Source organism: Conger conger, chromosome 14, assembly GCF_963514075.1.
Source record: "Conger conger chromosome 14, fConCon1.1, whole genome shotgun sequence".
Classification (NCBI taxonomy): domain Eukaryota; kingdom Metazoa; phylum Chordata; class Actinopteri; order Anguilliformes; family Congridae; genus Conger; species Conger conger.
This window is the reverse complement of record NC_083773.1, coordinates 26,231,032-26,374,393: the sequence shown is the minus strand read 5'-3', so window position 1 is coordinate 26,374,393 and position 143,362 is coordinate 26,231,032. Positions and strand designations below refer to the sequence as shown.

Genomic DNA, 143,362 nt, shown 5'->3' with positions numbered 1-143,362 from the left:
CACATACCCTTAGTCAGGGTAGAATTGATAGCTTCTATGTTGTAAAACATCATGGTATCATGGTAGGTTTGAATCTTTACTGGACACAGAGGGGATTTTTGTGCATAGTGCATCTTAAATAAACAATAAAACCATATCCCATAGCCCACTAAGTTCATTAATAAGACAGTGAACACTCAATGCTACAATGGTGTCTTAGCATTACTACAGAAATTTTGAATAAAAGCCCTCAGAATTCTCATCCCTTCAAACCCTCCATCTCCCAAAGTGCCAAAACTGACCCATACAATATAAAAAGGTGGCATCACAAAAATATTTATTTTTATCACAGTTAGAGAAAAAAATTCCATTGATTCTTCTCCACTGAGCACAAAGTGCCCACTGGCAGGAGTAAATCCCATGTATGAGAGAGCCCTTCAGATATTATTTAACGGATATTTAGCATTTCCAGTTCTTTTCGGGTAGATAAAAGTGTAGATAAAAGATCCTAGGTGTCAACAGGAACACAAACAAGAGATGTTGCGCATTAGCACATCTAAGAAAGATTGGTTCTGGTCCCCACATACATTATCACTCACATGGCCCACCAGACATCTGGGCAAATGTGGCCTCCACATGGGCGAACACGAGCCGTTAGCCATGCAGTTCGTGATATGTGATCAGAGACTTTCAGAGAGTTCTGCCATTCCTTTCATGGGGTTGAGTCGGCGCTGTCCTTTTTGAATGTCACTCTCCCCGCTCGAAGGACAACACGTAAAAATGTGTGGGAGTTGAGTTACTTCAAAATAGCTCCTAAGTGCTAATTTACAGACGGGGGAGTGGCTACGACGTGTGAAAATCGCTCCTAACCAGGCCTCGCTACTGAGCCATCTGCTGCCCATGATGACTGCGACGATGATGGTCTTGATTGTGATGATGATAACAGTGATCCCTCCATCAGAGCATCTCAGAGAAGCCTGCTTTACGGAGCGGCCCTTGGCGTAGTGGTTAAGGTAAATGACTGGGACATGCAAGGTCGGTGGTTCTAATCCCGGTGTAGCCACAATAAGGTCTGCACAGCCGTTGGGCCCTTGAGCAAGGCCCTTAAACCTGCATTGCTCCAGGGGAGGATTGCCTCCTGCTTAATATCTAATCAACTGTATGTCGCTCTGGATAAGAGCGTCTGCCAAATGCCAATAATGCAATGTAATGTAATGTATGCTTTACAGTGAGGGGGGGTGTACAGGCAATGGTGTGCTAGGTGTGTGGAATCTCTTTGCCTGTGTTTGGTTTTGCTTTCCCTTCCCTATCCAAAACAGCCGGTGAGGCCATTATCCCAACCCAATAAGTGCTTTAGGCCCCTTTTTTGTGCTTTAGGCCCCACCTGCCGCTTTTGACCCAAGTGCCAGACTTTATTAACTCCCTTGTGTTAATATTTTATATATGAATAAAATCTGATGCTTCATTATTGTTTTGTCATGGTTCATTTTGGCTAAATATATTGTCTACAGTAATTGGGTGTCAAGGTTGGTGTGCCCTTTCCTCACTTTGAGCACCAGCGGCCTGCCCCTCAAACAGTCTCTGCATGGCTCTGCTAAGCAGGACCTTGCTCTACTGCAGGGTATGGAGACTCTGTGACAGTCATGGAGAAGCCATTTTAAAGCTGTAACATCAGAGGGTCAGGTTGGACATGCTAAACTCTGAAATCAGAAAACTGAAACCAAATGAAGACCGGTTGAAACAGGAGACCTAACCTCTAATATATCATCAGTGAAACTTGACCTCCAAAAATATGTCAATAAGATGGATGGGGGCAGTTTGCAGAAAAATACATTTTAGCCTGTTGTGTGCTGTAACGGGTGCTTAGACAGAAAATTTAAATTTCAATCAATCTGATTAATATATCAATATAACTAAGGGGCATATTTTCCATATGCATGTAATAAACTGCTTGACTCAACCTTGCTTCCCAATAAAGTGAAATGTCTCAAAATTATTATTGCACGCTTGAAGTACAGCATGTTTTACTTGATCTAATGTTGGTTTGGGTTTGGCTGTCACACAGAGCTGACCTTAGGTCAATTTCTAAGCTGACCTAGGACTAGGGTGACCATGTTTTGGATTTAAGAGGATAGGGGCAGGAATTGTTGTGAACATAATACTCGGCTATTTGTTTGTTTATATACGGTCTATGGAGTTTAGATTTACATTTTAATTCTGCCTGGACTGATATTTAATTCTGCCTTGACTGATATTTTCAGTCCCCAGTTGAAGAAATGGTCAGGCAAAAGAAATTGTTGTGCCAGCCTCGGTAGGACAAAAACATAATAAAGAAATTTAGAATTATATGTGTTTGTGTGTCTGTGTGTGACTCATGGGACAGTAACCACAATACTGTACTAAGAGGCCCCCTCATACACACAGGCAAGTGGATTTCTATATAATTATATTAAGTATGCCTTTGATCATCTAGGTTCCATGTCATTCACTTTGTATATAATTATATTTAATCGTGTTTAATATATGAATAATGTATGCATTATCACATTATCAATGTGCCAACCAATCCCAGAATTAGTGTGTCATTAGTGACCCACCTTCGTGACTATATGTTGTTATCCAGCTAACATCACTCATCACATAACCTACGTTCATATCGCATGTCAAAATGTAGCCGATTCCTATCTCACTAAGTGAGGCATTTATAATATCTCTAACACAGTTTTAGACTATGAAGTTAAAGTTTTATTAGCGTGAAGACCTTTTTTTTCTATAAAACTTAAATGTTTACTTAAAAGTGAGTTATTTTCCAGATGTTTAAGATAATGGATGAGTACGCTACAAAACCAAACATTTTTGATGTTGCATTTTGTGTCTATGTGAAAATAGCTGTGTGCCAGCCGCGGTCTCCACTAAAATATTCTCATGAAAACGACTGCAAGTCTTCTAATATGTCTCAACAGGGTGCTGCAAACAATTCGATGTATGCTACGCAGCCTCCCCGCGCTTGTGACATGAATGCCAGAGCATGAGAGCTCCGATTTCAGGTGTTTCAATACGTTTTAGCACCACTTCTTTGCGTTTTAGGGGTATGGCTTCCTCGGGACACGGTGTCAATAAATATAACTTCTGAAATGTGGCACTATTAAACTGAACTCACCTAACGAAAGCTGTAATTTTGGTTAAGTTCGTATAGGCAAAGGATGGCACTTTCGCAAATTTAAAACAGAAAATGGCCATATTTAGCTCGCCATTATATTAAAGTTATTCGTTTATTTAATAATTTGACATACAAGGCGTAATAATCATAATATGTCGACAACTACAGCAGCCCAAATGTAGCCTACGATACGTTGTTTTCGAAGAGCAGTTATTTTTAGAAACTCCCTTTCTCTTTTTGTTCTCACAGGCCTCCCCGCAGCTTGGGCTGGTGTCACAGCCAGCCCAGGGATTCCACTACGTCAATGAGAACCTTGATTTACGTCATCCGATTGCCTTGCCCCGTTGTTCTGAGTGAGACAAGCATCTTAGGGGTTCTGGCAAAGGGAAAGCTCTGCGTTGCACAATAGAAAAAAGTAACCTAACTGGAAAAACGCCGGGCACATATCATATTACGCGGGGAGTCACGAAGAAGAAAACCCTTCACTGTTTTGTGGTTCGACTGGTTTTCCCTTTTCATATCAGCATGGCCACGACAATGAAAGAGACGATTAAAAGACACGGGCGCTATTCCAGTTCTGCAGACGTCCGCAAGCGGAGTATGACATGGGCAAGGAAACATGCTGCGATAGGGCACGGATGAACAGATGGACTCCCGAATGGCTACATGCAGCCTATCACTGCACTGTTGCTGTTCATTCAGGCAAGTTAAGATTAATCGATCACTCTTTTATTAAAAAGGAGATGGAAATAATATTGTTATTTACGTATCTCATTTGCAAATTATATGATCTGAAGTATGCCTTCGACCATCTAGGTTCCATCTCATTCACTGTACAGTTGTTATGACAACTGATTGGAAAAGGACTAGAGACATATGACATTAGAGGCATTATAAACTAAAAGAGACCTGAACATCCAGTTGTTCATTTGTCACCTTAAAGCAGTATGTTTAGAAGATAAATCACAATTCCATCATTTTTTATGAAGAATAAGGAAATGTGGAGATTGCATTTGCGTATTTAATTGTATGAGCAGTATAGTACCCAATCACTATCATACTTCTGTACGCACACACACACACTGGCTGTAATACTCATGGCAATGTGTATAATTATATATATATATATATATATATATATATATATATATACACACACACACATATATATACACACACACACACACATATATATATATATATATATATATATATATATATTTTACTTTATTCATATTTCAGCTGTGTCTCCAGCAAGTCTATGAGATGCAAAGACAGTCAAGGGGAAAATTGAGGCGGGGCTTTGTTACTGTCTTCCTCTTGAGCTGTTCTCAGATAAGAGATAGCCTGTGCTGAGCCTTCCATTCAACCTCACTTGAAAAGGAGTTAAAGAATTAATGCTTGAAAGCTGAAACAGCATCCAATTCAGTGTTGCTGAGAGACTATCGGTCTGAGCCGGCTGAATTGGTAACATAAGCATGTGCTGCTTGTGTGTGTGGGCGTGTGCATGTTGCCTCATTGAGGGCTCCTTAGCTGTCGTCTCCAGAGCAGTGTGTGGCTGCAGCACAGGATGTAACATAAGGGCTGAGTGGGCCGGTGTGATAGATGAGACAGCCCTACCGACCTCATACATGTTGTGTTAACATCGTATAGAGCTTCCATCTTGACCTACAAGGGAGTCGGATTCAATGTGTTTTTAACAACTGACACTCATCACAGTACATACACCTCAGTGGATTGGGGGCACTGGGTCAGTAATGGTCCTATATCTGCTCAGGAAAAAGCACTCAGCTAGGGAAAAATGTACCCACCTTGAAAAAGAGACTGTGGCTAACTGCCTATGAACCGGGTTGTGGCTAAAACAACCATATAGGAAAAATGGGTGCGAGAGCCATAGAATTGAGGCAGATCCAAAATGCTTTGAGGAAGGCATGCATACCCCATGCATACCCTAACCCTCCTCTACCCCTTCCCAATCCCCCTCCCTGCTTATTTTCCTTGGTCTAAAGCTGACCTCTCCCTCAGGAATCTCAAGTTGCTGTCCAGTAGAACTTATCATACACTCAGCTTAAAATATACCTGTTTGCATATGCAGAAAACATATTCGCATGTGTATGTTTACACATACAGAAACACACCCACTGTCTCCAAGTGATAATATTACACACTCAAGCAAACAAACTAAAAACACTAAAACAGTGTATTCTGGTAGTCCATAGATGAGCTGCAGATTTTGCCCAAAGACTCAGAGGGCATGGAGTGGTGAGCTTCAGCAGTGAAAGGCTGTGTGCAGGCAGAGGGCCCAGGCCCTCTTCTCTAACTGCTCAGTTCATGCAGTGCTCGCACGGGACAGCCCCCAGCTTAGCCACTCACTCATAGAGAGAAGCTTTCTCCCAATGAGTTCAGCTGGTCTGCACATAGCCTTTTGCTGGGGAATGTCAACTAATGTATGTGATATATTTAATATTAGCCAATTATCAGTGATATATCTCAAATGTATAATTTGTCTAGCGCATATACTGTATATGTGGCATAGTAATAACACTGTCTGTAGAATCTAGATTATGTTTTCCTAAGTATTAGCTAAAGTATGCATAACTCACCATAGGAAATACTTTAAATACTTTAATTGATGCTTAGATTTGTATTTGAAGGCTGAGAACAAACTGCTTTGCAGTCAGATTGAATCAGTCTTTTCACTTCGATCTAACAATAAAAGCATGACCATCAAAAACAGTGGTCTCAAACTCTTTGCCACAGAGGGCCATGTGCATGCTCCAACCTGTGCTGTGTTCATTGATTCCAATTACTCATTCAGTCACATGCATTTAATTGCATTAAGTCACAGAATGTAAACCACAGTTGTTATTTAGACAACACAAATAACACATTTCACTTTATATACAATATGTGCAAACACACGCTTTGAATTACAAAGTTACTATTTCCTCTGGCATTCAGGTGGGTCAAACCAGTGCACAGATTTTAATTGGTCCAAGGAGGTGGATGTGCGCAGTCATTTGCAAAGCTTTCCACTAGATTTCCTCTGTACACCACCAGATGTGCAAATATTGACCCTATAATATGGTGTGCACGTCTCCTGTCAGGACGTAGCTAAGTGTGTGCGTGTGCCATGCAAAAACCCAAATACTTTTCATAGATAACCTGACGGGCACACACACAGCCTTTGAGGTCAGACCATTTGGATTATTTTTATCTCAATTTCATGTTTTCATCTTTTTGCTTCATTGCAAAACAATAATGAATTCATTAATTGCTTGTCTGTGTCAGCTGTCACAATTATATAAAATGTCCCTTTTCATCTAGGTACTGTTTCTCCCTCAAATATAAATGTAGCAACAAAATTAATTCAGTTCGGTCCTGCTCTCAATAGCCTGCTGTGTATCTCAATTTGCATAATGTCATTCATGTCTAAAGTGAATGTTCTAGCTTTCAGGCTGAAGTACACTCAGGTACAAAAGCATGTTTCTGGGGTGGTACCCTAGGTGCATAAAATTGTACCCCCTAGCCATGGGTTGAACATTCATTTGTACCATTTTTTCTTGTAAAAGAACTTCCACTGTACCTATCTTTCTGAGAGTGCAGTTATAACAAGTAAATAGGCTACTGGTCAAGCATATCAGTGGCTGCCCTTATTATTCATAAAGCTTTGCCTACAATATACATGATTATGCTGCACTTTGCAAAGAAAGATGATCTTCCTATTTACATGGTAGTTTAAATATTTATAATAATGACATCAAAAAGTACAATTATAATCACTGAAGTGATACAGGCCTGTTTTGTGCACTGTTATACTTGTTGCTGAGCTATTGTGTACATGCACTAAGGTGGCCTGTAGCGTAGTGGTTAAGGTGCACGACTGGGAACTGCAAGGTCGGTGGTTCGGTCCCCGGTGTAGCCACAATATGGTCTGCACAGCCATTGGGCCCTTGAGCAAGGCCCTTAACCCTGCATTGCTCCAGGGGAGGATTGCTTCCTGCTTAGTCTAATCAACTGTACGTCACTCTGCCAAATGCCAATAATGTAATTTAATGCACTACACACGTGCATGTATTTGTGCTTAGTGCAGTCCTTATTGTCTACAGACATTTTTGATCTGATGGGAACACAGATTCAAGAAAGGGTGGTACTATCCTAGGAATGGGATGCACTTTCACAATTACGTTATCAAAATGCTTAAATTACTGTTTTGTTGTTGTCTGTGATATTTTGGTGTCATACACAGAAACATATAGCTGTCATAGCCTACTTTATATACACTATTGCAATTCACTTTAACATGGTGGAGGGCTTGCTAATTCTACGTTATGACAGACAGGTTTTTTTAAATTATACTAAACACTGTTTAACTAAACACATTTTAGAATTAATCTAAACAGTATTTAATGCGATAGTAACTTCATAGCTATTTGTTGTTGGTAATTATCTGTACAAAAATGTGAAAATCCGTCGCCTTCCGCAATGTATTTATTTTTCTTAACATGCTGCGTTTAAACACAACAGCTCAATTGACAAACGTCAATCAGCTCTACCATAACGTTAGCAAGCTAGCTATTGCAACAATGTTATTTGAGGAATCCTAGTCTTGTAGTATCCAAATATAAAAACATTCATTCATTCACTCATTTATTATCCTAACCCGCTTATCCTGAACAGGGTAACTGGAGCCTATCCCAGCATACATTGGGCGAAAGGCAGGAATACACCCTGGACTGGTCGCCAGTCCATCGCAGGGCACACACACCATTCACTCACACCTACGGCCAATTTAGACTCTCCAATCAGCCTAACCTGCATGTCTTTGGACTGTGGGAGGAAACCGGAGTACCCAGAGGAAACCCACACAGACACGGGGAGAACATGCAAGCTCCACACAGAGAGGCCCTGGCCGGGATTCAAACCCAGGATCTCCTTGCTGTGAGGCAGCAGTGCTACCCACTGCACCATCCGTGCCACCCAAATATAAAAACACTTCCTTGTAATTTTCATTTGAGTTTCCTTTTTTCATCGCTTTTAGCTATTTATGTCATCATTCTGCACCTATTTTTAGCCCATTTCAAGCAGTAATAGCACCGCGCGTGTAGCCTTGTAGTTCATAACGCTAATTTTAGATCAGACACTCCGCACGGTGTTTGCGTCAATGGAATCCCGTGCGTGCGTCAGTCTTGAGGACGTCTGCCTGCGAGAGGCGCCATTGGTCAATAGCCGGGAAGTTCTCCGCCCCATTACCATATATGGAGGGCGGCACTCCTGACGTAACGGCACAGTAGAACAGTATAAATAGAACTGAAGCAGCAGGCGGCCACAGACGTTCATAACGATGGGAGAGAGCTAGAGAAACACTTTCTTACCATTTGGAATACAGACACATTGCTTGACATCCTTATTAAAAAGAGGATATAAAAGCAGGTAGGTTAAAGCACCTTGTTGTGCATGTTACAGCTTTCAGTGCGTTAGTTTTCGGCTATTTACATGGTCTCTGTATAACTTAAATATGTTGCCAACTAAGGGGGTGTGTCACTAACAAGGGGAAATATACTTTTCTCAACAGGCGAAAGTGGAAAATCTGAATTTATAGCGAATTTATAGTGGAAAATCTGAATTAATAAACGTCATGTTTGCATTCTTTTTCTCGCTACTGCTTATTTGTCACTAGTCTATCGTTAACAATAAAAATAAAAACCTTGAAAACTATTGCGGTAATGTTGCAGCTACATTTTTATGAAATTAATTGCTTTTTTTTGCTTCACTTCTTATATCTTATAATGAAATAATAGTATGAAAAACCAATGCCAATTTGTTTAGACGTGTTTGAGACCTGTGCACCTGCTAAACCAGATGAATTCACATGTGACGATAAAACACATTACCCAATTCGACTTTGAACCGAGTTTGCAAATGAAAAAAATGATATGCAAATGCAGTTGTTCGGGAAAGTCGATAATCTGATTTTTTACGCAATTACAAGTGCAATCGTCTCGTGAGCGCAATACCTTTCAATACCGTTCTATGCGTGAAAACCAAGCATAAGGGCTGTCTTTATTATGGTTATTGTTTTCATTCGAGGTTTCATGTTTTTTTAAACAAGACGTTTAAATAGGAAATGTGTCAGATTTTTACTTGAAGGTTTTACCTTTTTTACTGGTTGCTGTGGTATTATTTGTTGTTTGCTGTTGTGCCGGTGTTTGCACTGGTTGCTTGTCATATGGATATGACTTCGTAAAAGTGTGTCGTTTGGCCTTGATCAGGGATTATCACGACTGTGAAGCGCCGCTTTTGGCACGTCATTAATGTTATAACGTTATCTTTCAAAACAGTTTTGGACTACTCGCGTGTAATGTCTAAATAAGACAACTGGCTAGATATTAAATTTAGTTCATTATTTGCAGAATTGACAGCAGTCTTTAATGTCATTAGCTGTTTTTAATGTTTTCTTTATACCAGTACATGTACACGCAATTGCTTGGTGGGATCTACTCTTTGGACGACCAGTGGGAAAATCAGTGTTTTATGCTGGCACCTTTTCATTGGTCAAGGCTGTGTCTTGGTTAGTTTGTGTGCAACTGGTGTATGGTTACTATCACCAAACCGAGCACTGTAAGAGACACAGAAAACACCCACACACAGGGAAGCAATTAAAAACCTGGAAACGGTACAATTCTAAACAACGAGGAAACAAGAGTGAAAGTCTTCTTGGCATGGACAGTCTCGCTGGCGTGGGTGTTCATTTCTTATCAGATTGGCCAGCAATGTTTGAAAACACTATGCTGTTGCTTCAACCTATTTGCTAGTTTCTTGCTCCATTCTAGTCTGAAAATGATGCTCATACTAGGCTACTGCAGATAGCCCACAACTGTGGATTGAACCGGATAAGTTGTCAGTGTTAGTACATCTTAATAGAACTGTCAGAAGCAGAGAGATCAACAGATTTTTATAAAGCTCTATTGTACAAGAACAGTATATAAAGCCTCATTCATGGAGAACTAAAAATAAGTAGTGGTTCTCAGAGTTTTGTTTAACATTGAGGACATTTTGTTCTCCATCTTAAGGGCTAGTATTGCAAGTCACATGGAGTTGCATCAAGTTTTTCACACTTGGAATCTGGGAGTCATTTCGTCACAGCTGTCCAGTTGTCTTATAAAGGAAAAATCTATTTTACAGTTACTTGCTCATTTTAGTAACTGTAAAATTGAAAGTTAATACATGAAAATACAATACAGAAGTTGCTATAATTTTGAAGAGGCATGCCCCTCTAATTGACTTTAAAATAATATTTTAATATTGCTGAGATATACAGACACACATACACACGCACACCTTCCTCTCCTAGCTTTCATCCTATCTTCACTTTGTTTGGCAATCAGCCAATTCATGGTATTAAGCCTGTTAGACTTCTTAGACCTGTCAGTCCTGGAGGAGACGTGCAGCGTTATAAGTGTGAGGTGTTTGACGCTTTATAAGCTGGTAATGCAATATCCTGTGGCAAGACTATCCAACCTTTTAAGCTATCTGACTTTTTAAGCTTTATCAGAATCTCTGAGGAAAAAATATTGGTTGGGATTCCACCAACACCCTAGGAAAGTGAGGAGGGTATTAAGTGCCCTCTGTGCCAGCCAGCTGTGGTTCCTATGGTGCAGTTTGCATTTTGGGTGAGGCTGCTGCATCGCCCCTGGAGCTGCTGTTCATTGCTGTAGGCAGTCTCTGTTGTCCCTCCCATGTTGAAATGTGGAACATTCCAGGGGAACACCTCCCTGCCTGGCCTTCGCCTAGGCTACAAAATGTATCTTGTCATGTCAGTCCTCAGGGACTGCCCCTTCTACTTTCTGAGTTTAAAGAAAAAAAAAACAATTAGGTAATGCTCACACATCCGGTAACAAGTTTTCAAATGTGCAGGTTCAAACAAAACATAATAACTGAACATACTGGGACTATTTTTTATTTATTTTGATGACACTTGTCTCATCTCATTTAAAAAGGGTGTTCATCCATTCCACATTGCTTTATCCTTACGTTGTGCACCACTAGTTCTCTCATTCCCTTCTCATTCTACAAATCCCTTTTTCCCCCACAGAAATGCCCTGTGTTCAAACCCAGTATGGAACTCTGCCTTATGAAAACAACCACTACCCCTCCGAGTTCCTGAGCTCTGACCCCACCAGCAAGTTGGCCATGGACGTCAGTGGCCAGCGGGACCAGCTCTCCGCCCCCTCTCTGCCCAGCATTAACACTTTGGTGGGCGGCTATGCCGGAGAGTTCGACACCTACTCGTGCCAGATCACCGCCTCCACCGCACCCCCTCCCACCAGTGCCAGCTCGGGCCAGCAGTCCCCCTTCAAGCTGGACGACTTCCAGGTGTACGGCTGCTACCCTGGCACGTTTGCCCTGAGCTACCTGGATGAGACGCTGTCCTCCTGCGGCTCTGACTACTACGGCAGCCCTGTCTCCGTCTCCTCGCCCTCCACGCCCGGCTTCCAGGTCCAGCCCATTTCCACCTGGGAGCCTCCGTTCAGCCCCTTCTCACCCAGCCCTGGGTGCTGGCTGGCTGAAAAATCTGCCTTGCCCCAGCAGCCCTCGTTCTTCACGTTCAGCCCCCCGTCGGATCAGCAGTCCCCCCTGGCGTCCCAGCAGCCCCAGGGCTCGGAGCAGGAGCCCTTCAGCCAGGTTCAGCACCACTCCTCGCCCTTACATTTCACACCCCTCGCCCTCGACCAGGGGTGCTTGGACAGTCCCGTGCTGGCCGAGGGGCCCATGTCATCCCCCAAGGCCCGGAGCCCCGGGGCCAACGAGGGCCGCTGTGCCGTGTGTGGGGACAACGCCTCCTGCCAGCACTATGGCGTACGCACCTGTGAGGGATGCAAAGGCTTTTTCAAGGTCAGCCACGGTTCTTCCTCAGCTTAAGGCCTCTGTTCACAGTGGACTCATTGTACTTGTTCAGCACTGACTGTGTTTAGGCAGTGTTTTTGTAGATAGTGCAGTCCTTCAGACTGAACAAACAATAAGAGGATTCATTCAATTTTCTCTTGCATGTTTATATTTGTATTTGTTTTATTATTTATTATTTATTATTGATTATGCTCAGTTGTCATAAATATATGACTACCTGGAAGAGCCTCCAGTGATAGATTATGTACAGTATATGGTATATTTGTGTGTCTGTGTATTACCTGTGTGTGATAGTGAGAAAACAGGGACCAAGAGAATAAGAGGTCTGCACTTCTCCTGTTCTCTCCTGGCCCATATTAAATTACCAGCAGCACATCGCAACAATTTCTGAACTGCGCCTTTTGTATTCTGCAGAGAACTGTACAGAAAAATGCTAAATACGTGTGCCTAGCCAACAAAGACTGCCCAGTGGACAAACGACGGCGGAACCGCTGTCAGTTCTGCCGTTTCCAGAAGTGTCTGGCCGTGGGGATGGTGAAAGAAGGTATGGCTGCATCAGCTATAGTATATGTTCTGTTTCTTTAAGAAACACGGCTCAAGTGGTGTTTGTTTAAGTAATCTGTAACAGTAATAACCATTTTTATATTATTTACTATGAGTTTAATAAGCTCCCTACTTCCATTACTGTCTTTGTTGAGGCCAAGTGAGGAGGGTGTAGCCTTGCTTGTAGCCTCACACTCAGCACTGAGCCAAAAGGCTACGGTAGGGGGCTAAGGGTTCTGCTGTTGGCCATTGGCAACAGTGTCAGTGCTTTTGAATAGGATTGTGAAGCACAGTCACTGTTCCTTTTTTGATAGGTTTCAGTCATGAGAAGTTATGCATAATCAACAAACACATTATTTTGTTTGAAACACAAATGCTATGAAGTAATGGTCCCATTGCCCTGCTACACTGGTTTAGATAGTAAGTTTAGTTTCAAATGAGAATGGTCAGAGGTTTGAGGCCTCACTCTTGGTCTAACACTTGTGCTCCTCTTTCTTTGTCTCAGTTGTTCGGACGGACAGCCTGAAAGGTCGCAGGGGTCGCCTGCCCTCTAAGCCAAAAAATGTGCAGGATTCAACATGCACCTCGCCTCCAGTCAATATCATCGCCTCCCTGGTCAGGGCGCACATCGACTCCAACCCTACCCTGGGGAAGCTGGACTACTCCAAGGTGAGGGTTAGGGTTAGATCATGGCTGGCCATCTGTGCCTGCTGCACAGTATCTGATACGTATCTGTTGCATTTTCCAGAAGAATAGCTGAGAATGGCTAGTTGAGGTCATGAGAGACTCATTCACCCAACCAGCTCTCGCTTCATTCCCAGTACCAGGAAACGGTGGCCAGCCTATCAGAGAAGGAAGATGCCAGTGACATCCAGCAGTTCTATGATCTCCTGACCAGCACCATGGACGTGATCCGCAAGTGGGCTGAGACCATCCCCGGATTCACTGCCTTCTGCCAGGAGGACCAAGAGCTCCTCCTGGAGTCTGCCTTTGTGGAGCTGTTCATCCTTCGGCTTGCCTACAGGTATGGGAGCTGTTTATCCCTCTGCTAGCACCAAAGTATGGGCAGCTGTTCATCCTTTCGGTAGAGTACAAATATTGCCAAGGCTAACTTCTACCCATTGTACTGCACCAAGTATCCATCTTGTCCTTAGTCAATCATATAATTATTGAGCATGGTTTTGTTATAGTGAGATGCTAAAATTTAACTGTCACAAAGTGCAGGATGATATTCTGTATTCTGGAGGAATTGAAATCTCCCCACAGTGGTAATATATTTCACATTGTGAAGGTAACATCACCCGGCATTGAGAAATGTGAAATTCTGCATGTTTGTTGTGTGCAGGTCTAGCCCTGAGAAGGATAAGCTGATATTCTGCAATGGCGTCGTTCTCCACCGGATGCAGTGCGTGCGTGGCTTTGGTGACTGGATCGACTCCATCATGGACTTCTCGCAGAACCTACACCGGATGAACCTTGACGTTTCCTCCTTCTCCTGCCTCGCTGCCCTCGTCATTATTACAGGTGAGCTCACCTACGTGCCAGATAGGACTGCAGGAGAAACATATCTCAGCAGGGGAGAGACGAGGGCTATGCTATGGCAGTTGTGAGTGGGTCCATTTTAGTGAAAATGATCTGCTTGATCCAAAAACGATAGATCCACAACAGAAAAAAAGCACTCTGCACATGTTGGAGTGGTCTGTTGTTAATGAGGCAACTGGCATCCTTATTAGTGCTTAGTTAGGCACTGCATGGTGGCTTAATTGTTACTGCTGAATCCACATAATTGAATTATTGTTAAACACTAGTTAGTACCAGGCCTGGGCGAAATATGTAATTGTTTTGGATTCAAATACTTTTCTGTGCTTGATCTTGATTGACAGTCACAGCTGGGGTATTAAGCAGATTGTGATATCGCAGCTTTAAAACAGACCGTTTCAGAACATTTCAGAACGATGAAAATTTGCTCAGATTTATTTTTTAAAAATGTTTACGTATGTATTCATCTATTCACATTTCACATTTCCTGCTTCTCAGATCGGCACGGCCTGAAGGAGCCGAAGCGGGTGGAGGAGTTCCAGAACCGTCTGATCGCATGTCTCCGAGACCACGTCACCAACAGCAACAGCGACTCCGGCCGGCCCAACTACCTGTCCCGGCTCCTGGGAAAGCTTCCGGAGCTGCGGACGCTGTGCACCCAGGGCCTGCAGCGCATCTTCTACCTGAAGCTGGAGGACCTGGTGCCCCCTCCCCCTATTGTGGATAAAATCTTCATGGACACCCTACCTTTCTGAGAAAAAGGATACGAGACAAAGGATACAGTTGTTTGAATTGGCTGGTGGAGGACAGAAAAAAACGATACACGCAGAATACTGTTTCTGTGGCCTTGGGGGTTGCCGGGACGTTGCGTTTTTGAAGCGTGGAGCTTCCTCCCTTTGCAGTGCACTGAATGGCATCTATGGCTAATTGACTCACAAAAGAAACTGTTTTTTTCCCCTCACAATTTTGCTTAAAGTTACTTTAAATTAACATATCATTTGTTGCTGCCAGCCACAGTGAAAGCACTGGGCATTGATTTTGCTTTTCTGTCTACTGTGGTTACATGCAAACAGGAATTGAAAAAAACAACAGTGAACACTGGTTTTGTAAAACTGTTACATGGTATTGTGGCTTTAAGGCCTGGGCTTTAACTGTCTGTGCACATTATAAGAGGGGGCAGGGTGGCGACAGCTGGCTTACTAGGGCCTCTGGAGTAGCGGAGGACCATATGCCCAAATATAACAGCAGTATTGAAGAGCACATGAGTTTGATGGCGAATGGGGTTCCACTGTTGCAGTACAGTGCAAACAAGCTACCGCAAGCTGTAGCCCAGAGGTCAGTCCCACATTTAATTGTCAAATCTGGAGCCCTGCCTATCCTGGCTCTGAAATGTCAAACATGCTTGTAGAGCGATTTTCTATATTTATATTGACATCATGAGTTACATCAGGAATGGCCTTGGACCAAAAGGAGCCAGAAGGGGTGAAGGGGTGCTGTATTTGTTGTTCAAATATCAATATCAATATCAAACCCTAAAAGCCTTATATACCACAGTAAGGCATTATAATGTGTATGAGGGTTCCTGTGACATTGTGTCTACTGTTGTGCAGAAATCCTCCCTTGCTGTGCACACCGTCTCCCAGAATGCACTGCCCTGTTTAATGTCATACAGAATTCACCAATCATTACAGGCAGGCAATCTGTGTATTGTGCCTTAAGAAAAGATCCTTAAACACAAATGTAATATAGTTGAAGGGTTCAGCATACAAAATGTGTAAAATGTGACCCAAAATGAAGTAAAAGAAAGAAATAAATCAGCCCTGATGTTTGTCTACAGGTTTCTGGGCCTCAAGTGCCATGAAAACTTTGTAAATACTGCAACAAAACAAAACAAAAAAAATCAGTGGGGAAAGCTACTGTTAATATTACAAGTGTTGCCTTATGAATACTGTATTCTCGTTGAGAAGAATATGTATTTACATATTATTTTTTTTAAGTACCTTCTGTGACTTTTCAAAGTCACACTAAATACGAGCAGCTATGTACAACTTTCTGTCAGTCTGTACTTCCTTTTCTAAGTATGATTTTGGATATATGTTTATGAATTTATGTATACTAATGGCAGAAGTACTTTATATTTGTGGAGGTTTTGCCAGTTTTCTGGTTATGTGGTTGTTTTTATGTGAGTGTGAACATACTGTGTGCGTATGTATGTGTATATATATATATATTTATATTTATATATATATATATATATATATATATATATATATATGTATATGCATGTATATGTACACACACACACACACACACATAAAAAACACATTCAGAATAAACATTTAATACTAAAACATCCAAAAATAGATGTTTGCTTTGTTGCTTTTATGCCTACCTTGTTATTTTAAATACATAGATCACAGTATGCTGTCCTGATTGAAGTAGCGATGTATTTGAGTGACATCAACATGTAGATCAAGCACAGAGGTATTTATACTTGGGGATCAGAACCCAGCTGAAGATATCACCTTGAGGCTGTTGCAAGGTAGCTATGAACCATGACAGTGGCTACATAATCCATTTGTCTTAATTTATTGTGGCTTGGTAGGTCAATTTTTTATTTTGTGGAAACCAGCAATGTATTCACAAAAATTAAAGATAGATAAAAACCTTTTGATGTTTACATATTTGAAAAAAAAAGTTCTGTTTTAGTAGGTTAAAATCCACATTAAGAGAAATGGAAGCCGTTTGATGGAAGTAGACAGTTATCAGGTGAAAATGCTTAATTAAGTTGTTATCACTGATTGTAACAACGCTGTTGAGAGATTGCAAAATTGCTCATTCATGGTATCACATTTCCAGGCATAAAATAGCTTGGTTTGCACATAAAAATTATTTTAACTGAAGATAAATCCTTAGCTTATGAGCGTTCCATTTTTATTTCAATTAAATTAGTGTTCAGTTGATGGAACAATGCTGTGAGAAAATAATTCACTCTCGATTGCCTGTTTAACAATTCAAAAAAATAAGTCAGTCTTAACAAGTATCTTAGTACTATATTTAGACTTATGTTATTTCTATTACTATTTTTAAAATTAGACAAAGAAACTTCCAATGTAGTGAGAAAGTTTGGCTGAAAATTTTCCACTTGACAGGAAAAGATCAAAAAGATCTTAAGTCTTATTACAAGACTAAAAAAAACATGTTAAGACGGCCATTGTTTGCAGTTTATGCAGGTTGAGTTCTAAAATTGGATAGTATTGGTTAAAATTAGGAGTACTTTAATCAAAAAAGCAAAAATGTTTTGGACAAACTAAAACTAGCCAGAAATGGACACTCATTTCCTTACACCCGCCCAGACGTATAAAACGTCCAAATGGCACTATTCCGAAAGTGCACTTTTTGTATAATACCCCATTGTGTGTCTGCAAGAACCACGGTGGCCAAATTTCAGGAACTTATCCTTACCAAAGGAGAAGGCACTTCAAGAGAAGGACAAATTAACGCTTGATCGATCGGCCAGGGTGCTAACATCGGAAGAGTGCACCCATTGGTTTGCGGTCAGCTCAGGCTCCCCAAAGTGAAGAGGCCTGGCAAGCCGCTGTAACCCAAACCCCGAACCCCCAGCCCACCCCCTGGAAATCAGACCTGGTTGAAGTAGTCTCCGAATGTGCTGGCAGGTCAAGTGGAAAGAGGTGAAAGGGGATGGCTAGAGGGAGAAAAGGGGGATTTGTGTGAAAGGCAGCCCAGCATCTCACATTGTGACAGAACGCGTGACATGCGGCCACTGGCAGAATAGGTAACGTGAACCTCGCTTCTCAAAGGCGGCTTGGGGGGTGGGTGACGAGGGGCTGACGGGAGGGGGTCAAGGACAAGAGTGATAGCGTTCCTCCACTCCACGGGTGAAAGACTGAGGTCACATTTAATGTTAATGTCAATGTCCCTCACACTTACCATCAACTCAATAGGTATTCAGATGCACGTATTCACACATCTGATTGATTTAGAGGGAAGAGTATAGTTGTTAGCTCTTGCTGCTTAGTTGCTACTTCCTACTTAGTGACTACTTAAGCACTACCTTCATTCTTATTTAATTCACTGTTATGGTCTATGTAAAGTAATATTCAGAATATTATAATTAATTTTTGATAGGTATTATAAAGTATTGACACTGATAATATTACCTCATTTCATGACCTACTTTAGTTCTGCCTCGATGAGCTGCCTCGGCAACGATGAACAACATCAGGAAACATTATGTTTATGTAATGTCATGTTGCTATGTTGCCCATGTTGCTAAATGGACTGAGAATTGCTGATAAAAGTTTCATATATTCAATAAAATGAATCCCAAGCTGCATAAATAAAAGGTGAGACATGGTGTTCTAGAGACTTTTGTTTGTTGCTGGGTAGGAGTTGTGGTAGGTGGGTGGAGCTTGTTTGAGAGAGAAAGAGAGATACAAGGATATGAATCTGTTCTGATTACCGGGATTGTCCTTGGTTGGTTTAATTCTGGTGTGTTTGCATGCATTCTCATGCACTTCAGCTCCCACCACAGAATGCTCCTTTAGTGAAATGTCGTATTCCTTGGGTTTTGTCGCAGGGCATCGCTCGTGCTTCAGACTGCCGCAGCTACTCCTCCCACCCAGCGTGCCAACGCTGGCAACATGAGCCAGCCGGGGCCAGCCGCCCTTTTTTTAGCCACGAGGCGCAATTTATGTGCCACAGGTGCAAACGGCGAGCAGGCCGCTCCAGAAGCAGCTGAATAGCAGAAGCAGAATACCGTTTCCTCGCCTTTCTGTCAATTTTAGTCGCATCTCCGAGTCACTCTTTTTTAGGAAAAACCAAATATGGGAATGAAAGTTATAAGACGCATCTCCCTCCAGTTTGTTGAGCGTGATGGTAAAATAATAACCATAACATAACACTTTCGGCCCAAAGACATGACAGACGTAACACAAGCTCCACAGAGCATGAAGTTCATGGCCCTAAACTTGATCCACATGTCACCATGATTTGTATGGTGACATGCTACCTAACCGCGATGCATGCATGCCGTTTCCGGTTCCAGAGGAGTGTGAAGTCACAGAACACGTAATGAACATAATCAGGGCAGAACGGCAGTCAAAGTAGTTCTGGTGGCTAAATATGTTAAGTTTGGAAGTTTGTGGCTTATCACCTGACATTAGCATAGCTTTTGTGGTCAAGTTCATTTCCAGTTATGTTACCTGCAGAAATGTGCTTAGCATAGGTGGTAAGGGCAGCTTAGTGGCAGTTTAGGGCAGCAGGGCACACACATCATTTATTGCCACACTCAATAAACTCAAACTCAATTTACAGTCTCCAATTAGTCTCCACTGCACTGCTGTGCCAAAGTGGCATATATAGCTTTAGGATTTAGAATTTTTTTTAACATATTAAATGTTCTTCAAAGCTGTGGAAGAACTACTTGAAGACCAAAGAAGAGCAACGAGCGCTGCACAATCCAGTCACCTGACCTCAACCCTATTGAACATTTATGGGGACACTTGAAGAGCATTCACTAACGATGCTTTTTGGAACATTGTCAAATAATGCCAGTATAACATGAATCATCAGGTTGTCCAAGACAGCTTGAGTGCATGTTGCCATTAAAGGTGTGCACAACACGCACTTCCCCCCCCCACACACCCCACACCCTTACTCCTGGTCCATAAGGATTCCCTCAATGTATTTATTTTCAAAATCACCTCTCAGTTTCTCTGTTGGTATCAAGCACACACACACAAATTCACACACAGACACACGCACGCACACACACACACACACACACACACACACACACACACACACATGGACACACACATATTTGGGGAGGGACAAAGCAGATAAATCACTTTGCATCGCAGTCTGTCGGTCACTTCCATAATCCATCAATATGATCAGAAGAAGAGTATCAGAGGACACAAAGACACAGGCCACATGCAGCAAGTGCAACAAATAAGCCTATGTTTGTAACACAAACACTGAAATTCTGTGGTGTGTAGACTGGTCTGCACACAGTGTTCTGTTTTATCCAGTGCAGGCAGGTATACTCATGCAGACACACACACCATTATACATAGTGAGTGATGAAAACTGTTATAATTGTTTCTTGTTTTAAAAAACCAAGAAATGAAAGTCATGAAAACTGTGTTTCATTTGCATTTTCTCAAGATAAACACGATTCATGCCACCCACGTCGTGGATTTCGTCCTTGAATTACAACTTTTTCACAAAAAGAAATGGCACTGTAATTGTTAAATGTCATTTAGCAGAGGTAATTAGCAAGCATTAATCATATATTTTATCTATATCGTTTGAGAATAAGATATTAGACAATAGACAATATTTGTTAAGTATTTTGACACAATTTTTATTTCTGTATTGCTTTAAAATCCCAATAAAGTTCAGGGTCAATTTGACCCAGCAAACAGTACCAGAAAGTGAACCAAACAGTTTCCAAAAGGTGAACAGAACATAAGGGTTAAGTGCCTTGGCATTCTCTCTCTCCCCTGACCTGCCTGGCCTTCCCCCATCCCTGGCAGGCCAGTGGCCTGTATGCTGACACGGGCACATTGCACTCAGCTGTATGGAACCCATGCCTACTGACCTAATCCCACACCAGTCCCTTCATTGCCTCTTATTTGGCAGGAGTTTCTAGTCCTATCCATGAAGTGTGTGTGTGTGTGTGTGTGTGTGTGTGTATGTGTGAGCGGATTTTGGTTTTGCCAGGCTGTGCAGGGAAATCCTTTCACTTTGAACTTATTTATAAAACATTGTTGATTTGGAATATTCCAGATGGCTTGTGTGTTTTTAATTTTCAGCGTACCCTACATTTTTGCATACTAGAGTGTGCTTACAGTATATTTGCCTATCAGTTGTGATGCATTTATTGTGGAATAAAACACACTTGTCAAAGTGAAAAGTGGGCAAACATAGAGAGCAGGCGATTGTGTCACAGATAGCTGGATAATTGGAAAGGAAATAGCACTACTCCAGAGGAGGTAAGCAATACGCCTCTCTAAGGGCAAAACGCCTGTCGCTTGTTGATGGACTGTGCTGGAAATAACGGCATGATGTTGTTAAAGGACCGACGCTCCCCTGGCTCACTCATCCTCCTTTGCTGCTGATCAACAAAACATGCAAACTAACCAGCCCAGAAACAACCAGTACATACATCCACTGAGCCCTGCTGTCAGTGTTCTCCCAGTCCAGGGTTGTCTTATCTGCTGTACCCAAGAGGCCTTCGGACAAATACTGTGGAGCTGTGCTTTTCACATGGCACAAGATGTCACATGAGCAGACGGGTGTGTACAGTACAGTGGGGAGCGGAGGCAGGCGTTATGATCACTAGTGCACAGATTAGCATACACTGTCAGAAAAAAAGGTTCTTTGGCTTGTCCATAGAGGAACCCTTTTTTAGTTGTTTATGGAAGTGGTGTGAAGTGTGAAAGCTCCCGGACAATGAACTGTGAATTGCCTGACAAGGAACCCTTGAACTAGACCATTTTTTTCTGAGAGTGTACTAGTACCCTAAATCAATTAATCTGATGGATAAATGGTTGAAAATATATGTTTTATGGTGATAGCACCTTCCAGATGAAAAAAACCCTAAACTAAACGTATGTACATCGCACTATTACAGTATCTAAACATTACAATTCAGTATATCCAAATATATCCGATATCCTAAAAGAGCAGAATTTAACGGAGAAAATGGTTGTTTGCATGTACAGTACATCCAGCTCTCCAGAGGCATACAGACGCATATTCTGCTTTGGCATGCGATATCATCACTGGGTTCACACAGCGCTCATTGGGGCCGGGGCTCTGTGCATTTGTTTGCTGCTGCTGGAGACAGGTGCTTGTGGCAGAGGAGACCCTGGGCAGGGTATATTTAGCTCGCCATTGTTGGGCAGTTGAAACCGCTGTAACTTGAGATCCCATCTCATGGCTCCAGTGATAAATGACTTGGCACAGACTTGGCCTTCATACCAAACCCGTACATGCAGTGCTTTCCTGACACTTTGGTTCGTTAGGATTTTAATGACGTAAATGAACTGTAAGCCTGTGTCTATTGTCATCTAATTTAGATAGCAAAAATTACCTGTGTTAAGTAACACTGGAGAGATCAAATTGACCTCCCTGAGTTGATATGCTCTCAGAATTATTTGAATGGCATATTCCTGATTATCATGTCATGTTACGATTATTGATATATCTTTCTGCAAAGACCCATGGTAGATTTATGCGCTATTAACAGTTGTCTTGCTTTAGGAATGTGATGTATTCCATTCTGGTACTGCTGTAACACACCTATAAGAGACATGTCATTGCTGTTATTGAAGGAAAACATCTGCAAAGCTGTGCCATCTTTTTAAAGCAAAGCTCCAGATCATATTTATGGGACCAAAATGGTTGTTTACTTCCTGAAAAGCACGCTCCTGAATGTATTCAGTGAAATAAGCATATCTTCCTGGGATTTTAATTACACTACATTTAGAGAAAATTTTGCTGACTTCACAACTTTCTCATCCAGTGTACTCAACAACTATACTCAGTAGTAGGCAAGTGTGCGGATTCGGACGTGGAGAATGATTGAAAGCTGTGTTCCCACACTGCCGAATGCTGCCTCCTGGTCACGTAGCAACCAATAAACTATAACAATAAAATTTAAATATAAACAACAGAGGAGGATGTGGAAGGGAGGGGGAGCAGTATAAACAGCAATACAGATATCTGTGATATTTTTAGGAACCCCTATAAATGTTTGGGTGCTGTCTGGAGGTGTTGTCTGGAGGTCCTTTTCCAACTCTTCACTTAAACCTCCAGTACAGATGATGGATACACTTGGATAAATTAGTAGCTTTTGCTGTATGAATACTGATATATGACAAGTATCTCTGGTTTGTAGTCAGGACAAGATTGAACCTGGCTTCTGGGGTTCAGTTCTGAGATCATTGACTAACTCCATGTGGATATGAAGAGTAAGGACACCTGATTGCAGCTGCACAAGAAGTGAAGAAGAGCAGGGACCTTATGATTGGTTTTGGACCGGAATGTCCAGTTTTAAAATGTGTACACGTTGTGATCTGTTCTGACACTTCTCACTTTACCGAATACCTTGACCTTGTCATCGCTAGTCAAAATTTGCCATATCATTGGTATGCCAATGACAAACAACTCCTTATTTCCTTCCCAAAATCACAATAGCTGGTATACAGGGATGGATGGGTGTGTGCTCCAAAGCAGTGTTATTATGTTTCCAGAGGTGGTACATATGAACAAATGAATTATATAGTGTTTTCCTCAGTTTATAGACAGTTAGCCAAGGGGTAGCCTGTTGTTGCATGCCTAATGTTAGTCAAGCTACTTTCAAATCAAAGTTACACTTCTGGTTAGGAAATGAAAGAGAATTGCAGTTAGGTTACAGGACTTAATTAAGACTAGTAATTCAAGACAGAACTAGTTGAATAATGAATTCCTGTGTTACCCAGGACAGCAGACATGTTGCCCATCTTCTGATGCAGACAGAATACTCGGGGTGAGTACAATGAGATTTAAGGGGTTGATATTATTGGGATAGTTGACAGGTTGTCAAGTCTGCCCAACCTACACTTCATGAGTCTTTTTGGGCTGTTTCTTGTCTTTGCATTTCCTGCACCTTGTTTTAACCTGGCATGGGATAAACACTTCCATAGGCTGTCACTCAGACATACCAACAAAAGTAATGTGGAGAAGCAAAGGATTACGGTCCAGGCTGGTCCAAGGCGGGGCATGGAATATATTTTGCAATTGATATGCTGATGATCTAATTCACTGACTAGCAATCTTTATATATAAAAATGTAATACTATCACCAATCCAGCAGGGGTAACTGGATAGTCACCATATCTCAAGTTATGAGTCGTAAGTAAAGGCGGCTACATCATAAATATAACCTCCCTGTTCCAAGAGGTCCTCACTGATGAAAGGAGAAAGCATGCTCCTCCAGATCGTGCCTCTGAAAAAATACTGCTCCCTACTAGGATGTGCGGGGCACAGGGTTCATCACGTTCAAAGGACAGGTATTACACCACAGCCCCCACACCAACCCCAATGTCCGTACCACCCCGCACACTGCATTAGAAAAGCCGCGGATGAAAGAATTTTAGCATGCTGCACTTATGAAACATGAGTGACAGGACGGCTTGGGTTTCATTGAATTTCCAGAGTGGCCTTGCCAAGACTGAGCTGGTGAGAGAGAACAACTGCCATACTGCTCTGATGCTGGCTTTTTGTTCCTGCTGTACCTCAGCTAACCCAAAAAAGTGACATCCACATGTTTCTATGGGGATTTAGTGTTTGGTGTTAGTGATTGAAACTGCAATGGGAAAAATGTTAAAACCATACAATACTTTACAGTATATCAAAATTTATGAGTATCAACTCGTATTGTACTGATATTTTGTTTGTGAAATTTATTGCATGTCTCATTTTTGGTACAGATGTCCTGGCTGTAACTTGCTGTAAATTGCTGATCAACATTTATGTGGCATTTTGGTGCATTGAATCACCTACCGTGCATCCGGAAAGTATTCACAGTGCTTCACTTTTCCCACATTTTGTTATGTTACAGCCTTATTCCAAAATGGAATAAATTCATTTTTTTGCTCTTGCTCTGCTCTTGACCGCAGACTGGGGCGACGGTTCATCTTTCAGCAGGACAACGACCCTAAGCACGCAGCCAAGATATCAAAGGAGTGGCTTCAGGACAAATCTGTGAATATCCTTGAGTGGCACAGCCAGAGCCCAGACTTGAATCCGATTGAACATCTCTGGAGAGATCTGAAAATGGCTGTGCACCGACACTCCCCATCCAACCTGATGGAGCTTGAGAGGTGCTGCAAAGAGGAATGGGCAAAACTGCCCAAAGATAGGTGTGCCAAGCTTGTGGCATCACATTCAAAAAGACTTGAGGCTGTAATTGCTACCGAAGTTGCATCAACAAAGTATTGAGCAAAGGCTGTGAATACTTATGTACATGTGATTTCTTGGTTTTTTATTTTTAATAAATTTGCTAAAAAAAAAAAAAAAACTTCTTTCATGTTGTCATTATGGGGTGTTGTGTGTAGAATTTTGAGGAAAAAAAAGAATTTATTCCATTTTCCATTTTGGAATAAGGCACTTAACAAAATGTGGGAAAAGTGAAGCGCTGTTAATACTTTCCGGATGCACTGTAGGTTGTAGGTAAGATCTGTTAAAAATTTTTACGTTTTAAGCAAATTTAAAATGTTTTTGCGCCCAAGTCTTGTGCTTCTTTATCTTGCAAGATAGATAATGCAGAGGACAGAATGTGTATGTATGTGTGCAATAAGCTCCCTTATTTATATTTTCTTTATGTGTCGAATAAAAGTTTTATTTATGATATTTGTGAGTAATGAATTTCAGCCTGTAAGCATATTATACAGTCATGTACAGGGGTTGTGGCCCTGGCACAGAGCAGATACACCCCTTTTTTGTAGAGAACAAAATCAGCCCCATAAGAACACCCCCTTCTGGTGTACATGTATCTTAGGACAGGAAGTACCAAACTATTTTCAGACTATTCCCACCCCCCCTCCCAGTAATGGGCCTATACACACATACAAAGTACCGAATAGGGCTCAGCAATGTGCAAACGTAGCAGGCGGCTGCAGACAATTTGGCCCTGGCATTGCTAACTTTAGAATGCTCAATGAATACAAATCAAAGAACCCTATGCAATAAACTCCTCTTTTGCACAGTGTCTCGCAGCGATAGCATTTCAATGCTATCAATTCTTCCGTGTAATAATATCTACGCAGTGTAATACCATGGGATATCAGCAGCTCTATACTATCTTTAACTCTCCTCATCTGTGACAGAGATAAGCTCAAAGGATTTTGCACAAGCGTGTTCACACCTGTGCACAGTAATAACACCGGTCATTCCTCCTAATAAGTATATCTCTCAGCAGCTGTGGCAGTAGTGCCTTTGTGGGTTCACATCCTTATTATTAGGGACATCAGTACTGTATATGGAGGACAGATCTTTTCACCTGCAATTCAGTCATCCCTCAGCAAGAGGTTGATAGAGCCTTTTTTGAAATTCAATTATCACAGTGAAACTCCTCAGTATCTATGTTCATTGCCACCAATTAATCACAGAGGGGTGTCTGAATCAGCCTCCTAACTACTGAGTCCTCAATGTATATGATGTCTATTAAGCATACTGCATACTGATTAGTGCATACATTTTATTATGCGACCAACAGAATGCAAAAAATATCCTCCATATTTTCCAGTTTTCTTATTTCTCAGCCTCATAATGTCTTCCTTAACAGAGCCAAAAGAAGATAAATTGTTCCACTGTCCAAATACTTACAGACTGCAGTGTAAATGTCACACTGCATGCTGGTCCTTTGGGTTTGTAAAATCAGATGCATGGGAGTATGGAGCAGTAATTGCCCTGAGAAATATCTCTCAAGAAAAAATGTGGTTCATCTGAAAATATGAAACATTTTCCCACCATCTGAGTGCAAGTGAAATATCCCACAGTATGAAGCGCTGCCCCTCTGGCAGAGAAAACAACATTCACTCAAGGAAATGTTGCTTCCATTGCTTTCCATTTTAAAGCCATCGGGAAGCAAAGGACAAAAGAGCTATTGAAGGAAGTCAGAACCAGATGATCTCGGGGGCATGAGTACAGTGTACCACAATACAGAGTCATTAGTCATCTTTACTGCCTCAGTCACAAAAAAACAGAGGAATCTCATTTTCCTTTCTGTTCTCCTTTATGGAAGTGTGGGGACATTTTTGAAGATGTGGGATTAGGGAATCCTGAGTCATACATAAAGCACTTTTAATCTTAGCAGAATGGTTTTTGTTTTGAACGCTTTTTGGGAGAAATGTTTTCCCACTGAGCAGGGCCAAATTGCTGAAGAAGTCCATTGTGAAGTCCACGGTTTGTCCTTTTGCTTTCTCCTGTATTTCATTTTCAAATCTCTTTTCCAACTCAGTTGTTTGTGCTTTTCCTCTTTGTGCTGTTTTCTTTCCCTGGCTGGTTGTTTAACAGCAAAATGGCCTCCATGTTCAAAAATCTGCCCCATGACACAAAGAGGATCACTCTTGGCCAATCAATTCATGGAGTGCGTTTTGGCTCTCACAAAAAGCTAAATATCAGAAAAATATATAATTGCCGCACTGATAGTGATAATGAACAATACAATGATATATGCATTATATATCAAAACTCACGTCTTGTTTTAACCAACACATGTTTTAAGAACAGGGATTTAAAGGGATATAAAGGTCAGTTTCTGTAGTTTTCAGTTAGCCCTGATAATCTTTTACATGCAATGAAATATATTTAGATAGCCTACTTACAGAAGTATTTTTCATACTTTTTTCTTCATTACTTCTCAAATAGAGCACTCTTCACTCCCAACAGCCCATTTGTAATGTTCATACAGAAAGCCATGCTGAGCACAGGGTGTATAGGAATAAGTATAGGTATAGGTTTCCACTGACAATAACATCATATTACATTTTTTGAAGAATGTAATGCTGTGCAAATGTACATGACAAGAGCAGAGGAGAGATCAGAGAGAAACTCTTTTATGTGTGCCTAATGACAATTTGTCCAGTGCACTCTAAAAATGAAGCTAATTATTGCAGCACTTGACCTAGGGTATATGTTACAAGCACATATAACCATTTACATATAGACAGACATCCACAAATGCATGCTAACACACAGACACAGACAGACAGACAGACAGACAGACAGACACACACACACACACACACACACACACACACACAGTGCAAACTGTAAAGTATAGGCTAATGTTTCAGTTTTTGCAAGCTAAGCAGTACAAAGTGTACCAAATCATAAATCAGCACTAAGATATAAATATCTTCCCCTTTCTGGGATTAGATTTATTGATTGGCCCCATATCTAGTAAAAAAAAGAAAAGGATAAACTAATTCAAAATGAAGATCGGTGTACATTTACTGGATGTCAATATGCATTAAAGGCAATATTTGAATTCTGCTGGCCATTTGCCATCTAAATAACTTTTGTATTAGATATGCGGTACAAGATTGACAAGTTTACAATTCCGAAGTAAATTCTGACATTCATTTCTGGGATCAGTTCATTTCAAGCACACTTTGCTGCAGGATCCTTTGCTCTCCACTGAATGCCTGCACAGCTCTGCTGCTGGAAAACTCGACAGTCAGAAACATGGCAGCTGTTTGCACACGTCTGGAGGACCCATATGCCAGTGTGCAGTTACTGTATAGAAAATGTTGTCCAAAAAATGGATTCAAAGTCTTAACATCTTAAATGATTTAATCAATAATAAATGGCAAAACAAATTTTCCTGTTTGCTGGAAGCAACTTTTTACTATATGTAATATATGCTATATCTGAGATAGATTTTAAGAATCTACTTATGATGGATTGTGATTTTTTTACACATTGTTGTCAGGAAGCTAATAAGAAAATTTTAAATAACTTGCTTATTGCTTGGGAGATGCAACAGAGCCTAGTGTTAAAGGGACCCTTTTTACTAGCAAGCTGAGAAAACATTCAAAAAACTTTTTCCATTCTGTAATATGAAATATGAAAGGGGAGAATATTGACACAGTAATTTACAATATGTAATGCTGCAGTCATCATGCAAATATCATGATATCATGCTAAACTACCCCAGAGAACACATACTGCTTATCTGTATTTGCACATATGGTAGCATCAGTATCACATACTAACAGTGCCTGTTAACCTGTAAGTCACTAGCAAAGCAAACCTAGTAAAGTAGGTATTTATGAGACATGGACCCCTGCTTGGCTTCAAGCACATGCAGTCATGATATTTATTCTGTCTTTTCACCGGTCAGCATTTCCTCATTTTATTGGATCAGTGAACCTACTGTGTAGAATATATGCATATATTACAGTAGAGTACAGTATAAGAAATCAATCTCAAAAGGTCAAGAGCCCTACGTTAATTCTGGATAAGTTTGTTTCCTTGACATTTTAGTTATGGGTTTATGGAAAGGTTGCACAGGTTAAACTGTGTCATTTTGAACAGTAAGCGGGGCCCGTTGCATGTCATCAAGGTTTACTTGTGTAGTCTGGCCACTACATTTCCTGGATTTTTTAAATGTGTTTCTCTGTATGTCTGTGTCCTGTACCTGTCATTGTCTGTGGTTATTTCCATCTGCGTTAGACCACACAAACGCATACACAGCTTCAAACAATAATATTATTCTCTAGAGGGTTTTGCCTGCATTGAAAAATCTTCAGCATGCACCAAAGCAGAATTTTCCGAGCACCAAAGTGGAAAAAAGGCAAAATTGGAAAAAGTAGTTAAATGCAAACAATGAGGGATGACCCTACGTGTGTACCAAACACACAACAGCCTTTCCTTATATTATCATGTATGTGTAATGCACATGCTAACATTTTTACAGAACATATTCTTCTGTGCTTGTTGAATGCAACCACCGACATTTGGCCTTGAAAATAGAAAGATAATTAATTTAGAATAATTTATTAATTAACTTATATATTTTAGGTTTAATGCAAACATTGGACGAAATGTAATTTAGCATTAGAAAATAATTATCAGAACATATTTTGTGACAGGAGTAGCAGAGAGAGACTGTCCAAGCAAAAATATGAAACATTTGGAAGCCTCGTCTCGCTGCCAGGGATCCGGATAAATGTACACAGTGTTCCTGCAGACTGGCATTTTATCTTCCCAGATGGTAGTGGCACAGCCATTAAAGCCTTTCCACTATTAGCCAGGACTTCAAAAATAGCAACTCGTCACATGAAATCAATAATGCCACTTGAAAGTGACGGCGTGTGTGTGTTGGTTGCATGGACCCTTCTTGGATTATCACTGCAGTTGTCAGCTGCTCCGATTGGTCACTGATAGTGTGCACTCATCTAATCTAAAATTCCAGGGAACTAAACCAGCACCAGGCCTGGACTCAGGATTTGCACAGGAAAGAAATGCACACATTAATTTCTGGATGTTTGAAAATATAGTATCTACAGACCTCTCCAAAAGTATTGGAACAGCAAGGTCAATTCCTCTGTTTTTGCTATACACTGAAGACAATTGAGTTTGAAGTCACAAGATGTACATGAGATGACAGATCCAAATTTTTATCTAGATTTGTTAAACAACTTAGAACATATCACCTTTTGTTTCAGACCACCCAATTTTTAGGTGAGCAAAAGTATTAGAACATGTGACTGACAGGTGTTTTTTGTTGCCCAGATGTGTCCTGTTAGATTGATTGGTTAAACAATATATATTTCTGAATGTCTACTGTTGGCTTTAGCCTTGGGTTTTGCCTGTAAAGATTGCATTTCTATTAGAAAAGATAAACCAACATGAATAGAGAGCTGCAATATAAGGGCTATACCACAAGTTGCAAACCATTGGAACAAGGTTTTATGGACTGATGAGACAAAGATGAACCTCTACCAACGTGATGGAAAGGCCAATGTGTGGAGAAAGAAGGGATCTGGGACTAACAGGATGAATTTAGATGTCTACAAAAACATTCTGTATGCCAACTTATGGAGAAATGCGACCAAACTAATTGGAAGGAACTTCATCATGCAGCAAGACAATGACATAAAACACACTGCCAACACAACAAAGGACTTCATTAGGGAGAAAAAGGGGAAGGTCTTAGACTGGCCAAGTCAATCACCGGACCTTAACCGAATTGAGCATGCATTTCACCTCCTGAAGAGGACATGAAACGTAAAAACCTCTCGAGACAAACAACAACTGAAAGAGGCTGCAGTAATAGCCTGGAAAAGCATTACAAAAAAAGGATGCAACAGTTTGGTGATGTCAATGGGCTGCAGCCTTATGCAGCGATATGCTACAAATTATTAAGTGTTATTTACTTTCATTTACTTAAATACTCTCTGTTCCAATACTTTTGCTCACCTAACAATTGGGTGGCCTGATACCAAAGGTGCTACATTCTAAGTAGTTTAACATCTGGGTGTAAATACCAGGAAATTAAAGCTGAAATTCTGAGCTTTTCACGTGTCTCGTGTTCATCTTTTTATTTCAACCCCAAATGTATTCAGTCTATTGCAAAAACAGACACTGGCCTTGCTGTACCAATACTTTTTGAGGGGACTGTATATAAGGTAATACATAACTAATATGGTCTGAGATGTAGCTCATTTTTTTAGATTATTGCTAAATATACAGCAATGTACATTACGTACATCCACTCTAACAGTATGTGATGCTAAATCAAGAAATAATAGGTAGCAAATTTTGTCATTTTGTTGTGAAAAGACAGAGAAATGACAGAGATTTCATGATGCAAAACTGTAGCAAAACTACAGCTGGGGCCATAGCAAGCTACAGAAGTATAGGAAGTTGCGTTTGCATATTCTTTCCTCAAGAATCAGTCCTGTAAAGATGTCCCTAGCTGTCTGAATACCAGCCCCCAACACATTTTACTTTCCTTCTTGGAATGGCGTTCATATCAGAGTGAAGGGATAGTGAAATATGTTCAATATCACATAATAATGTCTGTATGTCAACAGACTGTCTCCGGCAGGAGGAACTTCATAAAGTGATCTCTGCAGACCAGGGATGCTCCAGCATGGTACCTAGGGGGGAACTTTAAGCCCTCTTTATCACATGTTGCCCTTGGTTGCTGATATGAGTTATTTCATCTTACAAAAATATTAACTGCATAAAAAGTCCAACACATTATTTTCTATTATGTTTTTCAATTACTTTCAGATTTGGTAACTTCTCAGATTGGACACCGATCATTTGTGGATTTGGGAACATATACTGTACATTTATAGGCTGTGCTATGTCTTCTTATGCCACTGTATTCCTAACATTGGAAATTTGGCAATGCCTTGTTCTACAGCCTGCTTGACTTGTTGAATCATTGATTAATTCATGAGAGCTATCGCACGTTGCAGCTCTTTCTATTTGTGGCAGTTGACGCACACCGGTCTCAGGTATGGCGATTGCTGCCAGAGGAATTCCATGCAGCGCTCCTGCCCACACTCTAATTCACTTTTGTGCTCATTGTTTGCTGCTCCAGCACTTCCTAAATGCAGGGTTTTGTGTTACTATTTTTAAATAAATTATGAATTGTGATAAATACTACAGGATAATTTATTAATTTGCTTATTTATTGCAGGTTTTCAGCTATAAATATGTTATTGAATTCATACTGCCATTGTAATGAGTGACTCTGAGCTTTAGGTTTCATTAGCAAATGTTGACTGACATATCCATTATAAGAGAAATACCTAATTTTTTTAATATACTTGTGTATCAATGTGTATATCTTTTTGTAAATCTATACGTTTATCTACATATGTGTGTATATTATTCCCTCGTGTTCTACATGTTTAGTATAACAATGAATTCATTTTACCAGAACAATGCATGTGTGCGTGATACATTTGAAATCATGAGTTATAATTTAGGCATAATCTTCTTGCTATGGAGCCTCTTTTCATCATTTCACCAATGTCGCTCAACTGAAACCACAGAACGTTCATGAACATTCTATTTAGCCCAATGATGAAATGGTTGTCCTTAGCGAAAAGTATAAACGCACTCCAGTTGCCCAGCGTATAAACCAAATGTCACTGCGACCAGCCACATCCAGTGCATGTCAGCGGTCGCTGCGACGGTCTGTCACTGGACTATAAACTGGTCTTTAGACCACACAGATGACATCATCAGTCAGAAGTGTCATAAAGCAAGAGGTCGCTGAGAGACCACTTTACTGTAAAGAGTGAGCGGTTATTATAAGGCATAACCCCAGTGACTTGGCATTGATATGTCTGTTACTCAACTGCATTTTTGAATTGTTCCACATCGAATGCATTCTTTATCCTAGCAGCCAATCCTAAACAATTATTTTTAGTAAATATATTTTTAAATGTGCCAATTTTAAACAAGCTTTTCCAGCTACAAACTGGAAACCTTGGAATCTCTGGAACTCAAGATATTAATAGCCTGCCAGTCACGATACACTGAAAACCTTGAGACAACACCCTCTGCTCACCTGACCATGCTGAGTTACACACCCTCATCTCACTTATCAGGGTTCCACAGTTGGTGTAAGCACAGACAAAGCGATAATTGTAGAATATGTTTAGTATGATCCAGCCATGTCTTATGGGCCTGAAAATAAAACCTTGAATGGTCTCTCGTGCCAACATCTCATTAAGGCTACATCTTTGTCAGAACATTTCCTAATGTCCAGTGCATTCCTGCTCTACAGCTGTTAATATATTGCCCCCTGCAAACGAACATAATTTCAACATGAAACAGTTTGATTATGAGTGTTATACCGGGTTCGCTGCATATTTCTATGCTAGATTGTATTAATATTTGGGAACTTCCAAGAGCAGCAAAGAGTGGTAACCTTCAGCAAGGCACCTCAGAGCCAAAAGGGGCCCCGGAGGATGTCCAGGGATGATCAGGATGGACGGTTTGATCAGCAGATTCCATTACATCATGGCATCCAGGTCGATTTCACCTGTAAAATGGGCAACTGGGATTAGTCATCAGGTCACTCACAGCACCACACAAGTACTTACTATTCCATATTGATTTGAAATGAAAAATAATCATGATTGCTTTCCCCTTTGTATTCTACCTGAAACCACACAAATACATACACGTAAGGATATTTAACTGTGCACCACACATGTACTTTGTATCTCTGGAAATTGGTGGAATCTAACATATATTAATGCAATCTAGTGTCCACATTTGCCATTGAAAAAAGTGGATGATGTGAGCCAACTAGGGGATGAGCATAGAAATAGGACGACAGCGTAACTGTAACAATGGCTCCCTCTGGTGGTCAGTTGGCATGCATAAACACCTCTCCGCAATCTTCAGTCAAGGGGCTTGACAGTTTAAATAACCTTAAAGATGCTTTGTACTGATATGTATAATGAGGAATGAATGCAGACTATTTCATTTGCTATATCTTATGCAACATACTTTATTAATCCTTTCAAACATTTCTTAATAAATGTTTACAATAATGTAACACTTAAATAAATGTTTTCTGAAGTGTTTCTTTGTACATTTTAATCTTAATATCTGGCACCAAGTTGGTTGCCTTTCTTTGTACTTTCTCAAGAGCCAATAATGATATATTTTATAGCATGGTACCTATCTTTGGTCCGTTGAAGGCATTGTATATCATTAATTAATCTAATTTGATTATTCCAACATCGTACATGTATTTGCCTGTTTAAAAAACAATGCCATCTCAAATTATTACATGGCTTTATTACATTTCATCTGCAAGGAGTATACACAGTTCTGGAATCTGGAATCTCTAAATCTTCATTAATTATTCTAGAAGTTGTTTTGACATTGTAACTATGTTTAGAATATTAATATTAGTGCATACAATACAGTTGGGCTTCATGTTGAAGCATAAATAGTTTATGACTCATAAGTGAGGCACTTTGTGTCACTCAGAATGTTGTTACTTCCTCTAATTCTCCCGCACAGTTCTTTAACTGACACTGTTCTGTTGCTGTTGTTGCCATAAGCAACTAATGAAAATACATTTCTGAGATACTCAAACCACCCTGTCTGGCACCAGTAATCGTCCCATGGTTAAAGTCAATTATATGTCATTTTTTCCTTATTCTGTCATTTTGTCTGAGAAACAACTGAACCTCTTGATCACGTCTGCATGCTTTTATCCAGATAGTTGCTGCCACATGATTGGCTGATTAAATACTTGCATTAACAGACTAGTGTACAGGTCTACCTAATTAAATGGTCACTGAATGTATAATTTGGTTAAAACAAACTTAGTTGCAGTATGTAGCTGCTTGTCAGTGTACCACATTTCAGTTTAATCTATGGTGCAACTATATACTAATTTGTAGTAGTAGTCTTGATATAATCTTGATATAGTCTTGAGTAGTGTAAGTAGTCTTGATATAATCTGAATATAAATGTTGCGCCTGTAAAATGCAAAACAACAGTTTCTTTAGCACAGAATGATTGATTATGTTCACCCCAATTACCCCTAAATTCATTTTCTCACATTTGCATGAGATTATTATTCTTTTATACATTTTAATGCCTTTTAAATCTGAAATGGATATCTTTTTTCAAAGCTCACTGTAAGCATATGTTCAATTACAGAGAGATTTTAGCGCTCAAGCACTGCAGAGAGACTGCCGAAATATGAAGTCCTTTCCGTTTCTTTCTTTCTCTGGTTTGCTAAGATGTGACCAAAGCTATTTCCACAGCTCATTTCTGTTCCTCGTTTCCACAATTTACCATGGCTAAACAAGGTCATTGGCTATGTACACAAACACTGGTTCACTCACGGAATAGATCACAGTAAAACATTTCATATAGCGACAGAAGAACAGTCTTCACCTGCCATTCATGTGCTCTTCATGAAATGTAGCTAAAATGTCAGATGGTCAGAATGTCAGAATGTCAGGGCTAATTAATACAGAAATTGGCATGAAATCCAGGACTTGATATGACCTTCCTTGCCCACTTCTGATCTACAGTATTGAGATTAGTTCATTTCCAGTAAAAGCGGTTATGTGTTTCTGCCCCCATAAAACATGATTTAAGCAGTAGTCTAGACATTAAGTCCTAGACTATTGATCAGGTGAGGCAGGTTGAGGTCATATGGATATTTCTGTGGATGTTCAACATTTAATTAATACATTAATTACATTAATCAGCCCCACACATTAAGTGCTGGGGTCATCTGCATTAATGCTATCTCTCCTCATCACACCATTACTTTGATTTCAGTTAATTTCCTGTTAAGATCTGTGATCTTCTCAGAGTCCACATAGAAACCCTGTTCAGTAGACTCCAATGAGAAATGACAGCCATACTGGCTAATGGATGTTTACTATGCCTATTGTATTAATAATTATTTGTTCATTAAAAATTCTACTGCCAACCTAGGTGAGAATAGAGGGAAGAGTATTTGCTGATCAAAACACATAGTGTAAAAGATAGTCCCTTACGGTAAATTGCAGTATACTGTTTTGTAAATATGTGCATGTTTAGGAAAATACAGTGATGGTACATTTCACAGCAGTGAGTGTAATAAAAATACAGCAGTATTTTCAAATGGTGATCATTTATATATTTGCTAATATGTTGTGATGTGTTGCAAGGTATTGATGATTTATTCATTTACATTACATTACATTACATTACATTATTGGCATTTGGCAGACGCTCTTATCCAGAGCGACGTACAACAAAGTGCATACCCATAACCGGGGATAAGTTCGCTGAAAGACCCTAGAGGGAAGTACAATTTCAACTGCTACCTGCACAACAAAGATAAGGACGAGGGCCAATATATATATATTTTTTGAACAAAGAAACAAACAGAGCAAAAGTGACTAAAGTTCACTATCCAAACACTGCTTACCTAGCTAACTAAAAATACCGATACACAAAGCAAGTCACAGAGACAACAATTAAAGTTCACAGGGAAGTAGGGAGGGATGGGGAGAGGTGCTGCTTGAAGAGGTGTGTCTTCAGCTTGCGCTTGAAGGTGGGGAGAGATTCTTCAGTTCTGACCTCAACGGGGAGTTCATTCCACCACCGTGGAGCCAGAACAGACAGTAGTCGTGAGCTTGAGGTGGAGGTTCGGAGAGGGGGAGGTGCCAAGCGGCCTGTGGAGGCTGAACGAAGAGGTCTGGCAGGGGTGTAGGGTCTGATGATTGTTTGTAGATAACCTGGGGAAGACCCCTTAACTGCTTGGAAGGCTAGCACCAATGTTTTTTATTTGATGCGAGCCATGACAGGCAGCCAGTGGAGGGAAGTAAGCAGGGGGGTGACGTGTGAGTATTTGGGAAGGTTGAAGACCAGACGAGCTGCTGCATTCTGGATAAGTTGGAGGGGTCTGATGGCGGATGCTGGGAGGCCAGCCAAGAGGGAATTGCAGTAGTCCAGGCGGGATAGAACCATCGCTTGGACCAGGAGCTGGGTCGAGTAGGGGGTGAGAAAGGGGCGGATTCTCCGTATGTTGTATAGGAAGAACCTGCAAGGCCGGGTCACTGCCGCAATGTTATCGGAAAGGGACAGTCTGCTGTCCATCACCACGCCGAGGTTTCTTGCATTGGGTGATGGCGTGAGTGTGGTATCCCCGAGGGAAATGAGGAGAGGTATAAGCAGGGATGAGTATCATTTCAGTCTTGCCTGGGTTGAGCTTTAGCTGGTGGTTGGTGGCAGAGATACGGGCTGAAACCTGCGTATCAGATGGCGGGAACGAGACGAAGAGTTGGGTATCGTCCGCGTAGCAGTGGTAGGATAGCCCATGTGCAGTGATCACAGGGCCAAGGGAGCGAGTGTAAAGAGAAAAAAGAAGCGGGCCTAGGACTGAGCCCTGGGGAACTCCTGTGGCGAGGGGCCGAGGTGTCGATACCGAACCAGCCCAGGCAACCTGGAAGGAGCGAACAGAGAGGTAGGACTCAATCCAGTCCAGGGCTGTGCCAGATGCCCATTGCTGACAGGGCAGACAGGAGGATGGAGTGATCCACAGTGTCGAAGGCAGCAGAGAGATCTAGAAGAATGAGGACAGAGGAGAGGGAGGCTGCTCGTGCGGCATGGAGTGACTCACTGACGGAGAGGAGCGCAGTCTCTGTCGAGTGGCCCGATCTGAAGCCAGACTGATGGGGGTCTAGCAGGTTGTTGTTAGAAAAGAAAGAAGAAAGTTGAGTAGAAGCGGCTCGTTTTAGAAAGGAAAGGAAGAAGAGATACCGGGTGGTAGTTCTGGATGATGGAGGGATCCAGAGTAGGCTTTTTTAGCAGCGGAGTGATGTGGGCCCTCTTGGAGGATGCCGGAAAACAGCTGGAAGACAGGGAGGAGTTGACAAGGGAGGTGACAAATGGGAGAATGTCAGGTGTGATAGTTTGGAGAAGAGAAGAGGAGATAGGGCACAGGTTGTAGGGCGGTGGGAGAGCAGGAGTTGAGAAACATCAGAGTCTGTAAGGAGGGAGAAAGTGGAAAACGAAGGGATGGGCCTAGAAGGGGGGAAGGGCACAGTGAGGGGGGCGGTTGTAAAGGATCTGCCGATGACAGTGACCTTCTCATTGAAGAAATCAGCAAAGTCATCAGCAGCAAAGGAGGACTGAGGAGGAGGAGGCGGTACGTTGAGGAGAGAGGAGAAAATAGACAAAAATTTCCGGGGGTTAGAAGCGGAGTTCTGAATTTGTGTTTGATAGTATTTTGCTTTGGCGGCAGTGACAGCGGAAGAGAATGCCGCCAGGAGAGACTGGTAAGTCGTGAGGTCTGAAGCGTCTCTGGATTTCCTCCACTTCCTCTCCGCTGCGTGGAGGCTGGCCCTGGGGGTACGGAGGGTGTCAGATATCCAAGGGGACGGGGGGGGGGGGGGGGGGTGTGCGAGGCGGCTTTGAGACAGGGGGACAGAGGGAGTCAAAGGCGGAGGAGAGAGATGAAAGGAGGGTGGCAGATGCAGAGTCAGCGGGGAGTTTGGAGAAGGATTTGAGAGGGGGGAGTGAGGCGGTGACAGTGGTGGCAAACGAAGAGGGTGAGAGGGAGCGGAGGTTACGGCGGGCTGAGGAAGGGTAGGAGGGGGAGGAGGATGGGGAGGAAGAAGGAGGGAGAATGAGATGAAGTGGTGATCAGATGTATGCAGAGGGGTAACCGTGAAATCAGAGCATGAGCAGTTCCTCACAAAGACAAGGTCTAGGACATTGCCTGCCTTGTGGGTTGGAGGAGAGTGTTGCAGGGAGAGGCCGAAGGAGTGGAGTAGCGGTAGGAAGGCAGCAGCCTGGGAGGCTTCAAGGTGGATGTTGAAGTCTCCAAGGAGAATCAGCGGGGTGCCATCCTCAGGGAAGGAGCTGAGAAGGGTGTCTAGCTCATCAAGGAAGCTTCCCAGGGGCCCTGGAGGGTGATAGATAACTGTAATAAAAAAGTTAGTAGGGTAGGATACTGCAACAGAATGGAATTCAAAAGTGGATATGGACAGGTCAGAGAGGGGGAGAACAGAGAATTTCCACGAGGGGGAAATTAAAAGACCAGTACCACCGCCACGGCCGGAAGGCCGGGGAGTGTGTGAGAAGGAGAAGGAGGATGAGAGGGCAGCGGGAGTGGCGGTGTTGTCAGGTGTGATCCAGGTCTCAGTTAGGGCAAGGAATTGTAGGGACTGGAGGGAGGCATATGCAGGGATGAAGTCAGCCTTCCGAGTGGCAGACTGGCAGTTCCATAGTCCCCCTGTGACAGCAAAGTCCTTACAGGGGGTCAGCGGGGGGTAGCTGAGGTTGGAGGGGTTCCGACGCCGTGGAGGCCCACGTCGCAGGGGGTGTCTTCGGGGGAGAGAGCACACTGGGATGGGGTGAAACATAACAACATAACAAACTGGGACGCCAGCGTCGCTCCGAAGACGCCTATTTAAAGCACCTACAAATCGCTCACAAGCAGTATCAAATTAGCGCTAATCTCCTGACAAACTCCTGACAAACTCAGCAATTTATATATATGGATTATATTTACCAACAGTAAATCCATATTTGACAGCTCATATATTTTGTCTACTTTAAACAGTAAGAAACTAAAATCCCAAAGTGAGTGCATCTGAAATGTAACCTGTATTAACTACCCCTGCTGAAAAAAATGGTTTTGAAACAGTTGGTAGCTGGTTGACCAGTTAGATCAGCTCCATACTCAACATGGTTTGACCAGCTCAAGCTACGTTTTGAAACAGCTGGTAGCTGGTATTTCAAGCGGGTCTTAGCAGGATTTTACACAAGGGACACGTATTGTTAATTACCATTGTGATTTCGATTTTGATTATGAACTCCACCGGCAATGAATTTCATCAAGAAAACGCAAAATCGAATCTGGAAATATGGTTACATTTATCACGCAAAACTCAACTGGCGTCGCCTACAGTAGGACTATGTAACCTACGTGCGGTTTTCCTAATTCTCCTTCTGTCTGTGACCCGGTTGTGATGGAATATGTGGACACAACTTGAAGTTCCTGTTTCTCAGCTTTTTCTTCATCCGACTATGACAAAGTCGATGTCACCCACTTTCAGTAGGGTAGGATACTGCAACAGAATGGAATTCAAAAGTGGATATGGACAGGTCAGAGAGGGGGAGAACAGAGAATTTCCACGAGGGGGAAATTAAAAGACCAGTACCACCGCCACGGCCGGAAGGCCGGGGAGTGTGTGAGAAGGAGAAGGAGGATGAGAGGGCAGCGGGAGTGGCGGTGTTGTCAGGTGTGATCCAGGTCTCAGTTAGGGCAAGGAATTGTAGGGACTGGAGGGAGGCATATGCAGGGATGAAGTCAGCCTTCCGAGTGGCAGACTGGCAGTTCCATAGTCCCCCTGTGACAGCAAAGTCCTTACAGGGGGTCAGCGGGGGGTAGCTGAGGTTGGAGGGGTTCCGACACCGTGGAGGCCCACGTCGCAGGGGGTGTCTTCGGGGGAGAGAGCACACTGGGATGGGGTGAAACATAACAACATAACAAACTGGGACGCCAGCGTCGCTCCAAAGACGCCTATTTAAAGCACCTACAAATCGCTCACAAGCAGTATCAAATTAGCGCTAATCTCCTGACAAACTCCTGACAAACTCAGCAATTTCAAAACTAACGTTCAATCACTCTACAGGTATGCAACCACTTTGAGCGATTAACAGAAATACAACAGCAATACAACAAACAGACTGGCTCAAGCCCTAACCTTAGATTGTTCAAATTAGCAATGATAAAATTACACTTTACCGCGTCTAGTGGACGGTCCGCAACAATACCACACACCTGGTTACAATGAAAATTTAAATTGCAGTTTGTTTGTGGGGCATAAACTATTTCAGACAAAGCCTGCTATTAATTAGATGGGTTAGGCCAGTCACAAATCTGGGTCCATAGGTCAGTATATGTCTGTATATGTGGCCACAGTCTGTCTGTACCAAGGCTACAGAGTAAGACTGGCCATTACATTACATGTTATTCAGCTGTTGCTTTTATCCAAAGCGACTTACAGTTGATTTGATTAGCAGGAGACAATCCTCCCTGAAGCAATGAGGGGTTAAGGGTCTAACTCAAGGACCCAACAGTGGTGCAGATCTTATCATGGCAACACTGGGACTTGATCTACCAACCTTCCCAGTCCTGTATCTTAGCCACTGGGCCTGGTTAAGGAGCCTGGAATTCCTACCTAAACACATTTCGAAGGAAGATGCCCCACCTCTAGCTCTCACAGTACTCGACTGATGAACATACCTACTACTATCTGACAGTCTCTCCGTTCAAGGCGAACTGTGTTCAGAAAATCAATTTGATACCCCTTAAAACAGGTATCCAATTTCAAGCATTTCAAAGATAAAAAATCTAAAAAGGTTTAAATGAACAAATGCTCATGCACATTACAAATGCATTAATGCATTATGCATTAATGGGCTATTGGTATTTTATGTATGTTAATATAGGAATATATGGATTATATTTACCAACAGTAAATCCATATTTGACAGCTCATATATTTTGTCTACTTTAAACAGTAAGAAACTAAAATCCCAAAGTGAGTGCATCTGAAATGTAACCTGTATTAACTACCCCTGCTGAAAAAAATGGTTTTGAAACAGTTGGTAGCTGGTTGACCAGTTAGATCAGCTCCATACTCAACATGGTTTGACCAGCTCAAGCTACGTTTTGAAACAGCTGGTAGCTGGTATTTCAAGCGGGTCTTAGCAGGATTTTACACAAGGGACACGTATTGTTAATTACCATTGTGATTTCGATTTTGATTATGAACTCCACCGGCAATGAATTTCATCATCAAGAAAACGCAAAATCGAATCTGGAAATATGGTTACATTTATCACGCAAAACTCAACTGGCGTCGCCTACAGTAGGACTACGTAACCTACGTGCGGTTTTCCTAATTCTCCTTCTGTCTGTGACCCGGTTGTGATGGAATATGTGGACACAACTTGAAGTTCCTGTTTCTCAGCTTTTTCTTCATCCGACTATGACAAAGTCGATGTCACCCACTTTCATTCAACGCCATCAGAATTTCACCCTACTAAAATGTTTTTTTGTTTAGTTATTTTTTTGGAAAATGAAAGAATATGTATCTGACAAACTGGCACAGTTAAACCTTCAATAAGAGAATTCAACGCGCGAATCGCCCGAGCTCACTGTATTGCGTCTCGTAAGTACAGCGTTGTTGAACTTGATTTGAGTTGTTTACATATCAGCCATAAGTTACTTAATTAAACGTAAACTAGTTTAAAAAGTAGTCCTTTGTTTCTGTCTGGCTGCACGCATATAAATTGCACTAAGTTCACGTAATTGCGACTAAGTTTAAATGGACCGTCCTGAAAATGAAATGTCTTCGTAACACATTTTATTTATAATTGCCTATTATAGTAATGATGACTTTAGACTTTGGATTGTCATGTTATTTTGTCATGCAGAAAAACTATGGCGATACTTTCAGTTTGTGGAATGACACATATTGAGTATGTAGCAACCCCCTTCTCGGGTGTGATTGGCAGGGCGATTTGAAAACTTCATTAAGAGTAACTATCAAATTAGCACCCTAAAATGTTTTCATCGCTACTTGAACATGATACCAAATTACTCATAAACCAACACTGTCATTTATCAGATAAAGGGTAGATGAACCTCCTAGCCAGCAGTCAAACCTTACCATACAGGGTAGCCTACTGTAAAAAAACCAAAAAAAAAAACCATTATTTACTGTGGTGGGACAACACAACAGACCAGCCCTTATAATAGTATTACCGTTTATATCTAGCATTTATCTGGACTATTCATGCTTCATGACTTTCTATTTGTCCCAGGATTAATGCACCAGGAGATATGTGCATGAGATGATCCTTAGTTCAGCAACATTAAATACAATCTTCAAATAATAAAAACTGTGTAACCACCATACCACAATAAATAGAATTAATAAATACATTTCCATAATTATTATGATATTTTTTACTTAAAAGTTGCCTATTAAATATCAGTATTTCAAACTAAGTATAGAATGAGGAACAACTGCACTGGTGTGCAGGGAGAGTGGGGAGAGAGGGGGTTGATCATACTGATTCAGCAAACCTGTTTGTTTTTGTTCTACAATAAATTAAAACACTCAGCAATCAATCCAAAAAGTCAGCAGGATAACTTTGGGGGCTACTTGTCTTAGGTTTTCTCTACAGCATATAAAACACATGTTCAGTTGGATTCAGATCAGGTGACTGACAATGATAATTTTCCTTTGTTCCTTTAGTGGTACGGTTTGGATCACTGTCTTGCTAGGATGTATGGCTGGGTTGACCGTGAGCATTGTGGCAGCGATGCATGCCTAAACCATACCAACACCCCCCACCATCTTTCACATGAGCATGTGTGCTTTGCATGTTGGGCAGTTCCTTTTGACCTTCACACTTTGCTGTGGCAAATCACTCTGACACAACTGAATCTTTTTCTCATTTGTCCACAAGACCCTTTTAGACCCTTCCTGGCAAACTGTAACCTGGTCATCTAATTTTTGCTGCTAACTGGTGTTTTGCATATTGTCGTGTAGTCTGTTTGTGAACATTCTGCAGGCAGTAGTCAGTGACATAGATTAACAGCAACACCAGTAACAGACTCCAAATGCAATCAAAAGCCTAGAATCAAAACTTGGTACCAAAAGCTATATTAATGTATTTATTTTACAAAGGCAGAAAATCTGTGCGGATGACATCTTTATTTAGAGTTCTGATGTCTGTCACTTTCATTCTTTAAATTCACTGAAAAGTCTGTTTCTTGAACAGTTGAATGCTTGATAATACTTCACAGTCAGTTTCTAACTTGACAGTTGAATGCTTGTCGGCTGGATGATTATGAAAGCAGTGAGGTTAGCCGTCCTCAAATGCAGGTGGGCTGAGGCTATTATGGAGGTGAAAGAGGAAACTGAGGGTCATTTCTATTTTGTGTTTGGTGCCAGTGGGCAGATTTGCCTGCATTAAATGTGGCAGTTATCCAGGAGCATGCTAAGAAATAACACCAAATGCACTTCAGTCCAGCTAGTAAAAGATGACATAAAGAAGATAGAATCCATTCCTGGATTACTTCACAGAGACTAATCTGACATAACGAGAGGTGGAGCACTTCAGGCTCATAAATACACCATAGTGGGAGAGGGGGCTCTCTGTCCCCAGTCTACCTATCACTAGGAAAACATTTTAAAATGGCAACATCCACGATTCCAGTCCTACAATTCCTGAACTATCCGAACACTGTTATTTAGTTAAATCTATGTCTGTGATTGTGGTGGAGGATGGCAGTGTTATTCATACATATACATACACTAATTGACAATGATTGACAGCTAGATTAATAGATGATACATTAAATGCCTTTGATGAATAATGGTTGGGGTGGATCACAGCTCTGTCTAACCAAATAGAATACTAGAATAGTTCCCCCACCAAATTATTTCTCTAGTTAACCAGCACAGTTACAGGTGTTTATGAGGGTGCTGGGAAATGGAGCTGGTTAAGGATGCATTTCAGTCTGTTTTTTAATGAAGTCCTTTGCTGAGGGTTACATTCATATTTGTTACTATGTTTGAGGCTGTACTTGGTTGTCAGTGAGGAAATGCTCTCGAAAGCTTTTATACAACTTTTGAGAAGAGGTACAGAATGCCCTTCTGTGCGTGTTTCTACCTGCTACAGCTGTTTACACCAGGGCTTTTTACTTCTGCTCAGGTCTGTTTTTGAATATAGCAGCCTTTCTTCTTTTGTCTTTATAATTACTTATGTACACATGGTGGGGATGTGTTCTCACCCCTTATATTTAAAATGCAAATGTATTAAAACAACCTAAATAGCTAAAGAGAAATGAACTGCCTTTTGCTGCCAAGCTACAGCAACCAAGAGCATTATTGTATGAAATGGCATTTTGAAAGGCCACATGGCCCTACTTCCTTCTTTTACATCACTTCCTGTTTTACTGGTTTTGCATTGCAGGGGAAAGCAGTAGTTTCACTGTAACTTTTTGTTTTGTTTTATGTGAGACCATGAGAATGCAGTCATGAAAACTGCTGCATGCGTCTCAGACTCTGAACTTGGAAGCCGTCTGGCCGGATACATTTTGCACAAAAATGCAATCAATATATAAAATAGAATTATAAGTGCAACATTTCCAGTCCCAATGTTTCCATCAGTGGTATCCTTGAAATAAAACAAACAAACCTTTCTGTACAGACCGAAAAAGGCATTAAAGGAAGGTCTGCTTGGGGGGAAATGCAGTACAAGTGAAAACACAAAGCATGGAAAGAAAAGATGTCTCTCATTTGGTTCCTGTTTCAGAAGTGCTTACTTTTTTGTTACTTGCATTTAAAAAGATTGAGCACTTTGTTTAATGGAGAAATATGATTGCGGACTCTCCTAAAATGTCTCAGTTTTAGAAGATGTAGTTCTCTAGGGTGGGCAAATGCAAATATTAGGACATTTAAGGACACTGAAAACTAGACTCCTGGGTACCAATAATGGTCACCTTTGGAGTCATTGTACAAGCAATTCCATAATGCATTGCTTCATTGTGTTTATAAAATACCACACCTATTTTGCCAGTCTCTTTTAAAGCAAATAACAAAACATTTTTAAACTGGAACTAAATGAGATATTTCCCCTATGAATCAGCAAATGTTGTGCTACTTCTCTTAAGGGGCAGGTTTTACAGTAAGGTGTTGTGTGGTTGATCGTATTCGTGTGGCTTGTATGGTTGTGGATCTTGGCTCTGAAGTATGAAAGTGAGTGTTTTATATGAAGTTTGTGTGTGTGTGCTTCACAGCCCAAGCGCAATGGAGCAGGCGTACAAGGACCTGTACCGGGAGTTCCTGCACCTTCAATCGCTCTGTTTGAAACAGGCTTCCCTTCTCCACCACCTCACAGAGGCACTGGCCAAACAGAAAGGTCATTTCCTGCTTTGTGAAACCAATCTGTCCTTATCTGGGGGGGGGGGGTCATCATCATGATCTTCACTACCTAGCATATGCAGTCTCTGGATCTCAATAAATAGTATGCAAATGCATAGAATGTATCTTATTTACACCTGCAATTAAAAAAATAAAGATATCTGCAAATTCGATCCAATCTTACCTGTGGTTGCCCATGTCAGGGGTTTCTCTTCAGTTTTCTAGACAGGAGTCATTCTACAAGCAGCTAAACAAAATGCTGATTCATTAATGATAAAAATATATATTTTGTCCCTGTTTGTGGCTGTCCTGTCTCTTATGTTCTTATCGATCTCCAGCAGCGGCCCCTTCTCCTAATGCAGGCCTCAGGGCCCCAGTGGCTGTCCCTGTCCTGCGTGTGCAGGATAAAGGGGGCCCCACCTCAGAAAGCTGTGCTCAGGCCATGGCAAGATTGCTGCCCTCTGCTGGTCAGACTGAAGCCAGCACCTCTGCTGATCCCATTGCGGGAGTAATGGACAGGCTGCAGTTGGAAGGCAGGGGAACACAGACCCACAGACTGGCCACCTTGGGTCCCCTGGCTCCTCCGGGTTTGAACGGAGAGCCGACACCCCCTGATGGCGAGAGGGGCACACTGCGGCCAGAGCAGCAGTTGAGGGAGGTGTTCTACAAAGCAGTGGGAGGGATAAACGATTTTGATGCTCCCGATGGCACGGCAAGAAGAAGAAAGGTAACACACATTAATTTAAATGCTAAATTTGAATGCAGTGGGCTCATTCCAGTGCCTTATTGTTTTTTTCCTTTTACTTGCTCCTGGCCCGGAGATGTGAGTGAGGTCCGCCATTGTTAACATTCCAGCCCGTAAAATATTCCTTCTAGGAGTAGAAATAGAAGTTTGTTGGTCAATCATTTGACCAAGAAAACATCAGCGCATCCACCTCTCCCCATCTGCCACGTCTGTAACTGACATGGCTTTGAACTGATGTTTGAAGGAGCAATGACATTCCATTCGCCTCATTCACATTTTCTCAATTTCCCATTGTAATTCTTTCTTTCCCTCTTTTTGCTCTCCCTCCTTTCACAACCCCAATGTTTTTGGATCTCCCCACTGCCGTCATGTATGTCCGCCTCCCTTCTCCACCTCCACCCCGCCTGACTGACATCCCCACCCGCTCAGCCCCTGTGGATGTTCAGCTCTTTCCTGGACAGTGAGATGGTGAGCCAGGGCGGGGGGCTGATGATGTCAGAGGTGGCGCTGCAGTCCCAGGTGTGCGAGTTCTGCCACGCCGTCTTTCCGGGGAGCACCACCACGCGGGGGGAGTTCCTGCGACACCTCACCACCCACATCTGAAAAGAGCCTCCGCAGGACTACAGCGACCACCCCAGAGACTGGAACACACAGGCCAAGCTTTATATCTATCATACCTCTATCACACGCATATGATTATTCCTAATGAAGCATAGTGGTGTCATCAAGCTTAATTAGCATACTCTAATATAAACAACTGTATATTTTGTGAGGAATTACTTTATTTGTGACAATATTTAATAAAGTGTTTTGTTAAATTATAAACAGGTGTGAACGTGACATTGTGAATGTAATGGACAATGCAAGAATAAGAGGCACAGTTCCTGACAATGTGAAATTAATTTAGTCATTAATCTGAAAATAATTTGTCATTACTAATATGGCAAACACCATTATTGGTGAATTTGTACATCAGAACTAACTCCTCTAGAAGTACTGTTATTAACTTGTAGACCTGTCATCCTTTTCTGCCAAATGGTTTTTGAAATGTATTGGATTATTAATTTCCCATATCTTGTATCAAAATATGAAATATCTTTCTTAAATTTCTTCCAGTTTTAGTACTTGCTGAGAAGAGGCAGGGATGGATCTGTACTGTGTTTTTGCCTACCTGTACATATAAAAGTGTGGAATGCAGTGCATATGTGTGTCTGACCTTACAACAAGGGTCTACAGATACAACCTCCTGCCATTCCATTTTTGAGAAAACGTCTATGGTAATATTCTGGTTTAAAAAAAAGTGACACCATCCATCCATCCTTCCTGATTCAAGAAACTAAATGATTTAAAATGCTTTAAAAACCACCAGTAAACAGTTCTGTGAAAATATGCTGCAGCCACTCCTACCCAATTTCTAATTCCGAATAGGTTGAATGAAACTCACGTTTGATGGTTTTATTTACTTGTACAGAAAGCTTAAGAACAGGGATTATGTGCATAACATTTCTTATACAGTGAGGGTGGTTTCTGTTAGGACAGCAGTGTGAAAAGATCTCTGCTCATAATGTGACTTGATGTTTTAAACTGAAACATTTACTGCAACATGGTTATTCCAACAGTACCAGGCACCCGAGGGACCTGAGAAACAATTAAGAATCACAGCGTTCAATTTAACACACAGGAGACTAGTCTGAAGAGAATAAAAGAGAGAATTTTGGCCTAGACCCATTTCCCTACTCAGCTATTCACCAACTGGATTAATGAAAAAACTACACATTACTCCTTCGCTTTCCAAATACAAACTGTTTGTTCTTACATTGTTATGTTTTATGGTACAACAAAGGAAACAAGAAAAACTCAAAAGGCATTATTTAAAAACAAAATTAAAACAAAATAAGAGTGTTGTGTGTCACTGGATGGTGCTGCCTGGTCACATGACCTCATAGCCACTGCGAATGCTCTTCATCAGCAGGCAGGCAAACACGATCCCTGTGACCTAAAATGGAGAATCCACGTTACTGCACCTTGTACTGCACATGCCTGTGCGATACAAACAGCACTGTTCTGTAAAGGCGTTGCTAAAAGGCTAGCCAAACCACAAAAGGCTAATCCGACAGCATGCAGTAAAGGCATCTTAAGTGAGAAGTTGGCTTTAACAGGTTGGTGACCCTAAAGTATACACGTACCTGCAAGAAAGCGATCACCACAGCTGCTACTATGACCAGCTTCACATTGTTCTTCAACAGTTCTTTGACAGTCAGGAGGCATCCCTGCGACACAAACACAACAGTGACAAAATCAGCTAAATTCAGTCTCAGTTACAGTTGTAGCTTCCCTACACAGCCAAAGTCAGTCTCAGTTACAGTTGTAGCTTCCCTACACAGCCAAAGTCAGTCTCAGTTACTGTTGTAGCTTCCCTACACAGCCAAAGTCAACCTCAGTCACCATGGCCTCAGTCTCTGCTCTTTGCAAGCTCCCACTGTAATCATGCGCACTTGGTGAATGTTGTAGGGTGAGTGAGCCTCACCTTTTGGTACACTTTGTCCGCGTCTTGCATGGCTCCATTTCCACAGCCCTGAGTCTGTTTCTTACAGCAGGACTCGGGAACAGACTTCTGATCAGGCATGAAGTCTGCCCAGTCAGCAGATGAATTCACCCCACAGCAATGCAGCTGCAGAGAGAAAATCAGGAAGCCAGAAAAGTGGACATCAGAGAGCCAGGCGTAATGGTAAGAGTAAAAAAATACATTTAAAAAAGCAAGACCGTGTTACTGTAAACAGGCAGAGAAGGCATCAAATTCTTTAGATTGGTATCAAACATTCAAGTGGAGGTACATCGGTTAGAGAAGACACAAGTCTTCTATGATATATGACCGGCCACCTAAGAGAAAGTTTTAATACACAAAAATATGAATGAGATGCAGAAACAGAGGAAATTGTCAAAATAACTGAAACTTGCACACAGATTCTTATTCTTATTCTTTACTCCTTACTCATAACGCTGGAATGAGGCTTGGCTTTTCGGTTAGCCTTTCGGTCAACCTTATCAGGAAATAATTGTCATGCCGGATACTAGAATGATTCTAGGTCCAAAGTTGTAAAGGGCCAGTCTGGTTCAGCTCTACAGTGGGAAAGGGGTATATAATGAGCCAGTCTGGTACCATATTTCATACTTACTTCCATCTGCATGTTGTCCACAGCTTTCTTGATATCCTCAGAGCTACTGTTGTACTTCTTAACCATATCTTTGAAGCTGGAATCTACAATATCATTTAGCTGGAAGGAAAGAGAAAGAAAAGTACAGTCAAAACTCACCAACAACATGGCGTACACATTACTAAAGAGGATATTCAGTAATATTCAGAACTCACTTGGCCCCTATAGATATAACCAGCAATGGCAGCTCCAATCTCAATCATGACGATGAAACAGAGGAGGACAGAGAACTTAGGACAAAGAAGAGAACAATTATTAAACAGTGGTGAAAGCAAGACAGAACGAGCTGGGATGGTGTATTGGTAAGCATGTGGTACCTATAAGAAAATTCTAACTACACTTTGAAACCTCAGCTTATATAGAATATACTCCAGGTCATAAGCAACATGACATACTGAGTCCGGATTACATTTATGATCATTTATGGAGGTACAAAGGTGATCAAACTGGGTCACCAAACACCTGCATTTTTTCTACATTAAAAAATGCACATAAGAAGATGGAAAGGGGGGCTGCTGGAGGGCTCATACAGTTAAGGCACAGTTCTTATTCTGGGGCACGGAGGGGTTCAAAAACAAAAAACTACTGCCTTTTGTATTATAATGAAAAATGAGGGAAAAGACTGGAAATGAAACGTGTGCATTGTGCGCAATTGTGCAGTTACCGTGGTGACCATGCAGTGGTTCTCCTTCCAGGCCCCACAGCACCCAAAGAAGGCGATGAAGAAGATGATCACACCCACCGCGATGAGGATTAGGGGTACGGCTGAACCGGACGCGTGGTTAATCACAAGAGTGTTATTCAGGGCCATCTGAGCCAGGACCCCCAGCACAATGAGAGCCAGGCCACATATCTGCAGTGATGGAGACATTAACAGCACAATAATTTACTATACTATACTATATATAATAAAATAACACCAACATGCAGGCAGTAATGAGTACCTTTAGGGTCAGAATAGCTATCAGGAATAAACGTAATACTGTACACAGGCAACAGAAATGTATAGCTATGTATGCTAGTCATTGAATTACCCATTTAAGCAAGAGTTTGGAGTGTGTGTGTGGTACAGGTAAACCACCCCAAGGAAAATAAATGTCAATAACCCATTTCTGCATTTTGTGCGCACATGCACGCCCACACAAACACACACATACACAACCTATGTGGCAGTTTCAGGTTTCTATTACTGGTGCTAAACAATAACCTTTGTTCAGATTGAACAGTGACTCCTCTCAGCCTAAGGTTGTTGCTCAGTGAGCTTACCTGGTACATTTACAGCATCACCTTGAGAGCCCAGTGCAGGAAAGTACAGGTCATTAAATGTGTCATGTCTCGTGGTACAAGGTAATGAAGTAACAGCATATAAACCGTAATCAACCATGTCCTGACACAAGTAGGAAACCTGGCTTAGTGCATTTTGGGTTTTCAGAATTGTAACAGATTGACGTGTTTTTATTCTTCAATAGTTTGGGTTTTGACAGTGTAGTGTTGTTTTTTTGGGTTATAATAGAGAAGTGCTTTGAATCCCCTAGATGCAATGGGGTAAAATGATTTTGTTTCAATGCAAAGTGTTTTAATTCATCTGGTTATAATAATCCAAGTGTATTCTTCTGTGTTATAAAGAAAAATAAAATAGAACATTTTCTTTTTTGTTTATAGCAGAGCAGAGTTATGAAGATGGTCATACTTTTTGCCAATGACTGTCAATAAGATGTATTCAGCAGGGTATACAGCAGCGTAAACAGCAGTGGAACTAGAAATTAACACGATCTGATACCTTTACAAAAGGTCTACCTCAGAGTTCATTAGCAATGAGTTTTATTTAAAAGGAAAATGTGACAGAGAAGGTTCGCAAACAAAATTATTTTTCCTCCCCAACCCCCCCAACATTCCAAACATGCCTTGGAGAATACGAATGAGGCCTCCTCCTCTCATACCTCCAAAGCCAGGAAGGGGGAACTTCCAAAAAGCTGTAATTTTGGGTTTTAGGCAGTTTGAAGGCCAATGACGCACAGATAACAGATCCAAACCCCAGATATGTTGCATCAGCCACACACAAGAAAAATAAATGTCTCGTTGGTTCTTTTCTACCAATGCCCTGTAGCTGGGGTTAGCAAACTCTGAACCACAGAGGTGACCGTACATGCCATCGGCACAGCTCAGACATGGCTGGAGGACTTCATGTCATGTGTCATGTGTAGGGACAACAGTTTGTCTTCCCTTGTTTTGTCACATAGTACTTCAGTCCTCTGCCAGCCAGAGGTCACAATATCCTCTTTGTCAAGCCCCTTCTCAAACAATTACCCCATGTGCGCAACCTCAATAATCTAAGTTGATAAAGTAATTGCCGCTAATTAAAAACAGATGATGACTGACAGCGATGTTTACAAGCAACACTCACATGTTAAATTCAGTTTGATTACTTACCACCATGGACATGCTACAGTATTTTTAAATGTTGTGCTATGATTTTTTTGGTTAGAAGCAGTGATCAAATTTTCACATTAAAATAGATAGCAGTTATATATTTAACTTCATTCAAATTAAAAATAAAATAAAATCTTGAAAAAATTCTAATAATGAAGTCTTCAATCAAGACTTTAGTAGAATCAAAAACCTGCAGCAAAGTCGGCCCTTTTTCAGAGAAGACTGGACACCCCTCCTTTATATGGGTGCGTTTCTTTTTACGGCAGTAATACTAAATCCTGAAGCTCCTGGAGAGCCACAGAGTCCGCTGGTTTTTGTTTTGTTGATCAGCGACCGATTCAGACCCAAGAAACCAGGTGACCCAAGTTACCAGTGTAATTAACTGCTTTAACTGATCAATTGCTGTACTATTCAAGTTCAAAGTAGCAACGAAAGCCAGCAGACCCTGCAGCCCTCCATAACCAGCAGTGAGGACCACAGACTCAAAGACATGCTTTTTGCAGCACTTTTAATCTTCCACTCATGTTCATTTTCCTTCCTGACTCGCCCCATATTAGATCAACTAATTGCTTTTATAAATGTCTCCACTTGAAACTCAATTGTACAATTAGTTACTTGGTTCGCTGTTGGGAGTAGCTATGGGGACTCCTGGAGGATAATCATTAAAATACAAGTTAAAATCCATGCAGGTCACATGGTGGAGACAAACTGTGCCCAGGCTTGTCACCATCAAGACATGAGTCACTTCACTAAACTACATTCATTGCACCAGACCTTCAGTTCAGATGCGGAACTGGCAATAGTATACATGAAGGGAATGTGGCATTCAGGCACACAGGCTACATTTCACTGTCAGTACACATTTGAATACCATTATCAATGTCAGCTAGCTTCTAAACAGAACTGCATTTCCCAGTGCCCATTTAGAAAAGTGATCGGTGAACTGTGCACATGTATAGTTATTCCATTCAGTAAGAACTAGTTCTATCGCTTTAATAGCAGACTGCAAACTAGCATTTCTCCAACAGTCATATTTCACAGTTCCTGTCTGCACTTAAAAAATGAGAGTTTGTATTCACGTAATGACCCTTACATAAACTGAGCTTTTATGGAAGCAGACAAAAAGCATAGGGGAAGTGAGAAGGGTAACCACAGATGTGGCCAGTGTAGTAAAGCAGCCCGCCTGATCACCAGTCAGCCCAGGTCGGCTCATGTCACCCCGCTTCTCATTGGTCTCCACTGGCTTCCTATTGCCGCACGCATCCGTTTCAAGGCCCTAGTGTTGGCATTTCAGGCTGCTAAGGGGACTGCCCCACCTTACATACAATCCTTAATCACTCCTTACTCCCCAGCTAGACCACTCCGGTCTGCCAGCTCTGGTCGCCTTATGGTTCCCTCTCTACGTGCACCTGGCGGTCGAGCTGCACGTTCACGCCTGTTTTCCGTTCTGGTTCCTCAGTGGTGGAATGACTTGCCTACCACTGTCAGGACAGCAGAATCCCTCCCCCTATTTCAACACAGACTCAAAACCCACCTTTTCAAACTCTACCTTAGTCCTCCCTCCTGATTTCCCCCGCCCCTCCTTTCTGTTATCCCTATCCTTGTCTAACCCCCCTGCCAAAAAAACAAAAAAAAACAAAAAACAAAAAAAATTGCACTTATGATGACAACTGTTTAGAACAGCATTCTGTGTATTTTCCTAGTTCTGGATGTGATGCTTTGACTTATGGTAGAACCTATGCACTTGTAAGTCGCTTTGGATTAAAAGCGTAAATGTAATGTAAATGTAATGTAATGTAAAAATGTAAATGTAAAGCAGTATGTTTCTGTGTGTCAGTATCCCATAAACACCAGGTCCACACACACACACACACACACACACACACACACACACACACACACACACACACACACACACACACACACACACACACACACACACACACACACACACACACACACACACACACACACACACACACACACACACACACACACACAACCAACCAAACTGGATACTTGCAATGGAATGGACTAAGATTTGAATGTGCCCATCTACCCTGCTAGGGGGAGTTGACCCATGCAGATTACTCTTCTTATTCCCCACTTCTGGCATACTGAGCAACAGACATTGAACAGGTCGACCAAGGAAAACAACAGCAGTTGATGACAGAAACATTATCAGAGCTGTGAAGAACATCCTCAAAACCTCAGTCAGTGATGTCACAAACAATCTGTAAAATGTAGGACAAATAGCTCCTGAGGTTCACTTCCCCATTGTTTCAGCCAGGATCCCTATCGCTAAGCAAAAAAATCACAGAAGTGTGTGTGTGTGTGTGTGTGTATGTGTGTGTGTGTGTGTGTGTGTGTGAGTTGGGCAGAGTTGGTTCTTTAATATCTCTTTGAAATAAATGATTGACTTACCCAGAAGAGGAAGTTGAAAAAGAAAAGTAGGTACTTAATGCACTTGGCCCCTCCTTCAACTGCCATTTTGAATCCTGATCAAGCCCCTGGGTGATATCAGAAGGGGGAAAAAAATTTAAATTAGACTTCACCTGTGTATAAAGTCGTACTGCAGATAGAACCCACAGTCTCCAGTAGTGTGCAAATATTTGGGCACCCATGGTCAAAAAGCCTTTTACAATTAATATCTAAGTGAACTGAAGCGAACTTGACCTCTAAATGGTATGTTAAACATGACATTTCTTCAAATTTTAAAGCAAGATTACTTTATTTAAATTTTTTACAGTTTCAAAATAATAAAAAAGGAAAAAAGGCCCTGTGCTAGGTTAGCTGGCTTCCTTTCGCTGAGAAACCAACATGATGACCAGAGAATTGTCTGAGAGAAAAGCAAGCCATTTTGAAGCTTAGAAAAGAGGGGAAATCGATCAGGGGAAAGAGGGGAATTCAAGCCAATGCACAAGCATTGAGGATAGCTTGTACAACAACTTGGAATGTCCTGAAAAAGAAAGAAACCACTGGCATACTGAGCAACAGACATTGAACAGGTCGACCAAGGAAAACAACAGCAGTTGATGACGGAAACATTGTCAGAGCTGTGAAGAACATCCTCAAAACCTCAGTCAGTGATGTCACAAACAATCTCCACAGGGCAGGAGTGAAGGCATCTAAATTAAATGTTTGAAGAAGACTTAGAGCAGCAATATACAGGCTATACCACAAGATGCAAACCACTCTTCAGTAGTAAAAATCGGAAGATGAAATTACAACTTGTAGTGATCAGCCAGTTCTGGAACAAAGTTTTAAGCATGATAAGACCAAGATTAACCTCTACCAAAGTGATGGAAAGGCCAAAGTGTGGAGAAAGAGAGATCTACTCATTATCCAAAACATGCAAGCTCATCTGTGAAGCACGTTGGAGGAAGTGTCATGGTTTGGGCTTACATAACTGCTTCCGGAGTGGGCTCACTAATCTTTATTGATGAAGTAAGTCATGATGGTAGCAGCAGGATGAATTCAGAAGTATACAAAAACATTCTGTCTGCCAACTTGCTGAGAAATGCGTCCAAACTAATTGGAAGGAACTTCATCATGCAGCAAGACAATGACCCAAAACACACTGCCGACACAATAAAGGACTTCATTAGGGAGAAATACTTTTGCTCACCTAAAAATTGGGTGGTCTGATGGTCTATGTTCCAAGTAGTTTAAAACATCTAGGCATAAATGCTGAAATTCTGAACTCTTGTGTGGTGTTCATCTTTTTATCTCAACTCCAAATGTATTTAGTGGATTGTAAAAACAAAGGAATTGCTGTTCCGATACTTTGGAGGGGACTGTATGTGGATACAACAGACTAATGTACAAAGAGCAGATTATTACTATGCTGAAGATTTACAAGATTTCATAAACATACAAGGTGATGGATTGAAGTACTCTACAGCCAGAAAGCACTTCTAAGTGCTGGTTAAATATAAACACCTCCCAGCTATTCAGTCATTGATCATTGTAAGACAGACAATAAAGCCAAGGGCCTGTGCCAAGGGCCTACACATGTTGCAAAACATTGTCATTTGTAAAGTAGCCTATGTTCTGACAATGTTCGCAGTCTGAAAAATGTACAGTATTTGCATTTCTCTTCATTATTCAGCATTAAAATCCATTTATCAAGTGATCTTATATGGGAATAGACTATGTGATCAGCATGTTATCGGTTATGGCATTGTGATTGTGCGGTTACCTGCTTCAGTGCACATACACGCATATGCATAGACACACTGCAGTTATCTAGCTAACTCGGTAATCCTGCTGTTATCCCCTCAGGTTATCAATCAAGACTTATGAAATGGTAGGTTGAATGTATTTAATACTGTCTCTTGAATGCAACTGTGGCAGTACAACAACAAACAACGTCGGTTGCATGACGGTGCCACTACCAGTATAGTTTTTGCAATTTGATACGACGTTTAAAACCGATGGAATGCTGACAAACGACAGGCTTGCCCACATATTCCTTATGTTGGACCTTTGATTAGGCTATATAAGCAGGATCACGAGGTGAAACTATTTTTTTTTTGTACACACATCACAACTTCCCCAGGAGTGTCCCAAACTTTCGAGAGGGGTGGGGGGATTGAAACTATACACGCCGGCGTACTTGTACCCTATACATGCTTCCACGCTTAATTAGCTAGCAAATGATCATTTCAAACCATAGGCCACTAAACATTTTAAAACTTGGGCAGTGCGGAAAAAGAGGAGAACAACATAATTCACGTCCTTGTATTCTTAGTGATTAGCATGTAGCAACCTGTTTGAACAAGGAGTTTTAGCAGTCGCCTTGATTTTAGGGGAAAAGTGTGTGATACACCAGATCAGAAAACTACTTATGTAAATCATTCTCAAAACAACTCGCATATAAGAAGAGTTCAAAAAACCCGATACGCATCTTATATTCAGTGAACGTTCGTACCAAGCAAGTTAACTTGCGTCACACGTATACAATCATTAGCCTTCTAAGTGTGTTAGCTTGCCTGGTTCAATTGCCGTTTTAGGGAACTGTCGTGCCATTTGTTATATTCGTATGAAAACAATTGAAACAACTTACCTTTATTTTAAGATTTCCCAATACAGATGGTCCGTTTTGTGGACTAAGTTAATTTCACGTCCTTGATATAAGAACTCCGTGAAATGCGCAGTGATTAAAACTCTCTTAACCCTCTAACTTACGTCATTTGTGTGCGGGAAGTCCCTCCCACTGCTAAACTATCTAAGCGTCCAAATATTTTATATCTGGCAACGTAGTCTATGTACAAAACATATTATTTTCGGAAGTACTTTACAGAATAGTCGTACGTAATATTCCAAGGTTTTTTAAAATGAGTTATTTTTAAATTGATGTAACCTATGTAGCTACAAATGTTTAAATGAGCTAAATCAGATCCGAAGCACTGGCCATGGTTTTCAAGAACGGTTTTTACATTAATGACATCTAACATATCAGTGAATTTCTGTCTCCAAAAACCTGGTCTGGTAATTGTAAGGCACTGTGGTAATATTGCCATTCACATTACTGCCATTCACATTACTACGATTCACGTGGAAGTGCAGCAATCAGGATTTAGTATTCAGACAATCCGTTGTAAAATATTGGGCGGCTACAGTTCAATTCCAGTCTAATTTTGTGGTTTTGACACCCATTGACTTTATTTGGCTGAAGTTTGGGGGCACAGGATAAGGACATTGGGGTTCCCAACACCAAGGGTTCTGTGGTAACCCCGCGAATGATTGTTTTCAGTACCACAGTTACACTTCACAATTTGTCACAAACTATTATTTGTTTGTAATTATACACGTTTAATGTCTACTAGGAATGATTGACACCATACCATATCAGAAATAGCTATGAATGCCATGAAGAATAAGTGCTCCATATTCCCAGGATTTTAAATCTGAAGAATTGACTAATGTGTTCATTCTATTGTGCTAAATGGCAAATAATTCATTTTGAAATAAGCTACATTTGAATTGATTAAATCACCTCCTGGCCATTAAAATGTCTAACCATCCCAAATAGGAATAGCCATGATGGACCTTTTATTTTCACATCTATTTTCCAGAAAGCAATAGTAGCAGTTCCAGAAGGCTGTATGGCTTAGTAGGAGGGCAGTTGACTCAAGTTAATCTCACTGTTCAGTTAGGGGTTATAATAATGATAATAATAGAATTATAGAAGGGTGAACTGTTGTCTGAGTTGCTGGTTAAATATTTTCAGTGGTGGTGAAAGAGAGAAAAAATGAATGATTAATAACTTTCCTGAGAAACTGAATCTCTCATTCTACATTCTTATCATAACACACTCCCACCCTGCCCTTGAACATAGTTCTGGAGAAAGAGGAAGGAAGTCCAACAGGCTTCCCCCATTGTGTCAAGATTTATTACAGGAAGACATTATGTTGATATGTTTTGGGCCTACATCTGCATTTTCTAAATGTGTGTGTTTTTATTTTTCCTGCCTATGGCAATTTAATGACTGATGTGCCAATTAATCAAGCCTGTTTCTTTGAGGCCTAGTGTGGAAAAATGTATCTCTCTCCCCTTGAAAATAAAGTGGGTGTGCTATTGGGCCCTATAACAGCTGTATTATTGCTGCCATAAAAATTTTGAAGGGCACTAGTGTTCACCCTTCAAAAATGTTACAAGATTTAATTCTTTCTTCGTCATTAGCCCTTACTAGCCCCTATTACCAAAGTCAAGATGTGGACTAGGCCTCAAAACGTTTTACTTTTGGATCATTGCCTTGCTGTATAACTCAATCATGCTTCAGCTTCAGCTCACGGACAGAAGACCAGACATTCTCCTTAAGAATTTCTGGTACAGTGCAGAATTAATGGTTCCTTAAATAAAGGCAAGTCATCCATTTTTGATTGTTCTCACTATGAAATTCTGTATTTGCTTTATGCCATCCATAATGGGCCCGTGCCATCCGTACAGATCCACTTTTCACTCATCTGTCCATAGAACATTATCCAAAAAGGCTTGGGGGTCATTCAGGTGTCTCTTCCATGATTCCCATTTTCTCTTTCATATTATGGAGTCATAAACACTCACCTTAGCTGAGAATAGAGAGGCCTGCAGTTATTTTGATCTTCTTCTGAGAACTCCCTGTACCCTTGGAGATATTTTGGTAGCCAGGCCACTCTTGGAAAGATTCACCACTGTTCCAAGTGCTCTCCATTTGGAGATAACTATGGAGTACCAGAGCCTTAGAAAAGGCTTTGGATTGGCCTCGTCAAATTCTTTATTTGAACCCAAAAGAGATGCTATGGTAAGACCTGAAATGAGCAATTAATGCTCGAAAACCCAACAATTTGTTTGAATTAAAGCAGTTCTGCAAGGAAGAGTGGGATAAAATTCCTCCACAGCAAAATAAAATAGGAATATCAAATTATGGGAAGCTTTTGGTGCATTGTAATAATTTCAATAAGGTGGTGCAACCAGCTATTATGTTTCAGGCTATTCCTTTTTCACATGGATGATATGGGCTTTGGATAACTTTTCCCATTAAATAAATGAAATAATAATTAAAATAAATGTGTTTTTGTGTTCACTCAGTGTGACACATATGCAGTAATCTGGAAAGGGACAAATATTTTTTCATGGCGCCGTAAAATTCCAAACACTTTTAAGATGCTCCCCTTTTCTGCCTGCTTGAAGGAGCAGGAAGAATGTATAAGTATATTAATGTTTAAATATCATTTCAAATGTCGTGGGAATAAGTGTGGGCGTAAGCATTTTCACACCAGAGTTTTGGAGATTTATCGTAATACTCATAACACACCCACTAGCAGAAAGTCCAACCCACTGACATTTAAATCACCAATTACCCAGGCTGTCTGCTTCATATTTCTCAAATATCCGCCCTCACACACTCCTACTGCAGCGTGAGCAGGCGTTAAAATTTAAAGTTCAAAAAAGGAGTAATTTATTACAAGTTCAGGAAGATCAGAGCCTTGGCAATGTGTTTTCAGTATGTGCACTTACATTTGTGCTGTTTTATTTCACACCACAAATACCAAATAAGGGAATTGCTATAATTGATTGCAGAGATGCTCACAAGTCATCAATTGCAAGTCCGAGTCAAGTCTCAAGTCTCTGAGCTAGAGTCCAAGTCAAGTCTCAAGTCTCTGAGCTAGAATCCGAGTCAAGTCTCAAGTCTACAGTAAGGTGCAGCCTAAAAACAGTATGGCTATAGAAATTCATCACGATTCCTATGCTAATTGAAGATATAGAAACCTGAAGTGTAGAAGACATATTTTGTATATGACATCAGGTGTGTGGCAACTGAAGAAGCAGTATTGTCACGGGTAGTGGTTATTTCATTTATTTATCCATGTATCAAAGAACTACCAAGCCTGAGCCAATGTTTTGGCAAAGCCTTTCTCAAGATGGCTGGAGAAAGGCCTGCCAAAACCTCAGGTCTGGTGTGGTAGGTAATTGATATATCAATAAATAAGATAAATATCCATTCTATTTTTAAGAACTCTGTGTGACTCATGTGACATAATGTAAGCAATACCATGCGCTGTAATATAAGATTATAGTCAATAACAAAATAGGGGCCAGTTACATGAACACAAATTAATCTTAATCCTGGACTAAATACATCTTTGGATAATCTCCAATTAAATTTAGTCTAGGACTAGGCTTAATCTGCATCTGCGACTCAGTAATTATAATTATTATTTTATTTGTAGATGAAGTTACAAAGTGTTGAAATTTGAATCACATTGCAGTATTGGTTTATTACAGTTTTTTACAATCACTTTGACACTAATTTCAGAACCTTGAGGTAATTTGTCAAAACTGTAGGCACAAAACTCAAAACAGATAATCAGTTTTTAAAATTGCTTGGATACTATATACATAAACCAAAAATAATTTGATCACTCAACCAATTCACTTGTTCACAATGACTCAACTTAACTTTCAAAGTATTAGCATTTCAAAGTGAAATACACACATTACATTTGAAAATACTGTCTTTTCATCCATTACAATGCATCTAACTAGATGTCAGAATAGAGATCAAGCAGTGAGAAGAGGAGGAAGAGGAGGTGGATGTGGTCAATGGGGCGTTGTCCTAGTAGAGGACAGTGTCTTTCACTGCAGTTCAGGATTTTTTCCCACTTTGTACCTATAATTTTGTTGCTATGATTACAGTCTTTTACAATTGCTAAAAATGCACTTTTCAAAACTCTTCATACAGCTCTCTGCAGCAACATGCAGCTTGTCAGTTTATTTAATTCACAAAATGAATCAAACCTACCAAACCACTGCGAACATGTCTCAAAGGAAAAGCACCAGCACTAGAATTTTGTCATAGAGCAATTATCTAAAAAACACTAACAACCAGTGGCATTAAAGTCCATGCACTATTTTCTGTCAATGATTTTCACATTGGACTGTAGAAATGTATAGTTTGTATATTTGTAAAGAACAAAACAAAAAACAAAAAAAAAACTGTGAAACAAACCCACAGTATTTTATAATTATGACATAATTATATGAGGCTAGATATTGTATATGCAAGAAATCGGGAGCTATGGTAACTTTTGGGAGTACATCTACAGTATGCAATACGAAAACCTTGAATCCTAAGGAATGCCATTGCACTACTGCATAGTAAAATAAATGTAAATCTTTTCAAAACCGCATGCAACTACAGTAGCCTACATGCCAAACTCAAGCTCTCTCGAAAATACAGTTCATATTTGTATGACAATGGAATACCAAACAATGTCCACGCAACTAGTACATAACGTCACATTTACATTTACATTTTTGTCATTTGGCAGACGCTTTTAATCCAAAGCGATTTACAGGTGCATAGGTTCTACCACAAGTCAAAGCATCACATCCATAACTAGGAAAATACACATGGAATGCTGTTCTAAACATATAGTTGTCATTATAAGTGCCTTTTTTTTTTTTTTTGGGTAGACAAGGAGGAGAGGGATATCAGAAAGGGGGGGGCAGGGGAAATCAGGAGGGAGGACTAAAGGAGTTTGAAAAGGTGTTTTGAGTCTGAGTCAAAATAGGGGGAGGGATTCTGCTGTCCTGACAGTGGTAGGCAAGTCATTCCACCACTGAGGAACCAGAACGGAAAACAGGTGTGAACGTGCAGCTCGAACGCCAGGTGCACGTAGAAAGGGAACCATAAGGCGACCAGAGCTGGCAGACCGGTCTAGCTGGGGAGTAGGGAGTAATCAAGGATTGTATGTAAGGTGGGGCAGTCCCCTTAGCAGCCTGAAATGCCAACACTAGGGCCTTGAATCGGATGCGTGCGGCAATAGGAAGCCAGTGGAGGCCAATGAGAAGCGGGGTGACATGAGCCGACCTGGGCTGACTGGTGATCAGCCGGGCTGCCTGGTGATCAGCCGGGCTGCAGCATTCTGGACCAGCTGGAGGGGCTTGATGGCACACGCTAGGAGACCGGCTAGGAGGGAGTTGCAGTAATCCAGGTGGGAAATGACGAGCGCCTGGACTAGGAGCTGGGTGGCTTTCTCCGTCAGGAGATGACGGATACGGCGTATATTATACAGAAAGAACCTGCAGGTTCTGGCAGTGGAGGATACTTGTGGAGCCAGGGTGAGGCAGTTATCAAGAGTCACCCCAAGATTATTTGCCGTACGGGAGGAGGTGAGTGAGAGGTCAGTGAGAGGTCGATTGACGGAGAGGACTTAGCAGGGATGTAGAGAAGCTCAGTTTTGGCAAGGTTGAGCTTCAGGTGGTGGGAAGTCATCCACGCAGAGATATCAGCCAAGCAGGCAGAGATCTGTGTGGTGACTTGGGTGTCGGGGGGGAAGGAAATAAAGATTTGGGTGTCATCAGCGTAAGAATGATAGGAAAAGCCATGGGAAGAGATAAAAGAACCAAGAGACATAGTGTATAGCGAGAAGAGGAGACGCCCAAGAACTGAGCCCTGCAGGACTCCAGTTTGTAGGGGGTGAGGGTCAGAGACTGAGCCCCTCCAAGTCACCTGGTAGGAGCGACCAGAGAGGTCACGTAACAAGACATTCAAAATCACTCGCTGTCCTGCTTGCATATCGATCTTAAAGACCATATTGAAAGGTTTTGTTATGCCGGGGGGAACAGAGGAACCAAAAGCAGACAGTGGTGCAGAAAAATGGCAGGTTTAATATCAAAAGGGGCAGACAGAGCAGAGTCAAAAAAACAGGCCAGGGTCAAAAATCCAAAAAGGCAGAGGTACAAATATCCAACAAGCAAAGAAGAGTCCAGGGAAGCAGGCAGGGGTAAAATACTGAAATACTGAAAAAAAAATAAAAAAACCAAGGGCAAGGACTCTGGAACAAGGGCAAGGACTGGGGAACAAGGAGGCTAGAACCGGGGGAAGGAATAAAGGGCTCGGGACTCAAAAGACCGGACAAGACTAACTAGCAGCGTGCAACTGAGAAGGACAGGTATAAATACATAGGGGAATGAGACAAACTAGGCGGGGCATGGGAGTGAGGGCGGTCTAACAAATAAACATCAGGTGAGACACATTAAAGGGTAATAGGACAAAAACGCGGACTGGATTCACAAAGACACACGTGTAATACAAACGGCTCCAGACTAGAGAGTAGACAATTGAAGAGAATCAGGAGATGCAGAGATAATGAGAGACAGGTGCGAATACTTCGCTGAAACTAAGCAAGTAATCAGTGATAGAATAGGGAGGCGGAGTTACGGAACAGAATAGAAACTGGAGATGCGTTAGTAAGTTAGTTAAGTGATTTCAATTACAAATACCCAAAACTAGTGAATGTTAGTTTGTTAGTTTGACAAACATATTAGTGTGTTAGTATAATTAGTACTGTACAAATTCTATGTTAGTTGGGATTAGTATATTAGTGCTATATACAAACATGAAATGGAGAGAAAGCAGGAAGTAAGGAATGCAAGATGGGAAGGAAGGTTGAACCCCGGAACTACCGTAAACACCCGAATAGTGGGGCACGCAGACAAGGGAGTGACTGGGCTAGTAAACATTCAGACTCAGACATCACAGGGGAAGACGAGTGCAAAGACTAATGACTATAAACAGAACATCAGACATGAATATGAAAAATAATAAATAACTAGAATAACAATAATAAACAAAGATAAACTAACAGAGGACAGAACACAGGAACATGACAGGTTTTTAAAATTGTGCAACCCTTGATCAGGCTCCAGACCATTAGATGGGATTTTGAAAACGCAGCTGCTTGTGTGAACTTCATTGACAATGAAAATGCATCGGGCTTTTCAAGCCACTGGACCTTATGCTCGTGGTTCTCTAGCTTGCATAGCTTTTCAAGATCAAGCATTTGAAGTGCAATCCAACGTCGCTACAACTTGGCAGTCAACAAAATAAGAACATATGCGCTTCTGTTATGCTGATTGAACGGTGACACGAACATTATAATTATGTTAATGCAACACTGAAAAGCGGTGGGAGCAGCTCTTGTGCTAGAAAACTGACTTACCTTTCCGTATGAGTTTTCAAATGTCTGTTTAAATTTGATGTGGTTGCTCCCGCATTTTGCAATCATTTTGTTTGGCTGGATGAGCCTTTATTTAAACTCAAAGGCCACAACATGAGGAACAGTAGCTAATCTCAGCGAGCTATGCTGCAAGAAATACAGTGTAGGGTGTTGCTGTATTTTTCATGATGCCATTTGGCAGAGTTTGTTCATGAGTCCTTATTGATGAGTCGAGTCGAGTCTCAAGTCATTTTTGGGCAAGCCTGAGTCGAGTCTAGAGTCCGTGTATGTGCGACTCAAGTTCGACTCGAGTCCCCATCTCTGATTGATTGTTGAAGGGTGTGGAATGCTTCCATAAGCTTATTAATTGAAATAAGCATTTTAACAGAAGTAGATTGTGCCCTTGTGTCAGACTAAATGTTGCCATTCCATAGAGCAAAGTGATTACAGTATATTCATCATAAAATATAGTTTTAATGCGTATACAAAAATGATGAGACCAAACAGTTAACTTTAAGTATACTGGTTTCATTCTGTAACCGACCTTTGCATGCCCACGGCTACAATTATTAGTACATTTTATTGGTAAATTTATTAGCGGTGAGTTTGGAATCAGTGAATCTACTTTCAGTAAGGCTGGTAGGATTGCCTAACTTGTGACTGCACACCCAAGCTCATGTGAGTGAAACTCAGCTCATCCTGGAATTGAGTTAGGAGCATGTGGTCCGAGACAAGCCCTTTTTCTGTGCAGCCTGCCAGCTGCCTGTGCATTAGGCAAAGGACAGCGGAAGCCCCGATGACTCACCTGCCTCGCGTGCAGCGCCTGCACAGGGATTAAAGGTGCACAGCCGGGGAACATAAAACGCTTCTCCTCAGGGTAGGTGCTGTGCTAGCACACTGCCCGCCTCCGTGCAGAACATCAGGCTTTAGAAATAACAATAAATAAGGACACAGGCACCAGCCACCATGTCAAGATCTTCACTGTCATGCATACTTTGCCATATACCACATAACTTTTTGTATTTGTCATTAATGAGTAATTATATGCCTAACATTTTTCATTCATATCATTAAATTAGTTATTATTCGGTCTTTTTGCACCTAAAAGCTTTATTTTATACTGTATTTCCTTTGATTTAGTTTGTTTGATCATACAGTATATACAAGAAAAAGACAGAAACAAAAATGTAAACAATTAGGTCATTCATATTTTTTATTTTTAACTAACCACATAAAATATACTGTGCACCATAATAAAATAGACTGTCTGAACTGAGCCAGGAGTTAACAATTAAATTACAAGTCTGACACAATGTACAACATTTTCACTGGCACAAGTAGCATGGTAACAGTACACTAAAGGTCAAAAGAAAGGAGGAGATTAAATGTCAGTCTGTTTATAAAACCTGATTAGTATTTTGATCTACATTATGGACCCATTCCAGTCCCAAATCTCCATAATTATGTTTCTCAGTAAGGACTGCCTCCCCACAAAGTGGAACTGCTTCTACACAGAGTACAGGAGCGAATAAATAGCACCAGATTACTGCTCACTGCTTAGGGACTGGGCCCACAGAATTTTGCTTTAGTTTATGCCCTTTTGCCATCTATTGACAAAAAGTACAACAATTAATTTTGGGTAGCTCCTCGCAAGTTAACAAAACAGGGAGTCCACGAGTGAGCAACTGAGTGCATGAGTACACGATTATGCAAGTGAGAACAAGAGAGTGAAGGAGGGACACTAGCATTTCTAGGGCTGCTTGGCTGCTTAGCCACATCCAAAAATCAACTAAGGAAACTTTGAGCAGTGCCATTACTAGTGTCTCATTTGGGTGCAGGTTGGTATGTACAATGCAAATGCTGCTGTGAAAATGGAGTTTATTGCTGGATGAGCGTCCACAGAGGTGAGGGGTATGGAAGCATATGGGTGGAAGGGGGCAGTAAATTTGCGGCGAGTTCAAAGGTCAGAACTGGTGCATGGTTTCCCATTTTCCACCGCGGTAGGAATCCTCTTTCGGGTTGGAGAAGATGGCGATGGGGTCTCTGCTTTCAGCAGCTTAGTTTTCTGGCTCTGAGTGATGAGAAGATGCCATCTCTTAGACTACAACAGGGCGGCAGTGGTCACAGCATAAGTCTACAGCACGGTGCAGCAAATCACAACCCAAAATATACCAAAATATGATTAAAAATGTTTGACTCATGTTTGCTTCAACAGCCATGTTCATTGGACCTGTGACACCATTTTTTTAAATATTTATAATGATATTATCATACATAAATAACACAAATAAAACATAAGAATATTTTTTGATAAATGTGTGTTCTACACAGATGACATTTTTTTACCAAAAATGTATTGTTTTTTTAATTCCAGAAAAAGATACACACAGCTATTTTATGTACAATTAAACTTTTGTACCATACTACAATAATCATAAACTGTTCTGCCTTTCTCTTTTGAGAAAAAGTGAACGGAAATGAAAAAAAGGAAGGAAGGGGAAAAAAATGAGCTTTGGTGCCAGCTTCCTGCCCACTGTTTTTAATTTTACTGAGCTGTGTTGAGTCAATTCCCAGCCCATACGCTGCCTCCCACTCTGAGCTCCTCCTCCCTCTCTCCTCCCCATCCAAACACCCACACATCACACAGGGCATTTATACACACTCGGATTCTGACGTAAAGGTGGGGTTTCCAATTCCACATCTCATTTCTCTCTTTCTCTTTCTCTCTACCTCTCTCTCTCTCTCGCTCATCTCCCCCCAACAACGAAAGCCCTGAATTATCTCACACCAGCGACAAGGAAGGAAATCTTGCAAGGTGGAACCACTCACCTGTTAAAAACAGCCGTCACACATCATATTGAAGGTTTCTCTACTTACAGTAAAGTGGCTAAGGGCACCATGATGCACTTTATTTTTATACTCTGTCTGAGGTCTACCAGTGTATCAGATTAAGTATCTCCAATCATGCTGTATATTATAAATGAGCACTGTATATTAAACCCTGCTGCTGTGCTATATTGGGAGAATCATTTTCCCCTAGGAAGCTTTTAATTTAGTCCTGATCACCCCAGGATGTATATACACAAAGTTCCACTGCTGGTCTAGGATCAGTGCATTTGAGTTCTTAAGATTCTAATATCGGTCAGGAAAAACTGATCCTAGATCAGCATTTTTAATACAGGCCCTGGTGTTGTGAGGGTATTGATACTGCTCAGTCTGTTTTGTACATTTAAGCAGGCCGTCTCACCCGTAGTTTGGATACCTGCCCCTGGGCTGATGGTTCCTGCTTGGTCATGTGACACCAGCTTGGCCAATCGTAGCCCCTCATCCACGAGCGTCTGTTGCATGAGGTGCCGATTCCAGGTGGGCGGGGCAGAGGCGTTGGGGGCGGGACACAGTGATGGCGATTGGCTGGGCTGTGACACCGCATCTGCTGAGGCAATCGATCAAAACAGTCTTTAGCATCTAAGAATCCTATTTTATTTTTTTTAAATGTAAAAATACCTGCCATGTTACATTTCATTTTACAAATCAATCAAACCAAATTTGTACCATTATGCAGTGTTTAACAGTTAAACTGCCCTCTGATTTCAAAAACGAAAGTGTCTTTAGAAAGGCATACACATTTTCTTACCTGGTGTCATTCCATCCTGGCTCTCCCCTGACAGACTCTCCTCGTCTACCCCTGACCTCAGTGCCCCCTGGTGGCCGCTTTCTGACCCCGTCACTGACCCCTCAGAGTATGAGGAAACGCACTCTGACATGGTTTCCTGTGATAGGGAACCCACGTCACTCTCCCACACACATACCATATGTGCTTAGTTCCACAATGGCAACACCCACAACACACCCGAGACGCACAAAAATATGCTAGAGATAAGAGGTACGTCCACAGTCATTCTCATTATCTCTGCATTTCACATCAATTATCTGTTCTCCCACTTATGTCAGATCTATTTGCTGACTTGTACTATCCAATCGAATCCCTCCCTCAGTCGTGACACGTCACCTTTTTAATTCTGAATGTCTCCTGTGTGTAGATTTAGTTCCAGATACACTAGAGCTTTGCTTGGTCATTCTTACATCACATTGGCCGGTCTGCTTACCAGTGTTTTTGAATGTTGTCATTTGAAAGCTTCCCTGCTGTAAAATCCAGCCATGCTAGCTTGATCAGCTTGAAAATGAGCTGGTCATAAGCTGGTCTAGCTGGTCAACCAGCTAGCTTGTCTGTTTCAAAACATAGCTTGGGCTGGGCAAACCATGTCGAACTGGGAGCAGGTCTGAACGGGTCAACGAGCAACCAGCTGTTTCAAAGCCTAGCTTGAGCTGCTTTTTCAGCAGGGCTGTGCTCACCTCCTGTTTGATCTTCTTCTGTGGTGGCAGGGGGCTATCGTCCGCATTTGGCCTGTTGGGGAAGAACAAGATTAAGTCAATTAAGTGCCCCAAAACCCAAGCGCAGTATGCTCCAAACATCATGGGCGACAGCTTTTTTGGGTGTGAAGTAAAAGTTATCAATATGACAATTACATAGCCTTAATTTAACTTTAACAAAGTCAAGCAGAGATCATACAGTGCATCCGGAAAGTATTCACAGTGCTTCACTTTTCCCACATTTTGGAATAATGGAATAAATTCATTTTTTTCCTCAAAATTCTACACACAACACCCCATAATGACAACATGAAATATGTTTTTTTGACATTTTTGCACATTTATTAAAAATAAAAAACTAAGAAATCACATGTACATAAGTATTCACAGCCTTTGCCATGAAGCTCAAAATTGAGCTCAGGTACATCCTGTTTCCACTGATCCACCTTGAGATGTTTCTACAGCTTAATTGGAGTCCACCTGTGGTAAATTCAGTTGATTGGACATGATTTGGAAAGGCACACACCTGTCTATATAAGGTCCCACAGTTGACAGTCCGGATGTCGGAGCACAAACCAAGCATGAAGTCAAAGGAATTGTCTGTAGACCTCCGAGACAGGATTGTCTCGAGGCACAAATCTGGGGAAGGGTACAGAAAAATTTCTGCTGCTTTGAAGGTCCCAATGAGCACAGTGGCCTCCATCATCCGTAAATGGAAGAAGTTTGGAACCACCAGGACTCTTCCTAGAGCTGGCCGCCCATATAAACTGAGCAATTGGGGGAGAAGGGCCTTAGTCAGGGAGGTGACCAAGAACCCGATGGTCACTCTGTCAGAGCTCCAGCGTTCCTCTGTGGAGAGAGGAGAACCTTCCCGAAGGACAACCATCTCTGCAGCAATCCACCAATCAGGCCTGTATGGTAGAGTGGCCAGACGGAAGCCACACCTTAGTAAAAGGCACATGGCAGCCCGCCTGGAGTTTGCCAAAAGGCACCTGAAGGACTCTGACCATGAGAAACAAAATTCTCTGGTCTGATGAGACAAAGATTGAACTCTTTGGCGTGAATGCCAGGCGTCATGTTTGGAGGAAACCAGGCACCGCTCATCCCCTGGCCAATACCATCCCTACAATGAAGCATGGTGGTGGCAGCATCATGCTATGGGGATGTTTTTCAGTGGCAGGAACTGGGAGACTAGTCACGGTTGAGGGAAAGATGAATGCAGCAATGTACAGAGACATCCTGGATGAAAACCTGCTCCAGAGCGCTCTTGACCTCAGACTGGGGCGACGGTTCATCTTTCAGCAGGACAACGAGCCTAAGCACACAGCCAAGATATCAAAGGAGTGGCTTCAGGACAACTCTGTGAATGTCCTTGAGTGGCCCAGCCAGAGCCCAGACTTTAACCCGATTGAACATCTCTGGAGAGATCTGAAAATGGCTGTGCACCAATGCTCCCCATCCAACCTGATGGAGCTTGAGAGGTGCTGCAAAGAGGAATGGGCGAAACTGCCCAAAGATAGGTGTGCCAAGCTTGTGGCATCATATTCAAAAAGACTTGAGGCTGTAATTGCTGCCAAAGGTGCATCAACAAAGTATTGAGCAAAGGCCGTGAATACTTATGTACATGTGATTTCTTAGTTTTCTATTTTTAATAAATTTGCAAAAACTTCTTTCATGTTGTCATTATGGGGTGTTGTGTGTAGAATTTTGAGGAAAAAAATGAATTTATTCCATTTTGGAATAAGGCTGTAACATAAAATGTGGGAAAAGTGAAGCGCTGTGAATACTTTCCGGATGCACTGTATGTGCTCCATTAGAGGAAACTGAATCTAAACATAAAGCTAAAATATGTAGAGCTTCATAGTGGGAAAGGTAAATATGCCATTAAGCTCTTATATATATTTATATATATAATATTTCAGATTGAGCTTTAGATTCACTTTCCTCTATACCAATGGCAATAAGCCTGTGCATACTAATGAGTACCTTGACTTTTTACACGCAATATTACTTTTAAAAAAGGCAGGACATTAACAGGAGCAGAGTGCACATATTGACTGAGCTCTGGGTCTTTGATGTACAGTACATGACCGTGCTCTCACCTGCTGTTCTTGAGGGTGGAGGTGTAGGCACACTCCCGTGCCACCTGTCTGGCCAGTGAGAACAGCTCTACCCGCCTCAACAGCAGGGCGTTGTCGTGGATGCAAAACTGGGCAGCTGCTTCATTGATAATCATCTTTCAGTATATAAGAACATACATATAAATAAACATACCACATCAATAAGTAAGCATGTGTGTATAGAAAAGCATCACATTCAGGTTACTGATATACAGTATGGACACAAAAGAGGGGTAGGCAAGAATGGTAGTATCTGTTCCTAGATATCATGTGAACTTCTGCTCTGAATTATTAGCTATTAAATCTGTGTGGTCTGATTTTTTACCTATAATGTGTTGAACGACAGCTCAAGATTGCTCTTGTGTCCCCATCAGACCTGGGTCAAATACAGAATTGCTTTGGATTAAAATATTGTTCTGTACTTCATTGATCTTGGCGGCACGGATGGTGCAGTGGGTAGCACTGCCGCCTCACAGCAAGGAGTTCCTGGGTTCGAATCCCCGTCGGCCGGGGCCTCTCTGTGCGGAGTTTGCATGTTCTCCCCGTGTTTGCGTGGGTTTCCTCCGGGTACTCCGGTTTCCTCCCACAGTCCAAAGACATGCGGGTTAGGCTGATTGGAGAGTCTAAATTGGCCGTAGATATGAGTGTGTGAGTGTGTGAGTGTGTGAGTGTATGAGTGTGTGAGTGAATGGTGTGTGTGCCCTGTGATGGACTGGTGACCTGTCAGGGTGTATTCCTGCCTTTCGCCCAATGTATGCTGGGATAGGCTCCAGCCCCCCTGCGACCCTGTTCAGGATAAGCGGGTTAGGATAATGAATGAATGAATACTTCATTGATCTTGCCTGATGCAATTGAACCAACTAAGAGGGTTTGTGATTTTTGAGAGTAGTCCAATACACCAGACATGCTCAGTAAGGCGTAGACAAGTATCTAATTCCAAAACAATTACGTATTTGACCCAGATCTGGTCCCCACATGAAATGGTTTAATGTAGTCCTATTTATGAGTGAACTGGCACTGGTGTATACAGCTAATTAGCTCATTAAACCTAGACAACTGGTGGAAACAAAAACCTTCACACTAGCCCTCCAGGGGGTGAAACTGCTTAAGCCCTAGTATAAAACCATTGTACATGTTCTTAGATTTTCTGGTACATCCTTCTATATTAGGGATACTGATGGTAAACCAGTTACATGCAGTCTTAGTAATACTGAAAGATTTAAAATATATAATCCAAAATGTATTGCTGGTGAGCAGGTGAGCCGGTGTTCTGGAATGTTATAGGTAGTATCTGTGATGAGAGATGCACTTCTGCATACCACTGTTGTAACATGTGGTTAGTTGAGTTACTGTTTCCTTCCAGCCAGTTTGAACCAGTATGGCCATTCTCGTCTGACCTCTCTCAATAACAAGGCCTTTTCACCCACAGAACAGCCACCCACTGGATGATTTAAGGAGATCAGCCATTTCTGAGATACTCAAACGACCCAGTCTAGAACCAATAATCATTCTACGGTCAAAGCTCTTGATCATGTCTGCATGCTTTTTGTGCATTGAGTCGCTGCCAGATTATTGGCCGATTAGATATTTGAATTAATGAGTGAATATGAGTGAATCTACCAAATAAAGTGGTCACTGAGTGTAAAAGGTAATCTAACACTGTATGTCAGAAGAACTGCTGACATACCGACTAGCTCACCCGGACTACCGCCTTTTCAAAAAGCCTACCTCTGGGAGAGGTTGCCAGAGCATCAGCCCAAAACTTTCACCACCTCAACCTTCTTCCCAAGGGTCATCACCCAACTTAAACAGCCCTCCTAAGACTCTATCCGGCTGCCCTCACTACTTTTGATCTACACCCCACTCCCCTCACATTACCCCCATTGGTAAGTCCATCTTGTTTATTTTCCATAGCACTGCTTGCGCACACATTGTATCTCAGGGCCTCAGCGCACAACCGCAATTTCACCTATGACTGCAACCTTCTCTGCGCCTTATCGCAGAACGTTGAGCAAGATGTACAGTGATATGCAAGTCTATTCTCAGTTGTATGTACTGAACTGCCTCCTTTTTGCCCCTGCACCATGCATGCACACCATACATGTGTCGATTTGTTCTTGCACCAATATCACCAAAACAAACTCCTGTTCATTTATTGTACTCTACGAATAAATTGTTTGTGATTGGACCCCAAAGCACAAAGTACAGGTTCATCAGTTTAGTAAGTGCGGATCTGTGAGACAGATTTTTGCCTGTATTTTACCACCCAAATGCTCAGTAAACTTGGCCGTGCTGTGCCAGCTCACCTCATGGTGCGTGAGATGCTTGCCCTCTCTCCTCTTGGAGTCAAAGCGTCCATAAATGAGGCTGTACTTGCGGATCTCCTCCTCTTTGGAGGGGTCCTGGGGATCCATGTCAAAGATGTGTCCCAAGGTCTTGGCCAGCTTCTTGTTCAGCTTGAGCAGAGATTTGGCCTCTGCTGAGCCACCCCTGGGCACTGTGCTGAGCAGCTTCTCCACGCTCTCCCCCACCACCTGCGCCGTCTCCGGGTCCGTCCGCCCCCCAGACCAGGCTGAGGCCTGTGATGACGAGGCGGCGGGGGGGCTAGAGGGGGCAGGGCTGCACCGCCCCTCGTGAGTGCCAGACACCATGCTGCCGTCTGGGTCCGGGTCTGGTTTGGGCCAGTGAGGCTCTGCAGGGGACAGCCTGTCTCTGTCCAGGCTGTCGGGGGGCAGGGGCGACGTCTGTGAGCAGGGGCTTTTGGGGCTGATGCTCCGCAGGGGGGTCAGGGACGCCCGCTCCTCCCGCTCGCCCGGGGACCCCGCATGGCCGTTGCTTAAGGACTTCCTGGCCCCCGAGCTGGCTGTCCCACCAGGGGCCTCCACCTTAAACAGAGGAACGCCGTGCATCGGGAGGTTGGCCAGCGGTTGGTTGAAGAGGGCGGGGCTGGCAGCCCAGTCCCGTAGGGCCTTCTGCAGCCGCCGCACGTGCAGCGGTTTGGTCGCCATGCCAACCAGCGCCATGATCTCCAGGAACTCCTCCTCACCGGCCTCGCACAGCTGCTGCACATCGTCGCCGCCCTGCTGGATGAAGGTGTCGTAGTAGGCCAGCAGGTTGGCCCGCTGCAGCACGCGGTACAGCTGCAGCTCCCCCAGCGTCCGCGGCAGCGACATCGTTCCCTGGCAACAGACAGAGGGATGGTGTGCCAATGTGGGTGAGGATCCATGTCACATGACAGGGATAATAAAAACTTTGAAAAAGAAATTATTGCAAAAAATGGAAGAGGCAGAGATAACTGAATTTCTTTTTCAGGGATGTATGCAAATGCAGAATTGGCATGGGATCTATTGTAACTCAAAGTCGTGGAAGACCCCTGATGTTAAATGGTCTCATTAGACACTGTTATCGGTCTATTCGATTGAAGAATTTCCCTTTTTTTTTCGGCCTTTTTCAGCTTTATTGGACAGTATAGTATAGAGAGACAGGAAGAATGGGAGTGAGAGAGGGAAAGACATGCGTTTACTACAGTGCACACATTTTAACTGTCTGTTACAATGAATCTGTATGTGATCGAAAGCAAACCTGAACTATAAATGGTACATCGTTCAACATAAGACCTTTCTGCAAATTCTAAAGCCAGATTGCTTTTTATTTTAATTTTTTACTATCTATAAATCATAAGAAAGGAAAAGGGCCCTGTGTAAGTTTGGGAACCCTTCTAAAGTATCCAAATGCAGTGGCTGTTCTGTCTGGTGCTAACACCCATGGGTTCCTCTAAACAGTTGTCCAAGGATTTCAGAATCAAGATGGTTCATTTCCACCTTCCACATTATTAGAAAATGAAGGGCAAGGTTTGGAAGACCAAGAAATACCTGGTTAGAAATGCTCAGAAGAACCAACACTGCAAAACAGCTGCAAAAAAGAGTAGCAAACACAGGTCTAGCTGTTCACAGGACAACAATACAACATACTTTAAACAACAAAGACCTACATGGCAGAGTTGCCAGAAAGAATGACGTCAACACAAAATTAAGCATCTGAAGTATGCAAAAGAAAACACTGAGAAGCCTGACGCTTTTTGGAACAATGTGCATTGGACTGACAAAACCAAAATTGAACTTTTTGGCCACCACCAAAGAAGGTGTGATTGGAGAAAAAAGGGTGAAGCCTTTGTAGAGAAGAACACCTTACCAACTGTGAAGTAAGGAGGTGGATCCATTATGCTTTAGGGTTCTGTGACAGCTGGGGGCACAGTAAATATTGTGCGAGTGGAAGGAAGAATGGATTCCACCAAATATCAAGAAATTCTAGAAGCTAATGTTCAAAGGTCAGTCCAGACATTAACGTTGAAGAGATCCAATGACCAAACCATACCTTGAAATCAACCATAATGTACCTCCAGGAAAGACAGATAAAGGTTTAGGAATGGCCAACACAATCCCCAGACTTGAATATTATTGAAAATCTGTGGAATGATCTCAAACATGCTGTACATGCAAGGAGGCCGAAGAATATTTTTGAGCTAGAGGTGTTTTGCCAGGAAGAATTAGTAAAAAAGCGAGAATTGAAAGACTACAGGATGTGTTTACAAGCTGTTATAGTTGCCTGATGAAGAGTTAAAAAAGTACTAACTGACAGGGCCTTTTTTCTTTTTTTTCATAACTTTGAAACTGTAAAAAAGAAGAAAAAAGTTATCTTGCTTTAAACATTGAAGAAAGTGTAATGTTCAACATTGTATCATTTATCTGTGCATTTAGATATTAATTGTAAGAGGCTTTTTGACCATAGTAACACAAACACTGTACCTGTGTTTTTTTTAACTAACGGATATCATTGTTCTTTTCAGCACTGCATACACTGAGATTACAATACATGGACTACGTTTTCTGATGTTAACTCAAATGCTTATCCAGGCAGGAGTGTTTGTTACCTAGGAAAACACATATTTTCAGTTTGCAATTACAGGTCCTTGCAAACTGAAAATCTGACAGGACAGAGAGTAACTCAAAACTGTAAAGAAAACTATGTTTTTAATATTTGCAAGCGTTATCACAGAGATAACAACTTGCTGCAAGTTAAGTATTCCCTTGTGAAACCAAACTATTTCAGGATCTAACGGACAGGTTATGTTGGCTTGTCCATAAATCATTTGTCCTTCTTGTCATAATATTCTCAAACAAATATGACCTAAGCCTAGGGGTTAGGGATCTCCCATTCATTTATATGTATGCTTCTGACTATGAATAAGGAAACACAGTCTGTTTATTTGAATAATGTATACATTAGTTTTAGGCAATATATCAAATAGCCCCCGGTAATATTTCTGAGCTTTTAAGCCCAAAATAACAGAACGATCATTCATATCTAATAACAAAGTCCTTCTGTCTGTCCCAGAGTCTATGTTAAAACCATTACAACGAAGTTTAATGTTTATTCCTCCTCTAAAATGTATGAAGGTTTTTAAAAAAACATGTAAGCTAGCACTGAATTATTTTTGTTGTTACAATAGAATATCAGATCGAACTTTTCTAGGAGACTGCACATAAGGGATTGTAGGGGTTAAATTAAGTATTAATTTTCTTGCTTTAGAACAAATACCCCGAATGCCCCTGTACAAACGACTGTAAAGCCGGCTGATAATCAGAAACTTTTTTTTCATTGTCGCAATTTCTTTATTATTTTTCATCCCACATTGAAGCCAAGGTAAAAACTGTCTGCCAATTGAAAACGTACAGTACTTTTTTGATCATATTCAAGACACTGAAATTAAACCACCCCTTTAATTGCTATACATTGAAATAGTTTTCAAACGCCAGAGAGAAACATTTGTTTAATCAAGAGCATCCCCTGTTGGGCCACAGCCAACAAGACACTCCACTATTACTCTGGGGTGTGTGTTGCCTATGCCAATTCAGTAACATGTAGCCTAGTTATCTTAATTCAGTCTACCAGATAAAGAAGGATGATAATAATGACACTAACACATCGGCGAAAGTAGCGCCCTGTTGCCTTCAAACGCAAGCAGTCATTGTGAAGAGCACACCATGTACAGTACAGTACAACATCATTCTCACACGAATACGTGCCACGCTTACCTCGTCCGAGTCCGACAGCTTGGTGGTGGCAGATACCCAATTGAGCTGAAGTATGTTGGAGTTCTTGGAACCGTGTTCAATTTCCACACGCGTGCACGTTGGTGCCTTGTAGGCTTTGAAGACCGGGCGGGTAAAAAATATAATTAGCAACTGAGAGATAACGAAAATATCAGAACTCAATGATAAATCATCTCAGTTCTTTGTGGCCGTTAATATCCAACTAGCGTCCGTTATACAGGCTCCACCGCGACGCAGGACAGGTGTAGTAACGTCCGGGAAATGAAAAAACAACTTAGGAAAACTTTTGTTGCGACAGTTTGAAATACGAGGCTAATGTTCTCGGATGAATTAGTGTTCTTTCGACAAACTATTACAATACGTTATTTTCTCCTTTTTTCCCTGTACGCAGTGTTTTCTGATTCTTAAAAAGCCATCTGTCCAATTGTTGCGTTTTTCGTTGGCTGCTGCCTTCCCTAGGCGAATCGCATTGTTAATAACAACCTTTTTTGCTGTATGTGTGGGTGCGGGAGACCCGGGGGCGGATTGCAGCACGCCATCTGACCGAAACAGAGCCCTCCTCTCCCGGCAAAAGAAGGCGGCTTTCCAAGTGGGGTGCGAAGAAGGGGGGCTACGATAAAGGGTGTCTATGATTAACCCTTTCGTTTAGACTAAGTTTATAATCTCACTTTTGCAATAGAATGCGCGTATGCAATCAGTGGAACCAATTCTCCAGTTTAATCAAAAGGTTGGGTGTGTTACATAAGGCAGTGTACGCCATTGACACGTTGGCGAGTGAACGAAGAAAACGTGAGAAATATGAAAAGATCTCGCATCATAGGTATAGGTTATCAGTGTAGTCGATATGCTAATGTAAGCTATGCGTGCATTATTTTGCAAGCACTGGTAAACGATAACAAGAGAGAGAGAGACGGCAGTAGAGTGCTGTTGCCGAAGGAGACAAAAAGCGCTCGGCAGTGTGGGCTGCTGTTTCCGTCGGATTCTTTTTTTTTATAGATTCTGTGCGTAACGCGGATAAATTTGGGGATTCCCCGATGACGCAGTATACTCCCAAATGTACAATATCAATAGGCTAAATACTAACACATACGTCGTAGCCCTATTCTATTTTTAAGATATACCATTTTAAGTATGATAGTCCGTCAGTATTCCGTGCTGGTCTAACGTTGCTGATAACTGGCTAAATTATGAAATCTGATATTGAATGTGGCTACATTCCAATAGTGCGGGTAAGCCTATTTGTGATATCAATGCTTAATTTGAACATAATGCGTGTCCTTAAATGTGTAATGGCCATATTCAAAACATAGCTGGAAAAATATTGGTTCGGGGGTTTAGCCAAAATAAAACAATGTAGGCTACGCTACTATACAACATTATTCACCACAGCCTTACTGTGATGTAGAAACACAATTGATGCTTTGTTCTAACGGGGTACTCTCCACGGTGAAGTCCACAGATGACTCAGTGAAGGCTGCGGTGTGTAGTTGAGCCATCCGTGTTCCATGCCGTCGCGCGGCACCAGCACAGTTTGACCATTGTTCCTTCGCCCCGCCCACCACCATATTCGGGTCACTCGTGGGTGTTGCTGCATGCGGAAACTTTCAGCCTGCGTCTCCTTTTGAGGACAGATTTACGTTTGATACTTGAAAAAACAAAACGACAGGCCAACAAGTCCACAGCCTACTACTTGCTTGATTGTATACAAAATACTACAGGACACATATGCAAATATTTTATCAATTACAATAATTTTCCAATTATTGAGCCCCGGAAGTAAAATAAAATGGCAATACAGGCAGTATAAACACTGACATTGCTGGTTTCCTATACAAAATGTTAATGTAAAACGAATTATGACATTTAATCTACACTCAGTTATCACTTTATTAGGTAGACCTGTACAGCTTTTTAATGCGAATATCTAATCAGCCAATCATGTGGCAGCATCTAAAAGCATAAAGGCATGTAGACGTGATCAAGAGGTTCAACTGTTTTTCAGACCAAATGTCAGAATGAGGAAGAAATGTGATCGAAGTGACTTTGACCATGGAAAGATTACTGGTGCCAGGCAGGGTAGATTGAGTATCTCAGACACTGCTGAACTCCTGGGATTTTCATGCACAACAGTCTCTACAGTTTGCAGTGAATGGTGTGAAAAACAAAAAACATCCAGTGAGCAGCAGTTCTGTGTGTCTCCCAAAACAGTCCCACAAAACTTAAATTAAAGTCCAAAGACCAGAAGGCAGCTGTATCTCCCCGAAATCACTGATGGAAAAATGTGCCGCAGATCAACCCCCAAATGTCCACTGTCTTGACTCCCTGGAAGTGTACTTGTAGTACCTTAAAATGGGGGACCATATACAAAATGTGCTGTCATTTCTAAATGGTTAATAGCCTCAAATTAAAGCTGACAGTCTGCACTTCAACCTCATTGTCATTGTATCCTTTCAAACTCAAAATGTTAAGTGTACAGAATCAAAATAACAAAAAATGTAACACTGTCCAATGAATTATGGTGCGCACGGTATGCACATAAATGGATGTAATTCCTGCCCGGATCATCTAATATGGATGTGGGGCAACATGGCTCAGGCAGTAAGAGCAGTCATCTGGCAGTTGGAGGGTTGCCGGTTCGATCCCCTGCCCGGGCTGTGTCGAAGTGTCCCTGAGCAAGACACCCAACCCCCAAATGCTCCTGACGAGCTGGTCGGCGCCTTGCATGGCAGCCAATCGCCGTTGGTGTGTGAGTGTGTGTATGAATGGGTGACCCTGACCAGTCCTGAATCTGTTTAAGGTGGCCCACTGTCTCCTAGGGAGGTTGGTGCCAGGGACTGGTTGGGTCGGGTCTGACACTAGATGCTTGTTTGGGATGTCTTTGGATTCCCATTCTGTTGCCCAAGCAGACATGGCATCAAAGTAAGTGGGTGGAGGGTCCTTCCAAATTGGACGTCTAGATCGGAGACGTGCGGGTGGTGGGTTGTAGATGTCGGCATGGATTGGTAAGTGGGAGGAATCTTTGACCTTTTGGAGCATCCTATAGGTGAGTCCAGTTCGTCTGATATTGGGGGGAAGTATGTTAGATAAGACAGGGAGCCAGGTAACCGGTGTTGACCGGATAGTCCCAGTAATGATTTGCATAGTGCTGTTTAGTTGGGTGTCTACTTGGTGTGTGTGGGGTGACCTGGACCAGGGGCGCAGTATTCTGCTGCAGAATATGACAGGGCCAGAGCTGAGGTGCGCAGTGTGCGAGCTGCTGCACCCCATTTTGCACCTGCAAGTTTGCAGAGGAGGTTGTTTCTAGATTTCACCTTTGCTGCTGCTCCTTTAAGGTGTTCTTTGAATGACAGTGTCCTGTCCAGGGTCACTCCCAGGTATGTTGGGTTGGGGGTGTGTCTGAGCTGGTGTCCACCCAATCTGATGTCCAGCTGTTTGGTGGCATCTGCGTTTCGAAGATGGAAGACACTGGAAACTGTTTTTGCTGGACTTGGTTGCAGGCGCCAGACCTTGCAGTACTGGTCCAGTTTTGCAAGGTCCTCATTGAGCACCTGCTCCAAAGAGGCCAGGTCAGACGCTTGGGTTGCCAGACAGATGTTACTTTGCAACAGACAGTAGGTGAGTCACGACTTGGTTGGGGGTGACAGAGGGCCGGCTCTGGGTTGGGGGTTTCTGTGCAGCTCCAAGGCGGCAGATGAGACTCCAGCATTTCCTGCCACTCCAGCATTTCCTGCTGGAGTGGGTGAAATTCATCTCTGAGATGGTCTCCTCCCATTTCTTGCACCGTGCTGTGTTTAGTGATTCTATAAGGTGGTCTGCTAGCTCGGGGTCTCCTGTTGTTTCATAGGCATGTAGGAGGGCAGCGCTTTCCTCATCCAAGCAAGGGACATAGAGGGGGCGGTAGCCTCTGGGGATTGCTGTGAGACCAGCTTTGTAGACGGCACCACAGAAGCGATTGTATGCTTCATCTACAGTGATGTTTTGGAGGGGGATGGTGACAACAGAGTTGTACAGATGGTGTTCCAGAGCTTCGCTATATCTCGCTTTCCGGAAATTCCATCGCATCTTCCTGGGGCTGTTTATGATGGGGAGTTGTAGGTCAATGTGAATGAGTGATGGCCGATGTTGACTGTGTGGTAGTCATCAAGGATGAGAGTCTGTACAGGGTATGGGGTTCCGTTTTCAGAGCTTACCCAGCACAAATCAGGGGAGTAGTCCTTCTTCCACCTGGCTGAGTGGAAGGTTCCTCGTTATTTGGGGTCGTACATCAGGGCAAGGTCATTTCTGGATGCCCATTCTGCCAATGCCTCCCCATCGCTATCCACTGCTGAGTAGCCCCAGTCAGGGTGATGGCTGTTAAAGTTGCCCACATAGATGGCAGGGTGAGGGAGGAAGGGTAGGACTTGTTGGTCCCAGTTGGTGCTGGATGGCTTATAGACGTTGGTGATGTGAAAACCTGCAATGCTTTTTGAGTCAGAGAAGGTCATTGTATTCAGGTGATTTGCATCAGCAATGTCGGAGCGCACATAGGTCGCACGTCCATGTTTGCTGTGAGGTGTATAACACAACTGGTCAAAGCCTCCAATGGAGTAGCGGCCCGCTTCTTCAGTGTCGATGTGGGTTTCTTGAAGGCAGATGATATCAGCAGAATATTGAAAGGCAAGGACTTGGATGAGGTTGCGCTTGGCGGCAGACAGGCCTTCAACATTGAGTTGGCGTATTCGAAGGGCAGGAGCACTGCTAGGTGCTCTTGAGGCTGTTTGTTGTTTTTCCTGCTTTCAGGTTGAGAACTGTGACTAGGATTCTTGGAGTTAGCTCTAAGGCATCTTCTCTTGGAATTTAGTCTACTGGTTGGATCATTTGCTTCCCAAGGCATGCCTGGGTACTTACGGAGGGCGCGACGTGAACGCTGATCCATTGCCCAAAATTAAATTGATCCAAATTAAAGGTGACAGTCTGCATTTTAACCTCATTTTCATTGTTTAATTTCAAATCCAATGTGCTGGAGCACAGAGCCAAAAATAACTGAAACTGTTATAACATGAGTCCAAATATTTACAGATGGCGCTGTATTTATTAGACATTTTGACTTATTGGTCTTCTGCTGCTGTTGCCCACCCACCTCAGGGTTCAATGTGTTGTGCGTTCAGAGATGCTGCAGTTATTTGAGTTACTGTCAGCTTCAACCAGTCTGGCCATTCTCCCCTGACCTCTCTCATTAACAAGGTGTCCACTAAATTGCTGCTCACTGGATGTTTTTCGCACCTTCTCTAACACTACAGACTCTTGTGCATGAAAATCCAAGGAGATCAGCAGTTTCTGAGATACTCAATTGTCTGCCGCCAACAATCATTCAAATCATGAGTCACTCAGATCACATTTCTTCCCCCATTCTGATGTTTTAAAAACAAGTGAACCTCTTGACCATGTCTGTATGCTTTTATGTGTTGCTCGGATTGGCTGATCAGATATTGCCATTAACAAGCTGCGGTGTACAGGTCTACCTAATAAAGGGGCCACGGAGTGGATGTTCAAACGGTTTAAAATTCAAAACGTTCGTGACATAAATGGAATAAGTATATTGGTGTGTTGCTCTTACAATAAAACGGGCAAACAAATGATCGTGTTAGCAAATAGAATTGTGAATTATAACCGTATCTTTAGCATTTACCTACATTTAGCTGTATATATATGTCTATGCTGCCAAAGATGTGACACAAACGGAAATTAGACTGTCGTTTCGCTTGGTGCCTCCTAACCTCGGAAGTGAAAGTGAAAAAGACAAACAACAAGAACGAGAGAGAGTGGTCTAGCTGGCTAGATCTTAGCTAGCGATGAGCTAAGTGGACGAACGTTGGGAGAAATTGAGAAGTAGATGCATTTTCGATAAAATAATTAACGTTATATCAATAGGATTTGTATAGCAATAGGAGAATGGCTACAAACTGACACGCATACCTACATGCAGTGGCAATGGCCGCAAATGTTATCGAACTAGCTAGCTAACGATTGATGTTAGCTACGTGCTTACTGCTAGCCAAGTAGCTATCTGGATAGCTTGCGAATTTAGCTAACGTTAGCTAACTAGACTAGCTCCAGCTACATCTGCCAACACAGCAGTAATTTATCAATACAACGGACCAGTTTGCGAACTAATGCCAGTTATATATTTGTCACTAACTTGTACTTCATAATAATAATACCGAATTAGTGTGCAAGCTGTAATTCTGTCGATATAGTTAACTAGCTAGCTAAGGGTGCTTAGCTAGCTAGCCTAGCCACTTATCAAATGCACGAGAAAAGTAAGTCGCAGCTAAAGTTACTTCCCGTTTTATCTTGTTTTAGCTAGAGCTAGCTACTCTTAGCTAGTTTATCTATGTGTGTTATTTTGCTTACTGGTTACTTGACATGCTCCCCGGCTTTTTAGCAATCTTGTAAGTTGGCGTCATTAGCTAAGTGAGTACTGGGCTGTTGTCGAAACGCATTGTTTAACTTGGCTTGCTAGTTACAGTCCAAGTTAGTCGTCAAACAAAAATACAGTTGGCTGGTTGGTTAACGTTTCCTGTCCAGGCTGTGGTCGTGTTTTCAAGAATGATCGCTGACAATAAACTTCCTGCCAGCTAACTAGCTAGATATGCTATTTCCAGCAATGCAGTCGGTTTGCATTTCAGCTTGCTAATGATGTAACCGTTCCGTTCTGTGTTTGGGTGTGTCAATGCATGTTGACTCCGAAACCGTCGTTGTGTTTCAGTGTACAGAAACATTCAACACTGATGCTGTTAATGTCATTGCCGATGTGTCTTTTAAGATGGTAAACTGCCTGATTTGAGGAAGCTAGGAACGCTTACGATGGTTTATATTGTTACAGTAAGTTAGCTTGCTCCAATACATTAAACGGGGGTTTGATGGTGGTTGATTGTTTTGTCATATTTTATTAAGGTTTAAACATAAATTCATGATTATTCGTCATGACACTTTGAACTGTCCAAGGTTTCACATGTAGTCAGTTACTCTAGCATTTACCTAAGATTAGTACCTAGTGTGTCAGAGACTAAATGGAAAAATGAAATTATATTTTGATTGAGGTATTTCTACCCATCCATCTGATATTTATGTACGTTCCCTCTAGCCCCTCTCCCCGAGTATTCAGGCAAGAGAAGGTCTGTGGGACATGAGGCTGCTGGATTGTAAGCCCTGTGATGGATAAGCCTGGCGATGGAGGCCGGGAGCCCCAGGACACAACCCCGGCACCTCAGGGTCGCAGCTGCAGAGGGAACACGGTGGGCAACGGCGTGTGCCACGGGCAAACACACCCCCACCTGCCTGACCCCGCCCTGCTTCTGAAGACTGGGGAACTGGTGGAGGTGGAGGGGGGCGGGGGGATGTGGGCCTCTCCCACTGTGGGAGTGGAGACATGCGGTGCCTTAAAGGAGGACCGGCAGGGAGAGCAGGAGGATGTGGGGGACTCGCCCGGCAGAGAGGAGCACGAAGAGAGAGAAGCCGAGCCACGTTTGAAAGAGCTCTTTGACTCTGGGTTGGGACCTGGGGAGGGGGAGTATATGGAGACCTGGAGGCTGTCTGGAGAGGAAGAGGTGATGGATGACCATGAGCCTCCCACACTATTCCCGGGAGACCCGATTCTTCAGGAAGAAGAGGGCGAGTCCGAGCCTGGACATCCGGGACACGATCAGTCTGAGGACTTGGACAGAGATGGGGACGAGGAGGAAGAGGCCGGTGACGAAGACCAGGAGGGCAGGAGTGACGAGGGGAGGGACTCCAGAGCCGGTGGGGACCTCGGGCCCCGAAGACCCGGTGGGGGGAAGAGGGGAAGAGGCCGTGGGGAGCAGGCACCGTCTGCCTCCTCCAAAGCGCCACTCTCTGGAGGCGGGCGGCACAAGCAGGCCAGGCGGCGGAACCACCACCACCACCACCAGGGCCGGTCCCGGGGCCCGGTGGGGTCCCGCGCGGCCGCAGCCTGCCGCGAGCTGCTGGTGGAGTCCCTGCAGCCCTGGTGCCTGTCCTGCCTGCGCATGGTGGTGGAGCTCATCGTCCTGGTGGCTCACCGCTGCGGGGAGGCGGTGGAGGCCGGCGGGGCGGTGGTCTACGCCTCGGGCTCCCTGCTCCTTCGCAAGGCCACCGACCTCCCGGTCCTGAGGGCCGAGGCCGGGCGTCTGCTGGGCGGAGCGCGGCGCTTAGCTGGCGGTCTCTCGGGCCGAGGCTGGCGGGTGGCGGCCTCCTGCCTGGCCTGCCTGCGCTCGGCTTCGATGCTGGGGTACACGCGCGCAAGGGCCCTGCTCGGGAGGCTGGCCGGCGAACGGGGGCAGAGGTGGTGGGCCGCGTTTCGGGACTCCAGGGCCTGGAAGGGGGTGGACGCCCTGTGGGAAAAGATGGGTGGCATGTTTCGGAGGCGCGAGCAGCAGGCCTCCCCCTGCGGTGTGGGGAGGGGGTCCCCGGGAGAGGAGCTGGAGAGACTGCTGGAGCTGGCTCAGATCCCTGAGGAGCAGCTGGACCCCTTCGCTGTGCTGGGGGTGGAGGCCAGTGCCTCGGAAACGGAGCTCAAGAGGGCCTACAGGCAGCTGGCTGTACAGGTACGTCTCTCAGGAGGAAAGGCTGTTTTCAGGCAGCTTGCTGTACTGGCGGATTTATCAGTGGTGAGGTTTGGTAATGGTTGAAATGATGGTTATAAGCACTTTGGCCCACAGATTGGCGGTAAGTGCCTGTGTCTGTGTCGTGCAGTACTAAACAAATGTTACTGAAGATTTGTGTCCAAACTAATAAAATGCTCTAGCTGCAGCTCTGCTCACCAGATAAAGGATTTGGCAGGTTTCTGTTTGACAGCAATTTGAAGGTCTGTATAAGGTTAGACCTGAAAGTGGATGCAACTCCATCTTCAATACCTGTCTTTCAGTACTTAACCTTTCCATTACTTTTCCTCTACCTCCACCCAGGTGCACCCTGATAAAAATAAGCACCCACGCGCTGGAGAGGCCTTCAAGGTCCTGAGAGCGGCCTGGGACGTGGTCAGCAACCCGGAAACGCGCAGGGAGTACGAGCTGTGAGTGAGACCCCACCCGCAAAAGCCACGGCCCAGAATATCTGAACATGCGGGTTTCTCATCACACCTTTAGTCACAGTTTTGCAAAAGAAATGCTCAGAATTTTGCTGTCCTGACTAATGCCTGAAAAATTTGGTTGGGCTTAAAGTTCCTCCAGTGTTTGCATTTTTCTTTGGAAGGAACTCCCTTCTTTCATTGTTTTGTCTTTGTCAGGACTTACATGATAGTAAAGATCATGATCAGGCTAGACTGTTGTTGAATTGTGACTATCACATTGCTGTAATACATTACTGATGTGTTTATGTCATTGGAGACTATGCCTGCTGGTCTTGTTCTGCATAAACAAAACTGCTTCTACTTTTTTAAACTGACAGTCGCTGCCGACCTGTTATCCTATTGCTGATAAATTTAGCAAGAGACATTTATGAACAAAAATAGTCCACACATACCCAAAGTGCATGAATGCAGTGTAAGTAGCTTCACTAAGTGAAGTGACACTAAGTGTCATTGTCCTTCACTTACAGTAAATGGAACACTGCTGCAGTATCGTTTAGCTCTGACTTTTGACCATGTGTCTGTGCAGAGTGCTGACTGACTGACTGACCGACTGCATGTTTTCTCCTACACAGGAAGCGCATGGCAGAGACTGAACTATCCAGATCCATGAATGAGTTCCTTATCAAGCTGCAGGATGATCTAAAGGAGGCCATGAACACCATGATGTGCACCAAGTGTGAGGGCAAGCACAAGTAAGAGCAAGAGAGAGAGAGAGACAGAGTGACTAAGAAACTTGAGAATGGGGATAAGAGGGTTTCACTACCTTCTTGTCAATCACAAGACACAAAGACCGACACAAGACACAGTTTGCAGTAGAAAAGTACTGTCAGTCAGGCATCAACAGTGTTGCTCACAGCATAAGGGTCACAGAGAATGCACAGTGCCCTGAGAACCGAGCAAGGTGTAAAATTCTGAGCCCTGATTGCTGATCAGAGCGGGTACTGAATTGGCATGGAGCGATTTCATAGGTCCAGTGGGGGTGCGCATATCTCCCAAGTCCTGCGTATCAGGGTATAAGCGCATAAGTCACACAAATGATGCATTTGAATATGATGAAAAGTAGCACGAGTGGAGGTAAGACAGGGCATGGCACTGACTGCAGGATGGTGTCCTGCATGCAACCTCCTTCACTGCTTTCTGAGAGACCTCCCCCTTCACTGCTTTCTGAGAGACCTCCCCCTTCACTGCTTCAGCACAGACCCCCCCCCCCCCCACTGCTTCAGCACAGACCCCCCCCCCCCCATCACTGCTTTAGGACAGACGTCCCCCTTCACTGCTTTAGGACAGACGTCCCCCTTCACTGCTTTAGGTCCGACCTCCCCCATCACTGCTTTAGGACAGACCCCCCCATCACTGCTTTAGGACAGACCTCCCCCATCACTGCTTTAGTACAGACTTCCATCACTGCTTTAGTACAGACCTCCTCCATCACTGCTTTAGGACAGACACCCCCCTTCACTGCTTTAGGACAGACCCCCCCATCGCTGCTTTAGGACAGACCTCCCCCATCACTGCTCTAGTACAAACCCCCCCCCATCACTGCTTTAGGACAGACTTCCTCCATCACTGCTTTAGGACAGACTTCCATCACTGCTTTAGGACAGACTTCCTCCATCACTGCTTTAGGACAGACTTCCATCACTGCTTTAGGACAGACTTCCATCACTGCTTTAGGACAGACTTCCATCACTGCTTTAGTACAGACCCCCCCATCACTGCTTTAGGACAGACCTCCTCCATCACTGCTTCAGTACAGACTTCCATCACTGCTTCAGTACAGACCTCCATCACTGTTTTAGTACAGACCTCCTCCATCACTGCTTCAGTACAGACCTGCATCACTGTTTTAGTACAGACCTCCTCCATCACTGCTTTAGTACAGACCTCCCCCTTCACTACTTTAATACAGACCCCCCCCATCACTGCTTTAGTACAGACCCCCCCCCACCCCATCACTGCTTTAGGACAGACCTCCTCCTTTACTGCTTTAGTACAGACTTCCATCACTGCTTTAGGACAGACCTCCTCCATCACTGCTTTAGTACAGACTTCCATCACTGCTTTAGGACAGACCTCCCCCTCTCTGCCTTAGGACATATTGCCCCCCCTGGAGCTGGAGGTTCAGATGCAACGCTTTTCGGAAATCATTTCTTTGCCAGTTGTTTCCCTGAATGTTTGGCACTTAATAGTGCTGGCAGGCAGACCAAGGGCTGCAAGCCGATGGTTATCACGGCTGTCACTAAAGCGCGTCATTAAGTTTTTTCAGGGTTGGGGATTTCTGGGAAGCGACAGCAGGTCGATTCAAAATGTGCCCACGGATCGATGCTGCAAAATGGGAGTAGGCGGCCCTGGTCCTGGAGTTCCTCAATTTAAACGTATAAAGCTATATGAACATGATCACTGGCTTAATGAACCCGGGTGACCGTGTTCTGGAGTTTCTCTGTGTTTCACCGTTGTGTTAAGCTCTGAATATTCATGCTTAAACTGGAAAGGAACAAACCAGAACCACCCCTGGCACATCACTAGGACTGGCACATGAAACCTGCTCTGAAACCATGGTTCTGAGGTTGGGTCCGGGGGGGTCCTGGGGGGTCCTGTGCATGCTGGTGAATGCTGGTTATCACTCCTTCCACAATTGCAGTGGAATTCTAGAAAGCTGTTAACTGTCATCAAACAAAATGTTAATGTTTTGAGCGATTATTTACTCTCTTACCCACATTAGGTGAGAGATTGCGATGCATGCCACGAAGAGTAACTGTCCCATATTCACATTGTGCTGTATAAAAGCAGCAAAACAGACCATGGCCACTGAAACTCACCAATTGCTAGATAATAAAGAATTCAAAGACAAAGCAAATGACAAGGAGCCAAGCATGCATTGTGTTACCAAATTTAAGGAAAAGAACGTGTTCAACAGCTTTGCGCAAGAGATTAGTTGGAACCAAATCCAGCATACACAGGGGTCCCCCAGGACCAAACCACTGCTCTAAAACATTATCAAGGCAGCTTTATCAAGCCAAATTAACTGTATCCACCATCCATGAGCCGTTGTGATTTTACTAACAGCGTGTGGTGGGGGTGACGTATTTACTGTGAGGAGCGTGAACTCCAGGAGGAGTGAAGCTGGTGAAGTGTGTGGACCGTGCGGTTCTGAGGGGCGCGCTCCGTGTGTTTTCCGGAACAGGAGGTTCGAGATGGAGAGGGACCCGAGCGAAGCGCGTTTCTGCGGCGAGTGCAACAAGCGGCACGGCGCGGAGGAGGGGGACTTCTGGGCCGAGTCCAGCATGCTGGGCCTGCGCATCACCTACTTCGCCTTCATGGACGGGAAGGTCTATGACATCACCGGTATGACATCGCCACTGCGCCCGTTCAGCCAGATCTGTAACTCGCAGTTTTTTTTTTAGCCGACACGGAGGTGAGTCACGTGCCTGACGTAAAACCCGGAACGTTCCAGTGAAGGTAATTAGGAACGCGGTAGTCATGCACAGGCACGGCACGTATAGATTAACGGGCGTGGGGGCAGAGTGTTCGTGCTGTGAAATGTTTCATTAATTACTCTCTGCATTTTAACAGAGTGGGCTGGTTGCCAGCGAATAGGAATCTCTCCTGACACCCACCGTGTGCCCTACCACATCTCATTTGGTTCAAAGAACAGCGGCAGTGCCACACGCCACAGGTACCCTCACACTGGCAACCACCAATTAGCCACTACTGCGGTTAAGATTTCCATTGAAAATGACAGCCGCAGTTGGCTCTTATTATGCAGCAGTTGTGATTTCAATTTGTCTGTTGTAAAAGGGCATGTATCTACATATTTATGTGCTTACTCTGATTTATGAATCGGATTTAAATGCAGAAGATTGATTTACTGTATAAATTGTGCGCTAAAAAGGCTAAGAAGTGGGAAGGGGGAATTGCGAACGTGTAATTACTGAGGTCTATTCAAAACACAGCTTTCTTGTAAGTATTTTCCGATGCAATTACATATGGAATCAGTAGGTGGCTCTACTCCTGTCTCCTTGGTGCCTTTTTTTGTGTGTGTAGCCAACTGCAAGGCATAAAATCTGATTATCACCCTTATTCATTATGTTACTGCTCAGTCATATAGTCCCACTATTTATTATTTATTCAACTGACATTTTCTGCCTGCAACCTTTGTTAAGTAAATTAACATGACTACATTAAATCACAATAATAATTTATGCTATAGGCCTGAACATTATGCCTGATGAAATGTGTAGGTAGGGGTGACTACTTCCAATAAAGGAAAGTGAAAATGGTCATTTCACCACCACAATATTTAAACAAGTTGACTTAAGTGGGTTGATTGTTGCGGGGCAAAAACGAAACAAACGGGTTGGTTGCTGAGGTATCTTAAATCAGTTGTCTTTGTACCACCATTCAGAACCCTTTGCTCACATTCAGAGCTCTGTCATCCTCTCCTACTATCGACGACCTGTGGACGATGTTCAAAGTGTAGGCTACAAGTCCTGTCAAAAAGGAGCAGCCGTCTATGCAGAAAAGAGCACATTTTAGTTGATGTGTAGATGGCATTATAGTTGTGTGAAACAAGGGGGGGGGGAGGGGTGCTATAAATATATATTTTTAAAACATTGCCACGGTGATGGAAATGTAACTGTGTAGCCGATTGTAAGTTGTCTGTAGTTGCAGCTGACCCCAGGTGGCTGTCCTGGGGCTGGGTAGAAGGCGGGGCTGGTTCAGCAGGTCTCCTTCATGCTCTCCGTCTGCTGTGCTGTTCCTCAGGACACCGTCCGAGCCGCCTCCCGGCCCGACCTCCCCTGCAGACTTACAGGACTTCTTCAATCGCATCTTCCACGGGGGAGCCCCCAACGGCATGGCCGCCAACGGAGGCTTCTTCCCCCCAGGGGCCCCCCCTCACCAACCCACCAGAGCGGGGCCCGGCCCCGGGGGGCCCTTCTCGCCCCCCCCTCCACACACGGGCTTCTTCGGGCCCGGGGGGCAAAGGGCAGAGCCTGGGGAGCCCCGGACCGAGGCCGCCAAACCCCCCCGCAGGCGGAAGAAAGTCCGCAAGCCCTTTCAGCGCTGAGCTCCATGGCAACACCGGGACGCTCAAAGCCCCATTGGCCCATACCCCCCACACACCCCCCCCACCCCCGGCCCCCAACCCCCCCCGAACAGAGACCGGCCGAACTGATCAAGCCGACGCGGGGAGCAGGCTTCCGTCCAGATGGCGAAGGCGGGGGTGGGGCAGGACTGTTTTCTTGTTTTTTGTTGTTTTTCTTTTTTTTTCTTCTGGGTTGATGTTTCTGTTGCACCTTTGGAAATGTAGCCATAAGATTCGAAAGCGAAGCCTACGGTTACAGCGACACAGTGGGGCACTTGTATTCAGCTTTGCAGTTTCATTTTTAGGTTCTGCTTTCTTGGCCACAGGTCACACACACCGCAGTCCTGTCCATAGTCGGTGCAGCATGGGAGAAGGTGGTGGGGCGGGGGGGGTGCGAGTCGGCGGTCCAAACGTTGCAGGCTGACGCAGATCATTCTGCAGGCACTCCGCTGGGCGCCCCTGAACACACACCGCTCCGGCCGGCATGAAGGAGGCTCCCGTCCCTTTATCCCGCTCACGCCTCCATGCTCCTCTTGGACATATGGAAGAAAAGATCTCTCATGTAGTCTCGAGGTGCTTCCAGTGAAGCATTTCCATGCTGCTCAGGAGCTGTAAAGATCCTTCTCCACCTCCACCCCCTGCAGACAGTTACCTGTGTCTCCATCACTTCCATTTGGCCATGCTGCCGCGGCCCCCCCAGGGCTGCTCCAACCGCTGAAGCCTCCATAGCTAACGTGATGGTCCTCATCCTGGTGTAGCCTCCATAGCTAATGCGATGGTCCTCATCCTGATGTAGCCTCCATAGCTAATGCGATGGTCCTCATCCTGATGTAGCCTCCATAGCTAACGTGATGGTCCTCATCCTGGTGTAGCCTCCATAGCTAATGCGATGGTCCTCATCCTGGTGTAGCCTCCATAGCTAATGCGATGGTCCTCATCCTGGTGTAGCCTCCATAGCTAACGTGATGGTCCTCATCCTGATGTAGCCTCCATAGCTAACGTGATGGTCTTCATCCTAGTGTATTCTCAGTAGGTGACGCAATGGTCCTCATGGATGGTAACTAGGGCTGTTCTGTGTGTTGGTCCCACGCCCATATCTGCTTGGCTGTGGAACGCAATGCCGTCCTCATCTCGTTCCGCCTGAGCCAATGGCCAGCAGTCCTCGTGGTTATAGTGTCGAGAGCTTTGTGAAGGTCTAGTTGAAGAGTTAGCCATTGAATCGCTTTGTTTGAAATTTGCCTCCCTTGCGTGGCTGTCTTTCTGCAAATATATATTTTGGTTTTGTTTTGCTTTTTCTGTTTTTTTTTGTTGTTTTTTTTAATACAGATGTATATTACGGTAAATGCAATGTTGGAATAACTCACAGAAGGGTGTAGAGCTACCCTGTTTTCTCCCCCTCCCCCCTGCCCGAGAAACATAATGTTTAAGTACTGGTTTGTTTTATTTAAATTTCAGAGTCCATGGGTTGAATTACTGTGGTTGATTTGAGATTGTGAAGAGTCAAGTTTCAGGCTTAATTGAGAAGTCTGCAAATGACTTAAAAGGCCAGCACCCAGAGGAAGTGGAGTTTTGAGAATCTCTTAAACTGTATATGCAAAAATATATATTGCAAAAAACAAAAACAAAAAACAAAAAAAAAAAACACATCTGTTTTGACAATCATCGGGGTTCAATGTGTGGGACAGTATTCATATTTTTGTTCTGTGTAAGTGGAGAGGCAGATTTTAATACAACTGTATTGTAAAACACAATGGCTGTTTTAAAAATGATTCTTTCTTTTATTTTTGTGTTGATAGTAAAGTTGATTTCCTACAGACTGTGGACTATTTATTTCATTAAAAAGAAAATTGCAAGTCCCTTAATTGCAGCTATTCTGCCTTCATGTGAATCAAGTCATTTTGCTTTTTTGCAACATCTATCAGGTATCAGTGAATCTGAACTCTAGCTGTCAGTGGTAATAAGAGAACACCCATCAATTATGTTGGGGAATTCAAATATTTTTTATTATTTTAATAAGTTTCTGTTGACTTGTTTTGCCTGTGAAGTCTGAGGTTGTAGGCTTGTCTCAGTCACTCTTGCCCCTCTGGCACATCAGTGGTCACTGAGATTTAGTTCTGTGTTTACTGGGAAATATCAGGAATTGTGTGGGCACTCTCCCATTCAGTGATCTGCATAAGTACATAGAGCAATTGAACTCTTATATTTTGCAGCTCTGTGTCGTATTGCAGCAGTACAGCTTCTGTTTGATTTAATGGCTGAAGTTGGAGCCTTGCTGAAACTGCACTCTCAAGTGAGAACTGGAGTGTGATTACAACCACATGCCTAGGAGGGAGCCAGCGAGCCTATTGTAGCAAGCTGGGCAAGTTTAGCATTCCAGCACAGAAGGGTGGGAAAGTGGTCTGCTCACACTTTACAATAAGGTTCATGAATTGGCATGAACTAATATAGTTGACATGAATTAATGATGGACAAATGCACGAATTAAGCATGAAATTAACCTTTCATTGGTTTTTATCCATTTGTTACATCATATTTATGTAACAAATGCGTTTTTTAACATGGAGAACATGTCTATTGTTGAGTTCTTGGCATCACACTCCTCTGTTAGATCCCCACATCTCCCAGTTATAAAAGGGTGCTCATGGCAGTTTATGTGATTTTGCCATGATGGACCCATTTTTAGTATCGAGAGAAACCATTACAGTTTTGCCTTGATAGTGGCACTGAAAGACCAGTATTTTAGAAAAAACATTTAGATTTTTCTTAAAGGTTGTAACTTATTTCAGCCATTTGTTAATCAGTTAAATTTTGTTCAGCCCCTGTTCTTTCATAAACCCAATTTTAGGCAAAAAATCCCAGTTTCATAATGTATTATTTTTATAGCTTTCTTTTCCACAGCTTCTTTTATGACTAATCCATAATTTTCTGTAAACTTGGAAACATCAGCTTTGATTTCTCCTGGCAGTGCTTCGTTGAACTTTTGGGTTGTCTGCTAGTTCAGAGAATTCGGCCTCAATTTTGGACCTGTGTTCGCCACCCATCTCCATAACTGGAAGTATTTCCACAAGTGGCTACTCAAGCCTGCTGCTCTGAGCACACTTAGTGTGCTTCTTTATTGCCTCTGTCAGTTGGACGACTGCCAGAACCTTGCTGGCCCCAGCTAAGAGCGGGCCTGTGTGAATCTTCAATGTAGTAACTGAAACTGAGAATTTTACCAAGTAAAATCAAAAAACGAAGTCAGGTTTGTTATGTTCCATGTGGTGCTACCGAGGTTTCTAAAAGCAGCTGTAATCTGACCCATATTCCTATATTATTTTAGAGAGTGCTTGATTTAATAACTTTGTAGGGCAACTCGTATAATTGCCTGAATGGACATGTGATACCTAGATGGCACTATAAATACATTATTAGAGGAGATCATGGCAAGGAGATGGCCAAATAATTATAGAATGTTCCCATTTTAAGTGCAGATACATCATATCCATATTTGCTTCAGATTTTTGGATATTGTTCAGATTAATTCACATGCTTATCCAGTATTGCTGTGTTGAACAATGAGTTAAAAGAAACTGGTCTCCCTCCCTGTACATATTAATTCTGAGACATTTGTTCAAACCTCATCAATTCAAATAAACTCTGTTCCTTTTACAGTTTACAGTCAAGTAAAATTACTTCCACAGTATGGATTTTGCCGTTTTTGGGCTGTTAATTATCCAAACAGACTGATCAGTGGGGCTAAATGTCCCTTTCACAAAATGACTGCCTGTCACTCACAGATCCTGGCCACCTTTCCTTGATTAAACAATGTGTCCAAAGTCAAGAAGCCTAGCACAAAAAATTGTTCCCCAGTGTAATTTTCTTGGAGATGTGGTTATGAACAGACACATCAGACAAGCTGCAGATATTACTGGCCAGTACTGTCTCAATATATCACATCCTCATTAACCTACTTAAGCCCCTCTGTGTGCTCCGCTAGTGTTATTTTCAACATAGCAGTCAGTCCACTCACATGTCCCAATTACCACAGTCTGCCTTTTCAATTCAAAACCTTTATTATTCATTATCATTATTCTGTTGAAATAAGGCTATATGGGCCATTCTACAGAAGTCACGGAAGTTGCTGTCCACCTCTGATAAAAAAATGGGTGAATATAGTATTTTAATGCTATATAATTCATGAGATCATTTCACACTTTAATATAACCCAAAATATAAATCATAGGAATAATAGGTAGATAAGTTGAAAATAAGGCGGCACGGATGGTGCAGTGGGTAGCACTGCCGCCTCACACCAAGGAGGTCCTGCAGCAAGGGGCGGCCTGTAGCATAGTGGTTAAGATAAATGACTGGGACACGCAAGGTTGGTGGTTCGATCCCCGGTGTGGCCACAATAAGATCTGCACAGCCGTTGGGCCCTTGAGCAAGGCCCTTAACCCTGCATTGCTCCAGGGGAGGATTAGTCTCCTGCTTAGTCTAATCAACTGTACGTCGCTCTGGATAAGAGCGTCTGCCAAATACCATTAACGTAACGTAACGTAACGTAGCGTAGCGTAACGTAACGTAACGTAACGTAACGTAAGGTCCTGGGTTCGAATCCCCGTCGGCCGGGGCCTCTCTGTGCGGAGTTTGCATGTTCTCCCCGTGTCTGCATGGGTTTCCTCCGGGTACTCCGGTTTCCTCCCACAGTCCAAAGACATGCAGGTTAGGCAGATTGGAGAGTCTAAATTGCCCATAGGTATGAGTGTATGAGTGTGTGAGTGAATGGTGTGTGTGCCCTGCGATGGACTGGCGACCTGTCCAGGGTGTATTCCTGCCTTTCGCCCAAAGTATGCTGGGATAGGCTCCAGCCCCCCTGCAACCCTGTTCAGGATAAGCGGGTTCAGATAATGGATGGATAGTTGAAAATAAACATTTACACTGTGCTTCCTATGGGTAGGTCGCTATCCCCACTATCAACCCTTAAACTGGAGCATTAAAAAATATTTAAAAATAGAAATAATGTTTTCCAATTAATTGACTGGTCTCATTCAATAAAACATATGTTTATCAAATGCTAGTTGAAATAATACAATCTATTTTGTAATTCATTACATAATTTAAAAAATCTCTTGAAAAAATGCTTTCCCCCAATTTTTATGTCAAACACAACCGAAACACAGTTTGAGTCTGTGAAGTGAGCCTACTTGTAGGAAATGAGGCTGCCTTCATCTGAGTCAAGAAAAAAAGGTGTGTTGCTAGGTTTTATCACTTTGATATATGATATAAAAATCTGAAAATTTTAAAAGAAGCCGGAAGGTTTTCATATTGGACAAAAAGAAAAGGATTTCGTAACAGTTTTAATTGAAGGGAAGGTCCATCTGCACAGATAAGGGGTTGCCAACCATATGCTTGCTAAAACCTTTGTTCTGTGGCCATGTGGATATATAGTGAGCTCCACAACGTTTGGGACAAGGGAATTTTTTCTTGATTTGGCTCCGTCCTCAATTTGAGATGTTTAATTAAACTATTCACATCCTCAGCTTTTATTAAATGGTATTTATACATTTAAATTTTACCAAGTAGAAATGACAGGACTTTGTATACATAGCCACTCCATTTCAGAGCACCACAATTTAATTGCCAAATAAAGAAAAAATATCAGTCCAAAACATGGGGCTGATGTAATGAATGATGATGTAAGAAGCTGTAAACACTTCTTACATCATTTATTGCTTGTAACATTGAAGTTTATTTATGATTGTGTCATTATTTAGTAGTGGTAGTAAGTAGTAAGAGCCGTCACAACCACAACAATGTGGTCAGAACCGAAACACCTGTTATTTGGTTAAAATTTAGAATATGTACAAACTAAAGACCGTGTGCTCGTGAGGGTTTATATAATCTCATGAATGATAATCTATTGAATTCATATGATCATATTTGTCAATTTTACAGAGAAAATGTGTATTTCGGTGAAGTTTTCACTCAATTAAAAATTTTTTTTTTTGTTTTTTCAGGATAATTGATTAAACATCAACAGCAGTCTTTTTTAAGTGCACTTTTCAAGGGGGTGAATTAAAATGATCAATTTGGTGTATAGTTTCATTTCTGTAACAGGGTTTCCATAATGTTTTGGTTGTGAACAATTTTCAATACATTCATCCTGATTCTGAAAAAAGAAACAATATTCATTGGTACATCTCGGATATCAATGTATCTTAGATTAAGTGCAACAGATTTGAGTGAGACAGATTCAATTGGCTATTTTGCAACCCTGACTTCTGTAGAATGGCTCATATACACCATCAGAGCCATTACTGTTTTTGAATGTCCCTGGCCCATAATGGTGGTTCCCATAGCAACATAGAACTTGACTTTTCTTCTTCTTTTTTTTTTTACCAGAAATGCTGGAAATGCAGAAGGGCACTGACACCTTTATATAGGGATGTCTAAAATGGAAGCTATCATTAGTGCAGTGGGACTATTTATCAAAGATCCAACCACTAATTTCCTATAGACATTTGGTGTAAAAATGACATAAGTGAGCTTGGAATGTGCTGCTTTAAAAAGGAAAATATATTCTTATTTTATTTTATTAAATTACAAATTTAGCAATACTGCTTAGCAAACAGTAGTAGCAATCCTGATGAACATATTAAACTAACCTGACAACACACCAGGAATGAAAAGAAAATATATTAAAAAAGTGTTAAGATATAGATACAGTCTAGCTTGTGAATGTGATGCCGGAGAAGGAAAAGGCTGTATTTGGGATAACCCTATATTTCCTACATTGGAGCGAGAAGCCCAGTTGATACCCCTATCAATGATTTAATATGACTAAAACATATACCATATTAGAAATTATTATCTTCTTATTCTATTAAGTTGAGCTATCCAGATAGCAACCATTTCAATTGAAAAGTATTAATCACCCAAACACCACCCCAATTAAATGTTGTTTCAAAACACCTCATTAGAAGTACACACATTTTGAAAACTCCAAACATGGAGATGTAGCCAGAGAAATTATTTAAAATAAAGTCAAACCTCCTTTCATTCCTCTCTGTATCCTGGTATTGTTTTACACGGAGACATGCTTTACTTTAGATAAGCCACTGTCTCCACACCTCTTCCCTAAACACCGGGCATTGTGGCACAGAAGCTGCCCACAAACAATTTCCCCATGTTGCTTTACATAGATCACTTTGTAATTCAAAGCAGTTTAGAAAAAGTTTTTGAATGGCAGCAGCTGAACTCTAGAAGCCTATATTTCCTTGTAGGGTTGTCACAGTGTTTGATAATATTGTATACTAAGGTATTTGAAGATATCACTGATATGATTGTCTATAGTTATATTATACATTATTATTATCCATCCATCCATTATCTGAACCCGCTTATCCTGAACAGGGTCGCAGGGGGGCTGGAGCCTATCCCAGCATACATTGGGCGAAAGGCAGGAATACACCCTGGACAGGTCGCCAGTCCATCGCAGGGCACACACACCATTCACTCACACACTCATACCTACGGGCAATTTAGACTCTCCAATCAGCCTAACCTGCATGTCTTTGGACTGTGGGAGGAAACCGGAGTACCTGGAGGAAACCCACGCAGACACGGGGAGAACATGCAAACTCCGCACAGAGAGGCCCCGGCCGATGGGGATTCGAACCCAGGACCTCCTTGCTGTGAGGCGGCAGTGCTACCCACTGCGCCATCCGTGCCGCCAATTATTATTATGATTATTATTATTATCAGGATAAAATCTGCATAATGCATATTATTTATAATTTAAATAAGACTCATTAGAAATAAACCGGTGAGTAAATATTTGGATTATTTACTGTTTTTAATATTTGGGTATCATTTATTTCTATATTGGCAATTTAGTTTATTAACAGAGAAAATATAATATCATATAATATATATTGTGTTATTTCTTAAAGCCATATCGACGATATGAAGGTCGGTGACTATGGTGACAACCCTACTTCCTAGTGCCGCGTCTCACACATCCCGCCGATTGCACCATACAAGTGACTCATAATAATTACTACAGAACGCCAAACAAAATACAAACCACCGACCCACCCCAGGATTACATTTTTCAGTTCAGCCTATTCCTTCGCAACACCAGCATGGAGGACCCTGAGGATTCAGATCGTGCCCGAAAGTGCCCCGATCAATCTCGCCAGTCTCTTGGAGTCCAGGTAGGCCACAATCCCGCCATGGTTGGCCCAGAGCTCTGCGCCCGTGTGCCCGGAGCTCGGCTGGTGGTAGTCCAGTTCCGTGGGAGGCCCTCCTTTGAGGCACTCTGCAAGGTTCACCACGCCCCCTCCCAGAGACCTCAGTATAGCATGGGGGGCGCAGGAGTCCCACTTGAAGGTGCTGCCCTCTGAGAGAACGTAGAGGTCCGCTAGGCCCAGGATGACGCACAGGATCTTGTAGCCCGCACCGGAGACGTACATCAGCTTGCCACCGCAGAGAGGGCCCAGCGCATCTTTCATGGCCTGCTTCTCGCTCACGCTCAGCACCACCGACAGCTCGCCCTCGGCCGAGGAGCACCCTGCAGGTCTCCGCAAGGAGGAGGCATTGACGGTCCCGCTGGACACCCCCCAGAAATGCCGGCCCGTCCAGCTGCAAGAAAAACGCACCATTTTAGATTTTTTTTAAATTCAGTCAGCAATCTGGAATATTTGTCATCACCAATGTAAGCTCATCCCATGGCTGCAACATTCTCTGTCAATTCAGTAAGGCAAAGACTAGTACTGCGTGTGTCGGCAGAAAAGCATGTAGATAGCCACCAGCCTCCAATTACTCCACAGGCCACCTGCTAGGATGAGCAACCCTTGCATGGGAGAGCTGTGAATCATTTACAAGTGATAGGCTAATTACAAGCTGCTGAATAACCAGAAAATGACCAGACTCCCTATTGTAGCCCCAGTCAAGAAGGCTCTTTTATAGACACGACTCTTTTTATTTACAATACATTTGAGTCACACTGGGAGCGCCGGCACAGGAGTAATTTTCTTCTTGATTTCCTGATTCTCACCATTTGCCTGAGGGATCTCTGCGAGCAAAGGGTTGGTTGATGACTCCAATGACAGGCTCCCCGTTGGCCCGCAGGTATGCTCCAATCAGGACCAAGGCACATGGGAGCCCCGAAGGACAGAGCTCTCCGAGCTGGACTTCCTCCTCCCGGCCCTCAATGTACTGACTGGTCGCATCTAAGAAACGGCACCAACATCACAGCCTGTAAGGGCAAGAACTTTCCAGAATGATACCACCCAGACAGATATTACAGTGCAGTCTAAGTATTAGGGCAGTGACAATGTATTCTGGGCTCTGTACTCCAGCGCACTGGATTTGAAATGAAACAATGGATATGAGGTTAAAGTGCGGACTCTTACATATTCACATCCATATTCATTGATCCATGTAGGAATTACAACCCAATTACAACCCAATTTATACAGAGCATTTGTAATATCATACCACCCCTTGACAGAGTTGGCTGCAGTCCAGTGCAACTAGCTTTTTCCTGTCCCGTAGATGGCCACGCCACCAGCATTACCGATGGGGTCGATCCATATTCCCAGGTCGCTGGGGTTCAGGGGCAGCTCCAGGCCCTCTGCGGCTTCGTCCTTCACCTGCAGGTCTTGGTGGATGGCTCCAGCCAGGAGAGCGGTAGCCGTCGCATGGCCGTCCAGCACGGTGGTCAGCAGAGCCGCCGTCTCCTCCTCCGTCCCGCATACTGTCACTGTGACACTCTCCCCTGAGGATGCAAGTGGCCAACAGGGCTCACGACCAACATACAAGCAACCAGGACTGTGGCTACGGGTGTGGCTACGAGTGGGCGGAGGGCAGGCAGTACCCACCCAAAAGTATTGTGTGCCTGCCCTGGAGAGACCGGGCAGCAGTCTCCTGCAGATCTGCACCACAGGCAGAAGTGTAGCGCATTATCCTGCCGCAAACCCCCCCCCCCATCCCCGGTCACATACCAAACATCACCACGCTCAGGTACCGAGGTACCGAGCACCCCCTCCCCCTCAGCGACATGCTGTTAAATCTTAGTAATGGGCATAACTACCTCCCACAGACGTCATCACACCCACATCGCCCCTATGTAGCTGCTCTGTCAGGGTGTTAATCAAATTTGCAACCATTATTATTATGTGCAGTTTTAAAAGGGCAGCTGAGTGGTTGACAGGCTGTGCTCCAGCCAGCTTTGTCTTACCTAGAATCCCCCTCCCAAACAGTCTGAATGAGAACTCACCCAGTCCATTCTCAAACTTGTTGGACTCCTCTCCATGGATAAAACCCTTCATCTCTGGGAACTAGAAAACATTGTTAAGACGTTAAGTCGAAAACAGGCAGGAAAAGGACGAGGCTGGGCTAGGTCTCATAAGTTATTTAATATTCCTATGTTCCTCTTGCGTTTGATGAGGTCAACAACTCGAAAATCATGTGGAGTGATAATCATTCATAAAAATGTTGACCACGGTTATTCCCTGACCTGGGCAACGACGTCGTGTTTGATCATCTCTTGTATCACTACGTCGGCCAGCGTTTTGAAGTCCTGGACAAATTTCTTGTTTTTGTCGTCTCCAGTCTTCTCCTGGATTAGGAGCTCAAATAGCGGGGCCTCCCTCCTGCAGACGCGTGCTATGTTAGCGGCCTTCTCGGACACGCGCAGCAGCAGTCGCAGAAGCTCCGCCATTGCGATCCTGAGAAAGAGACAGACGTCAGGAATGCAATTACCAAGGGAGGAAAAACTTGTTTTTGTATTAAGTGTTTCGTTTGGTTTGAGCAAAAGCCTAATCGTGCAGTGTTAATGAAAAGCACAACTGCAGGGTTCAGATATACATTTGTAAAGTACAAACCCATAACGCGACCGTTTCTTGCTCCCACCAGTATTTACATTCTTAATCAGCAGTTTTTTGTTTTCAATATTTTCTGTTTCAAAGAATGTATGTGTAGCGTATGCTAATTCATACCATTTTTATTTAGTCTGAAATACGGTGGTTTGTATTCCAAACACAGGACAAGTAGCTTAATTTTATTTAGAACAGTTGCGACAACTTAAAAAGGAGCAATAAATACGCTGTGCCTGTGCAGACTGTAGCCTACAAAGAATCTTCCTTCAACACCACTGGTCATACACCCGAAAACTTGATCACCATATCTTCGCGAGTGAACGTGTGTAATGGAAACAGTTTTTATTGCGTTGAACAGCCTGCAGGCATATCTTTAAAGCCGGAAGGAAATTTCGCTTAATGGAAACAAAATTATCTAGGCTATATTCATTAGTTCAGCTATTGTTTCTTATCCTACATAAGTTTCACCGTTTTACCCCATTGTTATCAACAGACTAGTCTGTAGATTTTAAACAAACACACACAAATTACCCTGTAGCCTACTAAACATCGAAAGAATGTCAACCCTGCTAAGAATTTCAATCCAGAACATCAAACCATTACTGCAGTGTAGTGACATACAAAATCAACTCCATCCGGTAAACACTGGGTCTGTAACCGGAGTTAAACAGTTCAGTCGAAATAAAAATCTAAGTTTAGGTTACGTTTTCTGTCATACTCACAGTTCACTCTATTTGCCAATAAAGATCCGCCTTTCCTAAGATTTTGGATGATCTAAAATTGGCTTCTTGTTTCGTGTCCTGAAACTGCAGTCCGTGAGTTGCTCACGTTTCCTGTAGCCGAGAATATAATGTTGAGAATTTTCTGTTACAGCTTCGTCAAGGTAAATGCAGGCAGTGTCTTATTACGATACTTAGCTCTAATCTCACTAGCGCTGTGGCCTTTTCACGATTATTTACGTCAGTGCAGATGTGCTGGAAAAGGCACAGAGGTAATTCACCATTCAAAATGTAGCCTACATATCCCCAGATGGGCGGAGTTATGATCCATTTCTCTAATACGGAAAGCATTGTAAAAAACGAAGAAGGGCGACCCGTGTGGTGTTTAAAATAATGCATCAAGCGATTTTGTGTCAGTCGAGAAAAATAGGAATCGCATAGATGCACTTGCATGCAGTCACTTGCATAGAATAGTGAATATTATACACGATATGCCCAGTACAGTACCCTGTAGGTTGACTATTTAGACCATCTCTATATTCTATGCTCTGACACAGCTGGTAGCTGGTATTTCAAGTTGGTCATAGCCTGATTTTACACCAGGGTAGGCTACCTAAGTAGAATGCCTGTCCTATATATGACCACCTGTAAAATACATAGCAGAATTCATGATGCCTTCAATAATGGCAAATGTTTGACTTTTGTTATGATGTTCTCAAGTGAAATACTGTATTTGCTTTCCACCAGATATAATGGGACCCATATAGTTCAAAAGGTTCCACTTTTGACTCGTCTGTCCCTAGATCATCCAGGTCCTTTTACAGTTACCATGTTTCTCTTGGTTATCCAGTCCATCTTCATCAAGTCTATTTTTTATCGTAGAGCTGGACAACCTAGATAAGGCGAGAGAGGCTTTTGGATATTCTTCTGGGATCTTCTGTGACTTCCTAGATAAGTTGTCACTGTGCTCATGAAGGAAGTTTGGCATGCTGGCCACTCCTGGGAAGATTCAGCAATGTTCCAAGTATTCTCAATTAGTAGATAATGGCTCTCACTGTGGCACAGTGGATTCCCAGAGCCTCAGAAATGACTTTGTAAACCTTTCCAGACTGATATGCATACAATAACAACTTTTTTCTGGAATTTCCTTTGATTATGGCATACCAAAGCTATGAATTTGTCTGAATTAATTGCTGCTAAGGTGGGACAACCGGTTAAGTTTTAGGGGGCAATAACTTTTTCACAGGGGTAATATGGATGTTTGATAACGTTTTTCATTAAGATAATTTAAAAAATGTGTTTTGTGTTTACTCAGGTCTCCGATATTACATTTCTGAAACCATTCAAATATGCAGTAATTGAGGAAATCAGAAAGAGAGCAAATACTTTTTCATGGCACTGTAAGAACATGACAGCAGATAATCTGCTATATATGGTTCTGTTACACAACAGAAGGGTCCCAAAAAAGCAACCATGGGGAACACCTTGGGTGAATGGATTAAAGATGAAGCTGAGAGGGACACATGCCGCATCCATCTAATAGCTCAGACCTAAACATAAGACATAAGAACAAGTTAAGCTCAAGCTTTTTAACAGACAATCCAGGAAGACTGAATTTGTTCATACAAACTGCATAAATAATAAAAGATTTTTTGGAAACCAGCTGAGGGGGGTGCATGGATTACTTGAAATGAGAGAACACAAAGAAGGAATTCCACACCTTAGTGAAGAAAACCAGGAATTGTACAATCAGGCAGGCTGTTGGTGAGGAGTTCTGTAATGTTGGCAGCAACCACAGAAACTCATCCATGTTGTTTTTTTTAACAATGCAGTAGAATATGAGAAAACAGTTAACAACAAATTTATCCTATGCTGCTGTATAAATTCTTCTTAAAAGCTGTTCAGTAAAATGTCTCCATGTATAATGTAGAAATGTGAAATGTAAAACCTAACTGAGGAAGGCCGAGCCTACCCCACCACAAATCCATTTGTACATCCGAAGTAATAGCCTACTTTCACCGTTAAGTGACCAAATTAGCTTTTCTTTAATGATTTCTTAACAGAATTGGCCGTGTTAGTGTGTACTATATCCGTAATGCAGTGCATTAGGTGGAGCTTTTAAGACTCAATGGGTCAGTGAGTTAGCAGTAGCATATAAAAAGGAAGCACAGTGCTAGGATGAGACTGAATTCTCCTCACTGAAAACATCTCTTCTAATACAGGTAAAAAATCTTACTGATAACTATGCTATATACGTATAATCTGCATATTTAATCTAACAATAATACATTGATACAAATTCAAAGTGTGGAAATGTGATGAAATCTTTTTGTTTAAATATTTTGTTGAGCATTGCTATTACTTGTGTTACTGTAGCAAGTAAAAGAGAAAACATCCTTTTAAAAAAAGATTTATTTGTCTACTTCTTGCAGAAGCTATAACAAATAAATACATACATTTGACCTTGTCTTATGTTACTAAGTGTGTGGTGTCAACACTGGTAAAACCACAATTAGTCCTAAACATTCAGCCATTTAGTCCAAGGAATTAGAAGTTATAAGACGGCAAGGAAGAAAATGAGCTAAATAGGCTACAGGTATTTGTTAAACATAAAAAGTGTTGACATTTATAATTTGATGTTATCAACTGTATCTGAGCATATAATATGTATGATGATATGGTAGATACAGTCTATAGTAATGATAAACACAATGATGATGATCATAATGATGATTATAACTGCAACTTGCTTGATCATTGTCGTTTGCCTGCCCTGAAGACACACCTAACAACTAGGCTAACACATGCTATTTATACCACAGTAAAAAAAAAACAATAATTAATAGTGTTCATTCTGAACCTATGGCAAAAAAGTAAATTCAATGGGTTTACTTAAGAAAATGTTTGACAGGTTTTAGGTAAACTGAGGCAAAAATCTAGATTAGATGTCGCCTGCATATTTTGGCATTATCCGCATTGAACAGCAAGCATGCATACAGTCAGCTCCAGAATTATTGGTGCCCTTCATAAAAATGGCTGCATATAATTACAATTTCATCATTCACATTCACTTTCATATTTCTTTTATCTCATGTTTTTTATTAAGTATCTATTTTTTTCAGAAAGTCATTTTAATGGTACCCATAACAATTAGTGTAAATAAAATCAAAGTGAAATTGGCAATAAGATTCTACTTAATGCAGTTAATCTTGGACGAATGGAACTTCCATGGGATCCAGGATTATTGGCACGCTTAATAAAAATTAAGGAGAAAGGCTGCATATAATAAACAACACAGAAAATAATCTATACATTATGTTCAAACACATGGGAAAATGACATACTTTTATTTCAATACATTGACTCTTTTCTCAATGTCTATTCACATTTCTTTCTCAAAACCATAGGTGTCAAATTTGGCACCCCTAACAATGATTGTAAATGAAATCAAACAAAGTGAAATTGGCAATAAAGTTTTGTAGCCACAATAAGATCCGCACAGCCGTTGGGCCCTTGAGCAAGGCCCTTAACCCAGCATTGCTCCAGGGGGGATTGTCTCCTGCTTAGTCTAAACAACTATACGTCGCTCTGGATAAGAGCATCTGCCAAAATGCCATTAATGTAATGTAATGCAAACTATATTGTGTCATTCTATCACTTTCTGAAAATAAGGTAATAAAAATGCTAAATCCCTTTGTCATCCATCAGCATGGAAAAACACTAAGAACAGTCAATTCAGAAGAGATGGTAATGACCAGGTCTGATAATGGGTACAAAAATACATACAATTGTTAAACACACCACTTCACACTGTAAAGTCAATAATACAAAAAATGTAAAAGGTTTGGAATAGTTACAAACTTGCCACCATTCAACTTGAAGAATTACAAGTTGCATCTTGAGGTCCCCTCTTTGACCTGTCAAAAAGAACCATAAAATGGCATCTTCATACCAACAGAATCTTTGGAGGGGTGATACGAAGACAGTACTTACACAATAAACAAAATCTTGAACACTTTCGCCATGCACACCATCGACATGTGTGGTGGAAAAAGCGGATGCATACAAGAAAAAACACCTCATACCTACTGCCAAACATGGAGGTGGGCCATTGAGGTTTTGGAGGTGTTTTGCTTCCAGTGGTCCAGGGGCTCTATTTATGATCAATGGCGCAACAAAGTATGGGGACATTTTGGCAGAAAATCTGGTTGTCTCTGCTAGGAAGCTGTTTGATTGTCCTGCAGGACAATGACTACAAAATCCACATACATACATCTACACAAACATTATTAAGTGAAAACACCATCCGTGTCCTGCAATGACCATCTCAAAACTTTTATTACATTACATTACAAGGCATTTAGCAGACACTCTTATCCAGAGCAACGTACAATGAAAAACTTAAATCATCCATCAAAACATGTGGTCTGGTTTGAAGAGGGGGGTCAATAAGCACAAACCCAATCAATTATTCTGAAAGGTTCTGCATGGAGGAATGGTCAAAAATCCCACCGAATGTGTTTCCTAACCTTATCACAAATTATAGGAAAAAGCTCATGGCTGTATTAAACCTGTTTTGGGGAATTATGTTTTATTTGAAATATATAAAACTTGATTCCATTGAATAATTAATCAAGCGCACTACTTTAAACATGTTGGAAAATAAAGCTTATCTCAATAGCTGTATTTTTTTTAGTTTAGAATTTGTGTGCATATTTGTCAAGGGTGCCAATAATAATGACTGACTATATATCTGTTTTGTATATAGTGACGATGTCAGATCTGGAGAACTCCATGATGACTATAATCCAAGTGTTCCACAAGTATTCCAAACACCAATGCACACTAAGGAAGGCAGATCTGAAGGAACTAATCAATAATGAGTTGAGTTGCTTCATCATGGTATGTATGGTTTTATAGTGCAATCAAAATGGTGGCGGGATGGGTTGATTTGTTTGATTTGACAGGTGTATTCAATCACTTCCTTAGTGTGGGTATAAGAAATCTTTCAGTATCTATATTTTTATACATTTTGATTTCACCATGAAGAAATTATAGAACTTTTAATACATACAATCACCAAGCACTTTATTAGGAACATTTTTACTTTATTACACCTATTTATTCATGCAATTATCTAATCAGCCAATTGTGTGGCAGCAGTGCAATGCATATAATCATGTAGATACGGGTCAGGAGCTTAAGTTAATGTTCACATCAACCATCAGAATGGGGAAAAAAAGTTACTTTGACTGTGTAATGATTGTTGGTGACAGACAAGGTGGTTTGAGTATCTCAGAAACTGCTGATCTCCTGGGATTTTCATGCCCATTTCAGTGTGCCATGTTTGAGACAAATGGCTTCATAGGTGTTTCTGACTAGTCAGGTCTATTCAATTTCTTCATTGGTGCAGGTATGAGAGCTTTCTCTCTAGTCTTGATTCTAGGCTTTTGATTGCCTATGAAGTCTGTTATTGGTGTTTGTTAACATGAGGACCAGAGCAGAGCCAATGAAAGTGAAGGAAGCCACGAAATAAGAAATAAAAAGATTCAGACATGCAGTAAGTCAAAACATGGCTTAGCAAACATTTTGCAACATCATTAAGAGAGCACTCACTGGTGAGCTCAGTAATCGCAAAGGGCCTGGTAGACCAGTTATTGACCGAAGAATTCTCACCATAATGAAGAAAAAACCCTAAAAGGCAAAGAGCAGAATTCATGGTTCCTTTAACAATGGCAAGTTATCCAGGTCCCAAGGCAGCAAAGCATCCCACACCATCACACTACCACCATGTGTGACTGTTGTTATTATGTTTTAAGCCAGACATATTGGGAGCAGTGTTATCCACATTTGACTCAGAAAAAAATTATTATCTTTTTATGCTTATTTGTTCGTAAAGTATTTTATGTTATTGTGAAACAGCTGGAACCATCTAAACGCCAGAACATGTCTGATACATTAAAAAACAAAAATATTTAAGAAATGTTATTCTGATACAGGATTAATTGGTGACATTAAATCCAAAGACCACAGTCTACAGTGAAAATTCCCCACTGTCTACCTCTCCTCTTGTTACTATATTGCTTTTCCTACAGAATATTCAGGACAATGAGACATTGGACCAGCTCTTCCTTGACCTGGACCAAAATGGCGACCTTAAAATTGACTTCCAAGAATTCATTGCCATGGTTGCCATGGTTACATCAGCATGTCATGACCTCACAGGGAATGACCTTTAGTGGGGAGGGGTTTGTGAGTTTCAGTGAGGTAAGCACCATGAACCCACTTCTTCATTACAGTATTGGCATTTGGCAGACACTCTTATCCAGAGCGACGTACAGTTGATTAGACTAAGCAGGAGACAATCCTCTCCTGGAGCAATGTGGGGTTAAGGGCCTTGCTCAAGGGCCCAACGGCTGTGCGGATCTTATTGTGGCTGCACTGACCGGGATTAGAACCACCGACCTTGCGGGTCCCAGTCGTTTACCTTAACCACTACGCTACAGGCCGCATATCTTCAAATGTTGTTGATTGGTTTTTAAATTACACTTGAAATAAATATACATTTCTGGTCCAATAAAAACAGATATGGCAGGTGCAGTGGCAGCAAAAATTGACCTTGAATGGTACAATAGCTCATTTTGGACCTGGAATTGCAGCCACAAACACCCTCAAACCACGACACTGTTTATCCCACCTTCCTCCCACGCCATTGGCTGTGGCAATTAGAACCAATTTTCAACCAATGAGCTTGAATCATTGTACAGCTATACAATGTTTTGGTATAGAGTGTCGGCCCGTCAACTGTATATTTTGAAACACGAAATGAAGGACTATAAACACAGGCAGAGGGTGAGTCAACATGTAAGTGAGCCATTTTCAATCTTAGGAAGGGATTTACAATGGTCTGGTAACAATGTTTTAACACAAAAATCTTACCCATTGTACCTTTAAACAAGGGGTTGCCAAACTGAGGGCTGCAACCCCATTTAATATTACCAGACATTTCTGACAATTTGGGGGCGGAAAAAGGAAGTCACAACAAGGCATGAGATGACATGGTCTATCACCAACATAGTCACAGCTAAAGGGTGTTGTTAAGAAGGAAGCATGTTGTGTGGTTAGAGTGCATGTGGTTGCATACATTGTTTTGGGGTTGGATCAGGAAAAAATTGAGACCCTCACTTTAAACTGATCATTGGCCACTGTTTCCATTCATTCATCTTGATTAGCAAGTGTGCCAATGATCTGAATCCACTGGCAGGTAAACATGCAGTGTATTTCTTCACATCGTGTTAGGGAGATTAAACAATAAACCTCTGCACAAATGAAGTGATTGGATACACCAGTTTAATCACAGACATCTGAGAAGCCAACTGTCCAATTACTTTGGGTCCCCTAAGATGGGGGGAGGCTATGTATAAGAAGGTTATGTTATTCCTACATGGAGCACCCGATATGGATGTATCTTCAAATTAAAGGTGACAGTCTGCATTTTAACCTCATATCCATGGTTTCATTTCAAATCCAATGTGCTGGAGTACAGAGCCAAAAGAACAGAAATTATACCACTGTTCAAATAATTACATACCTCATTGTAGCACATTTCACATGGAAGGAGACTGACCTCAAAGCAATATAAAACTAAAGTAGGTTTACATACAATATTGAAACTGATCTGTTGACTGCACTTGTAAAGATTTTGCTTTGTGGACAGGGCTTGCATCAAAGGAAGACTAATCCCCCCCTCTGAGATGGCATTCCAGGAATTCCAGAATCTTCTTCCAGGCGTCTTCCTGAGCCGCAGCATGAGGTGCAGGGTGTCCACCCCACGAAACCATTACTGGGAGAGAAACAGGTTCACATGGATCAGTATCCCCCACTCTAAGTGTACCTATGACTAAGAAATGCCAATAAACCCAATCTCTACAATGACAATAAGCTCTATGCTCTATAAAATCTATGATTAAGCTGAGAAAAGTCAGAGACAGAGGGGAGGACAACACATGACTTTGAATGAAATATCTTGACGTGTGGGATAATATTTTGTAACTGTTGTTTTCTCCACGGCAACGAAACAAAGACTGCTCAAACTTAAAAATTCAAAACCATAACATGCTCAAAAAGATATTATGGCTTCTAAATAATACAAAATGAACAGCCAGTCGCCAGTCCATTGCAGGGCACACACACCATTCACTCACACACTCATACCTATGGGCAATTTAGACTCTCCAATCAGCCTAACCTGCATGTCTTTGGACTGTGGGAGGAAACCGGAGTACCCGGAGGAAACCCACGCAGACACGGGGAGAACATGCAAACTCCGCACAGAGAGGCCCCGGCCGATTCAAACCCAGGACCTCCTTGCTGTGAGGCGGCAGTGCTACCCACTGCACCATCCGTGCCACCCTCCCATGAAAGAATGGCAGTTTAAAATGGTTACTTACTGAAATAATAAATATGGGGTATGAGAGGGTTATTACAGCAGTAAGGGCTATGAGAGGGTTATTACAGCAGTAAAGGGTTTGAGAGGGTTAATTAAGCGTTATGGAACGAGAACCTGTGGTATATCGAATATCCACGATATACCACAGGTTCGAGTTACATAACACTTTTATACAATGGTTACCACATTTATCTTTCAAATTTTCACTAAAGAAAGACAAGATAAACATTAAATTAATGTATCTCTAAGGGAACTATGTTTTATGGTAAATGTATTCTTCCGCTGAACAGTAGTTTATTGGTTGCTTGGAAATAACTCTGTGTCTTTATGAGTCATAATTTGCTTCGCCGGGGTTTGGTGGTCTTTCTGGTATTTCGATCATCCGAGTATGCTGCCTTAAAAGTTTTAAAATCAAAATCAAAGGACACTTTAAACTCACTAATTTTATTTGACTTTACTTTGGTAGGCTACTAGAGGCTAGATAATGATAACGTTAAGTTAGGTTCATTAATTTTATGACAAAGTAGATATAATGATGATCTATAAATGCAGAGTAATTTTAAAAGTGTGAACAGTCCATTTAGCCGTGCGTATATCGTGGATATTGTCATGGCTGGAACGCAAACTGACCAATAGAGACAATGGACCGGACCTAACCGTTGTATAGTACAGCAGTAAGGGGTATGAGAGGGTTATTACAGCTGTAAGGGCTATGAGAGGGTTATCAAAGTGGTAACAGCAGTCAGTATGAAAGGGTGTTTCAGCCTACATTTCTTGGGCCCCAGTGTCAAGAGTGTGGCAGAGGTATGAGGTGAGTATGGAGGCTCAATCAGGTGACCTGTGCCGGGGCATGGCACCCAGGTGAGCAGGTGCGATTTATTGGCAGCTTGCAGTCTCTCCTTTATCTGAAAACAGCAAACAGGATAAAACATACAGTGAGTGCCATAATGTTTGAGACAAAGACATATTTTGTTTTTTCTGTACTCACATGTGGTTAATATGCAGATCTTGATAGCTAAACTTTTGTTTGTAGTACTTGCTTATAAAAATGTAACTAGTTGTTGATCTACTGATTAAGATGATGGTGAGGTTTGCTTTTGCCAGCAAAACAGTTAAATGAAAACACTCAAAAGCCAGCTAGCTAACCTGAGCTAACCACCTATTTGGGAACTGATCTATTAATTTATACAGGGTTGAATCTACAGTATATCTTGATCTATCTTGCACCAGTATGCTAGCTAAGTGTACAAACATCTTCATATGTCTTTGTCGCAAACATTATGAGTATGACCATACAAATTCACTTCATTATTTTCTTCATCCAGGAATGTTGAAAGTGCATGAATGAAAACTGCACAGCGACGGCTGTATCTGTTGTGAACTGTGTGTAGGGATGGTTAATGGTGCTGCTGTGTGGTACAGTACATAAAAAGCAGGAAACAGGAATTTCACCTCGGCTGCATTCTCCAAAACTGAGGTGCACTGGTCATCTTCGGAAGTGAACAGCAGCAGGGGGCAGCGGAAGTTCTCCACCTGCAGGAGGACGCATGGGCACAGGCCGGATCAGCGGGCTCAAAGCAAATCAGCTTGCCATGTTGAGTAAGATCCTAACATTCAATGCTCCCCTCCCAAATTCAAACACAAAAGAAATGTGCAACATGTGGGCTATATGTGGTCAATGCTAGTGTTTCCATAATGTGACACAGGAAATGAGGTGGGGTCCACTGCATTTTGTAGGGACCACCCCAGTCAGGACTCATAGGCTGTCCCTGAAACAGCCTCTTAAAAATATGCCCATATACTATACATCCTGCTTACTATTACTACATGAGGGGAGAAAAATCTTAATATTCATTTCCACCGAGTGCATTTATGTGAAGAGATTTCTGGGGGTAAACCATGCTCCCGGTATTTTTATCTAGATTTGTTAAATGATTTGTTAAAAGGTCATATTACTAATATTTTCATTTCCCTGATGAGCAGAAGAGACTCCCACAGTCACCTGTAGGTCCAGGTATATAGATGGAAAGTGTACGATGTGTGGGCAAAGGTGTTACTCAATAACTTTTACTTTTTACCTTTACTTTAGTGTTGGGAAGAAGCGATTTGGGATGGGAAGCTTCTTTAGCGTTCACGTAGCCTTGATCATCATGGCGCAAGTGTAGCTCACTCCTGGAAGAGACACAGTGGGCTGTGCAGTTTAGTGGCCACAACAGAATCTGAGTAATTGTAATTTATTCATATTCACATGTATATCACAGGCTTTCTGTTTGCTTTAGAGCCATTTACTCACAATGTTGTGCTACTTACTGTCCAAATCTTAACACTTTCCCATTAGCTTCAATGGTCTCGTTCATGCACCCAATTAAGAAATTAATTCCAATTATGCACCGTGGCTGAAAAAGAAATGGTATACTGGGATAAAAATGTCCATGCATGTGTTCCCAACACATTCATGAAGCACTGAGAATGCCATTATTGGGGGGGGTTCTTGGAGTTGTGCTTGGAGCGCAATCTTCAGATGTAACTCAGCTGAGGGACTGTGGAGGTAAATATGTGGTGGCCGACACTCTGGCAGAGTGTGGTTAAGAGGAGGCTTAGTGAGGGGACCATCTTTTTAGTATAATTAGGCATTCCAAATGGGGATAAAAAAATATATACATCGAAATATTGTTGGAAAAAAACTGAAACTTACAGTTCAGTTGAAAGTAGCGGGAGTGAAACTGTTCCAACATGCCCCTACTATGGGGCAAATTTAAACAGCTCTGGGGTAGGTTGAAACAGCATCCAAAATGTCAGAAAAAGGACTGGACAAATGCTTTGTCAAAGGTGGGTGAATCCAGCATTTCTTACCGTTGACATTTTTAATTGAATAATCGGATCTTTACAATTCTAAAAGTCACACTTATAGATTAATAACACTCAAACAGTTATACTACATTTTTCACAGTGCATACTGGAAACGTAAGTGAACCTGTGTGTTTATGACTTTTCCAAATTGCTAATTGAAGTGAGTCGCTTCAATTACGTGCAGTTTTCATTCATGGCAGTGGGGATTGCACAGGTGCCTTACCCTTAAAATAAAGGCACACAAAGCCTGGTGACTGACAAGTTATGAAAGATTGGTTAGTGTGAACCATGAATGATTGATTGATTGTGTTTGACAAAATAAAAAAGTACAATACACAAATGTGCATACAGTACTCAAAAATGATCAGGATATCGCAATAAAATCACATGACTTATTTCCATTGCGGTCCTGGAGTCTGAGCTAGGAGGCAGGCAGATTAAGGAAATGACAGTGTATGCTACTACTATCTTTCTACATTACCTACACTAATACACATAATAAAGACATCAGTACTATACCCTTGTCATAGAGAAGATGTTTCACGATACTAACTTACATGTCATCCATTTTTTCAGTTGTTTTTTAAAAATTATTCAAAGAATGGGCAGATTTAATCTTGTTTGGGATTTTATTCTACTCCTCCCCCCTGTATAAAGGAATGTACTTCTCCCTACTTTGCTTTTTAGATTGGGTTGTTTCAGGTTTGATATGCTAACCCTCATATTCAGGCCACAAGAGAACATACTGAAAATTCCCAATAAAATAATTTGTACATCGACCCTGTAAAATCTTATAGACATAATAAGTTTTAACTGCTGAATTCTACCATCAATAGGGAGCCAATTCAGCTCTTTAAAGAGGTTGGATATGTAATTTTCAAGCTTGTTTCAAGAAAATGGGCGATACTTAAGGGGTTAATTGGCTCTTTTTTAAGAATAGCTTATTCTTTGATGCATACAGTATACACTCACTTTATTAGGAACTTTATTACATCTACTTATTCATGCGATTATCTAATCAGCCAATTATGTGCAATGCATATAATCATGTAGATACGGGTCAGGAGCTTCACATCAGTCATGATCAGATTGAGGAACAAATGTGATCTAAGTGACTTTGACCGTCTATGTTTTTGAAGTCTAGTTTGTAACTTGTGTTACAGGATAACTTTGACCAGTCAAATTGTCCATGGACAAAGATTGCTCATATCAACCGACCATTGTCCTGGAGATTCACACTGTGAGCTGGTTTCTTTTTCCACCTTAAAATCTGCAAGAAATATACATATATCCTGGGAGAAATGAGACCTTTTTCATTTTGACCTCTCAGGTCTTTCTCATAATATGTCACCCATAATTGAATACTGGAGCAATGATTATTGACATAGTTGATAGCACAAACCATCATTAAGAAAATTAGGGACAAATTGTCAATTTTCACTTTTTGCCTATCCACCTCTTCTTTTGAGACCTACAGCATGCAACCGAAAACAGTTAAAACAATACCTTGCCCTCATAGTGATTACAAAGACTTGCTCTACAACATGGACCATCTTGATCTGACATTGCATAAGCACCAGCTCCATCCACTGACTGCAAGGGTATTCTAAAGACTTCAGGAGTGAACTAGTGTAGTTTATAGAGCTGTCAGAAAACTAAAGGTAATTGGTTGGAACGAAAACAGGACCAAAGCAGTGCACCCCTGCTTTAACCAGCCAATCACCCCTTGTAATCCTACTGTAAAACAAAAACGACAAGAGATCCCACTCTTTAAATATCTTAGATTCTTAATATATTGGCAAAAAATTCTAAAAATATGTTTTCACTTTGTCATTATGGGTTATTGAGTGTAAATCGATGGGGAATTTTATCCATTTAAAATGTTATCTACAACACAGTAAAGTGTGCAAAAAGGGAAGGGAACAGAATACTTTCTGAAGCCACTGTGCCTTAGCCACTAGGCCATAGGCTGCCCCACCAGTAAAGTGCAAAGTAACAGAAACAGAAATGAAAGCCTGTTGCACTCCAGACCCATGAACCTTATGAAACAAGCAACATTCAGATCTCTGCAAGACCTAACCGTGCCACTTTAAAATAAAGACAGGAATTTCAGATAAATGCAGAGGAATATGATGTTTTAACTAATCTAGTCATTACTTAATATCACTATAGCAGTAAGTGGCGAAGTTAAACCTGTGGCCCTCAAATTGCAGACTTACATTGACAGGCAGGTGAGCAGCGATGCGTAGGGTAAGGTAGCCCCCAAAGGAAGTCCTGAGCACAGCCACCCGGCTGCTACACACCTGAGGGTGAATCTGCAGCAGCTGGAAAGCAGCCTGAGGGGAGACAGGACCAGGACAGATCAGCCTCTGCACAGACACACCACCACAGACTCCACAGGCATACCAGATACCCAACCTGATATTCTGAACTAATGTCTTATCGGCAGTCTCGATCGCCTTGGCAGTGGAAGTCCTGAACAAGAAAATCCCATTACCACATGGACTCCTTTGTTGTCAAGAAGCTAGGAGGCCGTCTGGTTAGTAAGTAGAATCTGCGCTAGGTTCCATGGTCTTGCAGGTCTTCAATGGGTTTGTGGAACAATTCATTCAAAATAATTCCAAACAAACAATTGACAGTAGCAATAATAAGAATATGATGAATTGCACTTTGTGCAAACACCCCTAGCAAAAATCACAGTTGTGATCCTATAATCTATCATAGGGTTAGAGATAACATTTTGAGCCATTGCAAAATGTGGGTGTTGTTTTTACTTAACCATTTATGTGTTGATTTTGATGTATGTTTGGAGTCATTGTCCTGCTGGACAATCTACCTATGACCAAGTCTCAGCTTCCTGGCAGAAGCTAATTTTATGCCAGGTTTTCCTGGTACTTTGTTGAATTCACCGTGCCATTGATCTTAAATAGTGCATCTGGACCACTGGCAGTAAAACATCTCCAAAACACCAATGATCCACCTCCATATTTGTCAGTAGGTGAAATGCTTCTGCTTGTATGTGTTCCATTTTGTTGCCGAACATGTCGATGGTGTGTATGGCCAAAAGTTTTATATTTTGGTCTCATCTGAGCATAGCAATCTTTCCCAGTCATAATTCCTATGAGGTTTGGAAAACCGGTTTTGTTCATTGTGCTCATTATGGGCTGTCTTCGTGCCACCCTTCCAAAGAATTTGTTGGTAAGGAGGTGCCAAGACACAATCAATCTCTGCAATTCTTAAACTGCGATCCTTGGGTTACTCATGGCCTCCCACACCAAGTCACCATCTTCCTTACTGTCTGTGCTGGATAATATGCAGTTGCATCCTCTTCCTGGCAGGACCAGGACAGATCAGCCTCTGCACAGACACACCACCACAGACTCCACAGGCATACCAGATACCCAACCTAACATTCTGAACTAATGTCTTATCGGCAGTCTCGATCGCCTTGGCAGTGGAAGTTTTTAACAAGAACATTGCAAAGGAAACCCCATTACCACATGGACTCCTTTGTTGTCAAGAAGCCAGGAGGCCGTCTGGTTAGTAAGTAGAATCTGCGCTAGGTTCCATGGTCTTGCAGGTCTTCAATGGGTTTGTGGAACAATTCATTCAAAATAATTCCAAACAAACAATTGACAGTAGCAATAATAAGAATATGATGAATTGCACTTTGTGCAAACACCCCTAGCAAAGATCACAGTTGTGATCCTATAATCTATCATAGGGTTAGAGATAACATTTTGAGCCATTGCAAAATGTGGGTGTTGTTTTTACTTAACCATTTATGTGTTGATTTTGATGTATGTTTGGAGTCATTGTCCTGCTGGACAATCTACCTATGACCAAGTCTCAGCTTCCTGGCAGAAGCTAATTTTATGCCAGGTTTTCCTGGTACTTTGTTGAATTCACCGTGCCATTGATCTTAAATAGTGCATCTGGACCACTGGCAGTAAAACATCTCCAAAACACCAATGATCCACCTCCATATTTGTCAGTAGGTGAAATGCTTCTGCTTGTATGTGTTCCATTTTGTTGCCGAACATGTTGATGGTGTGTATGGCCAAAAGTTTTATATTTTGGTCTCATCTGAGCATAGCAACCTTTCCCAGTCATAATTCCTATGAGGTTTGGAAAACCGGTTTTGTTCATTGTGCTCATTATGGGCTGTCTTCGTGCCACCCTTCCAAAGAATGTGTTGGTAAGGAGGTGCCAAGACACAACCAATCTCTGCAATTCTTAAACTGCGATCCTTGGGTTACTCATGGCCTCCCACACCAAGTCACCATCTTCCTTACTGTCTGTGGTGGATAATATGCAGTTGCATCCTCTTCCTGGCAAGTTTGCAGCCATTCTGTATGTTTTATGCCTTTTCATTATTGCCCTTACAGTGTTTGTATTTTGTACCCATTACCAGACTTGTGATAGTCAATTGCCAATTGTTTGTGTCTTCTGAATTGATAGTTCTTTGGATGTTCCCATGCTGATGGTTGACAAAGGGATTTTGCACTCATTATATACTCATTTATCTCATTTATACTGCACTCATTTTTTAAACAGGAAGTGATGGAATGACACAATATAAAGTAGTGTGCAAAAGTTTGGGCAAAACCCTTTTACAATGAATATCTCAGTGAACAGAAGTGAACCTGACCTCAACGTTAACATGACACATTTCTTCAAATTTTAAAGCAAGATTACTTTTTAAAAAAATGTTTCAGTTTCAAAATAATAAAAAAAGGAAAAAAGCCCTGTGCAAAAGTTTGGAAACCCTGTCAGTTCATACTTTGTAACTCCTCCTAGGGCAACTATAACAGCTTTAAGCTATAACGCTTCGTGTAGCCAGCCAAGACTCAATTCTCAGATTCATTCCACAATGTTCCTGGCATAACACCTCTAGCTCAGAAATATAATTTGGCCTCCTTGCATGTAGAGCATGTTTGAGATCTCTCCACAGATTTTCAATGATATTCAAGTCTAGTGACTGTGGTGGCCATTCCTAAACCTTCATCTGTCTTTCCTGGAGGTACTTTATGGTCGATATTGAGGTATGCCTTGGATTATTGTCTTGGTGGAATACCAAACCTCTCTTCAACTTCAATGTCTGGACTCACCTTTGAATCCATTCTTCCTTCCACTTGCACAATATTTCCTGTGCCCCCAGCTGCCACACAACCCCAAAGCATAATGGATCCACCTCAATGCTTCACAATTGGCCCTTTTTTCTTGGTGGAAATGAACCATCTTTATTCTGAAATACTTGGACAACTGTTTAGAAGAACCCATGGTTGTTAACACCAGACAGAACAGCCACTGTAGTTAGAAGGCATGGAGTTACTTCAGAATAAAAAGTTCAGCTCTGTAATTATATTCACCTGTCACAGTAAATAAGTGAAAATAAAAAGCAATCTTGCTTTAAAATTTGCAGAAAATTCTCATGTTTAACTTATAATTAATTTATAATTATAAATTAATTTATAGTTCAGGTTTGCTTTCGATCACATACACATTCATTGTAACAGACATTTAAATTGTAAGACATTGCCCAGATTTGTGCACCCCACTGTAGTTCCTTTAGACTGAATAAACTAAAGTAGATAAAGCAATTTCACTTTGTTTCATTTTATTTTATATAATTGTTTGGCACCTGTAGTTTTCAGAAATAGCATTATTACTAAGTAAAAAACATTGTAACATGAGAGTAAATGTATTAAAATAAAAGTATATAGTTTTCCCATATGTTTGAACATAAAATATATACTCACTGAGTACTTAAACACTGACCTAAACACCAGCTTGTTAATGAAAATATTTAATCAGCTAATCATGTGGCAGCAACTAAATGAATAAGACATGGTCAAGATGTTCTGTTGTTTTGCAGACCAAATGACAAAATGGGGAAGACTTTGACTGTGGAATCCTCCCTTGGCCAGGGCTCCCTTGTAAAAGAGATAATAATCTCAATGGGACTCATCTGGTTAAATAAAGGAGAAAATAAAAACATGATTGTTGGTGCCAGACTACATGGTTTGAATATCTCAGAAACTGCTGATCACCTGAGATGTTCACACACAACAGTCTCTAGAGTTTACAGAGAATGGTGCAAAAAACAAGAAACATCCTGTGAGCAGCAGTGCTGCGGACAGAAACGCCTTGTTTATGAGAGAGGTCAGAGCAGAAGGGCCAGACTGGTCAAAGCTGCCAGAAAAGTGTACGCAAATAAACATACATTACAATAGTACGTAGGAGAGCATCTCTGAACACACAACGCGTCAAACCTCTTAAGTGGATAGGTTACAGCAGCAGACCAATAAGTCGAAAAAATGTCTAATAAACACATAATAAGGTTCACTGAGCGTAGATCATTATCCACGTTGTTTATTATATGCAGCCTTTTTCTACATTTTCATTAAGGGTGGCAATAATTCTGGAGTCCAGTGTACATCCTCCTGAACCTGTGATTATATTCAACCTGCTTTGGAAATAATAGTTTTACCTGGAAGTAGTCGTCCCCCACATTTATCACATTGGGTGGCCCAGGAATGTCTTTGTGGTTGTAGTAAGCCAGGGCTAAGCTGGCCATGCCCCGGGAAGCCAGCAGGGCAGCACGATGCTCTTCCAGACTGTTGCCCATTCCAAAGAGGTCCAGAACCGCCGGGAACGGCCCTGGACCTGAGAGAGGAACCCAGGGAGAATGCTCCGAATCAACACCAGAGGGCAGGGACTCACAAAGCCAGCCGTTGAACGTTGAAAAATAAAGAATGAAATCATTAAAAATTAAAACATGAAATGATATGTGTAAATTACAATCTCATCCACTTGTTCTGGGACTCACAAGCCTGTAAAATGGAACCTGGCCCTCACCTGGTGGTAAGAACATGGTTCCCACCAACCCCTCTTCCCGAATGTCGATTCTGCGCACACCAGGGGCCATGTACCAGCGTTCCACAGTCACAGAAGCCAGCCCCTCCCCCTTTCCCTGCCCCTCATCATGTGACCTGATGCCCTGTGATGACACGTGTCCATTCAGCAGGGACACCTGCACCGTGTACGGAGTCTCCACATTCTTCTTCTTCAGTCTGTGGAGGGAAACTCTAAATGAACACTGATGCTGAACACTGTATGCTTGGTTTCCAGATTGTGAGGCACTCAACACCATAAGCTTCGTTATATGCATTTTGAGATGAATTGGTAAATAAATAACACATTTAAATAAATAAGAAACATTTTTTTATTCTTATTTTTTATGATTATGAATGATACAAATATTTATTATTTTATTTCTATGAACAGGTACTGAACAGGTACAGTCATAGCACCCATAAAGTGGAGCACATTCAGTGGCACACCATTGAAGGCAGCCCCAGAAGGAGAGACTGCACTCTGGGCAGAATGGCACGTTGGCTTGTGCAAAGGCCTCAACAATCTACTTGCGTAATCTGTGCACTAAGTTCTGCTGAGACATGCACAAACCTTCTGATCAATCATGTGTTTGGATCAAAGCCATATGAAAGGAAATGGCAGTCATATTGCACTGGTAAGGCAGGACAATGGATTGCCACAGTTGGTGTCATAGTAGATTAACCTGCTTTCAGAAGGAACTGCAATGCCAAAAATCTGACAAATCTGAAAAATAAATTATTAAATAAATAATAAACTTGCTCAATATATAATTAAAAAACACTTTTTGCTGCTTTCACAATAACATTTGAGTGATGAACAGGCACATTTTTCCATTTCATACAAGAAAAGTCACATTTGTGTTGATTTTCTCTCTCCCTCTTTGCCTCTCCCCCTTACATCAGCCCCTCTCTCTCCCCAGGTGCAGGGAGCAGACTCCAGAACAGACCCATGGGCTCGCAGCCAGAGTATGACCCTCCCTGGGCCTCGTCCCGTGACACTGAGGGGACAGAGAAGCAGCGCCCACATGTCCCCGTTAGTCTGCAGGAACAGGATTTTTACTGCACTATTCAAATCCACTGCACTCAGTAAAATCCAGCATCTGCCAAATGCCATTGATGTAATGTAATGTAAAAATCCACAAGCCTCCCAACACTCCTACTGAAGGGTTAAACATGCTTTTATTTGTTTTATCCTGTTCTATTCAAACTTGATTGTGAGAATTAAATAAATAAAGGTGTAAAAACTCAATAATAGAGTAAAATTAAAAGGAAAAACCTCACGGTTCAAGACACCGCTGCTGTCTGCGTAGTAATGTGCCAGCGCCTCCCACAGGTCACCCTTCTCACAGCGCATTTGGGCACGCAGCGTGACGGGGCAGTGCGGGGTCAGGTGACGCGCCTCCAGCATTATGGGCTCGTCTATGAGCGCACGGGAGGGCGCAGCCATCAGCACAGGCGCGGGAGCGTAGGTGGACTTCCCTCGAACCGCACCTGCCAAGATCATCAAACTCAATCAAGACCCATGAGCTCAGAGTTAAACATACGCTTCAACTAGCGTAACCCAAAGGCAATGACCACACATCTTTGGAAGGCATGATTTACAAATTTACTCTAATTAACTTGCTGAACTGATAATTCTAACAACTCACAATAATAAAGGAATAAATGTTTGCAATTCATAATTTTATGACACTGGTAACAGGAACAGGATGAAATAGTGGGACTAGCGGACTGAAATAAGATTCAAATCATATTTTGGCATTCTAATCAAAACAAATATTTGCCACACAAACTAATAATAGTTTTCTGATTTAATTTATTCATATTGAGCAAGCTAGCTAGTGAATGACAAATCGGAAATTCAATCAGAAATTCCAACGCAGCTTAGAATACAATTGAGAAAATTTTAATCATAAACCACTGGCAGAGACTTCCCCTTATTTTCCTTGAGTATCAATACAACGATTAATACTCAACAGCATCAGATCTAACCAGCTCTTCCCAATTAGAGAGTTTATTAGCATTAGCCATATGCATTTACTTTTATTTGCATTACCAATGTGTGCACATTTTATCAACATTATTTGTGGACACATATAGACTTATTTCTCCACACTCACATAATAGACAGGAGTGGAAAAGAACTGCAATACGTGGATTGTAAACAATCTTGATGTGCAGGTTTTGTTATTGCTGCTCATTCTGACAGCTAAGTGTAGGTTATTCTACTTAGTGATTAAAACAGATTTTTTAACAGATTAATTGAATTAATGATTTAATATGAAGAAGCTGCGTTACCTGCCAATTTATTAGTCCAATAATTGGTATGCTTGTTACACTTTTTTACAATTGTTATCAACCTTTTTTCAGTTCTGTAGTCACATTTCCATTTCTTGTTCCTTTGACACAAAATGCTTGCAGAACAATAGATTGTTACTTACAAATGCTTTCACACTGTATGTCAGAACAGATAACCTCATGTTCTAAATCATTGCTATTGAGAAACAGCTAATTGGAGTTGTGCAAATAGATCAATCACAGCTGATTCCTGTCTAGGAAACGCACTCAGGTGTTGAGGTTCTTTCAGTCGTGGGACCAGGGCAAATAGGGGACCTCTTTGGGCTGATGTTGTGAGGACAAAGAACAATATAGAGCAACAGAAAGAGAGAAATAAGAATGGCTGGATGAAGGAGTTAGAATGTGTGGTGGCGCTCAAAGAAGGGCCAGAGCTAGGGTAACCGATGAGATGAGAGCTACCATCAAGGGCCACAGTTGCCATGCCGGGCCAGAGAGGAGCCAACATCACCATGTGCGCTGCGATCTCCAACAATGGTGCGCACCTGCACAAATGTGAGATTGGCCTCTACAACACAGACCACCTTCTCCTGTTTTTAGAAGACCGGCACGGAGGCAGAAAGGGGACAGGTGGGGGACCACCTGCCAATATGTGATCACATGGGACAATGTGGCATTCCACCATTCCACAGCCTGATTTGATGCCCATCCAAGGATGATGTCCCTTTTCCTCACCCCTTACTCCCCTTTCCTCAACCACATAGAGGAGTTTTTCAGCCTGGAGATGGAAGGTTTTCGATTATCGTCCACACGACCTGCTGGACGCAGGATGCTGTATGCCAAGACATCACAGCTGAACACTGCCAGGGGTGGATAAGGCATGCCAAAAGATTTTTCCCAAGGTGCCTTGCCAGAGAATTTATAAGGTGTGATGTGGATGAGAACATGCATAGATTAGAAGAGGACTTTGTTTGTTTCTTTTTTTATTTCTTCTGTGCCTTTCTGTTTGTATATTTTGTATTTTCCCACAATGGTGACCAGCAGCTATAGTGCATACTTTTGTTCTCTTGCAGTAATTTCCTATTGCAAATAAAGACTTTACTGCAGCAATTCTGTCACTTACTGTCTTTTTTTCAAACTGTACATTCTATAAAGCTACTCTGAGATGGGTCACGCATTTTTGGTATTGAATGTTTGCAAAAAAAATGCATTCATTTACTACAACCAACAGAAGAAAAAAGTAAAGAGGCTTCAAAATAAACCGCAGTGCAAAACACAATTTATGATCAATACAATATATTGTCTATTTTATAAGGGTAGAATTGACAAGTAAAGTAATGCAGCTTCTGTAATTCCATCTGCTGTTGTATGGCATTGTGCTATGAATGACTAAATGCTCCTGTTGGAAGAAAACATGTGTTAGTGTTTTGGAAGAAGTATTTCATTTTGAGACATGTTTTGCAGTGTTTTGGTAGACTCAGTGTATTTTGTTAGTGTATTCTTGTATTTTGAAGATTAGTGTTGGTGTTTAGTTTACAATGTGTGATTTTTAGCATGAAATTAACAGTTTTGCCACCAGTTGTGGCACATGTGTTGGTGCGTGAAGAGTTAAGGAAAAGTGTTAAAAGTATTGAAAAATGCTTTATAGTGATCAAAAAAACGAATCTAGAGAATTGAATGAAAGAGGATTGAGATCAATGATTAGCTTAAAGGAAGGTTTTGGGCCCCACCAAATATGAGCTCATGGTTTTTTAATGTTATACCCTGGCCATATTTTCAGAAAAAACGCCTAAAAAGACATACCCAAAGTAAATGAAGAATTGCTCCACAATAGTAAGGTTCATATGCATGTTCTTGGTGTCTATAGACATCTAGGGACCTCAGAGATGTATTCCCAAAGTGTGAAAAGATTGTGACTGTTACTATGCCTGAGTAAATTGGAATAAACCAAAGGAGAAATGTGAAATTTCTATCCTCGCCTGTTTTTCCCCCCTATCTGACAGAGGATAACACCATGCCAACAATGATTCCATGCAGACAGATGCCATTGTTCACCTTCAGCAACTCCTTGACTACAAATGTACCACATTTAGATAGAATTTGAGCAAAGGGCAAAGCCTCCACAAAGGTTTTAGTAAGGATACTACCAGGCGGACACTCAATTTGGCACAATTTGGCACAATTTGGCACCAAAGTGTGCCAACTGGGTTATTTTCCACTTCCAATGGAAACTGACTGGAAAATACAACTTATGTCCATTACAGGAGTCTATTGCTATCTACTGGAGCTTTTGGATATTACATTTACCTTGTGCTTCATCAACTTCCAGCATTGTGCACAGTATAATATCAATAAAAAACAACAACAAAATGTATCATTTTGTCTCCAAATGGAGTAGTTTTATTATACCAACTAAATATGATATACAATAATATAATATCCAAATATAAAGTAAAAACAAATGCCAATGTGCAATATAAAATGTCCACTCCAATAATAGAATAACCAAATATAAAGTGATCAATGTCAATGTGCAATTAGAAAACAAAAATATCACAATTAGTGTAAACAATGTACTCTTGAAAACAACTATTGCACATTCAAATAACGTAAACAGGAACAGTCTTTGCGTTTGCCCACTGCACTCCGTGGCTGTTTCAAGCTCCACTGTAATAACATCCCCCCCCTAGGCCTGGGCTTTCTGGGACAGTGTTCTGGGTCTCGTTAGGAATACCTGTGAATACTCCAAGTTACTGGGTCTGAAGCACCATCCCGTGATATTCAAAACAAATATTCAATATAATTGAATAGCCCTGACTTCACAATTCAACATAAATAATAAACTTACTCATAAACTGGGTCCAAGCGTAGTGCGAACAGGTCCTCCTCTTCTGAGGCGATTTCATTCGTAGTTGCCGAGTCTGACCGATTCATAATCTCCGCTAAAATCTCGGCCATGTCCTTGTCGGCGTTATACACTTTCACAGCGTCACAGCGTCGAAACACAGCGTCAAATAAAACTCTCTAAATCACCAAAAACTTTCGAAACGGCCGTGCGCTCCGACTTCTTCCTTGAACTTGTTTTTTTACGCACATGGATTAGTGTCTTTACGCCTGGATGTGAGGTCAGCTGGGTATTGTAGTCTATAGAATGTTTTATCTCATTTGATTCAGTAGCTTCTCCCCTTTCAAAGGACAACAAACATGGCCTTAGCTACACAGTTTGAGACGCCTCCCCCCCAGCTGGCTGGCTCACGGTGTAATCCTAGCACAATTTAGCAGTTAATCAGTTTGAAACTATACAGGGTACATATCATACTTTAATACATATATATTGATAAACTTTTAGCACACATCGTCGAGAGTTTTGGAGGAACCAGCCTGCTCACTAAGGTGGAGTCTGATTTTGACTTGTGATTGTTTATCATGCCTTTAGGAGGGAGATCTTTTTTTCTGTGAATTTTCCCCTACAGATTCTCTGACCCGATGGAACACGAGGGGAGAGAATTGAAGGAGGTAGGCAACTGACTCCTATAGGCTACTTATATGCTAAGTTAACACGTGATGCTAACAGAGGCAGTGAATGTACAAAAATGAAATCGAACATCTCATCTTAGTCGGAAAAAAGGTATATTTCCCAAAATGTTGGTGTATTCCTTTAAGGAGTTAACTTACAGAAATATCTACCAAATTTAACATGGTGCTTATTAATCAATATACTGTAGCTGGTCATTTACAGCAGCTTTTTGATATATCTATTTTTGCCATTTATATTTTTATTGGTATGGGGAAAATAGCAACAAAAAAATATACATTGGGTTTGCACATTTGGTATTTTGACTGGTTGTCTGTTACAGTATCGACACCTCAGCCCCTTGCCACAGGAGTTCCCCAGGGCTCAGTCCTAGGCCCGCTTCTTTTCTCTCTTTACACTCGTTCCCTTGGCCCTGTTATCACTGCTCATGGTCTATCGTACCACTGCTATGGTGATGATACCCAACTCTTCATCTCTTTCCCACCATCTGACACACAGGTTTCAGCCCGCATCTCTTATTGCCTGAGTGACATCCAGAGCTGGATAGACAACCACCATTTAAAGCTCAACCCAGGTAAAACTGAAATGATCTTCATTCCTGCTCTTACCTCTCCCCATCTGGATCTCTCCATTTCCCTAGGGGGGTACCTCACTGACGCCATCACCCTGTGCAAGGAACCTCAGCGTGGTGATGGACAGCAGACTGTCCCTCTCCAAGAACATTGCGGCCGTGACCCGGTCAAGCAGGTTTTTCCTATACAATCTGGAGAATCCGCCCCTTTCTCCCCCCCTACTCGACCCAGCTCCTGGTCTCAGCGATGGATTTGTCCTGCCTGGACTACTGCAACTCTCTCCTGGTTGGCCTCCCAGCATCTGCCGTCAGACCCCTCCAACTTATCCAGAATGCAGCAGCTTCGTTTGGCCACCACAGGCCGCCAGGCGCCTCCCCCTCTTCGAACTTCCACCTCCCGCACACTACTACAGTCAAACGAACTCCCCGTGGAGATTAGAACAACAGAATCTCTTGCCATCTTCAAGCGCAGACTGAAGACACACCTTTTCAAGCTGCACCTCTCCCCGTCCCTCCCCAGCTCCCTGAAAACCTTAATTATTGTCTTTACCTGTGTTATTTACTTGTGTATTAGGATGATACCTTTGATAGTTTTGTTTGGCTAGGTAAGCAGTTTATTCATACATTTGCGTGTTTTGGTATTACGATAAAAAAAATAAATAAAAAAAATCCAATGATCACATAGGCCCTGGTCCTTATCTTTGTTGTGCAGGTAGCAGTCGAAATTGTGCCTCCCTCTAGGGCCCTTCAGAGCACTTATCCCTGATTATGGGTATGCACTTAATGGAATAGTATACATGCCATTAATGTAATATAATGTTATATACAGGTTTTTTGAAGTCTTGCTCACCATGGTGCTGCCACAGAATGAATCATGAGATTTTGATCATCTTTGATCATGACATTGATGAGAAGGGGAGAGGCCAGTAAACTGACAGTGATGACAGACTGATTAAACATTACAGCAATTTAACCTGTAGGCCAAAAGATAAAATGCATGGAACGCCCCTTCCCACCACAGTCCCAAATGACTTTGGCTAAGCCCCAAATGTATTGAAACCTTGCCGATGCCCTGAAACAAACTATAGATGAATGAATTTGCATTTATAATGAGAATCACTGATAAAAACTAAGTCACAGGACGTTACAGTAAATCACTCTGGATAACAGAATATGTTAAATGCCTGTAAAATGTTTTTGAGTAGTATGGGATTCACTTTTTTTAACCATATTTCACATAATATACATGCACACACCCAATCGGCTCTCAACTAGCTGCTCACCGCTCACAGCTTGGCTGCTCACTTGACCAATTGTTGTAGGGGAGACCAGGGTTGGTTGGCACTCGGGTTGGTTCGCACACAGCTATTTTCTGGTCCTTTGAAGGTCATAGACACAAACATTTAATACAATGCACTTATTCTTACTCGTACAATTAAGATCAAAATCGCATCATTCTCATATGTTATACTCTGAGCGGCTTTATACATACTGGTCCTGGATTCCAAATTGGCTCGTTCCAGCTCCTGCAGAACCGTGGCATATGGGTCTGGCAGCGGGGGAAATAAGAAAAAGATTTTACAGCACAGGCGTGTGTCTATAGGTACGTGCTGAAGTTTGCGTACGTTCTACATTCGACGAGAATGTCAGGTTGAACGAGTCAGTCAGCACATGTTATGGGGTTGGTTGGCAAAATGTTGTAATGCTGTATTTTTTTTTTTACATTTGATTTTCAACATTTCATTCATAATATAATAAGAACCAGAAAGCACAAATATTTGGATTGGAGAAAATAAATATATATACCCTCACCAAGCACTTTATTAGGATCATTTTTACTTTATTACATCTGCTTATTCATGTGATTATCTAATCAGCCAATTGTGTGGCAGCAGTGCAATGCATACAATCATATAGATAAGGGTCAGGAGCTTCACAGCAACCATCAGAATGGGGAAAAAATTTGATCTCAGTGACTTTGACTATGGAATGACTGTTGGTGACAGACAGGGTGGCTTGAGTATCTCAGAAACTTCTGATGTCCTGGGATTTTCACGCATACTAGTCTCTAGAGTTTGCAAAGAATGGTGCAAAAAAAATAAAAAAATTCCAGTGAGGAGCAGTTCTGCGGACAGAAACACCTTGTTAATAAGAGACATCAGAGGAGAATGGCTAAACTGGTCACAGCCGACAGGAAGGTGACAGTAACACAAATTAAAACAGTGGTATGCAGAAGAGCATCTCTGAACACACAACACATCATAACTGCTTTTAGTTAATGAAATATAAAATGGTCTTAGATTGAAGTGTACTCAATACTTTTAATTTACAGAGCTCGACAGTGGTTTTCTTTCCTCCTTAAATATGGATAGCCCATCCCAGCCAATTTTAAGAAGTTATCCCAAGTGCCATGGATAACTTCTTAAAATGTGCCATGCAGGCGGCCTGTAGCGTAGTGGTTAAGGTAAGTGACTGGGACACGCACAACGGTTGGTGCTTCTAATCCCGGTGTAGCCACAATAATATCCGCACAGCCGTTGGGCCCTTGAGCAAGGCCGTTAACCCTGCATTGCTCCAGGGGAGGATTGTCTCCTGCTTAGTCTAATCAACTGTATGTCACTCTGGATAAGAGTGTCTGCCAAATGCCAATAATGTAATGTAATGCCAATTTTGACAAACTGTGAGATGCTTTAGTGCAGGCTGGTACCAGTCTCGACCATGGCTAGAATATTTCAGTCAGACAACTCTTGATGAATTAAGCAATATTTAAAAAATGGTAAAATGGTTGGCATTTATATAGCACCTTTATCCAAAGCACTGTACAATTGATGCTTCTCATTGACCCATTCATACACACACTCACACACCGATGGCAATTGGCTGCCATGCAAGGCGCCGACCAGCTCGTCAGGTGTCTTGCTCAGGGACACTTCGACAGAGCCCGGGCGGGGATCAAACCGGCAACCCTCCAACTGCCAGACGACTGCTCTTACTGCCTGAGCCATGTCGCTCCGAGGTTTAATTACCGGTGGATGGTGGGATGGTGGTGGGAGCACAAAGAAATGTGTGAATTAGGAATAGCAGGATAATTCAAGCAAAAGCAGCTAGCAATAGTGGCAATCACAAGCAATATAGGAAATTACAACATTCCAAAACAAGCAGTGCAGCAGAAAGAGCCAGGCAGCGCAATGGCTTTAACATGCGGAATGAACCAGGCTGCAGGGCAGCTTTATATGATTGCATCAGGGCAGATGCGGAAACAGTTAGGAGGCAGCAGATTGTGCATAATCAGCAAGGGCCTAAACAGGTAAGGTTGGTGCTTTATATAGCCCCTCCCATTAGACGTAAGAATCATGCGAGAGGGCGGCACTCTCGAACTAGCTTTGCAGGCTTCACATCATTCTGTCCCGCATGATGCCTGTTTTTGCTTTGCCTGACACAAATTTGGTGTTTCCAATTCCAAACTAGAGGACATATTCAGAAAATGTGGATATACTAATTGGAAGAGAGTGCTTGAATGAGCCGGTGGTTTCCTTAACCCTCATGTTGTGTTCTGGTCGATTTTGATTTACACATACACATTTCTCTCTGAAAAATGTAGTTCATTTAATCTGATTGTCATAAGGTTCCATGACTTTGCCCACACAGAGCATCTGAACACACAAAATAAAATTGGATAATTTTCATAAAATACATTATAAATGAATGAGTGGGACTACATTTAGTGTATAAAATTGAGTTCAGACAACTCCGGTATATGCATCCTTTGCAACCACCGCCCCCCTCTCTGTGCTCCAAGGCCCATCCCTTCCTTTTCCACTTTCTCTCCCCTTACAGACTCTGAAGTTCCTCAACTCCTGCTCTCCCACCACCCTATAACCTGTGCCCTTGACCCACCCTATCCCCTATTCTCTCCTCCAGACAATCACACTTGACATCCTCCCATTTGTCACCTCCCTTGTGAACTCCTCCCTGTCTTCTGGCTGTTTTCCAAGAGGGCCTGAGATGGGTGCGTGGGGGTTGGACCCAAAATGCACGACTCAGAAACAATGAGTCGATAAAGTCCCGTCAGGGCTTTATTCGGGACGAATCCCAGGAGAGTGGTCAACACAAGCAAAGTCCATACACGAAGATCCAGCCAAACAAACAGTAAACAAACAAAAAGCACGGTGCCGAGGGAAGAGGCAAACTCGTAGTCGGTAGGCGTGCAGGGGGGTCCGGTAGCAGGAGAGCTGTCAGCGAGGCAGAAGTACAGGCGGACGGCAGGCAGAGGCGTAGTCGAAGGCGAAGCAGAAGTCGAAACCATAAAACAAACAGCGGGGCAAAGGTTATTAAATCGGTAGGTGAGGACGTGGTAAAAAAACAAACGATGGTCAGCAAAACAGAAATCAATAATTGGTGGTCGGTAAACAGACTTGGATCGTAATGTGTACTCAATAACAGTAAATGCTCAAGAGTTGCGTTGATAACAAGAGGCAGACAATTTCGCGAAGAACAGTTGCGCGACTGGGCTATAAATGCGGGTGTAGACAGGTGTAGACAATTAGTTTAGAGAGCAGAAAGGAAATGGAAAACAGGTGCGATGGATGACGAGTTTAACAAGGTAATTAGTAATCGTTAGTAATAAACCTATCCTGCCCTAGCATTAGTAAATTAGTAAATGACATGCACGAGAAACGTAAGGTAACATCAACACATAATTAGTTTGTTAGTTCTACCCGATCCTGATCTAGCGTTAGTAGTTTTAGTAAATAGACAAATCGAAACAATTAGGGTGTGAATGACAGAAAGAGAGAGAGAGAAAAGGCGGAACGTAAGGTTTGCGGAAAGACATGTAAAAGTGTATGTTTAAACAGTAACCAGTCTACGAAACAATAAACATAAATCAAAACATAACACAAAACGAAACTAAGACGATAACCACTCAACATGACAAGGTAATATAATCGTAACGAAACATAACTAGACATGACGAGAAAATAAATCGTAACAAGAAATAAACTAAACATCATGACGAACCTAGACTAACATAATACATGATAAGACAATACGTGACTAAGACAAAATGAATAAAAATAAAACATGGCAAGACAGACCTGAAACGTGACAGGGCCCACATCACCCCGCTGCTAAAAAAGCCTACCCTGGACCCCTCTATCATCCAGAACTACTGCCTGATATCTAAAACAATTAAAGGAGCTGCTTCTAATCAACTTTCTTCTTTCTTTTCTAAGAACAACTTGCTAGACCCCCAGCAGTCTGGTTTCAGACCTGGCCACTCGACAGAGACCGTCAGTGAATCACTCCATGCTGCACGTGCAGCCTCCCTCTCCTCTGTCCTCATTCTTCTAAACCTCTCTGCTGCCTTTGACACTCTAGATCACTCCATTCTCCTGTTCTCCCTGTCAGCAACGGGGATCTGCGGCACAGCCCTGAACTGGATCGAGTACTACCTCCTGGTCCTGGTCGCACCTTCTCGGTTGCCAGGGCTGGTACAGTATCGACACCTCAGCCCCTCGCCACAGGAGTTCCCCAGGGCTCAGTCCTAGGCCCGCTTCTTTTCTCTCTTTACACTCGTTCCCTTGGCCCTGTTATCACTGCTCATGGTCTATCGTACCACTGCTATGGTGATGATACCCAACTCTTCATCTCTTTCCCACCATCTGACACACAGGTTTCAGCCCGCATCTCTGATTGCCTGAGTGACATCCAGAGCTGGATAGACAACCACCATTTAAAGCTCAACCCAGGTAAAACTGAAATGATCTTCATTCCTGCTCTTACCTCTCCCCATCTGGATCTCTCCATTTCCCTAGGGGGTACCTCTCTGACGCCATCACCCTGTGCAAGGAACCTCAGCCTGGTGATGGACAGCAGACTGTCCCTCTCCAAGAACATTGCGGCAGTGACCCGGTCAAGCAGGTTTTTCCTATACAATCTGGAGAATCCGCCCCTTTCTCCCCCCCTACTCGACCCAGCTCCTGGTCTCAGCGATGGATTTGTCCTGCCTGGACTACTGCAACTCTCTCTTGGTTGGCCTCCCAGCATCTGCCGTCAGACCCCTCCAACTTATCCAGAATGCAGCAGCTTCGTTTGGCCACCACAGGCCGCCAGGCGCCTCCCCCTCTTCGAACTTCCACCTCCCGCACACTACTACAGTCGAACGAACTCCCCGTGGAGATTAGAACAACAGAATCTCTTGCCATCTTCAAGCGCAGACTGAAGACACACCTTTTCAAGCTGCACCTCTCCCCGTCCCTCCCCAGCTCCCTGTAAACCTTAATTGTTGTCTTTACCTGTGTTATTTACTTGTTGATTGATGAGAAGGGGAGAGGCCAGTAAACTGACAGTGATGACAGACTGATTAAACATTACAGCAATTTAACCTGTAGGCCAAAAGATAAAATGCATGGAACGCCCCTTCCCAGCACAGTCCCAAATGACTTTGGCTAAGCCCCAAATGTATTGAAACCATGGCCACGACCTGAAACAAACTATAGATGAATGAATTTGCATTTATAATGAGAATCACAGATAAAAACTAAGTCACAGGACGTTTTTTCAATGCGTAGGCTACTTTCTTGGTTGAAAGGTGTGTGATCTCTCCCTCTGTGCACGCACCACAGCCATCATGCTGGCAACCCCTAACCAACTTAAGATACCACCGAGCTCTGTTAAATAAATAAACAGATTTTACTGAACGCCTCAGTAACAGTAAATCACTCTGGAAAACAGAATATGTTAAATGCCTGTAAAATGTTTTTGTGTAGTATGGGATTCACTTTTTTTTAACCATATTTCACATAATATACATGCACACACCCAATCGGCTCTCAACTAGCTGCTCACCGCTCACAGCTTGGCTGCTCACTTGACCAATTGTTGTAGGGGAGACCAGGGTTGGTTGGCACTCGGGTTGGTTCGCACACAGCTATTTTCTGGTCCTTTGAAGGTCATAGACACAAACATTTAATACAATGCACTTATTCTTACTCGTACAATTAAGATCAAAATCGCATCATTCTCATATGTTATACTCTGAGCGGCTTTATACATACCGGTCCTGGATTCCAAATTGGCTCGTTCCAGCTCCTGCAGAACCGTGGCATATGGGTCTGGCAGTGGGGGAAATAAGAAAAAGATTTTACAGCACAGGCGTGTGTCTATAGGTACGTGCTGCAGTTTGCGTACGTTCTACATTCGACGAGAATGTCAGGTTGAGTCAGTCGGCACATGTTATGGGGTTGGTTGGCAAAATGTTGTAATGCTGTATTTTTTTTTTTACATTTGATTTTCAACATTTCATTCAAATAAGAACCAGAAAGCACAAATACTCGATTGGAGAAAATAAATATATATACCCTCACCAAGCACTTTATTAGGATCATTTTTACTTTATTACATCTGCTTATTCATGTGATTATCTAATCAGCCAATTGTGTGGCAGCAGTGCAATGCATACAATCATATAGATAAGGGTCAGGAGCTTCACAGCAACCATCAGAATGGGGAAAAAATTTGATCTAAGTGACTTTGACTATGGAATGACTGTTGGTGGCAGTCCTGGGTGTCCTGGGATTTTCACGCATACTAGTCTCTAGAGTTTGCAAAGAATGGTGAAAAAATTCCAGTGAGGAGCAGTTCTGCAGACAGAAACGCCTTGTTAATAAGAGACATCAGAGGAGAATGGCCAAACTGGTCACAGCCGACAGGAAGGTGACAGTAACACAAATTAAAACAGTGGTATGCAGAAGAGCATCTCTGAACACACAACACATCATAACTCTAAGTGGATTGGCTACAGCAATAGAAATACAAAAATTAAAGTCAAATAAATACCTAATAAATTGCTCACTGAGTGTATATGATATACAGACTATAGAATGAGTAATAAATAAACATCGAACAAAAAGTTCAGAAATTTGTGGTTGGTACATTATTTCTGTGTTGTAACAATGCTTCTTGGCAATACATTTTATACCGTTGAAAAGCCTGTGTATTTCCCTTTTAAATGGTGCCCCATTTGTAAGGAACAGGCATTTGTGGGATGAGCAGCACAGCTGAGTATGTGAGTTGCGCTCATGAAAAATTTGCCAAATCTTCTCTGCCAATGCCAAACAGCTTATTCCGCTGTTGCTATTGACTCTTGTTTTGAGATTCCGGTGCTGACAATCAGGTGCCGCACCGTTTCAGCACTTAGGAACCGTAGGCTGTCTTCTACAGCAGGGTTTCTCAAAGTGGGTGCCGTGATAACAGTCCAGGGGTGCCGCCAAATAATTTGATCATAGTTGGAATTTAGCTATTTTAAGTCGGCCTATAAAATTATGTTATAACCTATCAGTTTAAAGGTCAAGTTCAAAATTGTTTTCAGTCATTCGTAACAGAAACGGATATTCCTTCACGCACATAATTTTGGCACAAAGAAAACACCGTACATTCATTTTTTTTCTTGTGCTAAAATGTATACACTGCCGCATTTATTCTGAAGCGCGATTTTATAACGGGCTTTGTAAAACTAAGGTTTTACAAAGATTGCTACCTGAAGTATGGTTTCAGCTGGTGCGGTGCCACTACAAGCCCCACGCCACCATGCCTGATAGCAGGGAGAAGTTAGCTAATGAAGCGATGGTACCAAGCAAATTAGCACGGCACTTTGAAACAAAGCATCCAGGACACAAGTCTAAAGACATAGAATATTTTAAGAGACTGAAATCACAAAATGAGGCAGAGAGTGAACGTATGCTTTCAACTGTGCGTGTGTCTGACAAAGCACAAGAGGCTAGTTTTTTAGTGGCCGAGTTAGTTGCCAAAGGTAAAACACACCATCGGAAAATCGCTCATATTGCCAGCGTGCAAGAAAATCGTTGGAGTTATGCTAGGGCCAGATGCTGTCAAAGAAACAGAGAAAATTCCGCTATCAGACAGCGCCATCAAACGGCGCATTAACGATATGTCTGATGACATGGAATCTGTCCTCTGTGAGAAACTACGGTTGAGGGGGAAATTTGCTCTCCAAATTGACGATTCAACTGATGCTAGTGGTCTTTGCCAGCTGATCGCTAACGTGAGGTACGTGGATGAAGATAGTATTGCAGAGAACTTCTTATTTTGTAAAGCTTTGTGCCATGCTACGGGTGACAAGATATTCAGGGTCACAGACGACTACTACAGGGAACATAGTCTTACCTGGGATATGTGTGTAGGTATTTGCACCGACGATGCTGTCGCTATGACCGGACGGATCAAAGGCTTTGTAACAAAAGCTAAACAGAGAAATCCCACCATGGTCGTAACCCATTGCATGCTGCATCGAGAGGCGCTTATGGCAAAAACTATGCCTCCCGATCTCACTAATGTTTTGGATCACGCCGTAAAAATTGTGAATTACATAAAGTCCCGCCCACTCATGACGCGCTTATTCAGCACGCTCTGCAGTGAAATGGGATCGGAGCACCAGGGCCTTTTACTGCACACAGAGGTCAGGTGGTTGTCGAGGGGGAGAACGTTGACCCGTCTTTATAAGAGAAGAGCTACTGGCATTTTCGAGTGAGCATGACATTCCTTTTAAAGGACAGATAAATGATAACTCATGGTGGCTGAAACTTGCTTACTTAGCTGACATTTTTGGCCACATGAATGAGCTAAATATGAAAATTTACATTACATTACATTATTGGCATTTGGCAGACGCTCTCATCCAGAGCGACGTACAACAAAGTGCATATCCATAACCAGGGATAAGTTCGCTGAAAGACCCTAGAGGGAAGTACAATTTGAACTGCACCTGCAACTGAAAATGCAGGGAAGGAAAGAAAATATCCTGACAGCAACAGACAAAATCAATGGCTTCAGTACAAAACTTGGCCAGTGGCAACAAAGAGTGGCTCAAAAAAGCATTGACATGTTTCCCTTGACAGATAAAAAGGCCACAGACAAGACAGCAGAATTTTTAAACTCTGTATCTGCACACCTGGCTACGCTGGAGAAAAGGTTTGAGACCTATTTCCCACACACAAATGAAGAATTTGACTGGGTTCGAGATCCATTCCACTCTCTCGCCACAGAGTCCGCGTCAAGGTGCTTGACTACAATGAGTCAAGATGAGCTTTCAGAGCTAAAAATGGACCGCACACTTGGATTACAACACAGTGAATTGTCTTTGGACACATTTTGGATTAATGTGGGGCAGGAGTATCCCTCAATTTCAGAAAGTGCTCTCAATGTCTTGATTCAATTCCCCACCTCCTACCTCTGTGAACTGGCATTCTCCTCTCTCACATACCTCAAGAATAAACTGAGGCAAAGGCTGTCAGTAGAACAGGACCTGCGCCTGGCACTGTCGACAATCCCCCCTCGTATTAAGAGACTTTGTAGTCAGAGGCAGGCACATGTGTCCCATTAAATTGACCAGTTGGCTGTGTGGATACCAGACATTGTAAAAGCTCTTTGTAGCCCAACACCTTTTGTTGAAGGCCTAAACTTGTTATTTTCTGTTCATTGTAGGGCAGGCCTACCTAGTTTTGCAAAAGTGCTTATAATTGCTCATGCAATGTGTTTACATTTGAGAAAATATATGTTATAAATGTTACATAAGAAGTAGGCTATGGGAACTTTTGAATTAAAGTGAATAAATCTGTTTTACTGAATTTAACAAATATATAATAATTTGGTGGTAACCATCATCGTCATCTAATATTAATAAAAATATAATAATAATGATGAAAATAGTTATAATGGAGCCTATCATACATTATGCTTAATGTAAAAGTGTTAAACAATGCCAGAAAGAAGCTCCTGAGAGTGAAAAGTAATCAGTATCTTAGGGGTGCCGTGAATGAAAAAACTATGTGTAGGGGTGCCCTGATTCCAAAAAGTTTGAGAACCACTGTTCTACAGATTTGCAGTCAAGGTTTGCAGGACGATATGGCACACGGCTTTCGGCCTCGACAATCTGGAACAGACTGCACACAGCCATGACTGCCCTTCACCATCAGGCCCGTTTGCGCTGGTGTCGGCAACACCTGCACTGGAACCTGAACATGTGGAGGAACGATATGTTCAGTGATGAGTCCCGATTCTGCCTACGGAAGTTGGATCGTAGGGTCAAAGTGTGGAGAAGACGGGAAGAACGCTATGCCGATTGCTGCACCAGCTGGTCCAGAATGCTGCAGCCCGCCTGATCACCAGTCAGCCCAGGTCGGCTCATGTCACTCCGCTTCTCATAGGCCTCCACTGGCTTCCTATTGCCGCACGCATCCGTTTCAAGGCCCTAGTGTTGGCATTTCAGGCTGCTAAGGGGACTGCCCCACCTTACATACAATCCTTGATCACTCCCTACTCCCCAGCTAGACCACTCCGGTCTGCCAGCTCTGGTCACCTTATGGTTCCCTCTCTACGTGCACCTGGCGGTCGAGCTGCACGTTCACGCCTGTTTTCCGTTCTGGTTCCTCAGTGGTGGAATGACTTGCCTACCACTGTCAGGACAGCAGAATCCCTCCCCCTATTTCGACGCAGACTCAAACTCTACCTTAGTCCTCCCTCCTGATTTCCCCTGCCCCTCCTTTCTGATATCCCTATCCTTGTCTAACCCCCCCCCCCCCCCCAAAAAAAAAAGAAAATAAAGAAATTTATGATGCACTTATGATGACTATATGTTTAGAACAGCATTCCATGTGTATTTTCCTAGTTCTGGATGTGATGCTTTGACTTGTGGTAAAACCTATGCACTTGTAAGTTGCTTTGGATTAAAAGCGTCTGCCAAATGACAAAAATGTAATGAAAATGTCGAGTAACACCTTTTGGTGGAGGCAGTGTGATGGTGTGGGGCGGCATCTCCATCACTGGAAAAATGAGGCTTGTCATCATTGGAGGCAATCTCAATGCAGAGAGATATCGAGATGAGATTCTGCAACCAGTGGCAATCCGATATCTCCACAGTCTGGGACCAAACTCCATCCTACGAGATGACAATGCTTGCCCCCACAGAGCGGCGTGTATCAGAGACTACCTCCAGAATTTGGGAGTAGAGAGAATGGAATGGCCTGCCAACAGTCCTGACCTCAACCCAATTGAACACTTGTGGCGGCGCGGGCGTGCTGTTCGTGCTAGAGTGACCTACACAACCACGTTGGCTGACTTGTGACAAATCCCGGTTGAGGAGTGGAATGCCATCCCACAGCAGTGTGTGACCTGGCTGGTGACCAACATGAGGAGGAGGTGCCAGGCTGTTGTGGCTGTGTATGGTGCTTCCACACGCTACTGAGGCTCCTGACTGTTTGTTAAATTAATAAATTGTAAAATTGCTAATATGTGTTGTTTCTTCCTTGTTACTGATAGACTTCAATCATCCAATCCACCAAACAACACCAAACAAGCAATAGCAGTCAATAGCAACAGCAGAATAAGCTGTTTGGCATTGGCAGAGAAGATTTGGCTTGTTTTACATGAGCGCTACCCACATACTCAGCTGTGCTGCTCATCCCACAAATAATAGAATAGAATAGAATAGAATAGAATAGCTTTATTGTCATTGCACAGTACAGAGCAACGAAATTACAGTTGACAGTTTCATCCCGTCCAAGAAACATACAGAGGCCATTTGGTCCGAAGTAGACCATGTCACCACTCCTTTGAGCCTCCTGATCTCGGCGAATCACCAGGTGGAGATCAACTTTTATGTGATGAAGTCGCCCTTTGTTCCTGTTGTGCTGGGCAGACACTGGCTTTTACGTCACAATCCACCCATAGATTGGGTCCAAGGCACTAGCACAGATCTTATAGTTCATTCCTATCTCCACTAACTATAACTAAGACATTTCTAATATCTCTATCTGAAACAGTTTTATGATACGTTTAGTGTGAAGAACATTTCTTTTACTTTTGATGCTACAAAACTGAAACATTTACCTCACAAATTAGATTTTTAGATGTATAATAGATGACTGCAGTTCAAGAAATTTTGTAATTTTGATGTTACATTTTTGTGTCTATGACCAGAAAATAGCTGTGTGCCAACCAACCTGAGTGGCAACCATCCAAGTGAGCAGCCAAACTGTGAGCGGTGAGCAGCTAGTTGAGAGCCGATTGGGTATGTGCATGTATATTATGTGAAATATGGTTTTAAAAAAAGTGAATCCTGCACTACTCAAAAACATTTTGCAGGCATTTAACATATGCTGTTATCCAGAGGCGTTCAATAAACTGTGGTAACTGTTGTAATATCTTACATTAACTTAGTCTCTTGTATTGTTTCATGCATTGTATTGCTCTTATATTATGATTATGATTATGATTATTAAATATTATTATACTGTATTATTTGTCATGATCTCTGTTTTCTGTCCCTGCATTTTCACCTTTTATTTCCCTCTGTACTTTCCGAAGTTCTGCTTTCTGTTCATTCATTTTCTTTCATTCGTTTCGCCTGTTATCACTTCCTGATCATCGTGCACACCTGATCATTTCCTCTTGTTATCTGTCTATTTAAACCTGTCTGTGTTGTTAGTTTGTTGCCAGATTGTAATGTGTTCCTGCCATTCTCTCCAGCATTTTCTCTGCCTGCTCTGTCTGTGTATCGACCTGTTTTGTGACCCCCTTCTGTCTGATTCTGACCTGCTGGGTATGGACTTGGACTCTCTGTTTGTGACTTTTACATTTCATTTGACCTTTTTGCCTGTTCTGATTGCCCTCCTGATAACAAACTTACCTGCTGTTTTAACTACGATTATTCCCACTGTGTCTGTTTGCCCCAGTCTTGAACCTTTGCCTGAATTTTTGATTACAAACTGTTCTACCTCTGACATTCCTGTTTGCCTGTGTTCAACCATTGCTTGTTTGAAGTACCTTTCTTCCAATTCAAACCCTTATTGGAAATACAAAGAGTTTGCTACTGGTTTGTGTGTTCCGAAACCTGAAAGAACAATCAGGTCATGGAACCAGCAAACTGAACTCCTACCCAAGAGGCTCTCCAACTCCAAGGGCAGAGGCTCAGTCTGCACCAGTCAGAACCAGCCTTTCTGACTCACTGGAGAACCCAACTCCTGCTGGTCCTGAGCAGCTCCAGAGCCGCTTACATCATCACCCTGATGGCTGGAAGAGCCTGAGAGCAGGGTACGGTGTTCAGGGATTCGGGTGCCCTCGAGGGCCACAGCGTCTCGCTTTTCTCAGAGGCCATGAAGGGGGTCTTTGACTGTGCCACTGCCAGACCAGCTGCCATTCAGCAACTCTTGCCAGGATAACCGCGCTGTCTCAGATTACGCCATAGAGTTCTTGACCCTGGCGGCCTCAGCTGGCTGGGACCTTCTATAATGGACTGTCTGATTGAATCCAAGATGAATTGACCACTTGTGAGCTGCCTGGACGGACTGATAGAACTGGCCATCCATGTGGATTCATGTTTGAGGGAGTGATGACCCGCAAGATGCCCATGCAAGTTGGTTGTTCCAGGCTATCATCACGAGAGAGAGAGAGACAGATTTTGAAGTGACTCTGCCTCTGCTGTTCCGGACCGGGTCATTGTGTCAGGATAAAATGAATCCCATTGATCCAATCCCGTCTACTCTCCGATCCACGCTGTTCACTGCTATTTCCTGGAAGGGGACACGACACCAAGTGCGGGTTCTCATTGACTTGGGAGCCGATGCCAATTTCAGGTGCCTCAGGAGGAGTGGTCTGTCTACTTGGAGTACCCCCTTCTACCCTGTCCAAAGCTCTCCAGACTAACGCTCTCAAGGGCGCTCCCTTGTCCGAAGTAGACCATGTCACCACTCCTTTGAGCCTCCTGATCTCGGCGAATCACCAGGTGGAGATCAACTTTTATGTGATGAAGTCGCCCTTTGTTCCTGTTGTGCTGGGCAGACACTGGCTTTTACGTCACAATCCACCCGTAGATTGGGTCCAAGGCACTAGCACAGGCTGGAGCCCTGGCTACCATGTTTCCTGCCCCCACTCTGTCTCTGTTCTGTCTGCTCCAGCTCCTCCGGCGGCTGAATAAATATCTCCTGACCTGTCCTCTGTACCAGCCATCTATCACGAGATAGGCCACATCTTCAGCAAGTCCTGGGCCTGCTCTCTGCCTCCGCACTACTCTTATGACTGCACCATTGATCGAATTCTTTGTTGGGGAGAAAAAAGACAAGTCGCTCTGCCCCTGCATCGACTACCGAGGACTTAACAACATCACAACCAAGAATCGCTACCCCATTCCACCGATCTCCTCTGCCTTCTCCTCCCTCCAAAATTTCCAAGTACTTCATCAAGCTGGATTTACGTAATGCTTATCATCTGGTGGGTATCAGAGAGGGGGTGAGTAGAAGATGACTTTTAACCTCCCTAGCAGC

At 42.3% G+C, this 143,362-nt stretch overlaps 8 protein-coding genes across 17 annotated transcripts; 4 read left to right on the top strand and 4 right to left on the bottom strand.

The window, feature by feature from the left end:
* Window positions 1-3,675: 3,675 nt before the first annotated feature.
* Window positions 3,676-16,799, top strand: LOC133109920 (nuclear receptor subfamily 4 group A member 1-like). Of its 2 annotated transcripts, none has more exons than XM_061219674.1 (7): window positions 3,676-3,841; window positions 11,235-12,034; window positions 12,461-12,590; window positions 13,095-13,258; window positions 13,411-13,613; window positions 13,935-14,113; window positions 14,627-16,799. In XM_061219674.1, exons 1-7 carry the CDS (start codon window positions 3,745-3,747, stop codon window positions 14,881-14,883), a joined length of 1,830 nt encoding a protein of 609 aa, XP_061075658.1. In that variant the 5' UTR covers window positions 3,676-3,744; the 3' UTR covers window positions 14,884-16,799. The 2 variants fall into 2 exon arrangements, with proteins under 2 accessions (XP_061075658.1, XP_061075659.1); XM_061219675.1 differs by lacking the exon at window positions 3,676-3,841 and adding an exon at window positions 8,442-8,572.
* A 25,364-nt stretch (window positions 16,800-42,163) lies between these two features.
* zgc:113184 (uncharacterized protein LOC553745 homolog) lies at window positions 42,164-48,106 on the top strand. Its single transcript, XM_061219769.1, has 4 exons — window positions 42,164-42,396; window positions 46,041-46,162; window positions 46,503-46,891; window positions 47,339-48,106. Exons 2-4 carry the CDS (start codon window positions 46,051-46,053, stop codon window positions 47,510-47,512), a joined length of 675 nt encoding a protein of 224 aa, XP_061075753.1. The 5' UTR covers window positions 42,164-42,396; window positions 46,041-46,050; the 3' UTR covers window positions 47,513-48,106.
* A 243-nt stretch (window positions 48,107-48,349) lies between these two features.
* Window positions 48,350-57,770, bottom strand: LOC133109972 (CD63 antigen-like). The gene is made up of 8 exons (XM_061219768.1): window positions 57,623-57,770; window positions 54,979-55,064; window positions 50,789-50,977; window positions 50,280-50,354; window positions 50,086-50,184; window positions 49,437-49,580; window positions 49,096-49,179; window positions 48,350-48,905 (listed from the first exon to the last, which is right to left on the bottom strand). Exons 2-8 carry the CDS (start codon window positions 55,042-55,044, stop codon window positions 48,840-48,842), a joined length of 723 nt encoding a protein of 240 aa, XP_061075752.1. The 5' UTR covers window positions 55,045-55,064; window positions 57,623-57,770; the 3' UTR covers window positions 48,350-48,839.
* Window positions 57,771-66,233: 8,463 nt separating this feature from the next.
* nab2 (NGFI-A binding protein 2 (EGR1 binding protein 2)) lies at window positions 66,234-79,214 on the bottom strand. Of its 4 annotated transcripts, none has more exons than XM_061220075.1 (8): window positions 79,045-79,214; window positions 77,632-77,744; window positions 73,843-74,715; window positions 71,519-71,652; window positions 69,399-69,450; window positions 68,680-68,815; window positions 68,293-68,478; window positions 66,234-67,146 (listed from the first exon to the last, which is right to left on the bottom strand). In XM_061220075.1, the coding sequence occupies exons 3-8, from the start codon at window positions 74,707-74,709 to the stop codon at window positions 67,142-67,144; spliced, it is 1,380 nt and encodes a 459-aa protein (XP_061076059.1). In that variant the 5' UTR covers window positions 74,710-74,715; window positions 77,632-77,744; window positions 79,045-79,214; the 3' UTR covers window positions 66,234-67,141. The 4 variants fall into 4 exon arrangements, with proteins under 4 accessions (XP_061076059.1, XP_061076056.1, XP_061076058.1 ...); XM_061220072.1 differs by having other exon boundaries at window positions 66,234-67,116; XM_061220074.1 differs by having other exon boundaries at window positions 66,234-67,116; window positions 68,293-68,475.
* A 3,923-nt stretch (window positions 79,215-83,137) lies between these two features.
* Window positions 83,138-93,706, top strand: dnajc14 (DnaJ (Hsp40) homolog, subfamily C, member 14). 5 transcript variants are annotated; one of them, XM_061220986.1, is made up of 8 exons: window positions 83,383-83,948; window positions 84,455-84,513; window positions 84,776-86,234; window positions 86,595-86,701; window positions 87,331-87,450; window positions 89,943-90,103; window positions 90,332-90,434; window positions 91,523-93,706. In XM_061220986.1, exons 3-8 carry the CDS (start codon window positions 84,846-84,848, stop codon window positions 91,824-91,826), a joined length of 2,184 nt encoding a protein of 727 aa, XP_061076970.1. In that variant the 5' UTR covers window positions 83,383-83,948; window positions 84,455-84,513; window positions 84,776-84,845; the 3' UTR covers window positions 91,827-93,706. The 5 variants fall into 5 exon arrangements, with proteins under 5 accessions (XP_061076973.1, XP_061076970.1, XP_061076971.1 ...); XM_061220988.1 differs by having other exon boundaries at window positions 83,402-83,517; XM_061220989.1 differs by lacking the exons at window positions 83,383-83,948; window positions 84,455-84,513 and adding an exon at window positions 83,138-83,230.
* A 4,675-nt stretch (window positions 93,707-98,381) lies between these two features.
* inpp1 (inositol polyphosphate-1-phosphatase) lies at window positions 98,382-103,728 on the bottom strand. Its single transcript, XM_061220965.1, has 6 exons — window positions 103,429-103,728; window positions 102,346-102,556; window positions 102,106-102,166; window positions 101,404-101,604; window positions 100,882-101,056; window positions 98,382-100,466 (listed from the first exon to the last, which is right to left on the bottom strand). The coding sequence occupies exons 2-6, from the start codon at window positions 102,547-102,549 to the stop codon at window positions 99,986-99,988; spliced, it is 1,122 nt and encodes a 373-aa protein (XP_061076949.1). The 5' UTR covers window positions 102,550-102,556; window positions 103,429-103,728; the 3' UTR covers window positions 98,382-99,985.
* On the top strand, window positions 102,492-111,320 carry LOC133110706 (protein S100-B-like). Of its 2 annotated transcripts, none has more exons than XM_061220967.1 (4): window positions 102,492-102,594; window positions 108,194-108,327; window positions 109,521-109,692; window positions 111,143-111,320. In XM_061220967.1, the coding sequence occupies exons 2-3, from the start codon at window positions 108,199-108,201 to the stop codon at window positions 109,662-109,664; spliced, it is 273 nt and encodes a 90-aa protein (XP_061076951.1). In that variant the 5' UTR covers window positions 102,492-102,594; window positions 108,194-108,198; the 3' UTR covers window positions 109,665-109,692; window positions 111,143-111,320. The 2 variants fall into 2 exon arrangements, with proteins under 2 accessions (XP_061076951.1, XP_061076950.1); XM_061220966.1 differs by lacking the exon at window positions 102,492-102,594 and adding an exon at window positions 105,540-105,647.
* On the bottom strand, window positions 111,162-123,837 carry LOC133109417 (acyl-coenzyme A thioesterase 3-like). The gene is made up of 11 exons (XM_061218741.1): window positions 123,744-123,837; window positions 122,905-123,114; window positions 122,522-122,621; window positions 121,586-121,800; window positions 121,218-121,393; window positions 116,944-117,060; window positions 114,185-114,270; window positions 113,953-114,046; window positions 113,327-113,407; window positions 112,644-112,779; window positions 111,162-111,268 (listed from the first exon to the last, which is right to left on the bottom strand). Exons 2-11 carry the CDS (start codon window positions 123,068-123,070, stop codon window positions 111,162-111,164), a joined length of 1,278 nt encoding a protein of 425 aa, XP_061074725.1. The 5' UTR covers window positions 123,071-123,114; window positions 123,744-123,837.
* Window positions 123,838-143,362: the final 19,525 nt, after the last annotated feature.

Bases quoted from the DNA above. Each gene is read 5' to 3' on its own strand.
- LOC133109920 (XM_061219674.1), top strand. From the start codon at position 3,745: ATGGGCAAGGAAACATGCTGCGATAGGGCACGGATGAACAGATGGACT. The intron at 12,035-12,460 runs GTCAGCCACGGT...TGTATTCTGCAG, and splicing joins GATGCAAAGGCTTTTTCAAG to AGAACTGTACAGAAAAATGC. The intron at 14,114-14,626 runs GTGAGCTCACCT...CCTGCTTCTCAG, and splicing joins TGCCCTCGTCATTATTACAG to ATCGGCACGGCCTGAAGGAG.
- zgc:113184 (XM_061219769.1), top strand. From the start codon at position 46,051: ATGGAGCAGGCGTACAAGGACCTGTACCGGGAGTTCCTGCACCTTCAA. The intron at 46,163-46,502 runs GTCATTTCCTGC...ATCGATCTCCAG, and splicing joins GGCACTGGCCAAACAGAAAG to CAGCGGCCCCTTCTCCTAAT. The intron at 46,892-47,338 runs GTAACACACATT...CCACCCGCTCAG, and splicing joins GCACGGCAAGAAGAAGAAAG to CCCCTGTGGATGTTCAGCTC.
- LOC133109417 (XM_061218741.1), bottom strand. From the start codon at position 123,070: ATGGCTGCGCCCTCCCGTGCGCTCATAGACGAGCCCATAATGCTGGAG. The intron at 112,780-113,326 runs GTGAAATTCCTG...TGCTGTTTTCAG, and splicing joins TTTTGGAGAATGCAGCCGAG to ATAAAGGAGAGACTGCAAGC. The intron at 111,269-112,643 runs GTAGGCTGAAAC...TTTCTCTCCCAG, and splicing joins GACACTGGGGCCCAAGAAAT to TAATGGTTTCGTGGGGTGGA.
- dnajc14 (XM_061220989.1), top strand. From the start codon at position 84,846: ATGGATAAGCCTGGCGATGGAGGCCGGGAGCCCCAGGACACAACCCCG. The intron at 90,104-90,331 runs GTATGACATCGC...GCATTTTAACAG, and splicing joins GAAGGTCTATGACATCACCG to AGTGGGCTGGTTGCCAGCGA. The intron at 90,435-91,522 runs GTACCCTCACAC...GCTGTTCCTCAG, and splicing joins GGCAGTGCCACACGCCACAG to GACACCGTCCGAGCCGCCTC.
- nab2 (XM_061220072.1), bottom strand. From the start codon at position 74,709: ATGTCGCTGCCGCGGACGCTGGGGGAGCTGCAGCTGTACCGCGTGCTG. The intron at 71,653-73,842 runs GTGAGCTGGCAC...ATATACTGAAAG, and splicing joins AGCATCTCACGCACCATGAG to ATGATTATCAATGAAGCAGC. The intron at 69,451-71,518 runs GTGAGAGCACGG...CTTCCCCAACAG, and splicing joins TCCACCCTCAAGAACAGCAG to GCCAAATGCGGACGATAGCC.
- LOC133109972 (XM_061219768.1), bottom strand. From the start codon at position 55,044: ATGGCAGTTGAAGGAGGGGCCAAGTGCATTAAGTACCTACTTTTCTTT. The intron at 50,185-50,279 runs GTGAGTTCTGAA...CTTTCCTTCCAG, and splicing joins GTTATATCTATAGGGGCCAA to CTAAATGATATTGTAGATTC. The intron at 49,581-50,085 runs GTAAGTATGAAA...TTCTCTCTGCAG, and splicing joins TGGACAACATGCAGATGGAA to CTGCATTGCTGTGGGGTGAA.
- inpp1 (XM_061220965.1), bottom strand. From the start codon at position 102,549: ATGGCGGAGCTTCTGCGACTGCTGCTGCGCGTGTCCGAGAAGGCCGCT. The intron at 102,167-102,345 runs GTCAGGGAATAA...AATGTTTTCTAG, and splicing joins AACACGACGTCGTTGCCCAG to TTCCCAGAGATGAAGGGTTT. The intron at 101,605-102,105 runs GTGAGTTCTCAT...TTGCATCCTCAG, and splicing joins CAAGTTTGAGAATGGACTGG to GGGAGAGTGTCACAGTGACA.
- LOC133110706 (XM_061220967.1), top strand. From the start codon at position 108,199: ATGTCAGATCTGGAGAACTCCATGATGACTATAATCCAAGTGTTCCAC. The intron at 108,328-109,520 runs GTATGTATGGTT...CTTTTCCTACAG, and splicing joins AGTTGAGTTGCTTCATCATG to AATATTCAGGACAATGAGAC.